We start from the raw sequence: 144,179 nt of genomic DNA, 5'->3' as shown, positions 1-144,179 counted from the left end.
GAGGGAGTCATTATAAGTAAGCATAAAAAAATTTTTTGACAGTGATGGATATGTTCGTTATCTTAATTATGGTGATGACTTCATAGATGTATACATATGTCAAAACCTATCACCTTGTACACTTTAAATATGTACAGTTTATTATATGTCAATGTTGCCTTGAAAAACTGTTTTAAAAGTGATGGATGACATACCATGTCATAAAAAATGAATGGTGGCATAATCATAAAGAAAAAGCAAAGAAATAGAACATAGACAAAAGTAGTTATCCTGTCATCTGAATTCCTAAAAATCTTATTCAGTTGCCCAAACAAAAAATGCTGGACTCCATGTGAGCTTAAGTTTGCTGTTCTGCAATTCAGTGCTTCTATTCAAAGATATTGGGGAAGAAGTAAGCCCGTAGGGTTCGCAGACACAAGACAGATTGCTTTCACTGCAAGAGTGCTTGCACACCCCTCCCCCAACTCCAGCTTGCAGCAATGAAAGTGACTTCTTTCTTCTTCTTGAGGAGAGGAGAGAGATGATTAAAGGGAACTTTGTCTTGCATCTTGGATACCAGCTTAGTCACAATAGGATAGAGCACCAGGCAGATTCATGAGACCCCCATCCCAGGTCCTGGCTCATGGAAAACATTTCTACACATACCCTGGACCAAAAGGAAACATGCTACCTTGAAAGGAAGTACTCAGTCCTGGCAGTATTCATGACCTGCTGACTGAAGAGCATGAATAACCAACAGTACTACCCAAATAGTATGCCATGGGCCTTGGGTGAGAGAATCTGAGATGTGTTGGCTTCAGGTACCACCTTGGCCACAGTGAAGTAGAGCACCAAGAAGGCACTTGGAGTCTAGGCCTAGGCTCTTGGACAGCATTTTTGGACATGCCCTGGGCCAGAAAGGATCCCACTGCCTTGAAGGGTGAGTCCCAGGGCCATATTCACCACAAGCTGACTGAGGAGCCGTTAAGTGAACATCAGTAGTGGCCTGACAGAACTCTCTGTGGGCTGGTGGTGGTAGCCATGGAGAGAGGATCCTCTGCCTATGGAAAGGGGAGGAAAGAGTGGGAAGGACAATAGCCACACACACACACAAATACCTAGGAATTAACCAAAGAAGTGAAATAGCTCTATAATGAAAACTATAAAACACGGATGGAAGAAATTGAAGAGAAAACCAAAAAATTGAAAGATATTTCATGTTCATGGATTGGAAGAATCAACATTGTTAAAATGTCCATACTATTCAAAGCAATCTACCAGATTCAATGCATACCCTGTCAAAATACCAATGTCATTATTCACAGAAATAGAAAAAACAATCCTAAAATGTAAGTGGAATCACATAATTTTAGAATAGCCAAAGCTGGCCAGGCGCAGTGGCTCATGCCTATAATCCTAGCACTTTGGGATGCTGAAGCAGGTGGATCACGAGATCAGGAAATCGAGACCATCCTGGCTAACACGGAGAAACCGTCTCCACTAAAAATACAAAAAATTAGCTGGGCATGGTGGCACGTGTCTGTAATCCCTGCTACTTGGGAGGCTGAGACAGGAGAATCGCTTGAACCCGGGAGACAGAGGTTGCAGTGAGCCAAGATCACACCATTGCACTCCAGCCTGGGTGACAGAGTGAGACTCTGTCTCCAAAAAAAAAGAAAAGAAGAAAAGAATAGCCAAAGCTATCCTAAACGGAAATAACAAACCTGGAGGGATCATATTATCTGACTTCAAATTATACTGCAGAGCTACAGTAACCAAAACAGCATGGTACTGGCATAAAAACAGACACATAGACCAATGAAACAGAATAGAGAACCTGGAAGCAAATTCACACACCTACAATGAACTCATTTTTGACAAAGGTGCCAAGAACATACACTGGGGAAAGAAACGGTCTCTTCAATGAATGGTGCTGGGAAAACTGGATGTCCATATGCAGAAGAATGAAACTTGATCCCTGTCTCTTACCATATACAAAAATCAAATCAATATGGATTAAAAAATTAAATCAGATACCTCAAACTATGCAACTACTACAAAAGAATTGGGGAAACTCCAGGACATTTGTCTGGGTAAAAATTTCTTGCATAATAACCCACAAGCACAAGAAACCAAAGCAAAAATGGACAAATGGGATGGCATCAAATTAGAAAGCTTCTTCACAGCAAAGGAAACAATCAATGAAGTCAAGAGACAACCCACAAAATGGGAGAAAATATTTGCAAACTACCCATCTGACAAGGGATTAATAATCAGAATATATAAGGAGCTCAAACAACTCTATAGGAAAAAAATCTAATAAACCCATCAAAAAATGAGCAAAACATTTGAATAGACATTTCTCAAAAGAAAACATACAAATGGCAAACAAGTATATGGAAAGGTGCTCAACATCATTGATCATCAAAGAAATGCAAATCAAAACTACAATATCTCACCCCAGTTAAAATGGCTTATAAAGACAGTCAATAACAAATGCTGGCAAGGATGTGGATAAAAGGGAACACTTGCACACTGTTGGTGGGAATGTAAATTAGTAAAATCACTATGAAGAACAGTTTGGAGGTTCCTCAAGAAACTAAAAATAGAGCTACCATATGACCCAGCAATCCCACTGCTGGATATATACCCAAAAGAAAGGAAGCCAGCATATAGAAGAGATATCTGCACTCCCATGTTTGTTGCAGCACTGTTCACAATAGCCAAGATTTGGAAGCAACCTAAGCGTCCATCAACAGATGAATGGATAAAGAAATTTTGGTACTTATACACAATGGAGTACTATTAAGCCATACGAAAGAATGAGATCCTGTCATTTGCAACAACATGGATGGAACTGGAGATTATTATGTTAAGTGAAATAAGCCAGGCACAGAAAGACAAACATTACATGTTATCACTTATTTGTGGGATCTAAAAATCAAAACAATTGACCTCATGAAGATAGCGAATAGAAGGATGGTTAGCAGAGGCTGAGAACAGTAGTGAGGAGGGGGAAGGAGGCGGAGCTGGTTAATGGGTACAAAAAAAAATAGTTAGAAAGAATGAATAAGATCTAGATTTGATAGCACAACAGAGGGACTAGCATCAATAATAATTTAATTGTACAGTTTAAAATACCTAAAAGTATAACTGGATTGTTTGTAACACAAAGGATAAATACTTGAGGGGATGGATACCCCACTTTCTATGATGTGATTTTTACGTATAAAGTATTTCATATACCCCATAAATATATACACCTACTATGTACCCAAATATTTTTGAAACACAAATTGCTTTCTTGATTTTTCAACTAGTTTGTCAGTATATAGAAACACTACTGATTTTTGCTGATTTTGTGTCCTTCAACTTTACTGAATTTGTTTATCAGTTGTAAGAGTTTTTTGGTGGAGTCTTTAGGTTTTTCTATCTATAAGATCATGTCATCTGCAGCCAGGACAATTTGACTTCTTCCTTTCCAATTTGTATATCCTTTATTTCTTCCTTTTGCCTAATACCTCATACTTCAATTATCAGTGCCTCAGTTAGCTTTTCCTTCCTCTACTCTTACTACAATCTCTTGGTAATTCTCCGCAAGGCTAGCTATGGAGTAGGAGCAGTCTTTCTTGTACCTCTCTTTCATTTTCCCCTCAAAATTAGGACAAACACTTTTCTGCTGATTTCAAAGATTTTGCTACTACTCATATGGAGAAACAGGCAGAAAATAGCAAATATGAGAAAGTTATGAAGTTTCAGGGTCATGCTAAGCGCTTATAGTCATGACTGTGTTTTTTTTCCCAAATCTCTTCTGAGATGGTGGCTGAGAACCCCTTAATATTTTCTCTGTTTTTATTGGTAAAGTCAGGACGCCAATCCTGCTCCTATGCCTATTTACATCTTTTCCCAGTTCTCTCCAAAGTCGAAAACTGTATTGACTCTTTCCTATATCAATAACCCTCTTCAAAGCCTACAGAGATTAAAAACCAGTCAGGACAGTATAATTTTGCTAATTTGGGTCAGTGTTTTAGTGTGAATAGTGTAGTTGAGCAGGACTATCTTCTGCTATTATGGTATCTCTCTCCATGAGATTATGCTGTCGGGGTTCTGTATCAGTTAGCTATTTGACATACTAATGCTGCATAACATGCCACTTCAATACCTAGTGCTGTACAATAACATGTATTTCTCCCTCATGTGGTATCCTGGGGTTAGCTAGAGTTTGGATGATCTCAGCTGGGCTTAGCTCCAATGTGTGGGTTTAGTTCAACTTTGCCCCACACATCTCTCATCCTCCTTAGACCAGCAGCTTACCTTAGGTGTACTCTTGTCATGGTGCTAGCAAAAATGCCATAGGTCAGAAACACATTATATCTCTTAAGACCTAGACTCAGAACTGGTACCCTCTCACTTCTGCCCACATCCCATTGGCCAAAGCAATCATATGGCAAAGCCTAACATCAATGGGGAAGGTAGGTATACTCCTCCCAAGAAGTTTTTGGGAGGTGGAGTAGGAAGGAATGAATACATGCTGAACAATAGTCTGATCTGCAGGTTGTTTTTCACTTTTCTTTTCATCTTTTCCTATACATTTATTATTCTTATACTGCTGTAGAAAAATATAAACTTGCATTTCACAATTTGCAAGCATGGCTTATGTTTCACTATTTACAATGCTGATTTCATGCATTACAAGGCTTTACTCTCTATCACTTTTCTGACAGGTACACTATTTTTTCCTTGGGATTATCAGGCTATTATAGCAAAACATTATGGGGTTTGGGGTGAGGTTTATACCATGGAGGTGATGTCAATTGGGAATATATTCAACAGTAAATAACATGAAACTCAACTTACAGTTGCTGGAACAAATAGGAATTTATTTTTCTCACATGATGAGCAATTCAAAGGCAGACAATCTTGGGCTGGTAATATGATCAAAAGACTCAGTTATTTCTCTTCTTTTGATCCATGATTTTTAGTGTACTGGCTTTTGTCTTCATGATTGTAAGATGGCTAGCACAGCTTCATATGTCAAGTCTACATTCAAGACAAAAAAAGGGCAGGGACCATGACAGCTGACACAGTCTCCCCTTGTGTTCAGAAAGAAAACCTTTCCCAGAACCACCTCAATAGCTGTCCGTTTGTATCTCATTAGAAAATAAGGTTTTCAGCATTATAGCCTTTATAGCAAAAGGAGGGGTGAAGGCTGTTGGAAGGGAATGTTGAGACAACCTACAGTATATACCACAGGGAACACACTCGTCCTTTGTACCCAACCCCTCTCCCTCTAAGTAATGCTTACCTCTAAGTATCTATCCATTTGTAGCAAGTACAAAATGTACAACCCATGGATACTCCCTGACTAAAAGATAACCCTGTCCCTGGACCTCTTTTCCACTTAGGAACATGCCCCTCTGTGTTTTTCATCAGGCCACATGGAAATTGATCCTGAGTTTTACGAATTGATTTACACATTTTATATTCTCAAGTAATGCTATAATGTTTACTGATTTGGAAACTATCAGGAGAGGCTATTACTTTAAGGTTGTGTCCTTGAGCAAGTTACTTAACTACTCTGGGCTTCAGCTTCATTATCTAAAAAAATTGACTTATTAAAAAAACTATCTTGCAAGGTTGCTGTGAAGATAAGAAATCATATTTGAAAAGAGCTTCATATTTTGCCTAGCATTTAGGAGGTAAGCTGAGTTCTGTTACCAGCAGTTGAATGCATTCCTAATTGGTATACTCACTGTGCATTAAGCTTCACTACCTCCCACAATCTTTCAGTGAATTACTCTGACGAACCAAAGGGGTAAAATGTACTAATCAAAAAAGGAATGCATTGTGAAGCCTTATAATCAGTAGCTGACATCATTTCCATTATTGTTCTAAGGTACTTGAACTCATTCTGATTAAATAGTTCATCCTCCTTTTCTTTGCAGTTTCAGAGCATGATAAGGCTACCAGTAATATGTCAAGAATCTGCACCCAGCATTGCTTTTATCTGACTGCCAACTCTGTATCACCATCATGTACCAGCCTTCAATAATGGTCAGATGGTAAGTGGAGGTGGGTGGGTGAGGGGTTTGGGGGGGCTACTTTTTAAAGTATGAAGAAGAAATGTAGAGGAATATAAGAATATGTTGCTTGAAACATAATCTCTAGGCCTGGGAGAAATTGCCTCCCTCCTTCCTTCCTGTCCCCACATCACCAAAGCTCCACCCTGCTCCTCCTTAGGGCAGGGATAGAGCATTGAAAGAAAGCAGGAAAGTTTCCAGTTGTGCCCCTCCTTTCTAGAGACAAAAGCATTTGCTTTTTTCTTCTTATTTCTCAAATTCACTGGCTACAGCATTTACACATTTGTTATTCTCCACTGACTGCTCTAATTGAAATTCAGGTCCAACCACTCAACTGAAAAGTTAACTAGATTAAGAAATAATTAGACTATCCAGTCATTAATTGCACCTGACCTTAACCCAGATGAATAGACACATGACCTGCTACAAACTCATTGGTAGGTAGATTGTTAATGTTGAATTTCTCTCAGTTTCACACACCAGAAGTAATCATAGGTTGTCTCCCTTTATCTACCAAAAATTAAACCCTGTAATTTGGGGGGTGAAGAGAAGGCAACCATCAAAATTATAAAAAGGAAGTATTTCTTTCTTACATTAATACTTAGTGATTGCTTTAAATGCAACAGAGTTTAACTGTAATAACAATTCTTAAGTCAAAAGTATCATTTAAAATTTTTCATTCTGGATACAACTTCACGTTTAGATTAATTTTCATAATCTCAATAGCGGGAATGTGGATACCTGTTTTGCTCTCTCGCCAACTGATGGGTATAAAGAAAAGGATGGTGGTTGTGGTGGCAGTGGGGTCTTTTAAGTGTCATTAGCACCTAAGTAGGAGAGAGGACTATTCCAACACTTCAGAAAGGTTTACCTTGCCCCTGAATTTGCTTAAATCATTATAGAAGAGTAGGGCTGGAAGTTGCCTTAACAATCATCCCCTCATTATACAGACAGTTGTTTGTTTGTTTGCTTCATTTGGTGTTTGTGTGTTTGTGTACACCATATGGCAGAAACTCCTTGATGTGTGTTGCACCTGGACCAATAGATCTTGGGCAATAGGGATGCCTATATAGAGGTGATTTGCACAAATTGGCCCTAAAAAGTTAACATGGACATATGTCCCATTCCACAAGCAGGGATAAGCTCTAATGACAATTACCTTGTAAAGGGTAAAACATTGCTATAACATCATGCTAATATTTTATATAAAACCCTTTCCTGAGAGCAATGTTTGATAGAGGAGGGTCAAGGGAGCATGAGAGTGTTGGGTACATAGTGAAATGGGAAGTGAAGAGAGGAGGAAAAGGATCACAGACTGGAGACTGGGGAAAGATCAGGCCAAAGAAACCATGTTACCACTGAGCCTGGGAGTTCCTGAATCCTAATGAAGCATAAATATCCTTGAGATTAAACCAATGGCTCTCAAAATGTGGTTTTCATACCAGCAGTAACAGCATCACCAAAGAGCTTGTCTGGGCCCCACCCCACAGCTACTGAATTATAAACAACCGCTGCAGCTGATGCTTATGTGCAGTCCAGCATTGTCCCTTCCTGTTTACAAAAAAAAAATCATACTCAGGCATATCACTTTAAAGGTAGATTACAAGTTTTACAGAAATAATTTTAAGGTCCTCTCTTCTTTCTGTTTTCCACTTGGGCAACAGGTAAAAACAGCAATCCATATGACTCATTATCTGCCATGAAGTTATGGACTAACATTTCAGATTTAATACCATTTATGTAGAAGGAATATTCTGTTCATAGTGTTGGGATGCAGAACAATACTCAGAAGTATGGTGCTTTGGAATGCTGAGCACTTTGAATTGAAATTGGAAGGCCTTAGAAGCTGCCTCAGAATTAAGGATATCTAGGTTACCTTGTTTCTTTCCCCCGCCAAGGGCATAAAGGGACTCTTTCTGGAATTTCCTAACTAAGGCAACTTTTTTCCAAAAGAAATGTAATTATCTTAAGGACAGCACCCCGGCCTTCCTGCACCCCCCACCCTCCACCCCAGGGATTTTATCAAATAACCAAGAAAGAAGGAAAGATTAACCACTGGAGAAGAGAAAAGACTAGAAGTCATCACCATACCCAGACAGACTTCATCTATTCTTCCAAAGGCAGCTCTAAGAGATTACCTGGGAGACTTCATCTACATAATAAGACAATTTTTGTTCACAGCAAAGTTCTGTCCCTCACCTTCCTGCAATTTATCTCCACTTCCCCCAAAGCTCAGTGGAACTTTGTCCCAGGCCAATTGTCTGTTCTTTGGTTTCATGCATTTCCCCTAAAAATCATTAACTATCCCTCAACCCTCAAAATTACATACATCTCCCATTTCCCCTCTTTGTTATGAAGAGAGTATTTAAGCCTCAACAATCTGGCCCTTCTTTGAGTTTCATATTTGTGGGACATCCATGCTTACATACATTATTAAATTTTGTATGCCTTTTTCTCCTATTAGCCTGTCTATTGTCAGTTCATTCCAGAAAACCTTCAGTGGATAGAGGGGAAGGTTGGCATTCATCTCTACTACAGAAAATATTAACTTATATGGGGAACAATAATTCTGCCTGACAGCTTTTTGAAGTAAGTATTTTCCCATTAAAGTATTTGCTTTAGGCCGGGTGTAGTGGCTCACGCCTGTAATCCCAGCACTTTGGGAGGCTGAGGCAGGTGGATCACTTGAGGTCAGGAGTTTGAGACCAGCCTGGCCAACATGGCAAAACCCTATGTCTACTAAAAATACAAAATAATTAGCCAAGTGTGGTGGCACACACCTGTAATCCCAGCTACTAGGGAGGCTGAGGCAGGAGAAAGTGTCCTTGTGAGCATTATTTACCTCTTTACCTCCTATCCCAAGATCTTGCACAAAGTGGGTGTTTATGTTTTTTGAATGGATGGATGGACGAACCACAGGGAACGTCCACTTATCTCCTGTGTAGACAGAAATCTATGACCCCATGTTGCAGGCATCTCATAACAGTCTTGGAACTAAAGAATACTCAAGTTGAGAAGTCCCCTTCTGGCCTCCCCTCCCTTGCGTTCACCTTCTTGAGTAAATGTCAGTCCTTGCACAGCCATGTAGCATTCCAAGACTTAACTGCTTGTCTGAGGCAAAAAAAGTCAACCTGATGAAAGTTTATAGACAATGAGGACTGAAAGAAAGGAACTGCTGCACTCCCCACCCAGGACTATAATGAGCTGATGTCCACAAAAGAGTTTCTAAGCTGTAAAATACCATGATCACAATAGTCATCATTATTAAAAGTATTTGCTTGTTGGTATGAGATAACTATTTTAGAATTCTATTTTCTGAGCAGAGGAAATAAGGCTGGAAGATTAGAAGCTTCTCCTCATTGACACTGATGATGCATGAAGTCTTTTCTGTGGCTCTGGGACTTTTGTGCATAGCCTTTCACAATACATCGTTTTCCTTGAATCTTCATTCTCCAAATGTGGACTGAAAACTTTGTAGATTCTGGGCACTGTGCCAAGTGCAAAGATTAAAATGTAACTAAGTCAGGATCCCTGCCCTTCAAAAGTCATAGTCTTCAGAATTTAACTGCTGTATCACTTAAGGAGTTTGAAAACCCATGTAACCTCTTTACCCATTTTTAAGTCGACATCTCAAGATTTTCATCATAAACTTTAGTAATTATAAAGAATAGAATTACCAATGCAGTATAAATATGGATGTTTACAAATAAAACACACATCATTCATTTAAATGTGATGTGTCCAATAGAATCTAAATACCATTTAGATACTTATCATTCATTTTCTTAAATATATAGAAAGAAACTTTATGTTTCTTCTCATCATCAATCTCATATTTCATTCCACTTCTCCCATAGAATTTTATCCTGATGAAATTGTTTTTTGTGCTTGAAGACTTGCTGGTCACCCTATAACACCCATACACACAAAGCTTTTTTTCACATGACTATTCAGCTTAACTTTCTTAACAAAGTGTAGCTTGATCATGGACTGTTGGGTTCAAATCCTAGCTGTACTGTGTAATAGTTCTGTCCATGGGTTAACTTCATTTTCCTCTTCCATAATACTGGGAAATTAACATTGCATATTTTGTAGGGTTGTTGCAAGGATTAAATGAATCAATATATGAAAATACTGAGTCCAGTGCCTAGCATGTAATAATCATTTAATAAATAATGGCAAATTATTAATCTACCATGCAAAATACCTCTTCACTCACAATATAAGAGTCACCTTGTACAACATTTTCTTCCATATATGCTAGATCCATGATATTTTGTCCAACCCTGCTTTTTTATGCCTAAAGCTGTGGAGGCCAAGGGAAGGCTTCTCCTCTGAACTCTAAAGGATCACTGAAAATGAACTGACAATAGACAGATTAATAGGAGAAAAGTACGTACAAATGTATTAATGTGTATAAGCATGAGGCAGTTGCAAGAGAATGATTACCCAATAACTCAGTGAAGTCCAGATGCTTATATGCCCTTTTTTATGGGGAAAGGGAGACGGGAGGAATGTGGCTATTTTGAGGGGTAGTAAATAATTATTAGGGGGAATGAATGGACCCATTGCTCAGACAATGGTTAGTAAATAATTATCTTTGGAAATTGAACGGAACCTGAGAACAGACGATAGTTTGGGACAAAGTTTATCTGGGCTTTAGGTGTGGTGTTTAATTTTCAGTCTCTTCCTCTGTGATTTGAGTTTAAAGTTCTCTGGTTAATGAAATTTCAGGCAGGAGATTGGGGTAACTGTGTCCCTCTTTGGCAGTCAGGTTTCCAGGTAGATAACAGAACTTCTGAGAACAGCTTCATCTTATGCTTTGAGAGAGACAGAGGATTGAGATGGGGGCGTGGGGAGGGGGGTGTCAGAGAGCAGAGAGATCTTGAGGCTGCTTTTGTAGTTCCACATGACAAAGTACCATTTATTGGGGAATTCTTTTCTGAGCCCCAAGCAGCCCTTAACACAGACTACCAGTTTGCCAGGGATTCTTTTTCTAAAAGTACCTCAAATTGATGGACAAGTAATTTGCTACTTTCTTCCTATCTGCCCATTGCCAGAGCAAACTTCCAAAGTACTTCATGCAAAAACACTAGCAACTACAGCTTTCAGGTCATTCTAAGACACTTAGAGGAAATGATACACTAGCATACACATGTTTTTCCCCACATGGTTATTTGTAAATCACAATGCAGCTTTAATTTACCTTAAGATGATTAATAGTTAAACCTTACTCAAAAGTCACCTCCAGTGTGATCAATGCATGCTATTTTCTGGTCATCCTATCAGCTCAGGGTAATTTTTTTTCAACTTTTATTTGAGATTCAGGGGGTACGTGTGCAGGTTTGTTACTGGGTATATTATGTGATGCTGAGGTTTGGGATACGAATGATCCTGTCACCCAGGTACTGAGCATAATACCCACCAGTTAGTTTTTCATCCTTCGCCCTTCTCCCCACCTCCCCTCTCTAGTCCCCAGTTTCTATTGTTCCCATCTTTATGTCCATGTGTACCTATTGTTTAGCTCCCACTTATAAGTGAGAACATGTGGTATTTGGTTTTCTGTTCCTACATTAATTCACTTAAGATAATGGTTTCCACTTGCATCCATGTTGCCGCAAAGGACATGACCTTATTCTTTTTATGGCTGCGTAGTATTCTATGGTGTATATAAGCCACATTTTCTTTATCCAATCCACCATTAATGGGAACCTACTTGATTCCATAGCTTTGCTATTGTGAATAGTGCTGTGATGAAGATGCTAGTGCATGTGTCTTTTGGGTAAAAGAATTTGTTTTCTTTTAGATATATACCAGTAATAGGGTTTCTGTGATGAATGGTAGTTCTGTTGTAAGTTCTTTGAGAAATTTCCAAACTGCGTTTCATAGTAGCTGAACGAATTCACCTTCCCATCAACAGTGTATAGGCATTCTGTTGGTTTTTGACTTTTTAATAACAGTCATTCTGATTGGTGTGAGGTGGTATCTCATTGTGGTTTTGATTTGTATTTCTCTGATGATGCATGATGCAGAGCATGTTTTCATATGTTTGTTGGCTGCTTGCATGTCTTCTTTTGAAAAGTGTCTGTTTATGTCTTTTGCCCACTTTTTAATGAGGTTATTTGTATTTCACTTGCTCAATTGTTTCAAGTTCCTTATAGACTCTGGATATTAGACTTCTGTTAGATGTGTAGTTTGTGAATATTTTCTCCATTCTGTAGGTTGTCTGTTTACTCTGTTGAGTTTCTTTTGCTGAGCAGAAACTCTTTATTTTAATTTGGTCTAGCTTAGGGTAACTTTTCAAGTGAACTTTTGCTAGTAACAGTGGTCATCTCTCTGGTTTCCTTAGGAACACACCCAGAGGAAATGGATGCACGTGATGACAAGAAAACCAGAGTGGCCAGGATGTAGGACACCTGGACTCTCATTCATGGCTGGTGGAAATGTAAAATGATACGATCACTTTTGAAAACTTCGGTAAGGAACTTTGCAGCTCCTTATAAAGTTAAATCCATCTACCCTATGACCCAGAAACTCCACTCCCAGGTATTTATCCAAGAGGAAAAAAACATATGTCTACCTAAAGATTTGTACAAGAATATTTATTCTGCTTCATTCATAATAGCCCAAAACTCAAATGTCTATCAACAGGAGAATGGATAAACAAATTTTGGTATACCCATACAATGGAATACAACTCAGCAATAAAACAGAAAGAACCACGGTACATTTAACAACATGAATGAATCTCACAAACACTATGTTAAGTGAAAGAAGCCAGATATAAATAAGTACATATACTCAGGCACCACATAATGACATTTTGGTCAATGACAGCATATATGACAGTGGTCTCATAAAAATCATAATAACCATATTATTACTGCACCTTTTCAATGTTTACATATGCTTAGATGCACACATACTTACCATTGTGTTGCATTTGCCTATAGTAGTACAGTAACATGCTGTACAGGTTTGTAGCCTAGGAGCAATAGGCTATACCATCTAGTCTAGGTGTGTAGGAGGATATACCATGTAGGTCCATGTAAATACACTCTATGATGTTCACACAATGACAAAATTGCCTAATGATGCATTTCTCAGAATGCATCCCCATTGTTAAGCAATGTATGACTGTACTATTATAGTTCCATTTACATAAAGTTCGAGAATCTATGTTAATAGGAATCATAACAGTGATTACCTATGGGGAAGGGACATTGATGGTAGATGGCCACAAGAAACGTTATGGGGTGATGAAAATGTTCTATATATTGACTGAGGAGGGGTTACACAGGTGTATACCTTTGTCAGACTTCATCAAACATTACGTTTAGTATCTGTACATTTTGTTAAAGATAAATTATACTTTATTATTTAAAAAATTAGAGAAAGAAACATCGCAGCATCCAATTTTACAGTTTTAAGGGACCACGAGGATCATTTTAGCTTAATCTCCTCCATTTTGATGCCAGAAAATTTCATACAACAGCCCAAGTGAATGACCGCTAAGCTCCAACTTGCACTTTATAGTAGGGAAAACACAAAATTATAGCCCAGTCTATTCTCTTTTCTGACATCCTCAGCTGAACTACGCTGCTGGCACATGTTAGGCTGGCAGTTAACAAAAATTCTTACCTCCACCAGCTGGGATTTCTCATATGAATTCTTGTCAACCCTGAATGCCCCTGTCCAGTTGTGCACCTTATCATGATTAATATTTGCATTAAGCACTAACACTTCTGATGTCTTTAGATTTCCTCCTTCATACACTGTCCAAGGCCCCTGGCGTTGTCATATAAGTAGATTATCTCAGACAACGTTAGGAAATTTGAGGGTGAAATTATCCAGAGTCTCTTGAAGGATTAGTCTCAAATAAACACGTTCTATGAACATGCTAGAAAAGGACTGCATTACAACACAAGAGACCCACATTAGGACAAGAAGATCTTGGTTGCCTACATTAACTCGTGTAGGAAGCCTTATAATTAGGCTGTCATACTTGATAAAACCAGGGCTGGGAACGCAGCTTAAATCATGACTGACGTGGATGTTTCTTCCTTCTCAAGTAAAGCTAAAGCATTAGGTTACTCCCAGACTGCCACTGTAGGAATGAAGAGAGAGCAGTGACCTACTCCGCACAACTGGGCTAGAAGTTTCAGCAAAAGTCAAACAATCCTACGGGACTGGGGAAAGGACATTGTGGTCCACAAAGAAAAAGTTAACGATACACTTATGGGAAAGAATGTAACAATAAATTCTTTCCTTCAGAAATAGGAGATATTTAACTTTTCTGATATTTGTTTTGTTTTGCTTTCAAATAAGATAGGGTAACAACGTTATTAGATAAACATAAATGGATACTAAAATCCTATTGATTTTTCCCTTTGGCCCTAATGGGTAAGGGGGAGAAAGAGGAGAAATGGTTAAAGAGACACCCAAAAAGTAAGCCATATACAAAATGGGGAAAATTTGCACATTCACATGTTACTTACCCAATAAATAATAATAGCACCCTCTTATTGAATGCTTGCCATTTGCCAGTCACTATGCCAAGCCCCCCAGAAGGACTCTGAGAAGTTCTATTATTATCCTCATTTAACAGGAGAAGAAACTAAAGCTTAGAGAGGTTGAATAATTGGCATATATCTGGAAAGTAGTAGGCCCTGGATTTGAACCAGACAATTTGCCTGGTGAGCCTGAACTTTTTACCACCACATCACACTGCCTCCAGTCTCCAAACCCCCACACATCTCCATTATGGGAGCACCAATGTCTCTTCCAGAAGTTTATGAGGAAAAACACACCTGAAACCTGTCAAATATCTCAGAACAAAAGATAGTAGTATCTCCAAGTAAGTTTTTTAACCTTGACACATACCCATGGATACATGGCAAACAATGAAAAGAATTGAGAGGATTGTTGAAAATTACATGTTCAACCAAAAGAATAAAAGAGCTAGAGCATTTTCATCTCAATTCATTTTTATGGGTTTCTGTTAGGTAGGAAGAACTGTCAAGTAATAGTTTATCTTACATTCAAAACTGACAGATTTTAAAGTTAAATGAATCCAATTTTCTTTCTTTTTTTTTTTTTTTTTTTTCCAAAAAAGTCAAACACTCACCTGGCAAATTATCCAGCTCAGCTCTTTGTTATGCACTACCTCACTCCTAATACTTTTTTCTGATGATCACATTTGCAACATTCAGAACAGTGCTGTCTGGACTCACTGTCTATCATTAGCAACTAAATGTTCCGTCTGTTTACCTCTCATCTGACTGTTCCAAATTTGCTAGAAGAAGAAAAACTTTCACACTGAGTTTTATTTCTAAAATTCTTTCTCAGAGGCATTAATACTTCTCTGTAAAAATTCTAACTTTCAGACTGGCGTTTATCAAAGCATGATACTCTAAACATTGAAAACATGACTCTCATATGAATACAAAGTGAGCACATATTGATTTATTTATCTCATTAATCAGATAATAACAGGATAGTAAAGCTGGTTCAAAGCAGAATTTGAGAGACCAAGTATACACAGGCACTGAAAGAGGGAATACAGGAATAAGATTACTAAATTATGAATTCCTAATACAGGGAAAAAGAAAAAAACTTACTTACTTAGATACAAAAGTAGCTAATACCCTACAGAGCAACAAAAATATCTTTTGGGGCTATTTATTTTACGGGACAGAAATTATTTACATCTCAACCAGACAAAAAATGGTTCCCTCTCAGAGTCTGGCTCTTAATCAAAATAGTAAATTAGGCCAGGTGCAGTGGCTCATGTCTGTAATCCCAGCACTTTGGGAGGCCAAGGCAGGAGGATCGTTTCAGACCAGGAGGTGGAGACCAGCCTAGGCAACATAGCAAGACTCCATGTCTACAGAAAATTAAAAAAATTAGCCAGGCATGGTGGCACATGCTTGTAGTCCCAGCTACTAGGGAGGCTGAGGTGGGAGGATCGCTTGAGACCAGAAGATCAAGGCTGCAGTGAGCCATGATTACGTCTCTGCACTCCAGCCTGGGCAACAAACTGAGACCCTGTCTCTCAAAAAGAAAAAATAAAAGGAATAAATAGTAAATCGAGTGAAAGTACATTTCCTTCTAAAATTAAGTAATCCTTGGATGGGCCTGTTAGGAAGAGCTCCCGTACGTCACTGAAAGAACATACAGTCATCCTTTTGCCTTATTTCCAAGGTTTTAGATAATTTTTCTATCTAAATTTTATATCTAAAGAGTATTTTTGATTAGCAATAGGCAGGGAATTTCATAGTTTCACGGTCTTCAAAATTCTCATGAGCAAAAGTATTATTTCCAGAATGGACTTTTGACTGTGGACCTCCAGCCTGATCCCTGACAGTCAACTTATTCTGGATGATGCCAGGTAAATGCTTTCTAATCCAGTGACTCTGCCATGCAGGCTCCCTCCCCATCTTCTCTGGCACTGGTTCCAAAACCTGAAGAACACTGTGAAAAACTACAGCCAAGCATCTTCAGGAGGAGGATGTAATCAACTATTGGGTCATCTTGTCCTAAGTTCTTCTGGGTTTACTGTTGCTGTCTTGTCATTGTTCTTTCTGAAAGGACAGTTGACCTTGGGGTCTCTGGAAGGTCATACATTCAGTTCTTGCACACACAGTTCCTGCTCTCAGTTTCTCTTTACCTGTAAGTAAGCTCATGTGGCTCAGAAACGCTTCATGGAGGACACCATACTTGACTTGGTCCTTGGGGTATGTGTAGGACTTGGAAGCATGGAAAGACAGTTGAGGATATTCAATGTAGGAATAAGGTGAATGAAAGCATAGAGAAAAGTAATGCAATGACTGTAGTTTGATTAAATCCAAGGTTTGAGCATATGAAAAATAAGAGTGACAAGCAAGTGACAATAAGTGTGGGTTACATAAGGTAAGAAGGCAACATTTGTTGAGTACCTACTATGTGTCAGGCCATTTTGAGAATCATTTCGGCATGCCAATTTCAAGTACTATTTCTTACTCCCCCAAATCAGTATGTTGGAGAGTGAGACATTTCACAATTAGAATGTAGAAACAGAGCGTTCTTTTTCCCAAGACTATATGACTTCCACTTTCCTTCTCAATAAACCAACATCAGATGCCAACTTTTCCCAGAGAATTTGGCCTGAGAGTGGCCTTAGCTGAAAAATAAACCCAATCTATTATCTGATGCTTGGGTCTTATATGATAAACCATGGTTAAAATTGATATAGCAATCACAATAATCATAATCTTAGCCAATGTTTACTGAGCAATTATCATGTGCCAGGCACATATTAAGCAGTTTATGTGTATTGTCCCCTTTAATCTCCATGACAATCTTATAACGTAGGTACTCTGATTAATTTCCATTTTGTAGTTGAGGATTCTGTGAAATGAAGAGGTAAGCAATTAGCACAAGGCCACAGAATTTAGTAAGTGATGGCAGCAGGATTTGAATCCAGGCCTCTGACTCCACATTGAAGAAAAATCTATGGTAGAAAACCTGCTGCAATGACTACATGATAATCATGGCACTTCCAGGACTTACAGTTTAATGTGCACCTGTCTCACTGAAATCTCACACCATCTTACCTCCGCCTGCCCCGTCTAACTAGAAGCCAAGCACCAATATGTTAATGAAATTGCTCTAGCTGAATAATAGACTAATGACAGCAAAAAGCAGAACATCTCCATCAAGTGTAATGGTGAAAGGGAGTGTAAAGAAATGAGTGTAAAGAGAAGACAAGCAAAGGACAGTGGACATGTGGTTAGGTTTAGATTCTAGAACTAGGTGTCCTGGGTTCAGTTCCTGACTTCATCACTTTCTAGTTGTATGACCTTGAGCAAGTTACTTAACCTCTCGGTACTTTAGTTTCTCCATCTGTAAAATGGAGATAATGATAGAACTTACCTCAAGGTCCTTGTAAGGATTAAATGAATCAATATTTGTAACACATAGAACACTTCCCAGCATATACTAAAGTATATAATAAATAAACTGAATCAGGAAAATTGCAGGTGGGCCAATCACAGTCCTTGTTGATGGCTAGAACCACACTGAGATGTTTAAAAACAGCATATAAAATAGAGAAACAAATGAAAAAACTAGATTGGCTGCTCCTTTACAGGCAAACTGATTGGGTTTCAAAAGGCAGTCAGTCAAATACTTTGTTCACAAATCTGAAGCAAAACTACACCAAGGGTAGCAAATGGCCTATGTTGGGGGCAGGCACAGTTAGCTTGCTTTGGTTCTAGCACAGTAGCATTGATATATATCATAATGTGTGTCTTTAAAGCTCAATAACAGAGAAGCTTTTGAATACAAGCATTCAATAAAGAGAGCTGAGTATTACTCTAAAGTAACTCAATTTTCCTAGTACGTGATCCATTCATTCTGCTGACTGAAAATGGCCAGTCAGCCACATAAGATAATATTTCTCGGGAATGGGAATTATCCCCATCTGGACGACGTTCCATCAAAACTTTTGGGTGGGAGTTGCAAAATCACAGGATTGTGTATATCTCATTAGAAAATTGGAGAGAGACAAGATTGGTGGCTTGCCACCTTAGCCAGATTTTCCTATTTTTTCTCCTGAAGATGTCTGCTTTTTATGCCAACTAGATTCTTCCCTTTCCCTTTTAGGGCCCTTGCTTCATAAACCTCACTGTGGCATCATTTTAGCAAGGAAATAGACTTAATGAAACCTAATGACTTGCAAAGCTGAATCTCATGAGTCCTGAACTGTGTATTATGAAAGCACTAATCCACAGATACCCTGCATAGTTGCTCTGTTGCTCTGCTACCATGATTTATATTCCATTTCCTATTCAGTTGTTGCTTCTACTGCTTTTCTTTATCAATTCCCTTCTTCCCAGATCATTGCTAAAAGCCGTGCTTCTACCTCATGTAACAAAATATGGTATGACAGGGGTACCTCTTATAGAACATTGGGGAAAGTAGATGATAGAAATCAAATTAATTTTTAGTTCCGTGAAGTCTGTCTAGCTTCAATTTAACCTTTAATTGTTGTGCCAAACAAGCATATTCTAGCAAAATCTAAAGTTTGTAAAAATATTAGCAATATTTGATCAAGTTATTATTTTATCCTAAAACACAGATTTTCCGGTTAAATTATTCAAGATGATATTCTTATATCATAAAGCCTAAATTTTCTTCAGATACCTTACTTTTAAAATGTTACATCAATTGGTAAATGAAGGCAGATTCGTTTTTCAGACTGGCTACCTATTAGAAATGCATCTATAGCTTCCTGAGGATCTATGTTCTTCCCTAGTTTTCCTTCCCCTTTCCCTTTACAGTTAGCATATTTCCATAGAAGTTCCTCCTTCGCGCTAAGGACCTTCACTTACTCTCAACACATAAAACACAAAGGCTCTAAAAAGACAGCATCTGATCTCATTACAAGCAAGGAATCCCAACAGGAAATTGTGTCTCATTTCATATATTACTACTGATAAACACCAGGTGTTGCTTGTCTTTTGTTAATGGATTATTTGTATTGCATATTTTACCAAAATTATCCTATGTGAGGTTGTTTTGCTGCTATGTTTCTTAATATTATGCCATAAATACCCAAGGCAGCTAACTATAGCCCCTACAAAAGATGCAATCCTTTGCTTTTGAATATCATGCTGCTGACTCACCATCAACACATGTATTGGTATTGTCCTTCCAAACAGTTGCTTGATCTCACTTGAAATAAAGACACACAGGTGTGCCCATTAGCTGGCTGACGTCAGAGAAGCAGACTGCCCATTTACTATCTTCAAGAAAAGCCAAGTGGTCTATAAAACTTTCTAACATAAACCTTTGCCTTATCTAATCCCTAGATTTAACCTAATGATTCTTAGTCCTGGATTCGAGAATCCTTTTAGGTTTCTCCAGCTGCCTCAAGGTATATCATGAAAGCTTTTATAAATTCGCAAATGAAATAATGAAATAAATTTTGGTTCAACCTAAACTCGGATGTGTTCATTTTGAAGGTAGTGACATCCATTGACATAAATAAAAATGTGGTGGAAAAAGTAAATGACAAAAAAAATCCTGCTTTTTCCTCTGCAGTAGAAGTAGATACTAATCTATTAAAGATTTAGTGTACTCAAAATAAAAAACAAAGAAAACCATAAACAATAAACTGTCTCTACATACACACACACACACACACACACACACACACAGACACACACACATATATATTTGGATGTTGACGTTCTAACCCTCAATGGACTACAGCTGTTTAAACTGAGGCATGATGTTGTAATCATACTGACAAAATGGAAGGAATGAACTTATAATGAGATTGCAGTTGTCAAAAATAATTAGAAATAGAAAAAGATTTTTAAATATTAAATAGTATTCCAAACGTTAAATATCTGAGCAATAGGTGGGCATGGCGAGTCTCCCTCAGTATCTCAGATTGTGATGTAAACAGCCTTAACTTCAAGCGATTTTTGCTTTTACTAGAAATATAAAAAGGTCAATATTAAACAGTCTCTTTTATCTTGATCCTATGCAATATGAAACACCCCTAAGGCTTACCTACAAGCCTAAGGTATATATTAAAATAACGCATAGATGAAACAGATTTATCATAGCATCCCATTGTACCCGAGTTATATATATATATAATATATACATATATGCGTGTATATGTGTATGTGTGTAAAACATGTGGCCCAAGAAGAACCTGACTTCCGCTGAATTTTGCTTCTTGCAAGATTTCATCACACTAGTATCCTTAAATCAACATTTCTACTTAAATTGTCATTTTCCAGCCTTCTTCCAGAGAATATTTTGGGGTACTGGGAGAGGAAAAAAATTGTTTTTGCAAGATAAAAACATTGGCATTTTCAACCACTGAATAAAAGGTGATAGAATTTTCATTAGTTAATATTTTCAAAATGTTCAATATTTGTGTGAACTCAGTGAGGATGTTAAACCAGAATAAGATAATTACACAGCCAGAAGATCCAAGGTCAGCAGGACCTCATTACAAACTCATGAATAGCTCCAGATATGTGATTCAGGCCTCCCATGTCCAAACAATAACTGAAAGATGATGTATCAAATTAAAAGTGGACACATATTTTGTCCACTGTTTCCATTTAGAAATATAGTCTATTTCTCCACTCCCTTGGATCTGGGCTAGGCTGGAATTGCTTTAACAACAGAATGCAGCAGAAATGAAACTGTATCCATTCCAGACTTAACCCTTTAAGAGGCCTGACAGTGTCTACTTTCTCTCTTGGAAACCAGCTGCCATGTAAGAAGTGTGACCACCCTGAGCCAAACATGCTCTGATAATCTCAAGCCATGTGGAAAGGCCCCAAAGGATTAGACATGTATGGAAAGAGCTTAGTGAGCCCTAAGACATCAGATATGTGAGTGAAGAAGCCATCTTGGAAGAGAACTCTGCTCTCCAACTGCCACCTGCTTTCTGCCTCAGCCAGGAACACATGGAGCAGAAAGGAGCTGTCCATCTAAGCCATCTGAATTCCTGACCTATTAAATCATAATCAAAATAAAATTGTTGTCTTAAACCTCTAAGTTTTAGAGTGGTTTACCAAAACAGATAAACTAATAGATGACTCATCTTTCATGATTGAGAGCTCATCTTAAAAATAACTTTTAAAACGAGGAAAAATTGCACACAAATTGGATTCTCCCCTTGTAAAGTAGTAAATGAATACCAGGAGAATTATTGCACTGTTAGCTAAACTCAACTTTATTTTTCCTTATCTAGTCTAATTCACTATATGAAGACACTAGATTTTAGCCCCTAGAACAGAACATATTGCCAATGCTCTGCTATATATAGGGGCAGCTGACAGCAGCACAGGAGAGAAAAGCAACATCCCCGAGGGGGCACTTAAAGGTTTCATCTTCTAAAATGAAAAGGAAAAGCAACATGATATTTTACCTCCTTGTATACTTTTTTAAGTGATAAAAAGAAAAGAGTATATAGATAGTTTCAGAATTATGTAACTTCAGAGACTGTCTATGGAATCGGGGCAGGGGGACCTTGTGGATGACTGCAGCAAATGAAGTAATTGATTTTTTTTAACAATATTTATTAAGCATTGGCCTTGTACCAGAAATCTGGAGACACACAGAGAAAAGCCCTCATCCCTGCCTTCAGAGAGTTTATCCACTAGGTGAAGAGATAGGCAGGTAAACAATTACATCACTATGTGAAAAATCCAAAAACCAAAGTGTGAACCTGGTGAAGCAAGTCCAAAAAGAAGAGAGCCTAGTGTCAATTATATTAGGTTGAATTATATGAAGTTGCCAATGTTTGACCGACTTTGGTCTATAGACATGATAATTTCTTATGGTTTCATCTGCTAGTTTAGAATATCTAGGACATGATGTGAACAGGGAGAATGTTGGACCATGAGGTTGGAGAGATAAACAGGGCCATTTCAGATTCTAAAACAAAAACAAAAACCAAGCCTCGGTGAATGCCAAATTAATGAGATTACTTTTTATACCGGAGAAGACATTAAATCTTTTAAGCAGAGGAATAATACTAGGAACTTTGCATCTTGGAAAGACAGCCCTTTATTGTAGTTCACTTAAAACAAAAAGAGTCTTTGCTTTTGAGAGATATATTCTGAAATGTTTATGGATGTAAGGATACAATGTCTGTGATCAGCTTCAAAATAAGACAGTAGATAGGGGAAGCTGGTGGAAGTAGAGATGAAACAAGATTGGTCATGAGTTGATAACTGTTGAAGCTGGGGAAATAGGTACATGGAGGTTCATTATACATTGTCTTCTTTTGAATATGTTTTAAATATGTTTTGTCATAAAAAATAAAAACAAATACACACATACACAAAACAGAAAAGGAAGAAGAAAAAGAGAAAGAAAGGAAGAAGGAAGGAAGGAAGGAAGAAAAAAGAAAGAAAGAAAGAAAAAAGAGAAAGAAAGAAAGAAGAAAGAAAAAGAAAGACAGAACTTTGCTGCAGTGTGGATCAATTGTGTGTGTGTAGTGGTCATATTAGTTTCCTAGGGCTGCCGTAACAAATTACCACAAACTTGGTGGTTTAAAACAAATTCATTGTCTCACAATTCTAAAGACCAAAAGTCCAAAACCAAGATGACAACAGGGCCACACTCACTCCAAAGGTTCTAGGAGAAAATCCTTCCTTGTCTCTTCCAGTTTCTGGTGGCTCCCAGCATTCCTTGGCTTGTAGACGTATCACTTCAACCTCTGCCTCCATCTTCACATTATCTTCTCTGTGTTTCTATATCCTCTTATAAAGACACCAGTCATTGGACTTAAGACCCACCCAAAATCCAGTATAATATAATCTCATGATCCTAACTACTTACATGTGCAAAACCTCATTTCCAAATGAGGTCACATTCTGAAGTTCCAGGTGGATATAAATTTTGGGGGGACACTATTCAACCCCTACAGGGGTGTTGATTGGGAGTAAAAAATAATACTGAAGATGGGGAGAAAATGAGAAACAAAAACATAAAGTAATGAGGTTCAGAAATGAAGAAAGCCAAAACTAAGGTATTGCCTGGAAGGATTCAGTTGAGTTACACGTGTAGTAGGTTGGTGCAAAAGTAATTGCGGTTTTTGCCATTAAAAGTAATCACAAAAACCTCAATTATATCCTCAAGAGAATATAACAATTTAAAATATATATGTACCTGACACTGGAACAACCAGATATATAAAGCAAATACTATTAGAGCTGAAGATAGATATAGACTCCAATACAATAATAGCTAGAGACTTCAACACTCCACTTTCAGCATTGGACTGCTTTTCCAGACAGAAAATCAACAAAGAAACATCAAACTTAATCTGCACTATAGATCAAATGAACCTAATAAGTATTTATAAAACATTTCATTCAATGGCTGCAGAATTCACCTTCTTCTCCTCAGTACATGGATCATTCTCAAGGACAGATCATATGTTATGTCACAAAACAAGTCTTAAAATATTCAAAACAATTAAAAGAATATCAAGCATCTTCTCTGACCATAATGGAATAAAACTAGAAATTGATAACAAGAGGAATTTTGGAAACCACACAAATACATGGAAATTAAACAACATGCTGCTGCATGACCAGTGGGTCAATGACAAAATTAAGAATAAAATGGAAACATTTCTTGAAACAAATGATAACAGAAACACAATAGACAAAAACCTATGGTATGCAGCAAAAGCAGTACTAAGAGGGAAGTTTATAGGTATAATTGCCTACATCAAAAAAGAAGAAAATATTCAAATAAACAATATAATGATGCATGTTAAAGAACTAGAAAAGCAAGAGCAAACCAAATCCAATATTAGTAGAAAAAAATAATAAATATCAAAGCAGAAATGAATGAAATTGAAATGAAGAAAACAACAGAAAAGATCAATGAAACAAAAAGTTGTTTTTTTGAAAAATTAAGCAAAATTGACAAACCTTTAGCCTAAGAAAAAAACTGAGAAGACCCAAATAAATAAAATCTCTGATCTTCTAGATTTTCCAACTTGTTGGCATATAGTTGCTCATAGTAGCCACTAATGATCCTTTGAATTTCTGCTGTTTCAGTTGTAATGTCTCCTTTTTTACAGCCTATCAATATTGAACCAGGAAGAAATCCAAAACTTGAACAGACCAATAACAAGTAACAAGATCAAAGCCATAAAAAAAGGCTCCCAGTAAAGAAAAGCCCAGGACCCAATGGCTTCACTGCTGAATTCTACCAAACATTTAGAGAATAACTCATACCAATCCTACTCAAACTGTTCTGAAAAATAGACGAGGAGGGAATACTTCTAAACTCATTCTATAAGGCCAGATATCAAAACCAGACAGACAGACGTATACAGAGATGTTAGCCTGTAGAAAACTACAGGCTAATATCTCTGATGAATACTGATACAAAAATCCTCAACAAAATACTAGCAAACCAAATTCAAAAATACACTAAAAAAATCATTCCTCATGACCAAGTTGGATTTATCCCAGGGATGCAAGGATGGTTCAACATACACAAATCAATGTGATACATCATATCAACAGGATGAAGGACAAAAACCATATGATCATTTCAATTGATGCTAAAAAGCATTTGATAAAATTTAACATCCTCTCATGATAAAAACTCTCAAAAAACTAGGTAGGGAAGGAACACACCTCAACATAGTAAAAGCCATATATGACAGACCCATAGCTCATATCATACTGAATGGGGAAAAACTGAAAGCCTTTCCTCTAAGATGTGTAACATGACAAGGATGCCCACTTTCACCACTATTATTCAACATAGCACTGGAAGTCCTGGCTAGAGCAAAGAGATAAGAGAAATAAATAAAGGGCATCCAAATTGGAAAGAAAAAAGTCAAATGACCCTTGTTTGCCAATGATATGATCTTATATTTGGAAAAACCTAGACTCCACCAAAAAACTATTAGAACTGATAAAAAAATTCAGTAAAGTTGCAGAATACAAAACCAACATACAAAAATCAGTAGCATTTCTATATGCCAACAGTGAACAATCTGAAAAAGAAATTTTAAAAAGTAATCCCATTTAAAATAGCCACAAATAAAATTAGATACGTAGGAATTAACCTAAGATGTGAAAGTTCTCTATAATTAAAACTATAAAACACTGATGAAAGGAATTGAAGAAGAAACCAAAAATTGGAAATATGTTCCATGTTCATGGTTTGGAAGAATCGATATTGTTAAAATGCCTGTACTACCCAAAGCAATCTACAGATTCAATGCTATCCCTATCAAAATACCAAAGATGTTCTTCACAGAAAGAAAAAATAATCCTGAAATTTATATGGAACCACAAAAGACCCAGAATGGCCAAAGCTATTGTAAGAAGAAAAAAAAAAAAAAAGAGGGGAGAATACAAAACAGCATGCTACTGGAATAAAAACAGACACACAGACCAATGAAACAATAGAGAACTCAGAAACAAATCCACACACCTACAGTGAACTAATTTTTGACAAAGATGCCAAGAACATTCACTGGGTAAAAGATAGTCTCTTCAATATATGGTGCTGGGAAAGCTGGATATCCATATGCAGAAGAGTGAAACTAAACCCCTATCTCTCACCATATACAAAAATCAAATAAAAATAGATTCAATACTTAAATCTAAGACCTCAAACTATGAAACTACTACAAGTAAACATTGAGAAAACTCTCCAGAACGCTGGTCTGGGCAAAAATTTCTTGAGTAACACCCCGTGAGCACAGGCAATCAAAAAAAAAAAAAAGGACAAATAGGGTCACATCAGATTAAAAAGCTTTTGCACGGCAAAGGAAACAATGAACAAAGTCAACAGACAACCCACAGAATGGGAGAAAATATTTGCAAAGTACCCATCTGACAAAGGATTAATAACCAGAATATATAAGGAGTTCAAACAACTCTATAGGAAAAAATCTAATAATCCCATCAAAAAATGGGCAAAACATTTGAATAGACATTTCACAAGAATAGACTTCTCCAAGGAAGACATACAAATGGCAAACAGGCATATGAAAAGGTGCTCAATAACACTGATCATCAGAGAAATGCAAATCAAAACTACAATGAGATATTATTTCACTCAAGTTAAAATGGCTTACATCCATAGACAGGCAATAGCAAATGACGGCAAGGATGTGGATAAAAGGGAACCCTCATACACTGTTGGTGGGAATGTAGATTAGTACAACCACTACGGAGAATAGTTTGGAGATTCCTCATAAAACTGAAAATAGACCTACCGTATGACCCAGCAATCCCTCTGCTGAGTATATACCCCCCCAAAAAAGGATATCAGTTTATTGAAGAGATATCTGCACTCCCACATTTGTTACAGCTCTGTTCACAATAGCCAAGATTTGGAAGCAACCTAAGTGTCCATCAACAGATAAATAGATAAAGAAAATTTGGTGCTTATACACAATGGAGTAATATTTGCCCATAAAAAAGAATGCGATCCTGTCACTTGCAACAAAATGGATGGAACTGGAGATCAATATGTTAAGTGAAATAAGCCAGGCACAGAAAGACAAACATCACATGTTCTCACTTATTTGTAGGATTTAAAAATCAAAACAACTGAACTCATGGACATAGAGAGTAGAAGGATGGATACTAGCAGCTGGAAAGGGTAATGGGGAATTGGGGGTGGTGGCAATGGTTAATGGGTACAAAAAATAGTTAGAATGAATAAGACCTACTATTTGACAGCACAACAGGGTGACTATAGTCAATAGTAATTTAATTGTACATTTAAAAATGACTAAAAAAGTATAATTGGATTGCTTTTAACACTAAGGAGGATGCTTGAGGGGAAGGATACCCCATTCTACATGATGTGATTATTATGCATTGCATGCCTGTATCAAAGTATCTCATGTACCCCAGAAATAAATACACCTATGTAGCCACAAAAATTAAAATTTTAAAAATTAAAACTTTAAAAAACTGCATGTTTTCACTTACAAGTGAGAGCTAAACAATGGATACACATGGACATACAGAGTGGAATAATAGACACTGGAAACTCCAGAAGGTGAGAGTGTAGGAGAGGGGTGAGAAATGAGAAATTACCTAATGGATATATTGTATATACTATTCAGGTGATTGTTACATTAAAAGGCCAGATTTCACCACTACACAGTATATTCATGTAACAAAACTACACTTGTACCTCCTAAATTTATTTTTTTTACTAGGGTGGGGCCCGAATCCAATATGACTGGTGTCCTTATAAAAAGCGGCCTGCATGCACAGAGGGATGACCATGTGAACAGGGTAGCCATCTATAAATCAAGTATAGAAGTCTCAGAGGAAACCAACCCTGCTGGCACCTTGATCTGGAGTTTCCTGGAACCAAAACTGTGAGAAAATAAATTTCTGTTGTTTAAGCCAATAATAATCATAATTTTAAACAAAGGACTCTGCATTGCCATAATTTAGCCAGGAAGAAAAATTAACTTTCCATTTTACATTCATAACACCTTCAATCCACACATAATGTTTGACAGAAAGAAAACTTAAATGGCCTTTTTCCTATGTATAGTTTCACAGAAACATTTCCTGTATTCTTTCATCTCTTGAGTTTGATTTGTTTGAAGAAAATTAAAAGGATGAAAGCTCTTTAAATTATGTCAGGTTTCTGGAATCTCCAAATTGGTACAAAGAAAACAGTAGTGTCACAGATACTCAAATATAAATATGAAAAGGTATTTTTATCCTCTTACTGGAAATATAAAAATACTTGATTCATAAAGATTATCTTAATAAATATTTTTAGTGTTGTGAAAGTATTACAAATTTAAAACCAAGTCTAATCATATAATATTTGCATAGTTATAAATAACTTATTTAGTGGTCAAAATGCAAATACATACTCTCAAAATACTAAATTAAACACTCCCTAGGAATCAATCCTGCTATTCACATAGAAGGCAAGTGTGTGCTGGTTTGAACGCTTCAGTACTCTACTGATACTATTTGACACACAGGAGGATCGATCAGTTGATTTGCTTGCCCAGCAAACAAGTGTGAACAACAATTGGCTCTATCTTAGAGGAAGAGGGAAAAGTTGCTGATGTGCCACAGGCATTGCCTAAGAGCAGAAGCAAGGTTTCAGTGGTCTGTCTTTGCTTTCTAAATCACATAGGCCAGTTTCCAGGACCTTACAATTAGATATTCAAAAGTAAGCAAACAACTGCATTGTTTAAAAAGAGAAAGGAGGCTGCTGTCTTATTTACAATGGGGATAAAACACTGTTGTTTTGAAGAAAGCATATTTACATACAGTGAACCAACCCACTTTTTTTTTCAATGTTTTTTTCAATTTCTTTTTTTATTATACTCTAAGTTCTAGGGTACATGTGCACAACATGCAGGTTTGTTACATAGGTATACATGTGCCATATTGGTTTTCTGCATCTATCAACTCGTCACTTACATTGGATATTTCTCCTAATGCTATCCCTCCCCCAGGCCCCCACCCCCCAATAGGCCCTGGTGTGTGATGTTCCCCACCCTGTGTCCATATGTTCCCATTGTTCAACTCCTGCCTACGAGTGAGAACGTGCAAACCAACCCACTTTTATGTAAGTAGCTTACAAGTCAAAGAAAGCCAAAACAATATGACTTCAATAGTGTTGTACTTACTAATAACTAATAACTGTTACTAATACCAACAAAAGTTGTTTAAAGTCTAATTTCTGCAGTCAGATATGCCAATATTTGTTAGTGGTGTAGCTCCACAAATGTTATTCCAAGATTCACCCTGCTTATTTATGTCCAAAAGAAAAGAATAGTCTAAGCTAATTACAGACATTATATATAGAAATATACATATGTATTAACGCACAGATACATGCATATATATATATATACTCAGTACATAAAACATACGTTCATATGTATGCACACACATAGTAGCCATGAATACTTTTGTTTTTCCTATGTTACATAAAAAGCATTGCTTAGTCATGGCTGCAGTTTCTTCATAATTTTAATGTGCCACTATTTGTCATATGCATATCTGCTATGGTTTGAATGTTTGTACCCTCCAAAACCCATCTTGAAACTTAATCCCTAATGTAACAGTAGTAAGACGTGGGGCTTTTAAGAGGTGATTAAGTCATTAAGATGGATAAATATCACTCTCATGAGATTGGGTTAATTTTTGAGGGAGTGAGTTCTCACTCTCTCAGGATGGGATTGGTTGGTTACTTCAAGAGTGGGTTGTCATAAAGTGAGCCTGCCCTCATGTTTTGTCTCTTTCACACACACTCGCTTGCCCTTTCACTTTTCCACCATGTTATGATGCAATATGAAAGCCCTTGCCAGAAACTGCCACCATGCCTTTTGTCTTCCCAGCCTCCAAAACTGTCCAAAATAATTTTCTTTTGTTTTAAAAAAATAAACTACTCAGTCTTAGATATTCAGTTACAGCAGCAGAAAACAGACTAAGACAATATCCAAGTAAAATTTCTAAAGCTTATGTGAGTGTTTCCCGTCTTCCTATTCCAGAATTTTCACCACATACCTTAAAGATGTTAACTCTTTGTGAAACCACAAATAGTATCCATTAACTGATGAAACCACAAATAGTATCCATTAACCGAAAGCCTTTAGCTGACACAGGATAAGGAGGAAGGACTTTCAGCAAATGGATTTGAATTGGTCAGTAAATATTTAAAACTTTAAAAAATATTGGAGCACTTAGGCCGGGCACGTTGGCTCATGCCTGTAATCCCAGCACTTTGGGAGGCCGAGGCGGGCGGATCACGAGGTCAGGAGATCGAGACCATCCTGGCTAACACAGTGAAACCCCATCTCTACTAAAAATACAAAAAATTAGCCAGGCGTGGTGGCGGGCGCCTGTAGTCCCAGCTACTCAGGAGGCTGAGGCAGGAGAATGGCGTGAACCCAGGAGGCGGAGGTTGCAGTGAGCTGAGATTGCGCCACTGCACTCCAGCCTGGGTGACAAAGCGAGACTCTGTCTGAAAAAAACAAAACAAAAACAAACAAACAAACAAAAAAAGGCCGGGCACAGTGGCTCACGCCTGTAATCCCAGCACTTTGGGAGGCCGAGGTGGGTGGATCATCTGAGGTCAGGAGTTCGAGACCAGCCTGACCAACATGGAGAAACCCCGTCTCTACTAAAACTACAAAAAAAATTAGCCAGGCATGGTGGCGCATGTCTGTAATCCCAGTTACTTCGGAGGCTGAGGCAGGAGAATTGCTTGAACCTGGGAGGCGAAGGTTGCGGTGAGCTGAGATTGCACCATTGCACTCCAGCCTGGGCAACAAGAGCAAAACTCCGTCTCAAAAAAAAAAAAAAAAAAAAAATTTGAGCACTTATGTCTTGATATGGATTCATCTCATCATTCATTTTAGAAATTCAAGTTTCTCTGTATCTCATGACTGGCTATTCTGACTATAGGACTTTTAACTTGCAGGAATAAAATGGGTAAAAATGAGCACCTTCTAACCCGAGTAATTGTGCGGAGTACTTGTTTTCTGAAAAGTCGTTTTTTATCTAGCCTTCATTCATCTACATTTTCCATTAGCAGCTACAGTACACTGTTCTTATTATAAAGACACGTACCTTCTGACTCTTAAAAAAATACATTTTACTTTACTGTTTTAGTCACTAGTATTTTATTAGGTTATAGGTTTTGAAAATTACTACTCCACGTGTGACATGCCAGGATTCTTGATAAAGTAGCACACATTTGCTAATCATGTCAAATAAAGAAGCATTTTATTTCCATAAGAAATTACACAAGACAAATATTTATTTTTATCATTTATGATCAAGGATAAAGTTACATAGGCTAATTTATTTATTTATTTATTTTGCTGCATCTGGCTCAAAATTAATTTTAGTGGATTGGGAGTTATATCACATAGAGGAGGAAAATACCTTTCCTTCTACCCATCTTAGATTCATTGCTGGGGCCCCTGTAACAAAATAAATAAATAAATAAAAAATAAAAAGATTAAGAGAAAAGCATAGAAATTTATTTAATATAAGTTTGATGTGACACAGGAGCCTTCATAAGGAAATAAATACCTGAAGAAAGAGTTAAACCCGAGTGTTTTTATAGTAGATTTGATGAAGAATTAAGAGTCATGAAGAAATATGATACAACAAAGGGTGGAGGGAGTGCGATAAATATTATAAATTGGGGGAAACCAAGCAAGGCCTGTTTGTTCAAATTCTTTTCTGTGTCTTCAGAGATAAGGATGCTCCTTTCCTCTGTGCATAATGCAGGCATCTCTCATCTGAGAGTCTTATGACCTGCTTCAGGGGAAGGTCAGAAAATCCTTCCTAGGTTTTATGACCTGCTGTAATGGAGAAAGGCAGGAAAGAGTCAGAAAGTCCTTTTTATTTCTGCCATTTTCTCAAATTCCTTCAAATCAAAATATTCAATAAGCCAAGGTGCCATATTTTGGAGTGGTATGTCCTGAACCCCATTATCCATTTCTTGAAAAATATTTTTGAAACTTACTTATAGTTTCATAATCTATATGGAGAAAAATTTAAAACTCCAGAGCACAAAAACTTGGAATCAACTTAAAGAAGTATCTATTTTTTTAATGGAAAGATTCAATACCTTAAAAATATCCATTTTCCCAACCATCAGAAATTAAAGCATTATAAAGTGACTGCAATGAAAATAGTTCGATTCTGGAACTTAATAGAAAGATAGATCAATGCAACAAAATATAATATAGAAACAGAGTCAAATGATTTAGGAATTTAGTAAATCATAAGGGTAATATTTTATATCAGTGGAGAGAATATGGATTTTTCAATAAATGATACTAGAACAACAAAGCTCCTGTTTGGGGAAAAATACAATTAATTCATTTCTCACTCCCTACAACAAAAATAAATTGACGATGTATTAAAAATTAAATGTAATAAAAAGTAAAGCAAATATGCAGGAAAGCTGGAAGTTGTCTTTTATAAAAATACAATCTTGAGTAGGAATGGCTTTTGTAGTTAAGACACAAAACCCAGATGCTATAAAACACTGGCTCACAACCTTGGCTGTATGTTAGAATCATCTAAGGAACTTGCAAAAAGTTTCCATCCTTGGACTCCACTCTGAACTAAATAAATCAGAACCTCTGGGGATGGGGCCCAAGTCTCTGTTATTGTTTTGTTTTTTTGTTCATTTGTTGGATTGATTGTTTTTTGTGTTTTATTTTTAATGCTCTCTGGATGATTCTGATGCACAGTTAGGCTTGAGAACAACTGCTATAAAATAAAACCTTCAGATTATCTCATATCATTCTGGAATCTGTCTCAGATATTCTTTGCCAAGAGTGGCCCAACTGCCATTTTTACTTTGTAGCTGCCACATTGCACCCTTCTCTGAGGCTTGCTGTCTTCTTGGCCCTCATCCTTAAATACAAGACCCTCACTCTAAGAATGTCAAAAATCTTTTAAGAGTGCATCAATAGGTGGGCTGGCAAGAAACAGAGAGCATGCTCAAACTGGGTAATTTGAAAGGAGTTTAATAAAGAGATTGTATACAGATGGAACCATTGTTATCTTGATTGTGGTAGTGGTTCTGTGAATCTACACATGTGATAAAGGTTTATCTGACTATACTACAAAAAAAAGAGGGCATGTGAAAACTGGTGAAATCTGGGTAAGGTCTGTAATCTAGTCAATAGTATTGTGCCAATGTCAATTTCATTATTTTGATAATGTACTCTTAGGTATATAAGATGTTATCATTGGAGGAAGCTGAGTGAAGGGTACTTAGAACCTCTCTGTACTATTTTTGCAACTTGTTATGAGTCTATAATTATTTCAAAATAAAAAGTTTTTTTTTTTAAAAGAGACTGTATATGAAGATGTGAGTGGAGAGCAGGAAAATTACACAAGGAATGGTGTAGCAACCCATGACTCAACAACTGAGCCCAGTTTCCCACTCCTAGCCTGAAATAATGAGAGGATGAAATCGTTATTAGAAGAGAGAGAACACAAACTGTATGGAAAGGGCTATCTGACAGGTGCTGTGACCTTCAGACAAGGGGCGCCAAGGGATGTCAGTTGGGTCAAGACTCAAGACTTCAAGTTCCTTGAATCTGTGTCCTAGTTCATTGTCTGAAATTGAGCAAAATTAGTTTAGGAGCTTTAAAGAAGTTGTAAAGTTTGGAATTGCCACTGGAAGAGAATTTAGGAAGCAAGGAAATTGGCTCACATGATTGCAGAGGCTGAGAAATCCCAAGACCTGGAGTCACCAAGCTGGAGACCCAAGAGAGTCAATGTATAGTTCTAGTCTGAATCCAAAGGCCCAAGAACTGCATGAGTTAATACTGTAGTTCAAGTCTGAAAGCTGGGAGGCTCAACATCCAAGAAGAGCAAATATTCCAGTTCAAGTTGGAAGACTAGGATAGACTGATATCCCAGCTCAAAGCAGTCAAGCAGGAAGAATTCCCTCTTATTAAAAGGAAGATTAGGGCCCTTTTTTTCTATTCAAGCCTTCAACTGACTGGGTAAGGACCACTCACATTAGGGAGAGCAATTTGTTTTACTCAGTGTACCAATTCAAATGTCAGTCTCATCCAAGAATACCCTTACAGACACACCTATGATAATGTTTGACTAGATATTTGAGCACCCAGTGGCCCAGTCAAGTTGCCACATAAAATTAACCATCACAATCATGAACATATGAAATTTTCTTACCAAGCAGCAACTCATCAAAATAGATACTTGAATGACCCATTACTTTGTCTCACTCATAGTGAGATATTATGAATAATAAAACTCTTGGATATTGTCTTTAGAAGAGTCAGATGATACTTTATGATAAATTTTTTTTTCACTCACGCTGGCCATCCTTTCCACAAGAGCTAAAAGTTAACTGACTTCAAATATATTTTCCCTTGAGTAATAACGGAAATGTGCTCACTGGCTTAAGAAGCTCATCTATGCTTTGGGTTGGCCCCACTAGGACTGTACTCATAAGTGCACATCACGTTCAATCAACAATCAATCTGATACAAACCATATAGTGCTCTTAATCCAAGAAGCAGTGATTCAGAGAGGTAATACTCTGGGCACTTATATTGCCTATGCTTTTGTAAGCCAAATGTTACTTAATTTTTTAGAAGAATGAATAGCTGACCTTGAATCTCATTGTGCATGCCATAAACTACAGCTAAGTTATAGCTTTTGATGCTACTGTCACTTTTGTACTGAAAAGGCTATTTGTTTCCTCTTGAATCCTCCATTGGCAGAGAAGGTAGGCTGAGACCATACACTTAAGATAAGCTCTTTGGTATAAAAAAAAGTTCAAGTGTCTGCTGTATGCAAAGAAAACACCCTTTTTCATGCATTTCTTCATTTAGTCAAACTACATTTATTGAGCACCTACTATGTGCCTAGAACCATGGTGCACTGATATCTGATATAAGAGCTCTTTAGGCAGAGGGAACAGCAGGTACCAGGAAGCCAGACTATGTAGGACTCCCCAGTAGCCCACGAGTATTCAAAGTGAGATAAATAATCATATTCAATAATCTTTTTACCAAAAAAGAGTTTTTTATTTTAAAAGCAAAAAAAAACCCATTAAGCTATTTTTAAAGATAATAGATATTTAAGGAAATTTTCAAATGAGCCAAAGAAACAGTTTCTATTTGTGTCAGACACATTCTAAGGTAACTCCCAATGAGTCACACCCTTGTATAATTCCCGCTAACCCCTTGAGTGTGGGTGGGAATTGTGAATTGCTTCCAATCAACTAAATATGAAAAATGTGCCAAGATGTCGCTCTCATGACTGACTAGCTTATATAAGACTCCTTATATAAGATGACCTTACCTTACATAAGATTCCCTCTTAGCAGACTGGGGAGAGACACTCTCCTGCTGGCCTTGAAGGTGCAAACAGTGGTGTTGCAAACTGCCTGTGGAGAGGGCCATGTGGCAGGAAACTGTGGGAGGCCTCTAGAAACTGAAGGCAGTCTCCAGCTGACAGCTACTAAGAAGCTAAGGGACTCAGTCCTGCAACCAAAAAGTCCTGAATTCTGCCAACAATTTACAAGAGCTTGGAATAGGACCCAAGTTCCAGATGAGACTGAAGCCCCAGCTGGCACCTATGCAGCCTAGTGAGACTCTAAGAAGAGAACTTAGCTAGGTAGTACCTGGACTCCTGACCCACGGAAACTGGGAAATAATAAATGTGGGTCGTTTTAAGCCATTGTGATTGTGGTATTTTGTTATGCAGCAATGAAAAATTAATACACAATCTAACCCTAGTTTTCTCCTTAAACTTAAAGAAAATACTTTTTCCCCCGCAACTTTCCTGGAGCCAGTTCTGTCTCGGGGCTTGTTAACAAGCTCAGGAACATTGGCCAGTTCAACATCAAGAAACTCTCTTGGCTTCTTATAAACCCCAAGTTTCCTGGTGAACATTCCTACCACCACAGAAATGTTTTCATCAGGAACATTGATGAGGAAAGTAGGAGATTCTGTATCTAGGTTTCAGCATTCTTCTGTCAGAATTTTTTTTTTAATTTCCTGCCTTCATGCTCTCTGCTTTTATGGCTTTTTTGGTTTTCCTGGAGGCAAATCATGTCTGAAATAACCTATGCTAATGCTAAGTAAATAGACCTGTGCTATTCATTTTCATTGAAGACGGGCGTTTATCTAACACAGTATTTGACATAGAACAGACACATAATAGCCCCACTGTGAAGCACAGAGTTTTCTAAGAGGTAAAAACACAGATAAATCAGGTTGCCCATAAATCATATGCTGAAGTGACAGTCCAGCCAAAGGGAGGAACTGTGGAGGATCAAGACTGTAAAAACGAAACAGAACATGAGGGGATGTAGTGGACACTGTTGGTGCCCTTCCCAGATGCCCTGAAACTGGATGGGGCATCAGTCCTCTAACTGTAGTGATTCTGAGTTGCTAATAGGTCACAGCTGCCACCTTCCAGGATCATTTTTGGTCAGGAGAGAACTGACTTACCAAGGAGGTTTTTACACTCAAACATACACACACACACACACACACACACAGACATGAGCAAAGGAGGCAGCTCACAGCTGACAATTGTCTGTTGACTGACACGGAAAAAAAAAAACGATCAACCTCTTTGCCTCCATATGGAACCACACTGTGGTGCTTGCCATTCATTCTCCATAGTTCACCATCGGATGAGGCTGAGGCTGGTCCTTAGCTATGACTACACTTAGCTTTTTCCTGCTTTTTTCACTCACCTTCTCCTGTGAGTATTCCGTCATGAAACACCTTGCACAAGAATCACCATCTGAGATTCAGCTTCCAGGGAACCCAATCTACGACAGAGTTACTTTTTGGATGCTAGCAACGCACGATTACTTTTTCTTTTAACAGCTTTATAATATATAATTCACATGCCATACAATTCATATATTCAAAGTGGACAATTCAGTATTTTTTAGCATATTCATAGGGTTGTGCAAACATCATCACAACCTCACTTAATCTCACTTTAGAACATTTTCTTGGCTGGGTGCAGTGGCTCATGCCTGTAATCTCAGTGTTTTGAGAGGCTGAGGCAGGAAGATCCCTTGAGCTCAGGAGTTTGAGACCAGCCTGGGTAACATAGCAAGACCTTGTCTCTACTGAAATTCAAAACAAATTAGCCAGGCTTGGTGGTGCACACTTGTTGTCCCAGCTACTTTGGGGGCTTAGATGAAAGGACTGCTTGAGCCCAGGAAGTTGAGGCTGCAGTGACCGTTGATCTCGCCACTACACTCCAACCTGGACAGCAGAGGAGACCCTGTCTCTAAATATATATACATTTTTGTCCTCCCTAAAAGAAACCTGGTGCCCAGTAGCTGTCACTTCCTATTCCCCACCACTCCTCCCCAACCAGCTCTAAGCAACTGCTGATCTACTTTGTATTTCTATGGACTTGTCTATTCTGGACATTTAATACGAATGGAATAATATGTCACCTTTGGTGACTTACTTCTTCCACTTAGCATAATGTTGAGGTTCATCTATGTTGTAGCATATATCAGCACTTCATTTCTTTTTATTGCAGAATAATATTCCATTGTATGGATATACCATATTTTATTGATCCATTCATCAGATGATAGACATTTGGATTATTTTCACTTTTTAGCTACTATGAATACTGCTGCTGTTACCAAACCCAGCCCGTTTTGCCCACCTTGAAGTATGGCTAACACTGAGATAATGAGTTTTGTAGCAAAGAAAGGGTTTATTCATGTGGCAGTCAAGCAAGGAGATGGGAGAACAGGTCTTAAATCTCTCTCCCTGAAAATGGAGTTTAGGGATATTCATAGGATAAAAGAGAAAAGTGGTCTGAGATGTGGGGGAAGGTGATTGGGGTTAAGGAAAAGTAAGGTAATTAGTGTTCTGCACAAGTACAGTCAACTTCATGGCTCTTCATAGGACTCATGTCAAAAAAAAAAAATCCATGGCATTAGCATGATCTGAGAGTGAAGCTCTCAGCCCTCTGCCATCAAATGGGCACCCATTGGACATTCATTCAGGGCCAGTTGAAGGGTCGGTGGTCTCACCCAGTTTGAACTGGACAAGAGCTGACTCTAAGTTCCTGAAAAAACAACTTTGGCACCCATTACCATTGTGACCTACACATCAGATATGTTAACTATAAATAAACTGAAGGATGTATTGTAATACATTGCTTAGCTATGTGACATTTAGAGTTAGTAATTAAAAATAAAAAGCTAAAAGCAAACAAAGCAGGTTAAAGTTTGACAAGCTTAGTCAGGTTTACCCTCAGCATCACTGCTATGACCATTCATGTACAAGATTTTGTGTGGACACATGTTTTCATATCTTTTGAATTTATGACCAGGAGTATAATTGCTGTATCATATGGTAACTTACGTTAAACTTTTTGAGAAACTGCCAAACTTTTTTCCAAAGTGGCCGCATCATTTTACATTCCCACCAACAATGTATTAGGGCCAATTTCTCCACATCCTCACTTACACTTGTTTTTGTCCACTTTTTAAAAATTATAGCCATTCTAGTGGGAGTATAGTGGTATTTCATCATAGCTTTATGTTTTGTTTTTGTTTGTTTTGTAGAGATGGGGTCTCCTTATTTTGCCCAGGCTGGTTTCGAACTCCTGGGCTCAAGTGATCCTCCTACCTCACCCACGCAAAGTGCTGGGATTACAGGTGTGAGCCACTGTGCCCAGCCTCATTATGGTTTTGATTTGTACTTCCCTAATGACTAATGATGTTGAGCATCTTTTATTGGCTTATTTGCCATTTGTATATCTTCTTTGAAGAAACATTAATTTCTTTGCCCATATTTTAATTGAGCTGTCTTTTTATTATTTAGTTGTAAGACTTTACATTAATATATTTGGGATACAAGTTTCTTATCAGATAAATTATTTGCAAATATTTTTTATTATTCTGTGGGTTGTCTTTTCAGTTTCTTGATGGTATTGCTTAATGTTCTATTTCTTGACCTGGGTGTGGTTACATGAATATATTCACTTTGTGACAATCTATAAAACTGTGCATATTTTTGTATTGGTCATAATTGAATAATAATTCCATTTTTATTAATAAGGGAATTTATAAGGTGAAAGGGAAATTTTTATTCCCTTACTATCAATATAAGATTATAATTAATTTCTACTCCGGTTCCCTTAACTCATGTCAAAAAGATCAGTCAAAGATCATGGAAGACTCTTGTAGATCAGCTAATTCATATCCTTCATTTTAGAGACAATAATTGTTAGAGTAATTAACTTGTGGCTATATTACCCTCACTATATACATTTCAACTTTGCTTGATTTATCCCAAGTTATCCCAATATATTACTAAAACCCATTCCAATTCATTGTCAACATACTCGGATGACCAAATCCCATAAATCAGATGATTTGCAGCTTTATTTTTGCAGGTCAGAAAGCAACTTCCTCAAAGACCTTATAATCCAGTCTTTTCTCTTTCTCTGATTCATTTGTTGAAAGGCTACTTACTTAGTATCTGTATGTGCTGAGCACTATACAAGGGACAAGATATTCAGTGGTAAGCAAAACAGACAGAGCCCCTGTCATTATGGAGCTTCCACTGTGATAATATTAAATGACCAATTGTACATTGAAAGCATTATGTCCAACTGTGGTAAGGGTTAGAAAGAAAATGTATAAGATCTTCTGAGAAAGTAGAACAGGATTCCCAAGTTAGATTTGGGAATCAGGGAAAGCCTCTCTAAGAAAATCCCATTTAAGCTGTGTCCAGGGAGAGTTAAGAGTTAACCTAGGAGAGAAATGGAGAAATAATTTTCCAGAAGAAGAAAAAAAAAAACAAAAAACAAAACTGTGTGAGAAGGACCTGAGGCAAGAAGAGCCTGGACCCTCAGATGAACTGAAAGATTAGTTCTAGAACCGCATTGTTCAATATGGCCACTAGTCACACGTGGCTAATCGACACTCCAAATGTGGATACAGGAAAAAATTGAAAGAATACTTTATTCATATTGATGAATTTTGAATTGTTTTTTGCTTTACACAATACTCCTTTAAATTAAAGGCTAATATACTGAATTGATACCAGAGTTAGCAAATTTACTTAACTGGGACAGACATACTTTTGCTTCTCATGGGGTTCAGGACACACTACTCTAAAAAATGGCATCTTGGCATATTGAATATTTTAAGTTAAAATTTGAGAAAATGACAGAAGAAGAAAGGTCACTCTAACATTCCCTCACCCTTCTCCCCTGATGTAGGTCATAAAACCTAGAAAGGATTTTCTGACTTTCCTCTGAAGCCGGTTATAAGACCCTCAGTGAGAGGTGCTCTCTCTATACTCGGAGGAAAGGAACATTTTTATCTCTGAAACACCAGGACATAGAGAAGAATCTGAACAAATAGGCCTTACTAGATTCTCCACCCCCACCCCAGTTTATTACCATTAGATCATACCCTTTGTGAAAGCTGTCAGCCTCAAAAGGGAATCGCTCATGTCAAGCCCAAACGAAATGGAACAGGTAGGCCAAGAAGGAAGGGACCACACGGACATATGCCTATGATAAAAACTGTTACAGAGACTCTCTGAAAACCACAAAAATTTGGGATGTTTCTATGAAGCCATCTCCCCAGCAACAGCCAGTATCACCAATGAGTATTTGCCAATTCCTGCAATAAACTTCTGTGGCCAATGAGGTTTATTTCAAAACAACTAACAGGGACTCTCCCTTTTACTCTTAAAGGAACTTTGCCTCTCTCCATTTCTTTGAATGCCCACCATAGCATGCATATCCCAAATTACAATTCCTTGCTATTTCTGAATAGACTCTTTGTCTTGGAGAGTTGTTCTCTCTGCTGTTTATTTTAGGTTGACACCTTTGTCATATCATATTTCTCCATGACTGTCCACTCTTCATTAAACCTGGCATAAAAATACACAAATTTAACTATTTCTTTGGGTCTTTATTCCCTTAAGAAGACTCCTGTGTCATTTAAAGCTTATGTTAAATACATTTGTAGGCTTTTCTCTTGCTAAGAATCTATCTTTTGTTATAGGGGCCTCAGCCATGAACCTAGGATGGGTTCTATGAACCTAGAACCTTACAATCTAAAGTCAAATCAAAATCAAATCTAAAACAGATGAACCAGTTTTGTCAAAGTGGATGTCAATATTAAAGGAAAATTATTTTTGCTACTTGATTCAGTTACTGGAAAACTTTCACGTGTTCTTGGAATAACTTGGGTGTATGAATCTCCTTTTTCAACTGTAATTTTTATGAACACTAAATACTGAAGGAATTAATAGCCTACCAGAGTGGTATGAAAATTACTTTAAACTAAAAACATCTGAGCAATCAGCAGCCATGGGACGCAACATTATCTAAACTTAAGCAAAGCCTCCTGAAGATATAGCTGCCATTGAACTCTTCTCCAAGGGAGTTTCCTGATTGGGAAGAGACTAACTCCTAGCCAGGAAATGTGAATTCAGCCATGCATTAGCATCAAAAAGCCCAATAGAACCTTCCATACTTTTCCGCTGAAGTCCTAAATCACCACTACTACCCTTTTTATTAAGTTGATGTATAAACCATGATCTCTGACTATTCAGAAAATTACTCATTACTGAGCATGAGCTTGTTTAAATAAATTTTGTCTTCTGTTAATCTATTTATTGTCAGTTAATGTGCAGACACTCAAGTACAGGACCTAAGTTTGAAGAGGAAAAAGTATTTCCTCCCAACAATATAAATAAAATACAATAGGTGAAAAATTAGCATCTGAATTAAGATGAGCTTGCTACAAATTTAAAATATCCCCTGGATTTTCAAGCCTTAGTATGAAAAAAGAATGTAAAACATCTCTTTAATAGTTTTGTATATTGATTACATATTGCAATAAAAATATTTTGGATATATTGGGTTAAATAAAATATATTACTAAAATTAATTCCCCTTGTTTCTTTTTATTTTTTTCAATGTGGCTCCTGGAAAAGATAAAATGACATATATGGCTCATATTCTGTTTCCACTGGACAGCACTTGGGCTAGAATGTAGTAAAGTTGAGTACAAGTGAGTTGAAATGAAGATAGGGAGGAAAACAAGAACCAGATTCTCCTGGGCAGTGCAGAGCTTATTAAGAAGCTTGATTTGAGCAGGGAAGTTACCTGATTGGCTTTGCCTTTAAAAACCTTCAGTAAGATCTGTCTGGCTACACTTTGAATAATGGCCTGTAGGAAAGCAAAAATGAGACACCAGAGAGCAGGCTGTCTCTTCAATTCAGGACATGTCTCATATCTCTGAGACATAAACTATGCCCAGGGCCTTGAGTCTTCAAGAAGGACCACACTCTAGACGGCTATCCAAGTTTGACTCGGTGAAAAATACCCCATTTCACCATGAGGTCTTTGAACCCTCAAATACTTCAGTGACACCCACTTGTGTACACTTGTCACCACATTGAACCTTGTTGATCTAAACCAGTTGTATTCAAATTTTGTTTAACACTAGGCCCCAATAAAACAGAACTGCTCCAGTCAGAGCTGAGGTAGGGATTCAGAGCCCCAACCACTCACTCCACCCCTTCTAGTGGAAGCCTTTGTAAGGGTCTTCAGAGACCAGTTTGAAAACCACTATAATATAATGAACATTTTAGTTACCTTGGCCATGATCTATTGCAGGGGACTATACAAAATTACTGTAGATAGTCACAAATATTATAGATAGAAGACATTGTCTAAAATATTTAGAGGCAAGACACAGGTAAGGAGTAGGGTTAGTTCTGTAGGACTATCAAGGATGCTAGATGCCAACTTCCCCTCCAGTTGGTCTGGCTCCAGATTTTTAAGAGTTCCTACTAAACATTAGAACAGCAAAATATACAGACATCCAAAATGTCTAACAATAGGAATTTTAAAATATTGATTATAGATCTTGATATCATCTATGTATTATTTAAAATTTATAATAAAAGGTTAAGTGAAAAGGGCAGATATGCAAATGTCATGTGCTTTCTAAAGCATTGTATAAAATGTGTGTGTATGAATATGAACAAAGACAGAAACAAAACTCACAAAATGTGAACCAAATTGTTTTGTTAATATAGTAATTTATGGAGAGTTATGTTTTATTTTTAATAATATTTCCCTTATATTATTTTTCAATCAAAAAAGCTTTGAAAATTCTGGAAGATAAATTATAAAAAGAAAATGTAAGAAATAATGTGTTACAAGAGCAAAAATGTTTTCTGAAGTGTCAAGGAGAGAAGAAAGTTCTTTCTTTTATTGTACCATCAGCATCATTAAGATGGAAAATCAAAAGCTGTTCCCAGAAACAACGACTGGAGCCATGGGGATCCCAAGTGGAAATTTCATAACTGCTTTCTCAAGCCATTGTACAGAGGAATTATGAGTATAAAAGACAAGCTATGTGTTCTGCATGTTTCAGAATACCCATAAAGTCAGTTCCTTAAATTACTACAATTTCTATAGAATTCGCCAAATATTCGTGTTATTTTCTAACAGATTTATTTTAAACTTCATTTTGAAATATCTTTACTTGACTTAGTGATTCTCCTGAGTATCTCTTTTTAGATTTCTGTATATTACTTTATTACTTGCTGAGAATCTAGCCAACATTCAAGACATTTTTATTTTATTTTTTCTTAATGAGCAATATCCTTAAACTTCAGAGGAAGCTGGAAAGTGGGTGGCCGGGCAGGTTTCCAAAGATCTAATATTCACAGCTGCCAGGTGAACATGGTTCTGGTTAACTTAGGAAGAGGTAGGAGAGAGCCTTGGGGGGATTTGAAAAGATCAAAAGAACTAAAATGACAATCTCAAATTACTATACCCTCCTTTTTGAAAGTGCAAAGGCTATTTTTTTCATCAATGGATTAATCTGAACTAATGTGGAGAACAAAGGAACCTCTGTACCTTTCTCTCCCACATGGTTCTGTAGCTAGTTTTATTTTGTTTTGTTCACCTCAGAGAAAACTGAAAGACCAATGTATGATCTTTCAACTCTGTTGAATGTGTGTGAGATTTTTTTCTTTTTTCTTTTTCTTTCTTTTTTTTTTTAAAGACAGAGTCTTGCTCTTGTTGCCTAGCCTGGAGTGCAGTGGCATGATCTCGACTCACTGCAACTTCCACCTCCCGGGTTCAAGTGATTCTCCTGCTCCAGCCTCCCAAGCAGCTGGGATTACAGGCGCCCACCACCACACCAGGCTAATTTTTTGTATTTTTAGTAGAGACAGGGTTTCACCATGTTGGCCAGGCTGGTCTCGAACTCCTGACCTCATGATCTACCCACCTCAGCCTCCCAAAGTGCTGGGATTACAGGCGTGAGCCACCGCACCTGGCCAAGTGTGTGTGAGATCTTTTATTAAGTTTTTACAACTCCCTTAAATAATCCTCCTCATTGGGGAAAAATAAAAAATAAAAAATAAATAAAACCTCACTAATTTGGTATTTTGAGGTAATCAAGAGCCTCCCCTCTCTCCCTGAGTAAAGGGTACCATGTTTTGCATAAGAGCATTTTACAGACAGGCTGATATTCCCGTAATTTTTTCCTCGCTGTTTATCTCCCCACTTACTTGTCCATTTTTACTCTGTCCCTGAGTCAGGGCATTTATGGTCCAGAAATAAGGTCGCTCTCAGCATGGGGAAGGAGAAGAGGGAGGAGAGGGAATAGAAGCCAAGCTAAGCTCTTGGGCAAAGAGAAAACAGAAGAGGTAGGTAAAGGATCTCATCATGCAATCTTAAGGATAACTTACTGTTTTCCAGAAGGTCAGAGAGAGCGCCTGGATGTGATAAGCAGTTTTGATTTAGGCCAATAAAATCCTGCCCAATAAGATACCATCTTTTTGAAACCACCTTTGCAAAATTATGACAATAAAAGATGTCTGATATGGCTCCCTCCATCTTGCTTCTAACCTGTAAGCTGTCTTCACTCATTCTTGGGCATAGGCCAAGCTAACCATGGGAGAAATTTATAGTTTAACTTGAAAGTAAGGATGATAATAGGTCCTCCCTAAAACTAACCCCCTCCTTGCTCAGGGACTGAGAACTGCCTTTATAAGACTAATGAAAAGCCACAAGATTAGGATTATGGGAGGGGCCTGAATTCTTCTAAAATATAGGCATAGTTTCTATAATCCCTTACTGCTCAGGAGTCACATGGCCAGAGGTCACAAGATTTGTGACTTCCCCAGTTGCTCCTGCAGATAACATCACTATTACAGAATCTAACATTGGTCTTTAGAGATTTTTTTCAGACTTTCTGGCAACCGACTGACCCCATACTCAACCAGTCCTGTGGCCCTGCCCAGGTGTTTTCCACACCTCTATGATTTCATCCTCAACCAATTAGCAGCACTCATTCCTTAGGCCCCTGCTCACCAAACTGTCCATAAAAACCCTAACCTCTGAGCCTTCAGGGAGACTGATTTGAGTGATAACTCCATCTCCAACATGGCCAGCCTCATGTCAGTTAAAATCTTTCTTTCTTTTTTTTTTTTTTTTTTGAGACAGAGTCTTACTCTGTCACCCAGGCTGGAGTGCAGTGGCACCATTTCGGCTCACTGCAAGCTCCACCTCCTGGGTTCACGTCATTCTCCTGCCTCAGCCTCCTAAGTAACTGGGATGACGGGTGCCTGCCACCACGCCTGGCTAATTTTTTGTGTACTTTTAGTAGAGATGGGGTTTCACCATGTTAGCCAGGATGATCTCGATTGCCTGACCTCGTGATCCACCCACCTTGGCCTCCCAAAGTGCTAGGATTACAGCCGTGAGCCACCGCACCTGGCCTAAAATCTTTCTCTACTGCAATGCCACAGTCTCAGTGAATTCATTTTGTCCGTGCAAAGTGCAGGACAAACCTGTTGGGCAATTACATTTTACACTGCCAGATGTCATTCTCCTGGTGTGTTGGTTAATGGAAAGGTGGATTCTCCTTATGGGCTAGGAGGTGAGGAAAGCGTCAGCATCAGGATAGAGAAACATGTCCAAAACAGGTTATCAAAGCCAAGGAACCCAAAGCAAGAACTAAGGAACCAGGGATGATGAAGATATGAGGAACAGGTCCTAACAGGCAAATAATAAGAGTCAAAAAGTCTAGAAAGAGGAGTATAGAGTTAAATCCTTCTGTTTGAATAGGTTATAGGGCTCCATTTGATAGAGTAATAGAAAACCATATGAGGACTCTGGAAATCTAGGTAGATATTTGCTCATTATTGTTGTGTTGGCAAGATGACATGAAAAGATCATGAAACTGTCAGGCCTCTGAGCCCAAGCTAAGCCATCATATCCCCTGTGACCTGCACATACACATCCAGATCGCCGGTTCCTGCCTTAACTGATGACATTCCACCACAAAAGAAGTGAAAATAGCCTGTTCCTGCCTTAACTGATGACATTGTCTTGTGAAATTCCTTCTCCTGGCTCATCCTGGCTCAAAAGCTCCCCCACTGAGTACCTTGTGACCCCCACTCCTGCCCGCCAGAGAACCCCCCTTTTTCCTTTACCTACCCAAATCCTATAAAATGGCCCCAACCCATCTCCCTTTGCTGACTCTCTTTTCAGACTCAGCCCGCCTGCACCCAGGTGATTAAAAGCTTTATTACTCACACAAAGCCTGTTTGGTGGTCTCTTCACATGGACGCACATGAAATTTGGTGCTGTGACTCGGATCGGGGGACCTCCCTTGGGAGATCAATCCCCTGTCCTCCTGTTCTTTGCTCCATGAGAAAGATCCACCTACGGCCTCAGGTCCTCAGACCGACCAGCCCAAGGAACATCTCACCAATTTTAAATCGGGTAAGTGGCCTCTTCTTACTCTGTTCTCCAACCTCTCTCACTGTCCCTCAACCACTTTCTCCTTTCCACTCTTCAATCTCTCCCTTCTCTTAATTTCAATTCCTTTCATTTTCTGGTAGAGACAAAGGAGACACGTTTTATCCGTGGACCCAAAACTCCGGCACCGGTCACGGACTAGGGAAGGCAGCCTTCCCTTAGTGTTTAATCATAGCAGGGACACCTCTCTGATTATTCACCCAGGTTTCAGAGGTGTCAGACCACGCAGGGACGCCTGCCTTGGTCCTTCACCCTTAGCGGCAAGTCCCGCTTTTCTGGGGAAGGGGCAAGTACCCCAATCCCTTCTCTCCGTGTCTCTAACACTTCTCCACCTTTCTGGGGGGCAAGAAACCCCCAACCCCTTCTCCTTCACCCTGAGTGGCAAGTCCGCTTTTCTAGAGGAGCAAGTACCCCAACCTCGTATCTCTGTGCCCCAATCCCTTATTTCCATGCCCCGACCTCTTATCTCTGTGGCCCAATCCCTTATTTCTGCACCCCAACCTCTTATATCTCTGTGCCCCAATCCCTTATTTCCATGCCCCGACCTCTTATCTCTGCACCCCAACCCCTTATTTCCGTGACCCAACCCCTTTCCCACTTTTCTGGAAGGTAAGAACCCCCAAACCCCTTCCCTCTGTGTCTCTACTCTTTCTTTTCTCTAGGCTTGCTTCCTTCACTATGGGCAACCTTCCACCCTCCATTCCTCCTTCTTCTCCCTTAGCCTGTGTCCTCAAAAACTTAAAACCTCTTCAACTCTCACCTGACCTAAAATCTAAGCGTCTTATTTTCTTCTGCAATGCCACTTGACCCCAATACAAACTCGACAGTAGTTCCAAATAGCCGGAAAACAGCACTTTCAATTTTTCCATCCTACAAGATCCAAATAATTCTTGTCGTAAAATGGGCAAATGGTCTGAGGTGCCTGACGTCCAGGCATTCTTTTACACATCGGTCCCTCTCTAGTCTCTGTTCCCAATGCAACTCATCCCAAATCTTCCTTCTTTCCCTCCCACCTGTCCCCTCAGTCCCAACCCCAAGTGTTGCTGAGTCTTTCTAATCTTCCTTTTCTACAGACCTATCTGACCTCTCCCCTCCTCTCCAGGCCGAGCTAGGTCCCAATTCTTCCTCAGCCTCCACTCCTCCACCCTAAAATCCTTTCATCACCTCTCCTCCTCACACCCAGTCCGGCTTACAGTTTCATTCCGTGACTAGTCCTCCCCAACCTGCCCAGCAATTTACTCTTAAAAAGGTGGCTGGAGCTAAAGGCATAGTCAAGGTTAATGCTCCCTTTTCTTTATCCCAAATCAGATAGCATTTAGGCTCTTTTTCATCAAATATAAAAATCCAGCCCAGTACATGACTCCTTTGGCAGCAACCCTGAGACACTTTACAGCCCTAGACCCTAAAAGGTCAAAAGGCCATCTTATTCTCAAAATACATTTTATTACCCAATCTGCTCCCGACATTAAATAAAACTCCAAAAATTAAATTCCGGCCCTCAAACCCCACAACAGGATTTAATTAACCTCGCCTTCAAGGTGTACAACAATAGAAAAAAGTTGCAATTCCTTGCCTCCACTGTGAGACAAACCCCAGCCACATCTCCAGCACACAAGAACTTCCAAATGCCTGAACCGCAGTGGCCAGGCGTTCCTCCAGAACCCCCTCCCCCAGGAGCTTGCTACAAGTGCCAGAAATCTGGCCACCAGGCCAAGGAATGCCTGCAGCCCAGGATTCCTCCTAAGCTGCGTCCCATCTGTGCGGGACCCCACTGGAAATCGGACTGTCCAACTCACCTGGCAGCCACTCCCAGAGCCCCTGGAACTCTGGCCCAAGGCTCTCTGACTGCTTCCCAGATCTTCTTGGCTTAGCAGCTGAAGACTGACGCTGCCCGATTGCCTCAGAAGCCCCCTAGAGCATCATGGACGCTGAGCTTCACGTAACTCTCACAGTGGAAAGTAAGTCCGTTCCCTTCTTAATCAATACGGAGGCTACCCACTCCACATTACCTTATTTTCAAGGGCCTGTTTCCCTTGCCTCCATAACTGTTGTGGGTATTGACAGCCAGGCTTCTAAACCTCTTAAAACTCCCCAACTCTGGTGCCAATTTAGACAATACTCTTTTAAGCACTCCTTTTTAGTTATCCCCACCTGTGCAGTTCCCTTATTAGGCCGAGACACTTTAACTAAATTATCTGCTTCCCTGACTATTCCTGGATTACAGCTACATCTCATTGCTGCCCTTCTTCCCAATCCAAAGCCTCCTTTGCGTCCTCCTCTTGTATCTCCCCACCTTAACCCACAAGTATAAGATACCTCTACTCCCTCCTTGGCGACTGATCATGCATCCCTTACCATCTCATTAAAACCTAATCACCCTTACCCCACTCAATGCCAATATCCCATCCCACAGCACGCTTTGAAAGGATTAAAGCCTGTTATCACTCGCCTGCTACAGCATGGCCTTTTAAGGCCCATAAACTCTCCTTACCATTCCCCCATTTTACCTGTCCTAAAACCAGACAAGGCTTACAGGTTAGTTCAGAATCTGCGCCTTATCAGCCAAATTGTTTTGCCTATCCACCCCATGGTGCCAAACCCATGTACTCTCCTATCCTCAATACCTCCCTCCACAATCCATTATTCTGTTCTGGATCTCAAACATGCTTTCTTTACTATTCCTTTGCACCCGTCATCCCAGCCTCTCTTCGCTTTCACTTGGACTGACCCTGACACCCATCAGGCTCAGCAAATTACCTGAGCTGTACTGCCGCAAAGCTTCACAGACAGCCCCCATTGCTTCAGTCAAGCCCAAATTTCTTCCTCATCTGTTGCCTATCTCAGCATAATTCTCATAAAAACTCACGTGCTCTCCCTGCTGATCATCTCCATTAATCTCCCAAACCTCAATCCCTTACAAAACAACAACTCCTTTCCTTCCTAGGCATGGTTAGTGCGGTCAGAATTCTTACACAAGAGCCAGGACCGCACCCTGTAGCCTTTCTGTCCAAACAACTTGACCTTACTGTTTTAGCCTAGCCCTCATGTCTGCGTGCAGCGGCTGCCGCTGCTTTAATACTTTTAGAGGCCCTCAAAATCACAAACTATGTTCAACTCACTCTCTACATTTCTCATAACTTCCAAAATCTATTTTCTTCCTCACACCTGACGCATATACTTTCTGCTTCCCGGCTCCTTCAGCTGTACTCACTCTTTGTTAAGTCCCACAATTACCATTGTTCCTGGCCCGGACTTCAATCTGGCCTCCCACATTATTCCTGATACCACACCTGACCCCCATGACTGTATCTCTTTGAACCACCTGACATTCACCCCATTTCCCCATATTTCCTACTTTCCTGTTCCTCACCCTGATCACGCTTGATTTATTGACGGCAGTTCCACCAGGCCTAATCGCCACACACCAGCAAAGGCAGGCTATGCTATAGTACAAGCCACTAGCCCGCCTCTTAGAACCTCTCATTTTCTTTCCATCATGGAAATCTATCCTCAAGGAAATAACTTCTCAGTGTTCCATCTGCTATTCTACTACTCCTCAGGGATTATTCAGGCCCCCTCCCTTCCCTACACATCAAGCTCCAGGATTTGCCCCCACCCAGGACTGGCAAATTAGCTTTACTCAACATGCCCCGAGTCAGATAACTAAAATACCTCTTAGTCTAAGTAGACACTTTCACTAGATAAGTACAGGCCTTTCCTACAAGGTCTGAGAAGGCCACCGCAGTCATTTCTTCCTTTGTCAGACATAATTCCTCAGTTTAGCCTTCCCACCTCTATACAGTCTGATAACAGACCAGCCTTTATTAGTCAAATCAGCCAAGCAGTTTTTCAGGCTCTTAGTATTCAGGGAAACCTTTATATCCCTTACGGTCCTCCATCTTCAGGAAAAGTAGAACGGACTAAAGGTCTTTTAAAAACACACCTCACCAAGCTCAGCCACCAACTTAAAAAGGACTGGACAATACTTTTACCACTTTCCCTTCTCAGAAGTCAAACCTGTCCTCAGAATGCTACAGGGTACAGCCCATTTGAGCTCCTGTATAGATGTTCCTTTTTATTAGGCCCCAGTCTCATTCCAGACACCAGACCAACTTGGACTGTGCCCCAAAAAACTTGTCATCCCTGCTATCTTCTGTCTAGTCATACTCCTATTCACCGTTCTCAACTACTCATACGTGCCCTGCTCTTGTTTACACTGCTGGTTTACACTGTTTCTCCAAGACATCACAGCTGGTATCTCCTGGTGCTATCCTCAAACTGCCACTCTTAACTCTTAAAGTAAATAAATAATCTTTGCTGACAGGACTATGCTGAGCCTCCTTAGGCACTCTCTAATTAGATGTCCTAGGTCCTCCCAATTCTTAGTCCTTTAATACCTGTTTTTCTCCTCTTATTCCGTTTAGTTTTTCAATTCATACAAAACCGTATCCAGGCCATCACCAATAATTCTAAATGACAAATGTTTCTTCTAACAGTCCCACAATATCACCCCTTACCACAAAATCTTCCTTCAGCTTAATCTCTCCCACTCTAGGTTCCCACGCCGTCCCTAATCCCGCTCGAAGCAGCCCTGAGAAACATCGCCCATTATCTCTCCATACCACCCCCAAAATTTTCACCGTCCCAACACTTTACTACTATTTTGTTTTATTTTTCTTATTAATATAAGAAGACAGGAATGTCAGGCCTCTGAGCCCAAGCTAAGCCATCATATCCCCTGTGACCTGCACGTACACATCCAGATGGCTGGGTCCTGCCTTAACTGATGACATTCCACCACAAAAGAAGTGAAAATGGCCTGTTCCTCCTTAACTGATGACATTGTCTTGTGAAATTCCTTCTCCTGGCTCATCCTGGCTCAAAAAGCTCCCCAACTGAGCACCTTGTGACCCCTACTCTGCCTGCCAGAGAACAACCCCCCTTTGACTGTAATTTTCCTTTTTCTACCCAAATCCTATAAAACGGCCCCACCCCTATCTCCCTTCGCTGACTCTCTTTTCGGACTCAGCCCACCTGCACCCAGGTGAAATAAACAGCCTTGTTGCTAACACAAAGCCTGTTTGGTGGTCTCTTCACACGGACACGAGTGAAAAAAATCCCTAACCTCTGAGCCTTCAGGGAGACTGATTTGAGTGATAACTCCATCTCCAACATGGCCAGCCTCATGTCAGTTAAAATCTTTCTTTTTTTTTTTTTTTTTTTTTTGAGACGGAGTCTCGCTCTGTCACCCAGGCTGGAGTGCAGTGGCGCGATCTTGGTTCACTGCAAGCTCCACCTCCCGGGTTCACGTCATTCTCCTGCCTCAGCCTCCTGAGTAACTGGGATGACGGGTGCCTGCCACCACGCCTGGCTAATTTTTTGTGTACTTTTAGTAGAGATGGGGTTTCACCATGTTAGCCAGGATGATCTCGATTGCCTGACCTCGTGATCCACCCACCTCGGCCTCCCAAAGTGCTGGGATTACAGCCGTGAGCCACCGCACCTGGCCTAAAATCTTTCTTTACTGCAATGCCACAGTCTCAGTGAATTGATTTTGTCCGTGCAAAGTGCAGGACAAACCTGTTGGGCAATTACATTTTACACTGCCAGATGTCATTCTCCTGGTGTGTTGGTTAATGGAAAGGTGGATTCCCCTTATGGGCTAGGAGGTGAGGAAAGCGTCAGCATCAGGATAGAGAAACATGTCCAAAACAGGTTATCAAAGCCAAGGAACCCAAAGCAAGAACTAAGGAACCAGGGATGATGAAGATATGAGGAACAGGTCCTAACAGGCAAATAATAAGAGTCAAAAAGTCTAGAAAGAGGAGTATAGAGTTAAATCCTTCTGTTTGAATAGGTTATAGGGCTCCATTTGATAGAGTAATAGAAAACCATATGAGGACTTTGGAAATCTAGGTAGATATTTGCTCATTATTGTTGTGTTGGCAAGATGACATGAAAAGATCATGAAACTTAAGCCATTAATGGTATCAACAACATCAATAGATACTTATCCATGAATCATTCCAAGAACAAGTTCCCCACCCCTCAACACACATACCCTTTATTTCCTAGACACAATGATGAGGTAATTTCAGAACACATGAGTAGCTATGTAGTGGTGGCTTTAAAAACTAGGCTTCTAATTAGTGCCCTATAAAAATGTTTTTGTTTCACTCTCAGTTGTCTCAAGACCACTTACTCATTCATATTGAGTATCAGCCAAGACTCTTTTCACTGCAAAAAAAACTAAAATCCAAATCAAACTATCATAAACAAGAAAAGGGATTTATTAGTTCACCTAGCTAAGAAGATTCTGGGATAGCTCACAGAACTTAATGAGTAGATATAAAAGTCAACACCAAGGAGTTGTCAGAGCTAGGGCATATGAACTGTGGAAGATAAAAAATAATTTTCTTTCTACTACTCATAGTGCTTAGTTGGGGTAGACCCCTGTAACAAAAGACAGATTAAGAAGAGAAAAACAAACAGAAGTTTTTTTTTTTTTTTTAAACATGTAGACCTCATGTATACACGGAGACACTCAGAAAAAATGGGTAAATTTCTAAGAGGTAGCCTTGAATTCAGGCTTAAATACCAACCTCCACTGAAACAAAGAAGGGTATAGAAAAGGCCGGTTTTGAGGAAATAATCAGGAAAAGTCTGATAAACAAAAGCAAAGTTTGTTATGCAGATTTAAGTTAGTGCCTTCCCCATTGATAAGAGTATCTAGTGATTTAGTCATTCTTTTCTTTCTGGTAGAAAGAGGGAAACACCCTTACAAATGGATATTTCTTTTATAGATGTAAATTTCCCTTACAAATCTGTAACTTCCACTCTGTTTTCAGAGCTTCTCCTGTGTCTGCAGTTTCTCAAAATAATCAGCTCAAAATAATCCCTATGCCAAAGAGTCATATTTTGGGGTGGCATATTCTGGTTTCCTACAGTCATATTTTCGGGTGGCATATTTTTGGTATCCTACAAAAGTAAAGATTGGGAATCATGAAGTCAAAGAACCAGGGATGATGAAACAAAGAGGAACAAATCTCAACAGGCAAATGTATGAGTCTAGAAGTTCAGAATCAGGGGCTGTAACCAAGAACTTGGTGCCCTCTGGCTTTCCGTCTATCCTTCATCTTTGCTATCTCTGCTTCTCCTTGTGTAATGGTCCCATTCTCTCCTACTAAAGGCAAGCTTCCTGTACATGGTACATTAACGACCTTTCAACAATTTCTGGCATGCATCCTAATATAAAATTCAAGAAGAGTCATCCCCCACACACACATACACTTTGAATCTAAAAAATTCTACAGAAAACTCTAATTGGCCTACCTTGGGTCACAGGCCTACCGCTTAGACCAATCTTTGTGGCCACTGTGTCAAATGCCCATTTCTGTGGCAGGGCAGGACAATCTACTGTGATAAAAAAATTCTACTAGAATGCATGGAATGGGGGAGAAATTCCCCTGGAAGAAAGAGAATGCTAAATCAGAGGCGGAGATATGAAAGGATCATGGGCAAATGAGAATAATAGCTATCTGAGTCCTTATACACCTTCCATCCTCCATATTATTGAAGAATGCATTGTTCCTGAGGGCAAGCCACATTCAACTATTGACAACAATGGTATGAAACCATTTTTCCAGTGACATCATTTATTTACAAACACAGCTAGACTAATTTTTTAAAGAAGCTGAGGATAGTACTGAAAACATAATAGAGCTTAATATTTTCATGCAATTGTCAGTGCTACAGTGGTGGTGCAGAAGTATAGAACAGAAAATTCAAAGCCGATTGAGACCTCTCTTTCAACCCTTCATATTATAGGTGAGAAATCTGGGGATCTGGGGAATTCTGTGTCTGGACAATTCCTCAGGCTTGCAAAGAAAAAGGACAAGATCAGAATATAGATCTTCTGTAATCCAGCCTGGCACTCTTTGGTGAGAAATACATCTAAATACAAATAACAGGACTATGTTTTCCACTTTTAAAATAGAGGAATGCAGAATGTTAGCTTTCTCCGTGAAGAATATCTGCTTATCCACAGAAAATTTCATTTTCTCCAGAACAGATGACCACCAAAAAAATGTTGTTTTAAAAGAAGGAAGAAGATTACATGAAAGATAGAGGTTTACATAATTTTAAATTAGCTTGAATTATAAAATTTCCAAAAGAAATGTTTTATTTATATTTAAACTTTCTCATGACATTTTTTGCAAGAGAAATACATAAAAAATTTAAATCATATGATGTCATCTACACATTGAAAAAGGAAAGTCTAATATAATAATTGCTTCTCTGTGACAAGGAAGAATAGGTGAGAAAAGAGTATAGAAAACAATTTTTTTTTCCTGAAAACTTGAGTAAGATTTACCTTTGGTCTATTTTATTTAATGTAATTTTTTAGATAAGTTTTTTTTTTGTCTTTTGTTTTTTAACGTGATGTTTTAATACTTCAGGCATGGTTTCTGGCATAGTAGAATTAGTTTGAAGTTAATAATGGTCCAATTTATACTCATGTCAATCACAAGGCCTCTTCAATTGAATTAATGATTTTAAAATTTTCATCAATGTGTGAGGTCTTTTAAAGGATAAAAAGATGATTGAATTGAATTGATGATTGAATTAATGATTTTAAAATTTTCATCTATGTGTGAGGTCTTTTAAAGGATAAAAAGATAAGAGACCCACACATGCATCCAACCAACATATATTAACTGTCAGCTCTGTGTTGGGCACTGAGATAGGAACAGGGGGTAAAAACAATGAGTAAGTGTAATAGACCTTCAAGAGCCTGATAGTCAAATATAAGGGGCAGACAAGGGATCAAAAACAGTGAAATACACTTAAAAGCACAGGAAGGCAGAGAAAAGAGATCCTAACACTGCCTCAGTGTATAAGCTTCCCAAGGTTTGAGACCAAAGCTGAGTCCTGAACAGAGATTCCTGAGGTAAATGTTGTGGTGCCCCACTCACATCTCTTGATCATCATTCTGTGCAGATGATCTTTTTGTGCAAGCACCTGGACTTTCTGCTTTAGGGCTTTCTCTATCCACAGACACAAGCTTGGTCCTCACACCAGATAGGTAGGGAATACAAGGGAGTTACAGCTGTGAGACGTGGACAAGTTACAGCCAGTGAAGAATGGGAGCTAGTCGATAAATATCCCAACCTCTTTACCCTTTGGATGGGATAATGCCTTGGAAGCTCTCTGAGGGATCGAGCCCAGTTGTTCACAGGAATAATCTGCTCATTAATATACCTGATATTAGCTGCCTTTCTTTCCTATCTCACTTCCTTATGCTTTCCTTTCTGAAATCCTTGCCTCATAGCCTTCTTCTGGGGAGCCTAACCTAAGAAAATATACAAAGCAATGGGGAAACTTATTCATGAGATAAAGAAATGGTGGTGGTTGTAAGTCACTAGGTTTTGGGGTGAATTGTTATACAGCAATAACTAACTGATACAAGCCAAAAATTAAAAGGAACTATAATTGAAGTAGGAGGAAAATTAGTAGAGCAGTGGTTCTCAAATTTTGTCTTGGATTAGAATAACCTGGAGGACTTATGAAACACAGATTGCTGGGCCTTACCTATAGATTTTCTGATTCAGTTGACAGGGGTTAAGGTTCAATAACTTTCATTTCTACCAAGTTCCCAGGTGATGCTATTGCTGCTGGCCCAGGAACCACACTTTAAGAATCACTGCAGTTAAGTGTAAAGCCATAGAAGCCAAAAGAGAAAGTATTTTTTTTAATAGAGAAGTACTAAGCTCTTTATAATGCTGAGAGATTTAGAAAAATAAAGATCAAACAATGATGATTGGATTTCAAAAATTATGACCAATAATGACACTAACAACTACAGTTTCAGTGGGGTGGTGTGGTTTGAAGCCAGTTTGGCATAAGCTGAGGCCAGAATGGGAGGTGAGGAAGTAAAGACAGCACATAGATGCAGCTCTTACAACAAAATTGCCAGGAACGAGGAGTAAAGGGAGATATTGAGTTGAAAAGGTTTTAATTGGGGGTAGTAGGAATACTAAAGTGTATTTCTATGCTCATGACAGAAATCCAATGGAGAAGAAAAAGGTGATTTAGGAAAAAGAAAGGCTAATGGCAGAAGCAAAGTCCTTGGGGACAGAGCCAGAGCACCTTTGATAAAAGAAATCATACAACTTTCATTGTAGCAGGACAAAAGATGACAAATATAGAAAAGATAGTTTCCTGTCTAGTGACTTCAGCTTTCTCAACTAAGTATGAGATGTCATCAGCTGAGAGTGAGAGCAGGGAAAGGGGTACAGAGGTGCTAGAGGAAAAGATATGAGACTGCCATCTCTTAAATGAGAAACAAACCTACTTTCTTTTTGAGGTGAATGTGTCCATCAACACAAATTTCACTTAGAGATAAAGATATAAGACATTGACATGGGACATTTATTCAATGCATACAATTTGCACACCTTGTGTCCAGGTGAAAACGGAATTCAGTATATATGTTAATATATTGGCACTCAATAATTCTCCAGTTTTGCTTTGCTTTGAAAAAATTCTGGATGTTTGCTTTGAAAATATTCTGGCTAGAAATGCATAGGAATTATTTACAAATGAGGATGGCTGGGAATTGTTTGGGATGCCATAGGGGAGAAAAAGTAATATATTTTTCCTCAACCATAGCAAGGTTCATTCCTATAACAAAAGACAGATTAACAAGAGACCGGTATACAAATTTATTTAATATAAGCTTTATGTGACACAGGAGCCTTCAGAAATGAAGAGCAAGAAAAAAAAAAAACAGGGAAACCTGTGTATTTCTATGAACAGTCATGCAGAAGTATGAATGGAGGACAAAAGGGTGTGGTCTAATGGTAAAAAAAAAAAAAAAAAACAAACAACTGTGGCGAACTTAGCAAGGCCTGTTTGTTCAGATTTTTCTTGGCATCTCTGTGTAGGGCAGGATACCTGTCACATAAGGGCCTTCAGAAAGAAGAGAGGGAGGTCAGAGAGTGGCCTTCCTAGGTTTTATGATCTATTTCAGGGAAGAAAGATGAGGGGAATGTAAGAGTGACCGTTCTGCTTCTCCTGTTTTCTCAAATGCCAAGATGCCATATTTTGGAGTGGCATGTCAAGAATCCCATCAATGGTATGGAATGATTCCGGAATATCATCTGAAAGCAGAATTGCAGTCTACTGTGTCTGGTGGACTATATTAGCACCCAGATTACAACCACGCCACAAATTTTCATTCTAGAGAGGAAGAGCTTTCAGTTTGGACTTGAAGAGAATTTTAAGATCTCTTAGTGATCCATGAAATATGACTATTATAAAGAACGTCTTATAAAAATTGTTCACCCAAAATAGTTTGTGTGAGAACTGCCTAAATGTAATGTCTGGTATGTTTTCACTGGTTGATTTTTTATAGTTGCCTTGGTTTTATTTTATTACTTGGAGAATAGTGTGTTTTCTGGTTATCTCTGATTTACTATTTTAGTTTGCTGGAGATTTTGAGAGTGCTAGGTGAAGTATTATTGTATATTTTTAAAGCCAGTGGTGAGATTAAAATTAAGTTAGAAGTTAATAAATGTATACTCAGAGCTATGAAAAAGTTTCTTTTGTCACTAGTCTGATCTAACAACGAGTTCGATAGAGGTCTGTCCTTTTGCACTGGAGAATTCTTATGAATCCTTTTTTATGCTTTTCTAATGCTCCACTCAATAATTTAGTGCCTTTACATCTTGCCTCCCAAAACCAATCCAGGGCTTCTTTGCAGTAAGGTGGTACCAAATCTTGTGTGGTGCAGTAGATGGGGAGTACAGATAGAGAGAAATCAGATGAGCCAGAAAGTTTCCCATTACAGAAGCCCAAGTTTCTAAATGAATTTTCTAAGGAGGTATAAGAGAAAGCTATAGAATCAATCATTTGAAAATGCAAAAATAAAAATAAGAGTTAGGTATGCTCTCACAACTTCTTCTTAGAAGCATTTACCACAATTGTAATCAATTAAGTGATTATCTAATCATTTGCTTAATGTCCATCATGTACCCTTAGACTGAAAGTTCTATGATGGCAGTATAATATCTATTTTGCCCACCACAATATCTTCAGACCTTAGGATGGTAGCTGGCATACAGACACACAATAAATATGATAAAAGAATAAGCAGTGAAGCTATTCTGATATAAAGAAGGCTCTGATTCTGATATAAAGATATCTGATATCCTGATATAAAGATGGCTAAGCAGACCACTGAATGAAAGACAAACAGTTGTGCTTGGAAGGAGAAGGCTAGGAATTTACAAATTGTCTTATGCCATTTGTCTTACTCCATTTTATGCTATGAAAGCAGAATGCCACAGACTGTATAACTTATAAAGAACAGAATTTTATTTGGGTCACAATTCTGGAGGCTGGGAAGTCCAAAAGCATGGTGCTGGCATCTGGCAAGGGCCTTCATGCTGTACCATTCTATGGGGGAAAGCAGAAGAGCAAGAAAGGGCAAGAGCAAGAGAGAAAGAGAGAGCTGAACTAGCTTTTATAACAAATTCATTTTTTGCAATAACAAACCCACTCCTTCAATACTGGCATTAATCAATTCATGAGAGGAGAGCAGAGCCCTCATGACCTAATCACTTTTTAAAGGTTTCACTCTCAATACTGTTGCACTGGGGATTAAGTTCCCAACACATAAACTTTGGCAGACACATTTAAACCATGCATGACATCATTCAAAATTCAAATATCTAGAGCAGGATTTTTACAATTCCCAAAACTAGTACTTTCCCCAACTATCATTATTATCACCCTCTATTCATTTATGAGGATTTTGTTCTGTTTCCCAGAGTAATTTGGCCCAAGGTTTTAAATGAGAGAATGACCTGATCAGGTTTGTATTGTTAAAAACACACCTGGATAATACATGGAGTATGTGAGAGAAACTTGGAACCAAAATTCTTATTCTTTTTAAAATCTGGCCTCTATTTTTCCTATTTCTAAGCTTTTGCTCATATTATTTTTAACTAAAATGCCTGTATTAGTTTGTCAATAGGTTTGGCTACATGCAGTGACTTACACAATGAGAGTTTCTCTCTGTGTCATGAAATAGTCCAGTGGTAAAAGGTCCAAGGATGATGTAACAGATCTACTTCATGAAGCCACCCAACAGCCACGCCTCTTCCGATTACCTTCTGTGATACCTTATGCTGTCCTTATCTTCATGGTCTAAGATGGTTTGACACTACAATCACATTCTAATCGATAAGATGGAGGAAGATGAGGAAGGAGATGGATAAGAGTGCACCTCCTTTCTTCTATGGATAGATTGCATAAGTTTCCATCTTTCTGGACAGAATATTGGCCAGAACTTAACCACATGACCGCATATAGCAGCAAGAGAGGCTGGGAGAAATATAGTCTTCATTCTGGGAGGACATAGGACTGGCTGAATAAGAGGGGCAGATTCTGTTCATTTGAAAGGGTAGACTGAATATTGAGTGACAAGTAGCCATCTCTGCTATGCTATGTTCTTTTCCTTCTCAAACTGTCAAAATCCCTTCTATCATTCAGAGTCTGATCTAGCTCAACTTTCATCCTCCATGAAGCAAATGAGGGGGTAAGAAGGCAACGAGTAGAGTGCCAGGGAATAATAAGCTTGTTTTCCCTGAAGTTGTGTTTAAGACACTGGCAAGCATGATTCAGAGATCTAAAATCAAGATTCTGGGGACAGTGAAATAAAAATAAAATGACAAATTTTGAACTCCTTTAAATATAATGTTGATCTTATGTTTTTCCAGATGCCTCTCCCCACTTCAAGTAATGGATGACAGCACATAGGTATGGCTTTGCCAAACACATACTCTCAAAATTCCTTTCAGCTCCAAAATTCCATGAGCCTTGGTGTATGAAATAGGAAAACCTCAAAAAACTCTTACCTAACACAGATCAAAGTGTGTCAGTCATGACAGAAAAACAAAAGCCCAGGTTTTAAGCAATAATGCATTTTAAACAAAGTGTTTTTATAGAGAATCTAACCCCACCATCCCTAGATGTCGCTTGTTCTGTCCTCTTGCCCAGGGTTGGGAAAAAGTCCTCCAACTTTCTCCCACTTGTGGGTTTGTTGTTGTTGTTGTTCCTAAGATTGGAAACCAGCTGTTATCTCCCCTCTGTCTTGGTTCCCATGTTTCCTTTGTCAGTCCTCTAGAAGTGCCTTGGGGAAGCCAAGCAACCTCCTGGGTATTTGTAAATTCTAGGTGGATACACAGACTAACCACATGGTAAACTTGACCAATTCCTGTAAGTATACTTATTTAGGGCTGATTTGAAATACTATAAAAATACCTTTATAGTTAATCAACACTATAAAAGATAGTGATCGTCAGGATCAAATAATATTTAGTGAATTTGTTATATAGGGTATTTTTAAAAAAACTAAAATACTCCCCATGTTTCTTCCAAATCAAATAGGAATTGATAATGGAGTATTCTCACAAAATTTATATTATTTTAAACATACACTCATTTTTAAAATGAATACTCGGGGTTTTTTTTTAAGCGAAGCCCAAGTGAAGGGAGACAGAGCATTGTGTGAACTGCAAAAATTGAGCCTATAAAGTGAAACTGCAGAGATAAAGGGATTGAGTCTTTTAAAAAAATCCCAGTTTGTGTATGAGCAATCAGAGGCTATGATAGCAGATTTTAATATAAAGATAGGACCATGGTAAAATGCCTCCTTAAGCCTATCCCCAAAACATATCAAATGCTGACCCTTTATTCCTATATTGATAGTTCTTTCTCTAGAGTCTAGATAACAGCCTTGCTGGAATAAGGAAAAATGTTGACTGAAGCTTTGCAGGGTTGTGTGTGTGGAAGGGGTGAAGGAGCTATTGTGGATGAAGTTGTAGGCCAAGGATTCCAAAACAAACAAACAAACAAACAAAGAAGTACCAGACACAGTGGCTCATGCCTGTAATCCCAGCATTTTGAGAGGCCAAGGCAGAAGGATTACTTGAGCCCAGGAGTTCGAGACTAGCCTGGGAAACATAGTTAGATGAGACCCTGTCTATACAAAAAATTAAAAAATTAGCCAGGTATGGTGACACACACCTGGTCCCAGTTACTCAGGAGGCTGAGGCAGGAGGATTGCTTGAGCCCAGGAGGTTGAGGCTACAGGGAGCCATGATCACACCTCTGCACTCCACCCTGGGCAACAGAGAAAGACTCTGTCAAAAAAAAAAAAAATGCAAGAAGAATGAGATGATTAAAGTAGGGACAAGTGAAATATAAGTGGCTATCAGGGCTCATGAAATAGTGAAAAACAGAGACTTCTTATTGATAAATAGATTTATCTAAGAAATATACTTGTTGCAGATTTGGGCAACAAGAGTCATCATCTTCATTTAAGAACAGTGGGCACTAATTTTTGAACAGTGACTTCAGGCTAATTTATTTAAAAAGATACCTCAGAAGAAAAGGTAGTTAACGTGGCACATTGATCTCCCTCTTTTAGATTTAAAGAGAACTTGCACAAATTTTTATATGTTGGTGGAGGTTCTTGAGATGATTGAGTTGTTTACTAGACTTGCCAGTTTGGGGTGTAGATGTGGGTAGCATATGTACAAGCAGAGTGAAGGACTGGATAATCAAAAGAGTAACTCTCACAGCTGCTTAACTTCTCAAGGTGTCTTATAAAGCAGACAAGTGACTAGACTCTTCTCTCAGCCACACTGCTCTAGAGAAATGTGTCCAAGTTCTACTTTTTTATCCCAGTGGTTCTGGTCCTCTATGTTCATAGACTTCATCCACCTCTGTATGGGAATCTCCTGTGTCCTGATTTCTCCCAGTTCCCAGCTGATTTCTGATTTTTCCAGCTGATTTCTCCCCACTTAGGACTAGGATCCCATGTGTCCCATTAGCAAATTCTAAGTCCTGATCAATGTATTAAAACTATGAATAACTGTGTTTTTCATTTGCACTTTGTCAACTTTAAATAATTAGATTCAGAAAATATGATTAAGTATAGAGTTTATTCAAGTGCAAAGCTTAAGGATAGCCACCTGGGTAATAGAGATTCTAAAGGAACGGGGTCAGTGCTCCAAAGTGAAAAAGTTAAGGTTTCACTTACATAGGCAATTAACAGGGTTACAACATTTTCTATAGGAGGTTGGTATAAACATTATAACAATTTGATTGGTTACAGCTTGCTACATTCCCAGAAAGATTGCTTTAACATGCCATGAGGAGGGGTGATGATCTGAGGGGGTATTTATCTCTGATTCCACAAGGCCTTTCCTAATCATTTACAGGAAAAAGCAGATGTTGCAGCTGCATGCTGTGTGACTCAGGCCACACAGCCACATTATTCTCAACGCTCAAAATAAAGTCTCAACAGCTCTAAATTTGAATCATTTAATTTCACAGTTTTTATCAGCCCAATTCACCACAAACCATAATACTCATCGTTTTGGTGCTGAGTGAAAAGTAAGCATTAAGAGGTAGTTAACTTCAGCCGGGTGCAGTGGCTCACACCTGTAATTCCAACACTTTGGGATGCCAAGGCGGGAGGATCACTTGAGGTCAAGAGTTCGAGACCAGCCTGGCCAACATGGTGAAACTCTGTCTCTACTAAAAATACAAAAATTAGCCGGGCATGGTGGCACATGCTTGTAATCCCAGTTGCTCAGGAGGCTGAGGCATGAGAATAGTTTGAACCTGGGAGGTGGAGGCTACAGTGAGCTGAGATTGCACCACTGCACTCCAGCCTGGGTGACAGAGTAAGACGCCATCTCAAAAAAAAAAAAAAGAAAAGAAAAAGAAAAAAAGAGGTAGTTAACTTCTTTATACAGCTCTTTCTTTCCACCAAACTCCCACCATTAGCTCCTCTTAATCCTAGAGAAATGAGAGTTGCATACTATACTTTAATTCAATTCAGTATAAATTAATTTGGGTGGGGGAGGGCATCTCCATAAAGGACACAATTAAACAATTAAAGACATAGGGGCTTATGAAAGGGTATGACATTTAAATTTTAGTGCCGAGTAATACTCCATCTAGTCTAGAAGGTAACTCAAATGTCATAGAGATGAGATTCATAGTTCCTTCAAATGAGAAGGAATCTTGAAGATTTTTTATATAAACTTTACCACCAACACTGCCATTTTTCAACGTATTACTTATTTGAACCACTAAACGTTTTTTCATGATAGGAAACATTGTAAAGAGGTAGACTTTTCTAAGCGTTTACACAATTAATACACTTTACATTAAAGAACTTAGTAATATTAGAAATTCATGAGAAGAAAAACACCAGAAAAGACTGTTTAGTATTACAAGATGTGCTGAATGACAAGGAAGAGAATCGTTAATAAGATTGTACTATGCTCAGTTAAGAAAAAAATTCCTCATAGTTTAAACTTCCTTCCTCCTTTCATCTCTGAGGGAAGAAAATTTAATATATTCAGGTACATTCTGTTCCATCTGTGTGCCGTAGATTATAAACTTAAGGCTAAAGGTATTCTGTAGAGGAGAAGTTTATATATATACATATATATACACACACACATATATACACATATTTATGCAATTTTAAAGCAATTCAGTACATTATTTCCATATAGAATAACTAAAAGTAGAAGGGGAAGTGGAATTTAAACAAAGTAGGACTGATTGGATTTTACGCTTTTTTTTTTTTTTTTTGCAGGGGGGACAGGAAGTAAAATTGAATTACAGACATTTAAAAAAGTATGCATATATGTGATGGGGGAACTTTTCAAACTACTAAGTCACTACTTTATTTTTATTTATTTATTTATTTATTTGAGATGGAGTCTTGCTCTTGTTGCCCAGGCTGGAGTGCACACTGCAACCTCCGCCTCCCAGGTTCAAGCGATTCTCCTGCCTCAACCTCCCAAGTAGCTGGGATTACAGGCATGCGCCACCATGCCCGGCTAATTTTGTATTTTTAGTAGAGATAGGGTTTCTCCATGTTGGTCAGGCTGGTCTTGAACTCCTGACCTCAGGTGATCTGCCTGCCTCAGCCTCCCAACGTGCTGGGATTACAGGCGTAAGCCACTGCGCCCGGCCCTAAGTCACTGCTTTAAAACTATTCCCAAGAGTGAATTTCTCATGCTGAGCTTCAAACTTTATTTTAAATAGATACAAGTATAAAATAATGCCTTTCATAAAAGGCAAGGTGATTTATACCAGAACTTGTAAAGAAAACATGAGAAGAGGATTCTATCACCTGTTTTGGCATATACTGACTATGACCTAGTATGAACCTCTGAGCCCATCTCTGGGTCTTCACTTCTACACCCATGATAGGACGTACAATTTTATTATTTTTATTTTTGTATTATACTTTAAGCTCTGGGGTCCATGTGCAGAACGTGCAGGTTTGTTACAGAGGTATACACATGCCATGGTTGTTTGCTGCACCCGTCAACCCATCATCTACATTAGGTATTTCTGATAGGAGGTAAAATTAAAAAAAAAAATCTAAGGGCCAACATTTTCTTTAGACACTTTTGTTTCATAAAATAATGGCCAGGTGGCACAAAGAAATGTTTACATTTATTGAAGAATTTATGTATAATATTATTTAAATTCTTTAATAAATGTTTTTCATTTAAGTCCATTAGGTCAATGACATGTGTGATAAATTTGCATGTGCATGTGTATGTGTGTGTAAATAGCTAGTTCATATATCCAGTCTGAATAACTTGATATGAACCCTTGCAGTCATGTGTGATTGGCCCCCTCTATTTTCCTCATTCCCACAGTCAATTCTTCCGCGATTCCTAGCAGCTCTACATTCAGACAGATCTCATGTCTGACCTCTTCTCAGTGCCTCTATTGTCAACATAATCATCAAAGTCCACCAACTCTCTCCTGACTGCCAGAGTCACCTCATTGGTTTTCTGCTTTCTTTTCCTATAACCGTGGTCTGTTTCCTGCAAAGCGAACTTAGAGAACTTTGTAAAACCAAATCAAACCATGTCACATTCCTGCTCATAATCCTCCAGTGTCTGTCCCCATCATATTCAGAATAAAATCCAAACTCCTTCCCAGAGCTGAATAGTTTTATATAAATTGTCCCTTCCCTTCTCTTTGACATTCTCTTATTCTGCTCTAACCACCCCACACTCACCCCTCTGTTCATCCTGGTCTCTGCAAGTGCCAAGCATTATGTCTTAAGAGATGCTGTCCCTGGCCACCTTACCAAACACCAGTTACACATTCAGTGCCCATGTCATCTTGCTTTTTTAAATAATATTTATTACATCACCTTATATAATTGTTTCTCTTCTCATGGAATTTCTAATATTACTATATTCTATATTGTAAATTTATTAATTATGTGACAGCTTAGAAGAGTTTACCTCTTTACGATATTTTCTAACATGAATAAAAGTTTAATTGCTCTGATTAGAGTTTGAAGTAGATAATTGGTCTCCATTTATTTCTCTCTCTCTCTCTTTTTTTTTTTTTCTTTTTAGAAACAGGGTCTCATTCTGTTGCCCAGGCTAGAGTGCAGTGGCAACATCATAGCTCACTGCAACCTTAAACTCCTGGAAAGCAAATTCTGTGAGGACACAAACTTTGCCTGCCTATTTCAATGCTATATCCCCAGCACATATAACAGTGTCCAGTAGAAAGAGAATGCTTAATAAATATTGGTGGAATTAATTAATTAATAAGCAAATATGTATATACTCACATATGCACTGACCATGAGGCAGTTGAAAACCTGGGTTCACTACCTTTGGCCACGTCCATTTACCACATTCCATACAAACATTACCACTTTCTAGTTTTACATGACGTGAAAATGGCCTCCTCCTGTTGTAAGACTTTTTCTTTAGTTCAGCTAAGAGCCGGGTTATTGTCACATGGCCATGAGAGATTAGGCTCACAGACACTTTGAAGGGTGAGAGTAAATGGAATTTATTGGACACAAAGTGGAAAAAAGGGAAACAGGGACCCTCTACAAAGCCAGAGTCCTGCTAGTGTGCTTCCTGCCTCGCAGATTGAATCCCAGGTTCCACCCAGGAAGAGGAGGGGCCAGGCTCCTCCCCCTGCAAACACACAAACTTCTGTGGCTCTCCCAGTGCACAGGCTGGTTGGAGTTTCTCTGGAGATCCTGTTGCACCGGGCTGTCTCACTACCATGTAAAGAAACTATTAACACACTTAATAGTTTAACATAGTAGTAACAGCAAGGACCCTGTTATGAGAAGCATGCGCCAGGATGTATGGGAACATACATGGGAGATACATAACTCAGACTAGTGCTGGTGTGGAAACAAGAAGAGATGGGTCACGGGATCTTCTGAGACATCCTGAAGCAGTACCTCAAGGAGCCAGGTGAGGTAAAGTGAGAAGCAAATTTCAGCATAGGAAAGAGAAAGCAGACAATTTGACAACCAAGTTGGCCAGCTAGTGGCGATGTCTCTCCCAAAACTGAGAATACATTCAGAAAAGTGGGTTTGAGGGGAAAGATGAGGTATTCAATTTTGATCAGTTTTTCTGCCTTTGCACAATGTACCAGTTCAATGGTGTAGCTGATCAGTGCTCTAGCCAACTACAGCTCTGGAGAATGAAATCCTACAAAAATATTTCTTAGTTCTTCATGTGGTAGGCCCATGAGTCATTCATCTTGTAACCTTCATGGCTTAGCACAGTGCCTGCCACATAATAATATTTGTTTAATGTCTTTAATTGAATTACATTGAATCCCTAATACTGTTACTGAAATGCCAGAGGTTTGGTCTAGGTCCCGTTGCTTGCTGCACAGAAAGCCAGTCACTGAGACAATGAGTATTGCCAGGGAAGAAAGGCTTTATTCAGGTGCTGCCACCAAGGAGGTAGGAGATCAGTCTCAAATCCATCTCCCCAGCTGACTAGAATTGGGGGTTTATATAGTGGAGAAGGAATGCAGCTACATAAGGGGAAAACAGGAATTAAGGAGGTAAGGAAGTAATCATGACAAGTGAAGGGTCTGGTGTCTCATTGTCTGGATGCTGTGATCTGGTGAGTTTCAGTTCCTTGATATTTACTATCTGGAAGGCCTGAGGGTCGGTTTCCTGAGGAAGGAACTCATATAAGACAACTATAAGTTTCAAGCTTTAAGACCAGGGGGGTCAATTCCTATGTTTATTTTAAAAGACCATAAACATAAGTTCTATGGGACAGTTCAGTATAGTTGCCCCTTGATATCCATGGGAGATTGGCTTCAGGACCCCCATGGATACCAAAATCCAAGGACACTCAAGTCCCTTATATAAAATGGCATAGTATTTGCATATAACCTATGCACATACTCCCATATACTTTAAATTATAGAGATTTTAAGTAATCTCTTTATAATTTAATCTCTATACTAAGGAGTTTATAAGTAATCTCTAGATTATTTATAATACCTAATACAATGTAAAGGCTCTGTAAATTGCTGTGGTAACAGAGATCCGAGTTACCCTGAGTTACTGGCAGTGAATCTGTATGAGTCCACAGCAACTTCAGCCCTTGTCTCCTCAGAAGAAAGAGTTCGACTGAGGGGCATAAAGCAGAGAAAGACTGAGGCAAGTTGCAGAGCAGAAATGGAAGTTTATTTACAAAGCTTTAGAACAGGAAAGCAAGGAAAATTCGCTTGGAAGAGACCCAAGTAGTGCCTTAAAGTCAAGGAGAGAAAAGAGATCCCTTTAACCTTGACCCTGGGACTTTACAGGCTCGCCTCTTTCCCATGATTCTTGCCTTAGGGTGGGCTTTCAGCGTGCACGGTGCCCTCCTAACCCTTGGGAATTGAGCATGCGCAGTGTGTTTAGGGAGTTATACGCATGCCCATCTGAGGCTTTCTTCCTTTTCTGGTGGCGTGCGTCCCTGGAATGTCATACTTTGTCATTTTGTCTCAACACGCATGGCCAAGAAGCTGCTTCTCCCTGGGGCCTGCATTCAATTAACACTTAATGTTAACAGGTGTGGACCATCAGGAGCTCGTCTCTCCCTGGCTGCCAAATTGTCATTTTTAGAGAGGCAATGCAATAATTGCCAAACCATCACCCTACATTTCTAGTGGGTGGGGGCGAGAGCCCTTTCCTGCCCCCTGCTCATGCCTGTCTAGCTATAACAATACTATGTTGGGTTTTTATTTGTATTATTTATTATTGTATTATTATTTTTATTGTTTTTTTTTTTTAATATTTTGCTTGAATCTATGGATGGAGAGCCCACAAATACAGAAGGCCAACGGCATATGCATGTTCATAGGCTTTTTGGTAAAGTTTTCATTAATTCTCAGTTGACGATTTAGTTTAGTTGATGGTTTTCTCTTCAATTCTTTATTAGAGGCCTCTAATAACATTCTGAGCTTCTCTTCTCATGCTTCTACACATTCTTTCCTCCATGCCAACAAGGGCCTTCCATATTCATAAGTAGAGATTTTTATATGAATACTTATTCTCTTCTGATTCAAATATGTGCCAAGTACAAAGATCTGGCTCTAGAACAGGGATATGTACACCTTTTTCTACAAAGGGCCATACAGTCTCTGTCAAAATTATTCAACTCTGTCATTGTAGCATAAAATCAGGCACAGACAATACATAAACAAATGGGCATGGCCTTGTTCCAATAAAACGTTATTTTTGAAAACAGGGCCGGGTGCAGTGGCTCACGCCTGTAATCCCAGCACTTTGGGAGGCCAAGGTGGGCGGATCACCTGAGGTCAGGAGTTCGAGACCAGCCTGGCCAACATGGTGAAACCCCATCTCTACTAAAAATACAAAAATTAGCTGGCATGGTAGCACATGCCTGTAATCCCTGCTACTTGGGAAGCTGAGGCATGAGAATCGCTTGAACCTCGGAGGTGGAGGTTGCAGTGAGCCGAGATCGTGCCACTGCACTCCAGCCTGGGCAGTAGAGCAAGACTCAGTCTTGAAAGAAAAAAAAAAACAGGTGGTAGGCTGCATTCGGCCCTCAGGCCATAGTTTGCCAACCAATGCTCTAGAGTAATGTGAATACAAATACATATATACATACATATGCATACAATGCAGTTAACGTATAGATACATATAAATTATAAAACAGATCTTCAGCAATTTTGAAGAAGAAAAAAGATTTAGATCATCTACTTACAGGATTGAAAGGAAACCTTTTCCAAACTGGACTACATTCATTTTTCTTTTACTAACATACTTAACAACATCAAATTCATAGCACATCCTGTGAGAAAAGATCAGAGGTCATTTCTGACCTTCCTCACTGCCAACATTTTCTGATGTTATTGACAAGTGTTATCCTCTCAAAAGGCTGCAGCCTAAATAATTACTTTCATCTTCGTTTTCATGAACAAAGTTAATACCTAATTAAAATGCCAACCCAATTAAAGATGAAAATCTTGTCAGTATTTATACCATTGAAAAAAAATAACCTCTCAGACTTGAGTGAATTGTATAGTTTTTAAAGAAACCAAAATCTAATATTGTTTGTGAAGTCGCCCACCAACCAGGGAGAAGGGACTGAGTCACTTGGATCTGTTTCTTTCTGAGCCATAAAAAGGAGCTTAATGTTCTGGTCAGGAACCACTGAAACTTAGTATTGATTTTCCGTGCTCAGTTTCTCTCCCAAGTCTTGGTCTTCCACCTGAAGAAAATTTCATTACTATCAGGAAGCTTGGGCAAGTCAGAATGAACAGCAGGAAACTAAGTAAATGGCTTCAACCTCTTACTTCCATTTTGTTAGATTAGCCAGGCTAGTTTTCTTAATTAGAAGCTGGTGCTTCACCTTCCTTAAGAACAATAAATATAGATAGTGGTTTGATGAATTGAAAATTACCTCTTATAGTGAATAATTAACTGAACATCCATGGACAAATTCATGACATTTTAGATCTTTCTTTCCAGTTTTTCAACAGCCTTCTCTCTAAGTATTTGATTTGTTGATATCTGAGGTTCTTCCCAATTATTGGCAAAAACAAATTGGCTCAATGACAATTCAATCCTCTGTTTTTTTGTGTGTGTAGAGTAGAAACTCTTGAACAAACATGCTCTTGATCACATCTCTCCTATAAGAAGGTTGGAATTAGATTGGAAATTGTAGGAATGGTCCCAGCAGGACAGTAGGTTTTAGGAAAGCAGTAGCAAAAACTCAGAAAGGAAAACCATATTCGCTCACTTTTCTCTGGGTTTTCAATGTGACTATTTTTTATTATTGGTAGTAGTAACTGTGAATTCCCTGGTCATTAGACAAACTCATATTCAAATAAGAAATACAAAATTGAACAGATTATAATTAGTGACAATTTTAAAGATATATTCCTGATACTTAAAAAATACGCAGTGTCAGTGAATGTTAACTATGTGAATACTAAGCAACAAATGATTCTCATACGCTGTTGGGAGTGAATATTGATACAACTTTTTTGGGGAGTATTTGGACAATATAAATCAAGAGTGTTAAGATTATTCTGCTCTTTTGATCTGGCAACTAACTCACTTCTTGAAATTTATACTAAATGGGCCAGGCATGGTGGCTCACACCAGTAATCCCAACATTTTGGGAGGCCAATGTGGGAGGATCACTTGAGTCCAGGAGTTCGACACCAGCCTGGCCCATATCGTGAGACCCTGTCTCTACAAAAATAGAAAAACTTAGCTGGGCATGGTGGCACATACCTGTAGTCCCAGGTACTGGGGAGGCTGAGGTGGGAAGATCGCTTGAACCCAGGAGTTCGAGGTTTCAGTGAGCTATGATCACACCACTGTACTCTAGCGTGGGTGACAAAGCAAGACCCTATGAGACCCTAACTCAAAAAACAAACAAACAAACAAACAAAAACAGAAGGAATTACTTGGCCCTAAATGTCAGTAGTGCTAAGGTTGAGACAGCCTGCTTATGCTGGGTCCAGAGCTATTGCCTGAAAGCATCTCTGAGATACAAAATCACCCAAAAACTGAAGTTTTCTGCTCACTTGTTCATGAAGCAACATAAAATCCATTCAGCCTCCTGGATTCTCACTACATTCCTACAAACTTTCTTAAATGGAGTGGGGTGACCATCTTCCCCTCCTCCCTCAGCACTGTGGAGTTTATACACACTAATGTCATAATATCCGTCTACATGGAAGCCTGGTATAGACATGCAGCATTAGTCATAGAATCCCATAGAAGCACATCAGTGCCTCCAGCTGAATCTCCCTCTTTGTTCTGATTTAAATAAAGCCTTTCTTTAAGAGCTCTTCTCAAAGCAATCCGATGAAATGCTACAAAGTATACCAAATCCAATTACTTTCTGCATTCTTGCCTAGTATTTGGAAAAACCAATCCTCCCTAAGCCACTAAACTCATTCAAAAAGCATGCCAAGGTGACCACATTAAAGGAAGTGGAATTTTAACGAAAGTCTTGACACCCACAAAGTACTAATGAGAGGGCAGGGTTGGCCTCTCAGTCAAGAGTCTCAAGTTTGCCCAGAATATTAACAGACATTCTTTATTTTGAGGCAAATGGCTCTCTCACAATGACAGAGACGGTCTGCTAATGCATGATTCAGGTGCTTTGTCACAGAATGAATCAGCAGGATGGTTAATAAGTACCACAGTAGTATACAATACGAACATAACTGGTTTTCAGTATGTCCTCTATTTTTTTCTGGCTCAGAAGCTAATATATGGTGCACTACAGTGATGTTTTCTACCTCTCACCAAGTGAAGTTCATTAGCCTGGGTGGGCAAATAGCATCAGGGATGCTATGGAAGCCACAGGTGAGAAGTGGAGGAGGGAGTCTCAAACAGATAGTGCTCTCTCTCTGTGCAGTCCAACTCTCTTACCCAAAACATGGACGGTAATGCTCAAGACAAGTACATTCATTTCCTATCATGCATAACAAATGAAAAACAAACTTAGTGGCTTAGAACGACATACATTTATTAACTCACCGTTTTGTGGGGCTTTAGCTGGGTCCTCTGCAATCAAGGCAGGAGCAGTGGTCTCATCATAGGACTCGAGGACTTCTTCCAAGCTCATTCAGGTTGTTGGCAGAGTTTAGTTCCTTGCGGTTGGAGAACTGAGGCTCTCAACCTAGAGACCACCCATTCCATAGGTTGTTTACAGTATGGTTGTTTGTTTCTTCAAAATCATCAGAAGAGACATCCTGCTTCAGGTCTCTTCTTCCAGAAGGTCTGGACCCTTTTTTAAAGGGCTCCTCTGGGTAGGTCAAGCCCACCCAGGATAATCTCCCTTTTGATTAGCTCAAAGACAACTGCTAAGGGACCTTCATTACATCTGCAAAATCCCTTCACGTTTGCCATACTTTATTATCTAGAAGCAAGTCCCAGATTCCACCCCCACTCAAGGGGAGAGAACTACACCACAGTGTGGATACCGGGGGGTGAGAATCATGGGCATCATCTTAGAATTCTGCCTCCCACAACAGCATTGTGAATGTTGAAGTTGATAGCACTGACTGGGAGAGAGTAAAATATATTGGATGTCAGAGTCCATTTCCTATCCAATAGGGTGACAGCTTGGAATAAGTCAAAACTAGCAGAGAGAAACTTGAGACCCATACTAAGCTTTTAACATGGAAGATCTGGTTAAAAAGCAGTTTCTGGAAAAAAGACTTGGGGGTCTTAATTATTTATAAGCACGTAAGAAATGTTTGTATAGTGTGACATTTTTAGGAAAAAAAATTGCTCATAATTGCAATTATTGTGTAATACTAAATATATTAATATTCAGATTAAGAAAGAAAACATAAACAGCGGGCTTGGTACTGCATATGCCAAACCACATCTGGAAAACTTTTTGACAGTTCTGGGCTTGACATTTTAAGCTGAACATTGCTCAAATGAAAGCTTGAGATCAAATCATATGAAAAATGTTTGAAGGAACTATGGATGTTTACAGAAGAAACTGAAGAGGAAACAGAATTGCAGCCATATAAGAGCTGAGGAAGCAGAAATAAGACTAATAGATGAGAGTTATAAGGAAACATATTTCCCCTCAGTATAAGAAATACAGTTCTATTGTTTAGTCATCCACAAAGGAAATGACTCATGGGGAAGGGAACTCATATTCAAGGCTAATCTCATCCATGATGCTCTTGATTCCTTTCTCACCTCCACTTATTATGCCCTTTCTCACCTTTTTCTTCACCCAACCTCATTTTCTAGTTGGCAGCCATGCATAGTTTTCTCCCATTATGTACATAAAGCAAAATTCCTCAACCTCATATTCCACTAAGCTACTGGCTCTTTCTCTCATCCTCTTTGAAGACTGACTTTCTGAAAGAGTGGTGTGCACTTGTTATATGCCCTCCATAGCCTTCACCCTCCTATCAGTCCACCCAGTCTGGCTTCTGCTCCCACCAAGCCACACAAAATGGTCTTTGTAAAGTCACTGTGGATAAGTTCAGTGATGCTCTTTGCAGTTTCTCTTACATGACACTGTTGACTAGACTGTCCTTTTTGAAATCGTGTCTTTCCTTGGTTTCTCTGATATCACATTCTCTTGAGACCTCTCTGAGTCCTCTGGCCACTCTTTAAGCCTCCTTTGTGATCTCTCTTTTATATGACGTACACTAATGCTCCACCAGCCTCTGTCTTGGGTCTACTCTATTCTCATTCTACATGATATCTTTTCTACATGGTATCCTTTTAGTGACTCCCATTGCTCTAACTGCCATTTGTACACTATGGGACCTTAGTTCTAGTATAGATCTCTGTCTTCTGAAATCCATGTCTCTTTCACCAAAGACCAACTGGACAGCTTCATTGGAAAACTCCCAAGTAACCTGAAACTCAATGAAGTCAAACCCTGATTTATAATGCCCCACTTTGGCCCACCTCCTATACCCTCCTCCTTGGTTTCCCCATGTCAGAGAATTGTTGGCAGGATGTCATTATGGTCCCCACTGTCATTCTTACCAGTTCTCCTTAGTCCATTAGTCTGCAAGTCTTGAAGATATTCCCTTCAGAGCCATCTAATTTTCTCTATTAGATACCACCTTGATTCAAGCCATCATCTTCTGCCTCGATTAATGTAATAGATTTGATTCTAACTGGTACCCTCTTGTGTCTCTCCAAAATTCTCTTTATGTTACAGCCAGAGTGTCTTTTCAAAACTTAAAAAAAAAAGAACCAGACTGTATTCCTATCCCCATTCCTCTATCATTTATATATGTCCAGCCTCCTTAACTTGGCATTCAAGGTCTTTTATGATCTGTTCTCTCCATGCCTCTACAGCCTTACCTCTTGTCATCCCCACATCCCCATTTCCCCATGTTCTGGCCTCCTGCTATATTATACCATTAATGGATCCCTGTGGCAGCAATTAGTCATCCTTCAAAATCCATTCATTCTCCCCCACTTTATAGACACAAGTCACCCAAAGAGAGCCAGGGAGCCTGGGTTCCTAAATGACCACAAGGAAGGACACTTATCTAATCACCTGATGAGACCATGATGTGATCAAGAAATAAGCATTTTATTGTCTTCAGTCTCTCAGATTTGGGAATTGTTTGTTACAGGAGTCAGTCTACATTACTAACATAACTATTCACTTCGGAAATATTAGGTGAAAGAGAAATACACTTCTATAGTCTTTATGTCACTGTATTTGAGGTCTCTGTTACAGCAACTTTACACTAACTAATATAACCTCTAGGACAAAACTGGATACCCTGTGTACTCACCCTGTCTCAGAACTTACTGCACTGAAATTGTCTCTTTGTCTATACTCCCCCATTAGCTACTGGATAGCAAAGGCTGTTGCCTCTACGTAATTGTACCCACAATACCCAGCATCTCTATCTCCATCATTAGCATCATTGTCAACTTCTATATCATTTATTGAATGATTATCTTGTACCAGGGACTGTTCTAGTACTTTATATAGGTTTATTCATTTATTCCTTAAAGCAACCCTATGAGACTAAGTCTTATTTACCCATTTTATAGAGTGGGAAACTGTGGCCCAGAGAGATTAAGAACCCTCTCCACATCCACATATCTAGGAAGTGAAAACCAAGATACGAGCCTGCAAGCTTAAACAGTATAGTACAGGTTGTAGGAACTGAATAAGTCTTGCTTGAATTAATAAGCTACACTGATTAAGTAAATTCTACTTAGTTGGCTGCAGAAGGGACTTTTGCTGTGGGGACACATTGCACTATTTCTGAACTGTCTTTGGTGAAGGACTTCTTAGAATTTCTAATCTATTATGGTCTGATATTTGTGTATGATATGAAGTCATGTGTTTGGCTATAATGGCAATATCAAATACAATAAAAGTTTCTAAACACTTAACTCTCCATGTCTCTACTCAATCATCATGGCCAATAAGAGGCTATAATCTGGCACCAGTCTGTGGACCACACTTTGAGTTCCACTGGACTAGAGAAACCATGGGGTTTATTCCAACTCTAAGATGACGTATTTCATAATTGTAAAACAAAACCCAAAGAGGAAAAGTATTTGACTTTACGATGTATTAGTCCATTTTCATGCTGCTGATAAAGACATACCCGAGACTGGGCAATTTACAAAAGAAATAGATTTAATGGACTTACAGTTTCACGTGGCTGGGGAGGCCTCACAATTATGGTGGAAAATGAAAGACATGTCTCACAAGGCGAGAGACAAGTGAAGAGAGCTTGTGCAGGGAGACTCCCATTTTTAAAACCATCAGAGACTTATTCACTATCATAAGAACAGCACGGAAATACTTGCCCCCATGATTCAATTTCCTGCCACCAGGTCCCTCCCACAACATGTGGGAATTCAAGATGAGATTTGGGTGGGGACACAGCCGAACCACATCGTAAGAGTTGACAAAGAGCCAGTGAGAATCATCTACTCTAAATTTAGCAAACAACAGAGTGGTATATGCTAAATGCTCTGGTGAGAAAACACCACACACATTCAAAGAGATGCAGAGTACATGCTCCTCAATCTTAGAGAGCGTGAATCTAGTAGAGTGGATTCAACTAATACCCTCAAAATGTGGAAGAGATAAGAGTATGGTTCAGAAGCTGTCCTATAAGAATATACAAACAGAAGCCTTCATTCAAGGGGCAATTACTAGGGGATATTTCAAACATGGCACACACATTCTATAAAATACAGATGATTGCTAACTTAACATGGTTTGACTCACAATTTTTCAATTTTACAATGGTATGATACACATTCAGTAGAAATTATACTTCAAATTTTTAACTTTGATATTTTCCTGGGCTAATGATACCCTCTCAAGATGCTGGGCATTGCCAGCAAGCTGTAGCTCCCACTCAACCAGGTGATCACGATCAACAGGGTAAACAATTGATACTCTACAGTGTACTTTGTTGCCAGATGATGTTCGCCAACTGTAGGCTAATGTAAGCATTTTGAGTAGTTTAAGTTAGGCTAAAGTAGGCTATTATGTTCAGTAGGTTAGGTGTATTAAATGCATTTTCAATATTTTCAGCTTATAATAGGTTTTACAGGATGTAACCCCATCATAAGTAAGGGAGTATCTGTACTTTTTGAAACAGTCCTTTTAAAAATTGAGACTGGACCATATGTGCTGAAATTGAAATATATCCAAGAAATTTTTAAGTGAAGAAAAGCAGCCAAATGATGGCCAACTTGTGTAAATTTCTATTGTCAATTATATATCCAATAATGAACTTGTATCTAGAATATATAAAGTCTTACAACTCACTTATAAAAAAGATAAATAATCCAATTAAAAATTGGCAAAGGACCTAAATAGATATTTCTCTAAAGAAGATATAAAAATGGCTGATAAGCATATGAAAAGATGCTCAACATCATTAGTCATTAGGGAAATGCAAACCCACATCACAATGAGATTCCACTTTACACTCGGTAGGATGGTTGTAATAAAAAAGACAAACAATAACAAGTGGAGAAATTGAAAGCCTTGTTAAACATTGCTAGTGGGAATGTAAAATGATGCAGCCATGGTGGAAAACAGTCTGGCAGTTCCTCAAGATGTTAAACACAGAGTTATCACATGATCCAGCAATTCCACTCGTAGATATATATGCAAGGAAAAGTAAAACACATCCGCACAATGTTCATAGCAACATTATTCATAATTATAAATTACATAATTCATATATCCACATGATGAGCTATTATTTGACAATAAAAAGAAATGAAGTCCTGATACACACTACAACATGAATTAGCCTTGAAAACATCATGTAAATGAAAGAAGCCAGACACAAAGGACCACACATTATATGATTCAGTTTATATGAGATGTCCAGAATAGGCTAATCCAGAGACACAGAAAGTAGGTTAGTGGTTGCCTAGGGCAAGGGGGAGCAGCAAATGAAGAATGACTGTTAATGGATACAGGATTTCTTTAGAGGGAAATGAAAATGCTCTAGAATTAGATTGTGGGGGTAGTTGCATCTCTGGGAATATGTTAAAAACTATTGAATTGTACACTTTAAATAGGTAAAATGTATGTATGTGAATTATATCTCAATAAAGCTGTTAAAATAATTGCTATTCCCAGTTCCTTGGAGCAATTCACAGGTAGATAAGCAGGAGAGATTATAGGTCTTTTAAAATAATTTCTATGTTTTTATGTTTCTCTAAACTTAAGCCATGCTCACTTGAGCCATTGTTCACAAACTCCATCAGCATTACAAAAAGTAAAGAATTAAAAGTGGGGCAACCTTATCTGCATAGGCACAGCTTAGTGAAAAGCCCCTGAAAAGGAGAATTAGTACAACAGGTTGATGCAAGACAATGTTTTATTAAAACAATAACTTACCACTGAAAATACAAGTTTTCCTCCTGCCTCTGAAAATTAACAGCTACTCAGCTGTTTGTATTTCTGAAACTGAAGTGTTTTGACAGTTCCTAATTGTAAGATACATAAAATACCTCCGGAAAACCTATTGAAAAAGAACCATTCCTTAAAGTCCTGTAATCAGAGCTCACCCCAAGAAGACAAGAGGTTGAACTAGACTCTACGTCCATCTCTTGAATGAACTTCAATGCATGACTTATCCACTGCAGGTTTCTTTACAGTCTTGAAACCAAAACATGTACTTCAATGTTTTAATTTGAAATAATTTAAATTTTAGAGAAAAGTTGCAAAAATAGCAAAAAGAATTTACTTGTACCTGTTATCCATGTCCATAGTCACTCATTTAAAATAATCTGCCACATTCATGTTATAGTCCCTCTCTCTGTCTACACACACACATTCACACAGAGAGACAGACATATACTTTTTTCTGAACCATGTGCAGACATATTCCTATTCATTTACTCCTTAATCCCTCAGTGCGTATTTTCTATATTTCCTAACATAGCCTAAAATATTTCCAACATATAATCTTGCATGACCACAGTGCAGTTATTGAAATTAGGAAATTTAGCATCGACACAGTATTTTTATCTAATCTATAGTCCATATTCCAATTTTATTGGTTATCCCAACAATGTACTTTATAGCAATTCTTTTCTAGTACAGGATCCAGTCCAGAATCACACATTACATTTAGTTGCCATGTATATTTAGCATCCTTTAATCAGAAACAGTTCCTAAGCCTCTTTCATCAGTATTTATATTTCATTCATTATTTTAAAGTGTATAGGGGACTTATTTTACAGAATGTCCCTTCATATAGGTTTATCTAATGTTTTCTCATGATTTGATCCAAGTAATGCATATCTAGTAAGAATATCACGTAAGTGATGTTGTATCTTTCCCAAGGTCTCGTAGCCAGAGGCATGTGATGCCCATTTGGCCTTACTGGTGATGCTAATTTTGGTCATTTGGTTAAAGTTTTGTTCCTTCACCATATAGATTTTCCTTTCATAACTAATAAGTAACTGGTGAGGAGATACTCTGAGACTATGTAAATATCCTACTCCTCTTTAAGCTCTCTTCCTATACAATTTAGCAAGAGAATTTAAGATAAGCCTCATAATAAAAAAAAAAGTGTCAAGACTCTTGATACATAAAGAGAATTTATTCTCAATATATATTTGTGTCAAGGTTATCTTAGATTACAGACCCAGGTGGGCAGGAAGTGGTCCATGAAGCTTACTTGGTACAGAAGGCAGTTGTGATATGTGTTCATAATAACTATGAAAAATTCTTAGCAGCAGTGCAAGATGAGCTTAGATTGGATATTTCAAATATAATACATCCATTCTATAAATTTTATGCAACAAATTTTAAAATGGGAACAGTTTCTTATATACTGAAATTGAAATATCTCCAAGAAACTTTTAAATGAAAAAAGTAGGGTATATAAAAGTATGCACAGAAGAATCCCATTTATGCTTTAAAAACTATATTTGTACTTTTACATATTAATGTATGTAAATTTATAGACACTAGCCTGGAAGAGTATACACCAAACTGTTAACAGCAATTACTTCTCTGGAGGCAAATGGGAAATTGGAGAGGCGGTAGTGCTTGCTCTGTGGGGAATAAGACATTCACTTTTGAGTCTAGACACCTCTGTTTTTAGAACAGGAATGTATTTATGTGTTACTAAAGCATATATATTCTAAAGACATATATTTGCTGAAAACACTTACATTAGCATTATTTTCAAGATTTCCTTTTTTGACACTCTGATTACTATTCATGTGAATAAAAGGCCGTGTACGTAAATGAAGTCTCCTTTGCCTTCATCTCACTTATATACACACGATCACATTAATGTATGTGTTACATGTATATTGTGGTATATATATTTATGTATATGTAATATGTGTATTGTGCTCACCAAAAACTAGAAACTGAAGGGTCATTTTCTACCATTCTCCAATGTTCCTGACTTTCACAGTTGGTTTTATTTAACCTGTAGAGATTTGAATTAATCACACCGAATTTGTCAATACTCTAACAAACCAGCCTCCAAGAACATTTACTGAATAGATCTCAGACATTTGTTCAGTGAGGTAGAGATGTGAGATGGTAATTACCACCATCTCACTGGGCATTTTTTATTGTGATTTAAATGGTGATATAGTTTGGGTATTTGTCCCCATCCAAATTTCATGTTGAATTGTAATCCCCAGTGCTGGAAGTGGGGCCTGGTGAGAGGTGTTTGGGTCACGGGGGTGGATCCCTCATGGCTTGGTGCTGTCTTCATGCTAGTGAATGAGTTCTCTTGAGATCTGGTTATTTAAAAGTGTGTAGCACCTCCCCGCTCTCTCTTGCTCCTGCTTTTTCCATGTGATGTGCCTGTTCCCCCTTTTGCCTTTTACAATGGTTGTAAGCTTTCTGAGGCCTCCCCAGAAGCAGATGATGGCATTATGCTTCCTATACAACCTGCAGAATCATGAGCCAATGAAACCTCTTTTCTTATAAATTACCCAGTCTCAGATATTTCTTTATAAGCAATGCAAGAACAGCCTAAAAAAGAAAATTGGTACTGAGGAGTGGAGCATTTCTATAGATACTTGATGTGGAAGTGACTTTGGAAATGGGTAACAGGCAGAGGTTGGAAGAATTGTATTTTTCAGTGTGAAAAGGACATGAGATTTTGGGGGCCAGGGGCAGAATGATATAGTTTGAATGTGTGTCTCCACCAAATCTCATGTTGAATTGTAATCCCCAATGTTTAAGGTGGGGCCTGATGGGAGGTGTTTGGATCATGGGGCAGATTCCTCGTGAATGGCTTGGGCCATCCCCTTCATGATAAATGATCTCTCACTCTGAGTTCACATGAGATCTGGTCATTTGTAAGTGTGTGGCATCTCCCTCCTCAGTCTCTCTCTTGTTCCTGCTTTTGCCATATGATTTGCATGCTCTCATTTCACCTTCCACCATGAGTCAAAGCTCCCTGAGGCTTCCCCAGAAGCCAAGCAGTGCCGGTGCCATGCTTGTACAGCCTGCAAAACTGTAAGCCAATTACATATATTTTCTTATGAGTTATCCAGTTTCAGGTATTTATTTATATCAAGGCAAGAATGGCCTAATACATATGTATAGTATCACATAGTACTTTACTTATAAAGCTGCTTTTTTTTTTAACTTATCTATGGAAAACATCAAAAATATACAAAAGTAGACTATACTTCAATGTACCCATCACCCAGTTTTAATAATTATCAAGTCACAGCTAATTGTTTTTCATGTATTCCTCCCTACCATCATGATTGTTAGGAGACAAGTCTCCATGGGTCTCTTGTGTTTCCTCATGTCTTGTGAGCATAGGTGCTCACTGACTTTGTTATAAACTCTTTTTAAGGATGTTTATCTAGCAAAGAGTCTTGGATGAAAAAGATAGTGTCTGTCTTCAGAGTAGAGGGCATATTTGTTTACTGACCAATATGATAAAGATAATGTCTCCCTCCAAAGCAAAGTCAAGAAAGTTTGCTAACTTCCCATTATAAAAGATCCATGTTTCCTAAGCTCAAGGTTCCCCAGCTGTGATGCAAACCTACTGCTTGCACAATATCCAACTGAGCCACTTTGCATTGCCTCCATGAGACTTGAAAAGCAAGAGAGATCTGATGTGAACATAAAACTCGTGCTGCTTTCTGTTCTGTGGATAATAAAGTCCTTTTTCTCTAACCCAAGAGCCTTGTGTCTTTTGCCAGTATCCATAAAACTGGCAGAGTAACTTGTGAGCCTGGCAAGTAGGGTAAAATCTGAAACTCTTCAAAATTCTTGACAACCGCTTCCTCTCTCCCATATTATTTTGAACAAATCCCAGACATTAAATTATTTCATCCATAAATACTTTGTTAGGTAGGAACTATTTTGAATATTCTTTGAAACTAATATAATCAAAGATGATGGAACTTAATTCCACACTAGTGTTTATATACAATACCAACACCTAAGAGGTGAAGTTTGGTAACTATAGGTGGATGATCCGTAACCCTAAAGAAACTCTTGGGAGTAAATATGTTTCAAAACGTAGACTTTTCAGATTTTAGGAGGTTCATAGAGAACATAGACCATATATTAAACAACATTTGCAGTGAGGCCTGGGGCAGCATACAGTAATCAAACATTGATATTTTTCCATGAAACATAAATATTCACACCAAGTAGGATAAAGAGAGACTATAAATAACCTCTCTTCAGTTCAGCTCAAATTTTATCACCAAGTAAGTTACAAACAAAACTTTAGCTTGTCAGTTTTGGGGGAATTTCAGAACTGCAGACAAGGAACTATGGACCTTAATTCCTTAATCAAGTTAAAGATTTAGGCCCTCAGCATCTTGATTTTTTTTTTAAAAAGCCATTTAAAAAAATTCACAGATCTTTTATTAATGTGTTTGGACATTTAAAAATAGACAGGACCAAAATGAAGTAGTTTAATGCATTAATAAGATTTCAAATCACACATACTAATTTGACTATATTTGTGACGTGATATTTTATCATGTTTCTGTTTTGTAAGCATTTAATATTTCTGAGCCTCTCTGATCAAAGTGGAACATGAATAGCAGTCATTTGATGAACTCAGATGCATAAAAGGGCACGTACAACAATTAGAAAAGAGGATGTTTAACAAGGATAAATAAAAAAGGGGCTTGGACCAGAACAAATCATGTCTGGAAGGTTAGGGGTTACTTACAGCTATGTTCACCAAGCAAGAGTAACAAGGCTTGCAGTCTGTACACAAATCATGTTCATGTAAGACAGAGAAAGCAGGACATCCCAGGAAGCCTTTTCCTTATGATCCTTGGCCAAGGACAGAAATGTATAGGAGGGTAAACTTGAAGCTAAAATGGATGAGAACATCATCCCAGAATACTCAACTACTCTAAATAACATCTACTTCTTCAGGTTTGATGGATTGCATCTCTGAATAGGGAGAAGGAATGTCATATCATTTATTGAGTATCTACTATGTGTCTGACAATTTGCCAGGTACTATTTATACTGTTATTCTAATAAAAAGTAGGGAAAGTAAAATCCAGGGAGACTGAACAATGTGAATAAATGAATGAATGAATGAATTTATATGGAAAAACCATTTGTTAGCAATTTCTTAGGTGCAGGCACTGTTATATGCATTTCAATATATAAAAGAATGACAAACAACTCCAACCTTTAGGGAGTTCCCAATTTAGTGGGAGAGACAGATATATAAGCACATAATTGTAGCATAATTTTATACATGCTGCTATTGTAGCTCAGAATTTAAAAATCAGACTTTGTCATCTATAAAAACTTTATTGCAGATAAAAAGAAGGGAAATTTTTACCAATCAGAGGCTAGGAATAACTCATCCTTGTTCCTGCAAACATTGACACTTAAGAATTTATTTTATATTCAAAAAGAAAGTAAGATGCCAGCTGGAAACTGCCTTATGGTCAACAAGGAAGAGAGTCTTTATGACCCTTAGGTTCAGGAGAGGAAGCTGGATCTCATGTCATAAATAGGTAAATTCCAAAAGCCACATAAAGGAGAGTTGTTACATGCCTTAGAAAGGAGTCATAATGGTGTTTTTTGTTTTGTATTCTTTCAGAAATACATGAAGAATCCATCATTTTGTTGACACTTTGATTCTTTAATTATTAGTGATGTCTTCTTATTCAGTGCTTCACTTCTCTCTCACTAGAGATATGAACCAGGAGCAGTGGTAGTATAGGCGATCAGAAAGTCAAACCAATCCATTGTATAAGCTCTCTTAGCTCAGCCTATCCATATTCTTATTCCAAGGATTGACAGCAAGCAAATCAACCTATAGTTTGAAGAATGCTCCTCCTTACTGGAAAAGAAAAAGATCATTTGCCCAGTTCTCACCACCTGGAAGCTCTCCTGACATTGGAGATTTCTCAAAGATTCCAGACAGTAATTTCATCTACTGGGTCTTTTGCTTGGCTTGGTGCAAAGACACAGGCTTTGGATTCAAATGTCAGCTCTGTCACCATCTCTGAACTACAGTTTCTCCCTAGCATACATAATGCTTTTTATACAACCTAACATTTAAAAAACAAAAACCTAAATAGGAGACAACGACTTGGCAGAATAGAGAACTCATCAGTCATTAGATAATGGCATCCCATAGTCATTATTTTGAAGAATGTGAAATTGAAGGATGCCAAAAATAATTAAACCCAGAAATAAATATATGCTGCTATAATAAAAAGAGGAGGTATATTTGTGAAATTGTAATTGAGGTGACAGCAGAAGCAAAAAAAATAAGATAATTGAAAGAAAAACAATGCAATTATAATCCACAGCCAAGCACACACCCCACTCCCCACATCATTATGGATAATACCTGCTGCCACCTTAGACTCTGGCTTTAAAATAAGATGACAGAAGGCTCAGTTTCTCTGCTTGTCTGGATGCTCACCCCAGTACAGGAATATCCTCCTGTCCTCCCCTCCAAAGAGGAAACATATTAAGTAGACTCTTATGGGCAAGAGAGGAAGGAGATATCTCCAGGGGAGTCTGGTAGGAACAATGCCCATCAAGATCAGCCTGGTGGAGCCTCCGGTAGCTAGAAACTACCAGAAACTGATCGAGTTCCTGGGGTTACACAGGTACTGTAATGCCCAACCTTGTTTTTACTAACCCTGTTTTTAGGCTTGTTTCCACCTGAATTGACTCTCCCTTAGCTAAGAGAGCCAGACAGACTCCATCTTGGCTCTCTCACTGGCAGCCCCTTCCTCAAGGACTTAACTTGTGCAAGCTGACTCCCAGCACATCCAAGAATGCAATTAACTGATAAGATACTGTGGCAAGCTATATCCGCAATTCCCAGGAATTCGTCTGATTGGTAACGCCCAAAGCCCCGAGTCTATCACCTTGTAATAGTCTTAAAGCCCCTGCACCTGGAACTGTTTACTTTCCTGTAACCATTTATCCTTTTAACTTTTTGCCTACTTCATTTCTGTAAAATTGTTTTAACTAGACCCCCCTCCCCTTTCTAAACCAAAGTATAAAAGAAAATCTAGCCCCTTCTTCGGGGCCGAGAGAATTTTGAGCGTTAGCCGTCTCTCGGTCGCTGGCTAATAAAGGACTCTTAATTCGTCTCAAAGTGTGGCGTTTTCTCTAACTCGCCTGGGTACAACAGTACCACAGAGGAGGAGAGGAGCTTCAGCTACAATCCTAAAGATAAAATGTGCATGACTGAAAGTGTTATCAAAGACCAGTCATGGAATTCAGATAAATCCACCCCACCCCACTCAACTAATCTTTAAGGAGACAAGAGCAGTTTCCAAATATTATCTTGACTATATCATCTTGGTGTAGGACTTAAACCTCCCTGCTTCCCTTTGGCATTGAGATTGAGACTTGGGGACAGTTAAAATCATTTCCTGATTTCAAAAATCCCTAATCAGTAACATTTCTTCCTTTACACGGGCTCTTTTCCCTCCCGTCACTCTCTGCTTAGGGAATTATTTCTCATTGCTCAATTCTCCACAAAACTTTCAGTAATTCAAAGTAAAATTTCCTGACATGCACTCTATCACTGTACTGCAAAAACACTATTAATATACTTGTATTATGAAATTTTCCAAACTGACTTTTTTCCATACTGATTTTCTTCACTAATCTCTAAACTTTTTCAGTCACAAATAAAGTTTTATTCCTCTCTAGGGTACCCTGAGTGCATCATGATGCTTGGTACCAAATAGACTGTCAATGAATGCTTATGGATTGAGAATAAAGGTTTAGCCAGGCACAGTGGCTCACTGCTGTAGTTCCAACTATTCAGAAGGCTGAGGCAGGAGGATTGCTTGATCCTAGAAGGTCAAGGCTGCAATGAGCTATTATGATGCCACTGCACTCCAGCCTGTGTGACAGAGCAAGATCCCAATGCAAGAGGAAGAAGAAGGAGAAGGAGGAGGAGGAGGAGGAGGAGGAGGAGGAAGCATTAAATAATTTAGGCTTAAACTTTTTTGTCTCTCCTATATATCCATTCTGATAGTAGTTCAATCACAGTAGTATGGTTTATTTTTGTACCATCAGATACTGTGTTATCCATTTTGTGTTTTTCTTAAATTCTTATTATTTGTTGTAGGCAGCCTCTGACATAACTCCCAATGATCTCTACCTCATAGCATTCACACCTTTGTGTAATTCCCTCCCCTTAAGTGTCAGCTGGACCTAGTATCCAATAGAATATGGCAAAAGTGATGGGATGTCACTTCTGAGATTAGGTTATAAAACAATGTGATTTATGTCTTGTTAGCATGCTCTCTAGTTGGTGCTCTCTCCTGCCTTTCACTTGCTTGCTCTGATGAAAGCAGCTGTCATGTTGTGAGACACTCTTTGGAGAGACCCACATGGCAATGAACAAAGAGAGACTTCTGGCCAACAGCTCATGAGGAATTGAAGACTCAGTCCACCAGCCTCCAAGGAAATGAATCCTGCCATCAGCCATGTGAGTGAGCTCAGAAGTGGATCCTTCCCAGTCGATCTGAGATGACTACAGCCCATGAGAGACCCTAAAGCAGAAGACCCAGCTAAGCCACACTCAGATTCCTGAACCATGGAAACCGTGAGATCATAAATCTGTGTTGTTTTAAGCCACTAAGTGTTGAGTAACTTGTTACACAATAGATCACTACTACATTATTTATCAATCAGCTAGGGATTACAGATGATAAAACCCAACTATGGCAAAATTCCCAGTTTGGTTGATTATTAGATTTAGTCCATAAATGATTATCGATTTGCAACATGCATAACAAATTATACAGTCGGCCCTCCATATCTGTGTGTTCCACATATTCAGATTCAACCAAACACAGATAGAAATACACTATTCGAAAATACACTGTTCCACAGGACCAACTGTGGGACTTGAGCATCCATGGATTTTGGTATCAGAAGTGGGTCCTGGAAACAATCTGCCTCAGATACCAAGGGACAACTACATTTCAGTCATCAAAATGGCTCATACTCCCACTTTATTATTGGGTGCATACCATCTGCCTTCAATTTGGGGCACAGTTTCTCCTTTGCATACATAATTTTATTTGAGTATGGGGAGCACACTGTTGAATAAAAAAGTTACTGTCCTCAGAAAGCTCACATCTAGTGAGGAGACAGACATCTGAACAGAGAATTGCTTGCTTTCATTTCAAGTGATGAAAACCATAAAGAAATGGGTGCATAGCAGGCCTATGCCCACTGAGACAAGGCAACTTACTCAATTTGAGGAGTGGAGATATCCATCAGGACCTTGGTAGGGTCTTCAAGGACGCATGAGAGTCATAGAGATACAGAAGAACAGGAAGAAGATCCCAGGCCTAGAGAACAGAATAAACCAAGAGATATCTTAATAAATTCCCCAGAACAGGACCTTTGGTCAAATTGCACTAAAGATGCTCTTAATAAATGAATTATCCTTTACAAGAAATGTGTGTCCAGTTGTTTTTATGAGAAAAGCAAAAAATGGGAATAATTCGCACAATTGGATCAAGACAATTAGAAACTGGGCTTAGGCTAATTTCCTTAAGTGGCTGAAGCCAGTGCCTTAGTTCATAAAACTGGACTTGTCATCTCTCCTTTACTTATGATTCTGCAATGAACCTTAAACTCCCTGAATAAGAAGATAATCAATAATTTCATTTCTCAAACCTTAGGACCCTGACTTCTCTCAATTAACTTAATTACCACAAAGAAAAGCTCAAAGAAAAGCATCCAAAGTACTTTTAAAACCAAACAAACACCACCTTAATGATAAGTAAATAAAACAAGCTTCTAATGCTGGACGTACAAATTAATTTTTGCTTGGCTTTAAAAGGGTTAAGCAAGTAGTATGTATACAATACAGTTAAACTCTAGCCTCGCAAGGTTCAATTCCCCTGGGAAAATGCCTACCCTTCCTATACGTCTTGAAAAAAGCCTTCCTCATTCTCCAAATTTAGATCAAGGAGTCCTTGATTGATTCCCAACATGGTTTTACTTTTACAGTAATTCTATTTTATAGCCAATTAACAGAAAACAAGATACCCTCCTATGTTTGAGTTGAGCTAAGTTTATAAGCTTTGAAGGCTGAGCCACTTGGGCATGGTTAGAACCAAGGAAAATTCACAGCCTCTTCTATGATACGCTCAATTATTACTGTGCAACTTGGTAGTTAGACATGCTTCCTTGTGGAGGACAAAAGGCAATATATGGCCACAAAAAACCTCAGATTACAAAGAAGAAGCTGGAGGTGGAGAGGGACAGGACATTGTGAATTTCCCTCTCTCCAGCCAGGAGCAAGAGGAGCCTCTAGGGGATGCTGGGAATCATAAGATTGTTTACTCAGCACCCCTTGCACACACACACACACACACACACACACACACGCACACATCTGCACACCCCACACTCTCCTGTCCCACAGGTCGGCCTTATATAGCCTACTATAAGGAGAACGATGTGTTTACCTATAATTTGCTTGCTTGGAATTCTAAACTCAGAATCCCTTTGGATGAACATAATATTTACCATTAAGGCACTCTTCTGTGTGCCCGGTATGCACCATGTAAGAAGTACAGCTGCCTTTGCTATGGTTTGGATGTAGGTCCCCTCCAAATCTCATGTTTAAATGTGATCCCCAGTGTTGGAGGATCGGTGCGGTGGATCCCTCATGAATGGCTTAGCGCCATCCTCTTGGTGATGAGTGAGTTCTTGCTCAGTTAGTTCACATGAGATCTGGTTGTTTAAAAATCTGGGACCTCCTCCTTGCTCTCTCTCACTCCAGTTCTCACCATGTGACATACCTGCTCTCCCTTTGCTTTCCACCATGACTGAAAGCTTCCCGAAGCCCTCGCCAGAAGCAGACTCAGGAGTCATGCTTGTACAGTCTGCAGAACCGTAAGCCAATTAAACCTCTTTTTTAAAATAAATTACCCAGTCTCAGGTATTTCTTTATAACAGCTCAAAAACATCCTAACACAGCCCTGTGTCTGCCATGGTGGAGTGACTACATAAAGAAAGAGATGCCCAGGAAGCCCCATCTGTTCCAGCCCCTGGCTGTCTGGTTTTCCTCAACCCAGGCACCAGACATGAGAGTGAAGGAGCCTTTAAGATGGTTCCAGTCTCAACCACTATCTGACTGAGAAACCCCAGGACAAACTGCCCAGCTGAGCCCAGTCAACCCCCATATTGAACAACACGCACTGGGGCCTGTTGTGGGGTGGAGTGGGGAGAGGGAGAGCATTAGGAAAAATGCTAATGCATGCTGGGCTCAATACCTAGGTGATGGGTTAATAGGTGCAGCAAACCACTATGGCACACGTTTACCTATATAACAAACCTGCACATCCTGCACCTGTACCCCAGAACTTAAAGTAAAAAATAAATTTTTAAAAAAGATTGTTATTCCTTAAGCCTTTCTTATGTGGTGGTTTAACAACCAGCTATAGAGACCAGAATAGTCTGAATAAGAAGAATATCTGACTGAGTCTTCTGTCATCACACCACTGTCCTGGTCATCTCAAAGATCTGAATTGTTTTCCAGTCACACTCCACTTCTCCACCTCTGGCCTTCACTGTCTATTCCTCCTTTAGCTGCACATTGAGCCAACCAGGAGAATCTTACCAGGGAGAGAAAGACTGTTCTCAAGTTGAAGATGAATGTAGTTGTACTCAGCCTGCCCAAATATATGAGTGCCTCTGTTTATCCAATATAGTATCACATGAGCAGTTTAGCCTGCATTTCACCTTGGATTCCAAGATTTACTCCCAGACATACGGCTGTGCTGAAATAGCCTCCAGTTATAGCCCTCCCAGCCTCATGCCCTTAGTGGAAACACATGCTTCCAAGCCTTTTCATCTGTTTCTTATAGCCTACTTGAACTATTGCCAGGTTTGAATTGACAATGCAATTTGGGAACACATTCTAAAACGATTATTTCACCCACAAATGCAGAATATTTTGTCTTTTAAGAATATTACAAATTAAAAACTATTTAGCAAGCTCAAGGAAGTGAATTTCTCAGATTCAAGAAAGTGTTCAGGCCGGATGTGATGGCTCATGCCTGTAATCCCAGCACTTTGGGAGTCTGAGGCAGGTGGATCACCTGAGGTCAGGAGTTCGAGACCAGCCTGACTAACATGGTGAAACCCCATCTCTACTGAAAAATACAAAAAGTTAGCCGGGCGTGGTGGCAGGTTCCTGTAATCCCAGCTACCTGGGAGGTTAAGGCAGGAGAATCGCTTGAACCTGGGAGGTGGAGGTTGCAGTGAGCCAAGATCGTGCCATTACCCTCTGGCCTGGGCAACGAGAGTGAAACTCCATCTCAAAAATAAAAAAAGGAAGGAAGAAAGAAAGTGTTCTAATATACTATGAGAGTTTAAGGTTACATTGTATCCATAAAGAATTACTTTTGTTTCAAAGAAGAATTTCTGTTATAAACTAGAGGATTAAACACATAAGTAGATGCACACACACACACACACACACACACACATACACACACACACTTGTGGACAAAACTTAGCAAAAAATAAAACTTGCTTTCCTAGAAGGCAATCAGAAGCTGTGTCAAATTTCCCTTCAGTAGGCCACATAAACGAGTAAGAGACATATTTAACCAAATTGATAGATGGTAGGTTATCAGTGGAGCAATCAAGTCCTGATCAGTATATTTTCCCAGCAGGGCCAAGCCAATGTGACACAGCAGGAATCTTGCAACCTCAAGGGAGCATTGTAGAGGCACAAAGCTACCTGCTGTAAATGGCAGGCTGTTTTTCTGTATAGATCTCTATGAGGAGATGGGAGAGAATGCTATAAAAAGAAGCACTGCAGCTCAAGAGGAAAGTCTCATTTCTCTGCTTAGCTTTATTTTTATTTTCCAAAGCATTTTAAAATTAAATAAAAATTTTCCCCATTGGGGCGCAATCTCAACCTGCTAATGTCATGTTTGTAAAGGCAATCTGGCACATGGAGAAGAGCAGGCTTTGAAGACAGAAGGGCCTTGTTCAAATCCCAGCTTCTGCTACTCACTAGCTGTGTGAACTCATGCAAGTTACATGACCCCTCTTATGTTTGATTATTTTAGTAAAGTGGCGGTCATAATGTACATGATGGTATTAGAGGTTAAACAAGATAATACCTTAAGTTACCAGTTCTGTACCTGGAACATAGTAAGTATTCAATCACTAATTATATACATTAAAGATTAACATACTTAATTACTAATATACTTCTTATTAAATTGTATTATATTTTTCATTTTAAAACATTACATTATTAGTAATATGTATTATTTAAAATAATTTTTTAAAACTCTCTGATCAGAATTAAGAGACCTGGTTCTGATACCTACATTGCTCTTTAAATAATATTTGATTTAGGCAACTTGATTTCCATTCAGTTATGAGCCTCAGTTTTTTCGTTGTTGTTATTTTAAAAAATGAAGGAACTAGGTTTTCTGATGTCTCTCCTGACAAACATTTCAAGCAATTTGTTTTCTTTGTCCAACAAGATGTTCTTGAACAAAACGTTAGTGTTTATGGCCAAGGCATCTGGTCTTGGGATTGGGATATGCTGGTACATGTTTAACAGTTGGATCTCCGGGTAAAAAAGCCCTTATATGTGTTTGCCAATTATTATGGTGTGAATATTCCCACCATGGCAAATTTCTAGCTATCAATGAGATGTCACTAAAGGCAGAGTTAGAAAGGTATACACACAATTAGCTCTCATGGTGCTGACTCAAGCACATCATTGTGCCAAACTCACTCAGTAGATCACAGCACTCACTATTCAACTCACATTCAGTTCCTGAGCATTTCTTACATCATGTAGAAAAAGAGCTGTGGATATTAGGATACTTTCTATTTTCAGCTTCCTGTCAGGGAAGAGACATAAATAAGTCCCTGCTTACCACATAGAATGTACCACTGAATTCCCTGCCATTTTGGAAAAAGGAAACAAACGTTTCAGAGACCATGAAACACTGAGATGCAAACTTAATCTGCTTTTCTTACACTCCGTTCTATTTCTTCACTACTTTAAAATCTTCCCTAATCTCAGACTGTAAAAACAACTATGAATTTTAAAGATTCTAAATCAGAAAATAAGCCAAAGAAAACTTGGTCTCTTCTTCAATTCTTTAACACCTGTAAGGATGATATTTGTCAACTCAAATCTTTCTCTCATCTAAAAAGTCAATCATAAATTAATAGTGAATAGATTCTGAATACAGTGTTCCCACAGATGCTGCATCTTAGAGTGTCCCAGGATGCATAGCAGGACCACAAATGAGAACCCAATACAACATGTTTTAGCACTTGATACATCACGTGTTGATTGCCAAAACACTAAAGCCCAGTAATCCACCGTAGGAGAGGCCCTCAGGACATAACTCAGCAGCTTATTTTCTCACAAACCTGACATCTTTGATCATCAAACTTCTCACACCTCAGAAATTTGAAATTGAAGAAACTTGCAAGAAGTCAGTATACTATTAAGAGCTGTGACAGTGTATAACTGACAGCCCAGCAGATGCCTTGTTAGTCTGTTTTTATATTGCTATAAAGAACTGCCCGAGACTGGGTAATTTATAAAGAAAAGAAATTTAATTGATGCACAGTTCCACATGGTTGGGGGGACCTCAGGAAACTTACAATCATGGTGGAAGGCAAAGAGGAAGGAAGGCACCTTCTTCACAAGGCAGCAGGAAGGAGAAGTGCCAAGTGAAGGGGGAAGAGCCCCTTATAAAACTATCAGATCTTGTGAGAACTCACTCACTATCATGAGAACAGCATGGGGGAAACCACCCCCATGATTATTCAGTTACCTCCACCTGGTCTCTCCCTTGACATGTGGAGATTATGGGGATTACAATTGAAGATGAGATTTGGGTGGGAACACAAAGCCCCACCATATCACCTTGTACAGTGGGTTCCAATATTCACCTAAAGATTTAGAAAGAAAAATCCTACTGATTTGCACCCCAGCAAAGTATTTAAGGTTTCTAAATTATCACCCTGAATCATCATAAAAAAACATCATTTTGTTCTTATTATCTTCTATGTGGTGTGTAAGGATAATATATGATATCTTTCAGAAACATTCCCATCAAAAAGTATTTAAAAGTGCAATCTTCAACACCTAGAAAATGTACCTAAATGAAATAATTTATTTCTTGGAAATGTGATATGGCTGCCATTCTATATTTTAAGACATTCACATGTAGAATGCCTATCAAGTATAAGACATTGAGGGGATAAGGATTCATAAAACAATATAGGAGATATTGTTTTTCTGCCCAGATCCCTATACTCAGTCCATATATCCATCCTTTAGATGCTGTGAGTGCTGGCTGTTATCATTGTATTACTGGGAGATGTGTCACTAAGGGGGTCATCTCCTGCAAGGGGCAGCTTGTTTCACTAACTTAGTGACAAGTGTGTACAAAAGCTCTTATATCCCCACCCTTGCCTAAAGGTGGAACAAACTTTGTAGTGCAATTTGTGCTTCAGAGCTCCCATACAAAATCCGGCTGAGATGGTTTCCAGGTGAGATCATATCCTGGCTTGACTCTTTTCTGTTTTGCTTCCCTTAATCTCCTCCTCCTGAGAACACTTCCTGAATAAGGCATTTGCAAAAGAATCCACATCTCAGGGTCTATTTCTAAAGTACCCAATCTAAGACAGACTTAGACCCTTCTCTCAAAAATATAAGCTGTATATAAGAGTTGCACAGAAAAATAATTCTGGAGACCTGCAGTGTTCCTCTTGAGTATTCAGCTGAGTATGGGCCAGTACAAGCACATGACGGAAGGAACACCAGAGAAGTTTAAAAGGAGAAATCCCTGGAGATAGCACAGGGATAAGAATAGCATCCATTCCTAGCAGGCTGAGTGGAAAACTTACAATTCACAGGGCATTGTATAGAATACTAAAAAGAGTTTTGCCTCAGTCATGAGGAAAAATATCATCAGACTACATAGTGCGCTGGTCTCACATAACAACACTTAAAATCAAGACTCAAAAGTATCAAGATATTTCTAAGTAACTTAACTGTACCCCAGAACAAAGCTTTAGAATATTTATAGAAATTCAAAATTATACAACATCCTACAAGATAAAGTTCACAATATCTGGCATCTAGTAAAAAATTACCAGGCATTCAAAGAAGCAGAAAAATGGCCCAAAATGAAAAAAAAAATCCAAGTAATGGAAATTCGCATAGAGCTGACACAAATGCAGAAATCTTAAAAAATTATAACTATTTCATTTGTTCAAAATATAGAGGAAAGATTGAAACTGATAAATAGAGACATGGAAGATTTGAGAAAGACCCAGCAGGTTAGATACTGCAAAAGAAAATGTTAGTAAACTTAAGCAAATTAGCAATAGGAACTATCCAAAATAAAATAAACATAAAATGGGGAAGAGCACAGCATCAGTGGTCTATGAAACAATTTCAGGTGGACAAATACATATGCAGTTATCATCTCTGAAGGAGAAGGGGGATGGAGAGGACAGAAAACATATTTAAAGAAATAGTCGACAAAATTTTCATATTTAATGAAAAACTACAAGCCCACAGATTCAAGAAGCTGAACAAACCTCAAGTGTAAGAAACATGAAGAAAAGCACAGAAAGACACTCTATAACCAAAATGTTTAAAACAAGTAATAAAGAGGAAATATTAAAAACAGCCAGAAGAAAAAAATACATATCAAGCACAGAAAAACAAAGATAAGGATTACAGCAGATTCTTCATTGAAGCAATGTAAGCTAGAGGACCATGGGGTAATATCTCTAAAGTACTGGAAGAAAAAATGATCAACCTAGAATTCTGCACACAGAAAGAATATCTTTCAAAATGATGGCAAAATAAAGACTTTTGAAGACTTCCAAAAATAAAAGAATTCATCAGAAGGAGACAAAAAAATTACAAAAAAATCACAGAAAATAAAAGATTAAAATATTGACATTCACAAAAAAGAACACTAGAAATGATAACTATATGAATAAATTTAAAGAAATTTTCTCATTATGTAAGTCTCCTTAAAAGATATCAACCACTGGCTAGGCACGGTGGCTCACGTCTGTAATCCCAGCACTTTGGGAGGCCAAGGCAGGCAGATCACCTGAGGTCAGGAGTTCAAGACCAGCCTGACCAACATGGAGAAATCCTGTCTCTACTAAAAGTACAAAATTAGCCAGGCATGGTGGTGCATGCCTGTAATCTCAGTTGCTCAGGAGGCTGAGGCAGGAGAAACACTTGAACGCAGGAGGGAGAGTTTGCGGTGAGCCGAGATCGCGCCATTGCACTCCAGCCTGGGCAACAAGAGTGAAACCCCATCTCAAAAAAAAAAAAAAAAAAAAAAAGATATCAGCCACTTAAAGCAAAAATAACAATGTATTGTGAAGTTTATAACAGGTGAAGTAGAATGTGTGGCAACAGTAACACAAGGACCAGGAGGTGAGAAATGATAGTGTTGTAAGGTCCTTATACTATATAGGAAGTAGTGTAATATTACTTGAAGGTAGACCATGGTAAGTTAAAGATATGTACTATAAATTTTAAAGCCACCACTATAATAACACAGACATACAAGTTATAGGTAAAACTCATATAGGAGATAAAATGGAATCATAAAAATTACTCAATCTAAAAGGTGAGAGCAAAAGAGGAAAAAGGAGCAAAGGAAAAATAGAAAATAGAAAATAAATAATAAAAGGTTAGATATAATCCCAACCATATCTATAATAACATGTGTGGTGAACAGACTCTAAGATGGCCCCCAATTATTCCTGTCTCCTTCTTTTCATGCCCTTGTGTATATTCATGCTCTCCTCTTGAGTGTAGGTGGAACTTGTGACTTGATTCTGATATAATATGGTTAAGGTAATGAGATGTCACCTCCATGATTGTTATATAAGATTATACCTTCCATCTTTTGAGTAGACTTTGTCATTGTCTCTCTTACTGGCTTTGATGGAGTAAGCTGCCATATGAAGAAGTTCACATGGCAAGAAACTAAGAGTGACCCTCATTGTGACAGCATGCAAGGAATTGAATCCTGCCGACAGCCACATTAGCTTAGAAAGTGATTCTCCTTCAGTTGAGCCTCAGATGAGACCCCAGTCCTACCTAACTCTTTGATTTCAACCTTGTGAAATATCTTAAAGCAGAGGACCCAGCTAAACTGTGCCTGAATTCCAGACCCACGGAAACAGTGCGATAAATGAGTGTTGTTTTAAGCTGTTACATTTGTGGTAATACTCTTTTGCAGCAATAGATAATTAATTTAATATTAAATGTAAATAGTTTAAGCACCCAATTAAAATGGAGATTGTCAGACTGGATTTAAAAACACCAAGACCCAATTATATGCTACTTTTAAGAAACCTACTTTAAATATAAGGATACAAATAGGTTAAAAATAAAAATATAAGAAAAGTTATACCATGCTAATTCCAATCTTTAAAAAAGCAGGAGTTGCTATAATGATATAAGACAAAGTAGATTTCATTGGAGATAATACGAATAAGAGTAAAGAGGGTCTTTTCATAAAGAGTCCAATTCAGCAAGAGGATATGGCAATCCTAAAGTTGTATGCACCTAATAACAGGATTATTACATCAATTAAAAACTGATAGAAGTATAAGAAGAAATAGAAAAATCCATCATTATACTAAGAGATTTCCCCATATTTTTCTCAATAATTGAGAGAACAAATTAACAGAAAATCAACAAGGATATAGAAGACCTGAACAACACTTTAAACAAATTGACATAATTAGCATTTATGCAACATAAAAAAATACAAAATACACATCCTTTTCAAGTACACAGAGAACATTTACCAAAATAGAGCATTTTCTGGCCCATAAAAATCTTTTGTCTCATTTCCCCTGTGGTATTCTTAAACTAAAAGTGCTAAAATCTCAATCTCTACCCTTAACCTCACTGATATTGTCAATGGGATTTCACAAGGAGGAAGGATAAGCAGGGAAACCCTCTAATACAAAGTGTGCCAAATGTTTGCTTTGGGAAGGAAGATTTCAATGAAGCAGAAGACATAGGAGAGGGGAGATTCCAGTTCACCTTCTCTAGAGCTCCAAGAGACAGCTAAGTTATAGGCTTTAAACATGGCATGTTCTAAATGGCACTCATGGGGCTGGATTAATAGATGCTGATACAATTTGGATGTTTGTCCCCTCCAAATCTCATGTTGAAATATAATCCCCAATGTTGGAGGTGGGCCTGGTGAGAGGTGCTTGGATCATGGGAGCAGATTCCTCATGAATGGCTTGGTGCCATCCTCATGATAATGAGTGAGTTCTTGCTCTATGAGTTCATGCAAGATCTGGTTGTTTAAAGGAGGCTGGAACTTCCTCTTTCTCCTCTCTCTTACTTTCCCTCTCACCATATGACGTGCTTTCTCCCCCTTTGCCTTCTGCCGTGATTAGAAGCTTCCTGAGCCCCCCATCAGGAGCAGATGCTGGTACCATGCTTCCAGTACAACCTGCAGAACCATGAGCCAAAATAAATATATTTTCTTTATAAATTACCCAGCCTCAGGTATTTCTTTATAGCAATGCAAACAGACTAACACAGATGCTCAACACATTGTCTTTTGTTATCAAAAAGGTTGAGGTCCAGTTATTTTTGGCTCAAAGACATTAAGTATATTATTAAAGTTTGTTTATATAAGATGGGATTTAGACAATCGGTAATACTACAGGGTAGTAGAAATGCCAAGAAATTCAATATTTTACTAGGGAAGAGATTTCTATCAATACTTCTCATGGTGACAATACTGTGCCTGGAAGAGGAGGAGACAACTCAGTCTGCAAGAAAATTTAAGATGATATATAATGTTACTTACTCACTCCATGTGAAATCAATCAATAGTTTAATTCAACACAGCTACAATGTTGAATCAATGATTCGCTGTAAAACCAAAGCTATTAATGGGGAGATAACTCCCATAGAGTTGCATTGATAAGCAAACAAGAAACTTCATAAAAAGTAAAAAGACTGCTTCTGTGTTGGGTTGTCATTGAAAATCCTCACGTATGTGCAGAGCATAATTGATTGGGTAGAAGTTACTGGAACAGGTTATGAAGATCTTTAAAAGCTTCAGGTTATTCAAATTCACTTTAGCACTCAGTACCATTGGGGAATTTTGTAAAGAAAAGAGAACCATCTGGGTAACTATAGCAAGGAATATTTTTTGCAGAGAAATCTTTTGCAAATTGTTATAACTGTTCTGGAGGTCAATGTCTATATAAATGTAAAATGTGTGTACTTTTAGCCCCAAAATACTCAGTGCTCAGATATGTCCACAAAACTGACCCTCATATATGCGCACAAAAGATATGTTTTATTTAGAACCTTTTTTTCTAGCAAATAACAGAAAATCAATGCCATCCAGCTTAAACAATAAAGGGGGTTTGCTGGTTTACAGACTTGGAAAATTCAGGCATAAGATGGTTTATAATTTGAGCTTTTTTTAGGAGGTGAAAAAAATTGACAAAACAGTAGAAAAGTGATACAGGAATGAGATGACAGCCAATATAGGGTGTATCATCAAGCTAATTTCCACTGTGGACAACTAGAATTTAATTTCAATAGAAAAACCCTGAGAAACAGTGTAAAACGTATTGCCTCAGAGGTCATCCATCCTAGGGCCACAGGGTTGAAAGATTATCTTAAGGAGCTTTAATTCCACTGTGCTAGACAGAGGACTCCAGTAGTAAGAGAAACCCCTCAGACAACAAATTCAGTACTGACAATTAGAATTTGGGCCAGTGGACACTGAAGTGGTAAAAACAAGTGGATATGGGTAGGGGACCAATAACATCTGCCTCAGATAGATTTTGGATTGGGTGACTCATCAGCTCAACAATGCCATTGAAGATTCTCTCCTCTCCATTCTGATTTCTAGGATTAATTTTATCCAAACAATCGTTTCCATGGTGGTCATTAAGTGAGTACCAGTCCCAACTGGGGCTACATATATTGTAGAATATAGAAAGCACTTCAGTGTCAATGTTCCAAGCAAAAATGCTTATATTTAGTATAATTGGACTGGATTGAGTTAGAGGCTTATCTCTGAACTAATGACTTTGCTACATGGATTAAATCAATTGGTATCTACCCCCAGAGATAAAGACGGGTTGTCTTCCTCAAAGGCACATAGAAAATCTGGGTACTGTTGAGAAGGGAGAAGCTGGGAGGATGCTGGGTAGTTCAATCACAAATGTATAGTGATATATGTGTAAAGATGTTAATTACAACCTTCTTTGCAATAGTGAAAACCTAGAGACATCCAAAGCACGCATCGATAGGAGACTTATAGTTAAACAAATTATTGTATATTCTTACCGTGGTTGCTAAGCAGTAGTAGATCTTTATTTTCTGATATAGATGGGTTTCCAAGATATATCATTAAATGAAAAAGCATATGCAAATCAATGTGTAAAGTAAATCACTTTTGTAAATTAAAAGGCAAGCCCACACAACTACTGAGCTATGGGATGATAAATGTTTGTTGTCTTAGTGGATATGAGTAGGGCACCAACCATATCTACCTCAGAGTTTTGGGGTAACTGTTATAATGTGATGCAGAAATAGACAGTCAATACAATGGCCTAACAGGAAAACACAGCTATAAAGAAAAGTACAATATGATTCTCTTTTTAAGTATTCATGGACATTTTCCAAATAAATTTAGAAAGAAACAGGACTTTTGATTTAGAAGTTTACAATAAAATTGTTTTAGAGCTTCCACATGTTCCAGGTTACAAAGCACTTAGAAGAAGCTGCAATTTTCCATCCATCCCAATGAAGGTTCTGTATCCCAAAGAAGACCCTGTGAGGGAAAATGAAGCAACTTACTAGGTACAGGCTGGTCACACATGTGGGAACATTTCACAGACATCTCTAACTTTAGGCTCTATCTTCATCAGTTCACATTTAAAGAAAAGCTAAGGAAGATTACAGTTATTAAAATCTGTATCATAAATAGCCCATCCCCTCCATGAAATCTATGTTTACCAAAATAATTTAAGAGGATTAAAGCTGCAGAACAAAATGAGTTAAAATTGTAGCTGCAATCTTCAAACTGGGGCTATACCTTTAAAGGCTTTCAAAGTTGCATACGGCCATAAATAGTTTTGAGGAATCAATTTCAACTCAACTTCCACATATATGCAATCTCCTAAAATTGAGCTACTTGAGATGTGCATTGTCTTAGTACATTCATGCTGCTATAACAAAATACCTTAGACCAGGTAATTTATAAAGAACAGAAATTTATTTCTTACAGTTTGGGAGGCTGGGAAATCCAAGATCAAGGCATCTGCAGATTCAGTGCCTGGTGTGGGCCTGTTTGTTATACAGTGCCTTCTTGCCATGTTCTCACATGGCAGAAGAGATGGAAGGCAAAAGGCACTACAGTGTTCCCTTTAACCTCTTTTACAAGAGCACTAGTCCATTTATAAGGGCAGAGCCCTCATGACTTAATCACTTCCCCAAAGGCCCCACCTCTTAATATCACCACCCTGGGGTTTATGTTCCAACATATGAATTTTATAAAGACACCTGTATTCAAATTTTATAGCACACATTATATCTGGTTTTCTTTCTGATGTCTCCTTTCACAAGTATTCTTTTCCATATTTCAAAGGAAGTCATGTTTCTCTGGATTCTCAAATCTTACTGTGCCTTGCCCCAGAGTATAAAAACTTCAAGGGTGCCAAAAAACAAACAAAAAAATAGTTTTAAACTATCAGTGTTTCCAAAGCTCATTTATTCAAATGACCATAAACTCACAGTAGGACTTCTCTCTTTCCTGTCTTATGTGTATTTGTATTAAATGAGAAGCACAGAACTTTTGTTGGGGTGTACTATAATGAAAAGTATTCTAGCATGGGAAGGGATTATTGGGATTGATAACTAACAATTTTCACTCAGCAATTCCATCTCTTAGTTCTGTCAACTGTTGTAAAATAACATATTGCTCCTGAGAATAAGTCCCTTGAGACTGTTGTTGAACAAGGTTGTTGAACGATGTTGAATCACTATCTTATGATTCCATGTATTTACAAAAGATCCAAACTCAAAAAAAAACTCCTCATTTTTTAAATGAGGAAAGCTAAGGATATTAGTGAAAAGACACTTTCATCAAAGTTGTCTTTGGAAAACTTACACATATTAGTTTTCCTCTGTTGAAAATACTATATGATTCCAGGTGCATAGTTCATTCTTTTCACAAATATTTATTGAGTAGCTTCTATTTTCCAGGTACTGTTTTAGATTCTCAGATGCAATGGTGACTAAAATTAACAAAAGTTCATACTCTCATAGAACTTACAGAGACAATAGATAAACAAAATGAGTAAACGGTATATAGTATATTAGAGAGTCATATGTGTGTAGAGAACAAGATAAAAGGGAAGAAGGACAAGGAATGCAAGGGAACATTGGGAATTTTAAATAAGGTGTTCAGGGATGGTTCCATTTAGAAGATAACATTTATGCAAAATTAGAAGGAGATGAGGGAGCAAGATTTGTAGATATTTGGGGAGAAAGTATATTAAGCAGAAGGGAAAGCACATGCAAAGGCCCTGGGGCAAAGTATGCTTGGCCAGCTCAAGGAATGGCAAAAAGGCCAGTGTGGAGAAAAGTAAATGAGAGGAAAAGTGGAAGAACAAGAGGTGAGAGGTATAGTGCACTTCTAGACCATGTGGAACCTTATAGGCTACTGCAAGGATTTTAACTTTTACTCTGGGTGAGGATTTTTTGTAGTGACACAATTTGACTTATGTTAAAAGGCACACCAGTTACTGTATTTTGAGAATATACTACAAGAAGCCAGAGCAGAGACAAAAAGTCCAGTAAGGCAGTTACTGCAATAATGAGAAAAGAGAAAGAGACCATGGATGTTTGGTGCAAGATGATAGCCAAGGAGGTGATAAGAAAAGGTGAGATTCATGACATATTCTGAAGGTCAAGCCCATAGGATATGCTGATGTATTGGATGTATGGTGTGAGAGAGAATAGCCATATATCTTAGAAAAAATTAAATTCATGGTTAAAAACTTTTCCAGAAAGGAAACTCCAGACTTAGATAATTTCACTAGTAAACTCAATCAGATGTTTATGGAAAAAAATCACATGAATCTTATCAAACCACCCATCTTCAGAAAATAAAGAATGAGAGACCACCACCCAATTTATTTTGTGTGGCCAGTATCACCTTAATTTTAAAACCTGATAAAGGCAGTCCAAGGAAGAATTTCACAGACTAACATCCTTCATGAATATAGATGCAAAAAAATTAACAAAATACAGCAAATTGAATTCAATAATATATAAAAAGGATAATACATGATGACCAAATAGAGTTTATCTTAGGAATGCAAGGTCATTTAACATTTAAAGATCAATGAACGTAACCCACCATATAATCAGAATAAGGGAGAAAAACTATATGATAATTAGAATAAATGTAGAAAAAATTCAACACTACTCATCATACAAACTGTTAGCAAACTAAGAAGAAAAGGGAACTTTTTGAATGTGATAAAAAAAATGTTTAAACCTACAGCTAACTTCATATTCAATGGTGAAAGTCTAAATGTTATCTCCTAGGACTATTAAAAGGCAAGGTTACCCCCTGTCATCATTTCTATTCATTATTGTGCAGGAGGTCCTAACCAGTTCAGTACAGCAAAATGAAGAATAAAAAGAAATAAAAGGCAAAAGGAATGAAAAAGAAAAAGTAAAATTATCTATATTTGCTGATGATATGGTTATTTACATGCAAAGGTCAAAAGAATCTACAAAACAAATGCTAGAAGTAATATGCGAATTTACTAAAGTTGCAGGATACAAAGTTAATATAAAAAAAAATTAGGATCACAAACAACTAGAAAATGAAATTTAAAAACTGATTCCATTTATAGCATCAAAAATCATGAAATAATTCAAACATGTAACATAATGTAATATATAATATGTATATAACATAACATATATACCTATAATATAATGTATAACATAATAAACATAACAAAATATTTCTAAGACCTCTACACTAAAAAGACAAAGCATTGCTAAGAGAAATTAAAGATCTAAATAAATGTAGAAATATACCATTTCATAGATTGAAAGACTCAATATTATTAAGATGGCAGTGCTCTCAGAAACTGATCTGTAGAAACAATGCAATTCCAATAAAAAACTCTCAGCAATTTTTGTAGAAATTGATCTATTAAGTCTAAAATTACATGGAAAATCAAGGGACATAGAATGGCCAAAACGATTTTCAAAAAAAGGAACAAAGTTAAGAACTTATACTACCTGACTTTATGACTTAGTATAAAACACTACAGTTATCAAGACAGTGTGGTACTGGCTTAATAATTGAATCAATAGAACAGAATAAAGCCCAAAAAATGACCCCCAATTATAGTGTCTTAGTCCATTATATGTTGCTATAACAGAATGCCACAGACTGACTGATTTATAAACAATAGAAATTCATTTGGCTCATGATTCTGGAGACTGGCAAATCCAAGGTCAAGAGACCTGCATCTGGCAAGCGCCTTCAAGCTGCATCATCCCATAGCAGAAGGCAGCAGGGCAAGAGAGCACGTAAGGGAGAGGGAAGGGAGAGGGAAGGGAGAGGGAAGGGAGAGGGAAGGGAGAGGGACAAACTCATCTTTTTATCAGGAACTCACTTGCATGATAACTAACCCGCTCCCACAATAACATCATTAATCCATTCATGAGGGCATAGCCCTCATGACCTAATCACCTCTTAAAGGTCCCACCTTCCAACACTATTGCATTGGGGATTAAGTTTCCAATACATAAACTTTGGGGAACACATTCAAACCTTAGCATATAGTCATCTGATTTTTTTATAATGATGCCAAAGAATTCCAACAGGAAAAAAATAGTCTTTTCAATAAATGATAATGGAATAACTGGATATCCATATGGAAGGGGAAATTAAGAAGAACACCAGTCCCTACCACAGACCTTAAACAAAAATTAATTTTAGATAGATCCTAGATCTAAACGTAAAAGAAAGGCTAAAGCTTCAGAAAATATATATCTGACAAAGGACTGATCTCTAGAATATATAAAGAACATCTAAAATTTAATAATAAATATATATATATATATATATACACAAAGGCAAATATTTGCTTAGACACTTCACAGAAGAACACATACTAATGACCAAAAAGCATATGAAAAGTACTTGACATCATTAGTCATCAAGGAAATGGAAATTTAAAAACAATGAAATAATACATATCCACTGATATGGCTAAAATTAAAAAGACTGACAACACCAAATGTTGACAACAATTTGGGACAATCAGGATTCTCATATATTGTTGATGTGGCTGCAAAACTGTATAACTCCTTTATCAAAAGATCTGGCAGTTTCTTATAAAACTAAATGTACACACACACTATGATCCAGCAATTCCTTCCAGGTATTGCTCAAGAGAAATGAAAATATATATCTACATAAAGACTTGTACACACATGTTCACAGCAGCTTTATTTTTAGTAGTTAAAACTTGAAATAGCCCAGGTGTCCATCAATAAAAGAATGGACAAGTGAACTGTTTATTCATATAATGGAATACAGCTCATCAATAGAAGAATTGAGCTACTAATATACACTACAACATCCATGAATTTCAAAAACATACTGAGTGAAAGAAGTCTCACATAAAAGAGTACATATTGTGTGATTGCATTCATATAAAGTTCTAGAATGAGCAAATCTCATCTATAGTGAAAAGTAATCAGAACACTGATTTCCTGTTGAAGGGAAGAGTGAGATGTGGGGACAGGGTTTGCCTGGGAAGGAACATGAATGAACTTTCTGGAGTGATGGCAATGTTCTGTATCTTGATGGGGATTTGTATTTGTCAAAACTCAGTGGATGTGTACTTAAGATCTGTGCATTTCATTGTATGTTAATTTTACATCAAAAGAAAAATCTTAGACAAATACTGAACTCTAATTGGTAATATGCATGCCAAAGTGTACAGAGGAAGTGTACAGATGTCTTCAATTTACTTTGAAATGCATTAAAAAATGAAATGGGCCAGGTGCAGTGGCTCATGATTGTAATCCCAGCATTTTGGGAGGCTGAGGCAGGAGGCTCGCTTGAGGCCAAGAGTTTGAGGCCAGCCTGTGCAACACAGTGAGACCCTGTCTGTTATCTTTAAAAAATAATAATAATAAAATGGGTTGATATAGGTGATAAAATAAGTATATTAAAGTACAAATGGTAGAATCTAGGTAGTGGTATACAAATATTCACAATAAAATTCAACTTTGCTGATGTTTGAATATTTTCATAATAAAGTAATTTTAAAAATTAAAAGTACATACATAGCATTATTGACATCCCTTCAAGACAACTAAAAGACATTTTTTTCCAAGTACGATACAATATTTGTATATTGATCTGAAGCTCAACATAAAATAATTAGGCAGGTCTGATTCATCAGGCACTCATTAATTCATTCAAACATTTAACAGTTATTTATTGAACATCTATTACCTGCCAGGCACTTGAAAGAAAGCAAAAATGCAGATGAGTCCACTCAATAATTATCTATTTTCACCCATAGTAACCGACTTGGAAAGGAATGCTATGGGGCACCAACATATGATGAGAAAGTCTTTCATTCACCGCTATTTTTAATGTTTTTAATGCTATATTTTGCTCATTAAATAAGCTACTTTCAACATGGAAAGTCAATAATTTTAAATTAGAAATAATTACACAAATGCTGGTGTCAACTTTAAATTGTTTCTTGAATATATTTTCAGCCTTGGAATCAGAGAAATTTAGACTTCAGAAAAGAGAGGGCCTCACAAACACACATGTGATTTTTAAAACGGTATTATGCTGACAGATCAAGAGAGCTCTAAATGTCATTTCCTCACAAGAAGCTATTATGAACCGTGCTTGAACAGGGCTGGAGGACCTAGCAACAGAAGGGAGAAAAGGTTTCCAAGCTGAAAAAGCTGCTTGTTTCAGAGCTAAATCTTAAATTGCCACGCCTCAAGGTCTTGACCAGGAAAATGATAGCCATCCAGTGCCTCAACCTAATAACAGGTCTTGTTTCCTTGAATGACATTGGGTTTATTAGATAGACATTTTTAAACATAGGATTTTTCCGTGTAATTCAAGTTACATCTTGAGGTGGAGCACAAACGCTGTATTTCTGTATATAAATATATTCTGGTCTATGAATCTATCGCTTCTCTCAGACACAAAAGCAAGGTTTTAAGATGGGAATCAGAAATAATCCCAGTTACATACTGTTCTAATTCACATTACACCACTAAATGTGACTCTGAGTAATTTAAATGTTAGAATGCATGGTTGAACAGCGAGACAGAGGCTGAGAATTTGCCAACCAGAAAATTCGAAACCGTGCCTGATGCTCACTCTCAAGCAGCACTGGATGCCTTGAAATGCACTTGGGCTTCATGACTCACTTCCCTTTCATTTTTCCCTGGGGATTATCCTACTTCCTGTTTTGTCCAAACTAGCCATCAAAGCTTCTATTATTTGAAAGCCTTGCTAAAACATCTTCTTTTCCTTCAAGGTCCTGGAATTTTACCATCATCTTCCCTTTAATCCCTCCTCTCTTTCCCAAGTATAAGGGTAGCTTTGAAGAGGGAAAAAGTCACAAAAAGGGCTATTTTGTAGATATAAATGGAACTGGGGAGAAACACTTGTCAGCATTTGCTTCAGAGGAGAGGAAGGCGTGGGGGGAGTAACATTTGTGAATTCTCTAAATTTGAACTTTGACTATTTTTGTCTCATAGGGACTGAAGCCACCTCCTTCTCTCCCTGATGCTTCTACAAAACACTACTCACTATCTACAGTAAGAGCCCTGAAATCAGCTTCTCTCTCACTCAGTTAAAAAGTACACTATATAGAGAGTTCTGTGCCCCAATCACCACCGCCCCCAATGCAACACAGAGGAGAGAGAGAGAGAGAGATGTTTTTCCTATATTTGTCCCAAGGGCCTTACCACATCACTGGTTTAGCATGTGAGTAGAAACCATAAACTAAGGAGATGTTATTCCATGAGACAGAAGCAAAAATCAGGCTCAGAACTTACAAGCTCCACTTATCTTAATGTGGTTCTTAAATCTCTATCTGGCATGGTAGCTCACAAAATCTTGAGGCTGTGTCTCAAGTCACAGTACAACAGGACACAGGACAAATACCCTTTATCCCTACCAATTCCCACCCTACAATTCACATTCTAAAACTGACCCAGGCAACTGGTCCTTATTTTATCCACTGCTCTCATTTCTCCAGATGGCTCTCTTGAAATTCCCTTAACAGGGAGAAAGTGTTTCTCCTATTCAGTATTGCCTCAAAGCATTTGTGGACTAAATTCACTAACTTTCTCTTCAATCTTAATTCAGCTATTAAGCCAATCCAAACCTCTTTATATTATTGCTGGTCTTCGCTTACTCCACTGTTTCCTCCCAAACCATTCTTAGTGTCTTTCCAATGTTTACATATTATCTGATTTCTATTCTTTTTGTAGCACCTCAAAAGCCATAGTCAGAACTCACTTTGGAAATACATAGGTTTTTCTCAGCCACTGCTCAATGAAAAAAAAAAAAAAAGATTAAATTCTTCCTTCACTATTGGTTGAAAATTCAAGAGACAACATGTTTTTACAAACAATACTTTCATCTCAATTGCTGCTTTAATAAGAATTCCTTTGGGGCTCGAGTGACCAAAACCCAGTTCAAATTTACTTAAACCCAAGAAGGAGTTTTTTGGCTTTTTTCATTGAAAAATCCAACAGTCATCTAGCAGAAGCCCAGAAATGAATCTCTTTCCATTTCCTGGCTCTCTCTTCTTCTATGCTGGTTTTATTCTGTCTAGTAGCTCCCTCCCTCCTGCCCCAACAAATCATGACAAAAATGATCACCAACAGCTATGGAATCAAATCTTACCTGCTTAGCCCTACCGTGTGAAAAAGACATATTTCCAATAGCCCAGGAAAAGGCTCAAATAAAGTAATAGAGATCAGCAGGCAAGGGGTACCTGTGGTCCCCATGCCCTGGACAAGTCTAACCCTCTGAATTTCCTCACTGGGCACCAGCAGAACAGCTGATCTTTAAGTCAGACCAGGGAGAGCACTGCAGCTAGAAGGGTAGCCATTTTAAAGACATCAGCTCTAATTTCCTGTGGATCCCAGTTTATCCCACCAGCCTGCTTTTAGGAAGGCACAAGAAGATCCTGCTGTTCCAGCAATGGGCAGATTCCAATTGAGGACTCTAGGGATGAACCCTCACACTGGTGAAACCGAAGGGACATTTGGCGCAAACAACTGTGACCTTCTGAAAACAATGCCCTCTCCTTTGTTCTCTAACCCAGAGGAGTGGGTAGCCATGAAGAATTCAAACAAAGTAAAAATGGCTGTGTGCAGGCCCCAGGGAACTTGCAGTTCTCCTAGGTTACACCATGCAAGCAGTCAGAGAGACACGGGACCCACACAAGATCATCTGGAGTGAGGTTTGGTGATGGCAGAAACTATTTATTTAATTCAAATCTCTCTAAGTATATTAAATAGACCCTAGCAACTTTTATGGTTTAAGTTCTAAAGTCCTAAATCGATTTTTTTGTAATTTTCATTTAAACCTAGGATGTTGGTTTTAAAATAATTATCGCTGAAGTTTTATTAAAATAATGCAGCTGTAAGTAAGGAGCATTACTTTCAAGACCTCTATTTGAAATGAAATGAACACTTTCTAGATTTTAATGCATCATAACCCACCAATTTCATAAAATTGCATCCACTTTTCAAAGCTTATATTGCCCCATGGAAGCAGTGCTTCGAAAAAGGATGAAGTATTTGATTCTCTAATGTCTCCATTTAGCCAATTATAGGAGGGTTTTCATATATCACCCCCTTAAAAATATTATAAAAGCACTTTCTAGCATGGTTCTAGTGTGGATGGGAAATGTTAAAGACATTAATTTCATTGAACTGCAGGAAATTTTGAGATTAGAAGATAATAAGATAAAAAAAAGAAACATTTTCCTACTGCTTAACGTGGGCTCAATCGTGTTGGAACAGCTAAAATTCTGACAAAAAAGGATAACTTCTGTTTTTAAGACAAGCTACCTATAAAGTGAAGGTAATTATTGTAGAGGTGGAAGACAGTATTCACTTCAAATAAGATACAGATACTAACCAAGTTTTATATATATTGAGATATTCGTATCAGAGAGACCATTAAAAACTCAATATTTCTAAAGAGTGAGAGTAGACAAACCTCTAAATTTCACCTATTTTCATTTTGAAGAGCTTCATACTTAATAAATCCAGAAAAGGTAGAGATTGATGAAAAGGTAAAATGTTGATGTCAACAAGAATTGTTAGTATGTAAGATGGAGAAGATGAAAATAAAGATAAGATTCTAAATTCTTTTATTTCCCAAAAATATTTCCTCTATCCTTCCTAAACACTGGTTTCATGTCCGTATCTAACAATGTGATAGCCAGTCTCTGAAATGATGCCCCAATAATCTCTGTCTCCTGGATCATGCCCTTTTTTACTCCCCTCGAACACTGAATAGGGCTGATGTGTCAGTCAACAAGATACTGCAGAAATGATGGAGTATGACATTGAAAGCTTGAGTCATAAAGACACGTGGCTTCTGTCTTCTCTCTCTTGGATCACTCACTCTGGGGAAATCCAGCTGTCATGACACTCAAGCCACAATTTGAGAAGCCCATGTGGCAAGGAACTGAGGCCTCTTGCCAACAGCCACATGAGTGAACCATCTTGTAAGTGAATCTTCTAGCCACAGTCAAACCCTCAGATGACTGTGGCCCCAACTGACATCTTGACTGAAATCTTATGAGAGACCCTGAGCCAGAACTACACAGATAAAATGCTCCTAAATTCTCAATCCACAGAAATTATGAGATAATAAATGTTTGTTGTTTTAAGTCACTAAGTTTTACAGTAATTTGTTACGCATAATAAAAAAGCAATACAGAGGATTTCAGTATAGTTTATGTCTACAAATGGCATAGAAATATTTAATTTAAATCAATTGATGAATTGTTAACTAGAATGCCTGTCTTTCTGTCCAGGCATCTTTGATGGTTGCCACATAGGACTCCAGCTTGTAAAATTCCTTTCAATAATAGTTACAACCTCAAAAATAAAAATAAAAATTATTTGATAACCCTTCACAGAACATTCAAATTATTTTATTATCACAAATAGCACGTTAGTGAGAGGTTTTCTTATAGCTGGGCTAAGCATTCTTAGTTCTTGATGATAAAATTTAGGAGGTTCATTTTCTGTTTATGCAGGAAACACTATTTCCTGAAAATTGTCTGGAAAAGAACTTAGGGCACTTGCTGATAGTGGTGGCAGAATAGCCATTAAAGATCATATGGAACTGACAAAAATTTTCATTTTCTCTGATTATTGTGAATTCAATCAGAAGAAATTCAGTAAAACAGTTGAATCCAAGCAAAGACTTTCAAACCCCTAAATTAAGCATGGCTCTGTGGCAAATAAAAAAGAAATATAAAACAGAGTCTCAATGAATAGGTGGAACACAGGGAACTTTTAGGGCAGTGAAACTATTCTGTATGAATATATATTCTGACTACGATGGTAGATACTTGTCATATATTTGTCAAAGCTCACAGAACATACAACACCAAGAGTGGTACCTATTGTAAAATACAGACTTTGGGTGATGTGTAAAGGCTGGTTTATCTGTTGTAAGAAATGTACCCCACTGGTGAGGATATTGATGGTGGAGGGCAATGGGAAGGGAGAGAAAGGGTACACGGCAACTCTGTAATTTCTGCTCTATTTTGCTGTGAACCTAAAACTGCTGTAAAAAATAGTCTATTAAGGGGTGGGGGTTACAGAAAAGTCTCCGCCATCCAGGAAACTTAATTATTTGTTCAACAAATAGTCACTTGGTTGTTCCTTTATTATCCTTTCACTTTCCACCTTTCTGTGTCCTTATGCTTTATATGTGTCTCTTATGAACAGCATATAGCTAAATTTTGTCTTTTTATCTCACCTAAGAGGCTCTGTCTTTAATGAGGACTGTTGAATCAGTCCTATCCAAATATATATTCCTATATTTATTGTCACTATAGGTATATGTGGAGTTCTTTTCCCTATTTTGAGTTTTTTATCTGCCTATCTTTGTCTTTGCTTCTTTTTTCCCTCTTTTTCTATTTTCCACTTACTTGAAAGATACACATCATATTTCTACTGTTTCGGTAAAGGATTTTCATATATCTACTTGACTTTACTATTTGGAGTACAATCACATGTTTAGACTCCTCCTGAACATTTCAAGGTACTTAGAACCCTTTAACCCCACATAGACCCATCCCCAATATTCCATGACAGGTCATATAATGTTTAATACCTCTTTATTTTGGATCCCATCTCCTCCTCCCAAATAGTCATTATTGCTCTTTTTATTGTAAGATTTTTTTAATGGTCATTGGTTATTGAAATTTGCCAAGCTGTTTACCAATTTCTTTGCTAAACGTGGCTTCTTAGATACTGATCCTTCTTTTTAGGTCTGATTTCCTTCTTATAAACATATATTCTTTAGTATTAAGGGTTTGTGAACAGTTCAAGGGTTTGTGAACTCTCAGACTTTATTGGGGAAAATCTTTATTTCACCTTTAGTCTTTATAGATAGTAGTGTTATTTTCATAAGGATTTTCCCGCCAGTCATTTGATTGCGCCTCCTTAATTGACACTATTTCTTTGATATTTAATTCTCCCTCATCCTTTTAATTTTCTCCTTCCTGAATTCACACTGGCATATGTTGAGCATTCTTATTCTTTCATTTTTTTAATCTATGTGAGCAGAATTCTGGGTAAGTATTCAAATCCATATTTCAATTCCCTAATTATTTCTTTAATTATGTCTTAGTCCCAGCTACTTGGGATGCTGAGGCAGGAGAATAACTTGAAGTCAGGGGTTCGAAGCTGCAGTGCACGATGATCTTTCCTGTGAATAGCCACTGCAGTCCAGCCCAGGCAACATAGCAAGACTCTGCTGCTCCATCAAAAAAAAAATAAATAAATCAAATAAAAATTAGCATGTTACCCCATTTGTGATTTGAAAACATAATACAAAGGTAAAATGACATTCTCTAGGTACCTGAAGTCAATTCAAAATTTTCACTATGAATCTTTAACCATTATTTTGCCATGTTGAAGTTTGTAAAAATAAACCCTTAACCTGCGTTTGTTTCTGAATCCCATGCTGTAATTTATAAAGTTTACAAAGTATAGAAGCTTCAGTGGGAAAATTCACATAAATAAAATAGCTTGATATTTTTAACTGCTGTAATTTGGGAAATGTTATTCTTAAAAAAAAAAAAACCTTTCTCCCTTCAGAAAAATAACATGTTTTCTAAATACAGCAGTAAATAGTTAATTTTACTGGTAACTCAACACATTTGGAGATACCTGTCCACCGTTAAACTGTTTTCTACCTGCTTGGTTAAGAAGACAAGTTTCTACCCATATGGGCAGAAGTGGCTCATAGAGAAACAAGAAGGTGGTGAGCTCTGATAAAGCACCTGTTATGGTTTCTCTAGTGACTCACCAGATGTTTGCAAATGGGAAACTGGTCAAGAAGTTAAAGGAGGATTGGGTGCAGTAGCTCATGCCTCTAATCCCAGCACTTTGGGAGGCCAAGGCGGGAGGATTGCTTGAGCCCAGAAGTTGGAGACCAGCCTGGGCAACATAGTGAGACTTCCATCTGCAAAAAAACCAAAAACTTATCTGGGCCTGGCAGTGCACACCTGTGGTCCCAGCTACCCAGGAGGCTGAGGTGAGAGAATCGCTTGAGCCTGGAAGGTAGAGGTTGCAGTGAACTGCTATCATGCCACTGCACTCCAGCCTGGGTGACAGAGCAAGACCCCATCTCTAAAATAAATAAATAAGAAGTGAAAGGGTTCAAAACAGCACTGTCCAAAAGAAATACAGTGTGAGCCATACATGGAATTTAAATTTTTCTGCTAGTCACATTAAAAAGTAACAAGAAACAGGTGAAATTAATTGTAAGAATATATTCGAGTTAATCTAATATATCCCAAATATTATCATTTCACCATGTAATCAAAAAAACATTAATGAGAGATCTTACATTTTTTGATATGAATTCTTCAAAATCTGGTATGTATTTTACACTTAAACAACACATTTCAATTTGCAGTAAGCCACATTTCAAGTCCTCAACACACAGGTGCCTAGTGTCTGCCATATTCCACAGCGCAGATGCAAACTATCACCTTTTATGTCCAAGCAAGACTCAAAATTGAAGAATGATAATTTACTATGGAAGATGTCAGAAAAGCAGGAGGGATCAATCAGATGTGCCTAAGTTGGCATTTCAGACAGGAGAGCTTCCCTTTCTCTCTATGCCCCAAAGTCCTGTTGATCAGGATTGACTTCAATCAGGAGTCAGTAAATTTTTTCTGTAAAAGGGGCCAGAGCATAAATATTTTAGGCATTGCAGGCCAGACGGTCTCTGTGACAACTATTCAATTCTGCTGTTAGAGCATCAAAGCAGCCATAGATAACACAAACAAATGAGCATTGTTATATTCTAATAAAACTTTATTTATGGACACTAAAATTTGAATTTCACATAGTTTTCATGTCATGAAATTTTTCTTTCAAACATTTAAAAATTGTAAACACCTTTCTGACCTCGTGAACCCTATCAAAACAGGCTAAGGGCCAGATTTGGCCCACTGGCCATTGTTTGCCAACCCCCAAAGGATGGGGATTAAGAAAGGGAATGCTAAAAGGTTCTATTTTAATTATAGGATGTGGGAGAGCAAAATATGCTGCCCCAAAATATAGATTGTTGAGCTAACAGCAATTGAGAAGAAGCAGATGCAGGAAAGCTCTCTGCCCTCCTTCTATTTGCCTAAAAGCAGGATTTAGATTTACAAAGACAAAAGGTATGTTGCCCCCAACCCTTCTACCAAGGAAAACAAAGATTAACCACCCAAGAAAATGGCAGACCCATATTGGTTGGGAGATTACACCAGAGGAATCTACATCAACAAGCTTTACTAACTGGCCAGTTATTTGCCTTCCCACAAGTTACTGTTACTGTCCCTAGAAACTCAAAGTCCTTTTCCTTTGTCTTGTCACTTACCTAAAAATGTACTGTTCTTTGCTGAAGATGCTATATAAGGTGGAATTCAAACCACCTCTTTGAGAACTACTCATTCTCTGGGTGTCTCCCACGTATGTGTGAAATATACATATTAAATATAAGTAAAATATACATGTTAACTACTCTTTGTTTTTCTCTTGTTAATCTGCTTTTTTTACAGAAGTCCATTCTAACTAAGATCCTATGAGGTATGAAGAAAAAATCATTTTTTTTTCCTACAGGGACATTTCTTGAAGATTAAAAACTAGAACCTTGGAATCTAGAGAAAATGAACACAGGATGTGTGTCCAACCATCTCTGTTTTGACCCTAGTTCTGACATGAGTAAGTTCTTATACCCCAGTCGTATCATTGATCATCTCTAGTCCTTCCTACCATCTAGATGATTACCGCAGCAACCTTAATGAGTCCAACAATAGCTCACATACTTGCACTGCATTAAATCAAAATTACTAATATTTTCAACAGACTCTGGGCAAATTTGTCATTTAAAATGCAAGAGGAATGGCTTTGTCAAGAAATAAATAGGATTGCAGAGACCTATAAATTGCTTTAACACTGCTATACTAATTTAGAAACAATTCTCACTATAAATAAGCCAACTATCATTATTATCTATGCATTACAATAAAAGAAAATTATATGTGACAGACAGCCCTGGAGCCTAATTCTAATTATTATTTATATTTTAAAGAAGTAATAGATGCATATCTTGAAATAGTCAAATTTTCAGACTCGCCAATATAATTAGCCCAAATATGTGTAGTTGTGCAGTATTTTACATTATTTCTTATTTTGCTTTGTTTTACATTATTTCACAAATCTTCCATTACATCTCTAGAAGGCAAATCCGGCCAAACCCTTAACGTAATGTAAAATAGCTAGTTGTACATAAAACCTGAGTTTTCCTTGGTGAATTAGCTGTCAGAATTAAAGTGTAAATGGAAAGATAATTTGTTGATCCTATTTCCCTATTAAACATTAAAATGTTCACTTTTTTCATAAGAGCCTACTCCAAGAATTTCAACCAAAAACAAGAAAGCAACAGAATTAGCTGCAAGGTGCAAGCTGACGGCAATAGTATGAATTGGCCTGCCCCAAACTATTCTTACCACCATTCGTTTTCCCTTGACCTTCTCTATCATAAAGACGGAAAGCTAAAGTAGATTTAACCTGCAGTGTTATTAGAATTAGCCATATTGGCATAGCTCTGACCATGAGATAAAGGCAGAAATTCCTGAGCAGAGTTACTTTACCTGAAGAAAAATAGGAGAAGCCCTTTGTCCTTCCCTCTTTTCCTTGCCTGGAACATAGAAGTAATGCCTGGAACTACAGCAGTCATCTTGCAACTCTGGGGCAAAAGCCACTTCCTAAGAATGGCAGGATAGGAAGCTAGAAGGATCGTGAATCCCTAGACATCATGCCTGAGCCCTGGACAACAGCCTGGACTGGCTTCCTTGCTAATTCTCATTTTATGAGAAAATTCTTTCTTACTTACACAGCCACTATTTGCTGGGTTTTTTGGGGGCTTGTTGTTTCTTGTTTTGGCAGCTAATTGTATTTGTAACTGATAAATAAGTAAAACAAAGCAGGATTTACTTGCCGTCTATGACACACTAGTGGTTCAAATTAGAGCATGGCTCAGAATCACCCAGAGGACTTATCCATTAGATTGCTGGGCTCCAGCCCCAGAGTTTCTGATTCAGTAGGTCTTGGATGGCTCACAAAAAAATTGCATTTCTAACAAGTGCCCAGGTGATGCAGCTGCTGCTGTACCAGGGGCCTCACTTTAAGGATCCACTGGATTACACAATAGCATTTCATGACATAAGATAAAACATAACGCTACATAATACAGCATAGCAAAGCATAGAATACCACAGCACAGCATAGCACAACACAACATAAACACAATTACAGTCACTCATCAATAAAGGACAGGGATATGTTCCAAGAGATGCATCATTAGGTGATTTTGTCATTGTGTGAACATCATAGAGCGCACTCACATAAACTTAAATGGGACAGCCTGCTACATACCTAGGCTATATGGTACACAGCCTATGGCTCCTAGGCTACAAACCTGGAAAGCATGGTACTGTACTGATTACTGTAGGAAACTGTAACACAATGTGAAGTATTTGTGTATCTAAACATATCTAAACATAGAAAAGGCACAATAAAAATACCGTATGAAAGATACAAAATGGTTCACCTGTATAGGGCACTTACCAAGAATGGAGCTTTCAGGACTGGAAGTTGCTCTAGGTGAGTCAGTGAGTGAGTGGTAAATGTGAAGGCCTAGGATGCTACTGTAAATTACTGTAGACTTTGGAACACTGTACACTTAGGTTACACTAAATGTATTTTTTTATTTCTTTCTTTTTAAAAATTCCAATAGAGTTTGAAGTACAAGTGGTTTTTGGTTACATGGATGAATTGCATAGTGATGAAGTTGAAAATTTTACTGCATCCATCATACAAGTAGTGTATGTAGTGTACATTGTACCCCATATGTAGTTTTTTATCCTTCACTCCCTCCTCAGGCCTTTCTGAGAGTCTCAGAAAGACCCTCCCCCTTTCTGAGTCTCCAGTGTCCATTACTCCACCCTGTATGCCTTTGTGTACCCACAGCTTAGCTCCCACTTATAAGTGAGCACATAAGGTATTTTGTTTTCCATTCCTGTGTTACTTCGCTTACAATAATGGCCTCCAGCTCCATCCAAGTTGCTGCAAAAAAAAAACATCATTTTTTTCTTATTTATAGCTGAGTAGTATTCCGTGGTGTATATATACCATATTTTCTTTATCCACTCATCAGTTGATGGGCACTGAGGTTGGCTCCATATCTTTGCAATTGTGGATTGTGCTGTGATAAACATATGCATGCAGGTGTCTTTTTGATAGAATGATTTCTTTTCCTTTGGGTAGATACCCAGTACTGGGATTGCTGGATCGAATGGTAGACCTACTTTTAGTTTGAGAAATCTTCATACTGTTTATACTGTTTTCCATAGAGGTTTTACTAATTCACATTCCCACCAGCACTGTATAAGCATTCCCTTTTCACCCCATCCATGCCAACATCTATTGTTTTTTGACTTTTTAATAATGGCCATTCTGTCTGGGGTAAGATCGTATCTCATTGCGGTTTTAATTTGCATTTCCCTAATGACTGATAATGTTGAGCATTAAAATTTTTCTTTATTAAATAATAAATTAACCTTAACTTACTTAAAATTTTTACTTTATAAACTCTTTAATTAAACTAATTTTGACTCTTTTATAATCACACTTAAAACACAAACACCTTGTACAGCTCTACGAAAATGTTTTCTTTATGTTCTTATTCTATAACTTTTTTCTGTTTTTATGTTTTTCTAAAAAAAATTTTGAATGTCTTTTGTTAAAAACTGAGACACAAAAACACACATTAGGCTAGGCCTACACAGAGTCAGGATCATCAAGACGTCACTAGGCATCAGGAAATTTTAGCTCCATTATAATCTTAAGGGACCACCATAATACATGTGGTCTGTTGTTGACTGAAATGTTGTTATGCAGCATATGACTGTGTAACGTAAACATCCTACTTTTCAACTTCCTATTCCCCCTTGCTTTGCTTTTTTAAAAATAAATTTCTGCCCCAGTTCTGATTTCCAGACCAAATACTCCTTAGTAATCTGCACTTCAAGTGTAACATAAGTCGCAAAAAGATCAGCAGATATTATAGTTCTGCTCCTGCCTGAAGCTAAAAGATAGGGAAGAAGCTCTCTAGCACTTGCCAAGCTAGACTATTTGCCATGTCATTTCCTGGCACATAATTATACTGCTTGCTCACAACTACTCTACTTTCTGTCCTTCCGTAAATTGTAAATGACAGTTTGGAAGCTGTTGGCTGAAAATTCTGAAAAAGAAACCTTTACAAAGAGAGGCAAGGATAAAATCATGGTCAATTTAAAGTGGTTGCTGATAAGCTGGCCCTGAGAAGCATCCTCAAGTTAGCATGCTGTGAAAGAAATGGAATTTCCTGTCTCTTCCTCTTCCCCACCTGCACTCCTACCACCTAGAGTCTCAAAGCATGTGATCCACTCAAAAATCCAAATTTCACTGGAATGAATTGGAAAGCCCAGTGTTTAGAAGCCTTTCCCTGTCTGCTAGAGTAACATACAGCAGACTTTTACACTTAGGGCAGACAGAAAAGCTTCTACCATGTCCAGATGTTGCCCTATACTCACAGCCTTCACCCCTCCCCACAAATGGCATGCATCAAAAGACCATCAAAAAGAGCCATTCTGTGAAAAAGCAAATCTGCCATTTTCAGGGTCTAATATCTGGTCTGCTTTGGTTTCCTTCCCGGGAACTGGTGAAAAAAAAAATCCCTTCTGCCCTAGTAGCTACATGATTTAAGACATATTTTGTTAACCTCCTAGGGGAGATGGATCCACCTAATTCACCAATCGCTCATCCACTCTCCATTATGTCCAGGATCTCAGCAAGTGGGATGAGATAGCTAGCCTGAGTTAAATAACTAAGTCTGGCCAGCTTTCATGGAAATACAGAATGTGGAGACCAGAACAAAGTTCATAGTCCTTATGGGAATGACATCCAAGACCTTGACCTTTTACCACTACCCAGCCCACTGAGCTAACAATCCATAGATACCCAGCATAGACTTTCATAATTGTCTATATTTCTTCAAACACATGCAGACCTCAGCACCTTCAGGAATTTCTGGTTTTAAACCTCCAACATCTAATTTTTATTTCCCAAAAGGTTTTCATTCTTTGCCCTTCCCCATAAGAAGCCTGAGAATAAGGACCAGGGCACAGAACCATCTCTCACTGATCCTCCTTCTTGATCTAACTTACCTTTTCAACTACAGTCAAAGATCTAAGATTCCCTGTAAACCAACCACAGCTGCAGACTTCTGAGGATATGCTCTATGTATGGTACTGTGCTAAGAGTACAATTGTAAGAAGTCAAGCATTAAATGGGAGGCAAAAAGCTTCAGTGCAGAGTGACTGTAAAGGAGGAAGTTATCCTCAAATGCTGGGCAAGGCAGAGAAGGCCTCACAGAGGACATGACCTTTGCTGTCTGTTCTCCTTCCCCCAAAACTGCTTTTAACTTCTTGGACAGGCCATTCTCTTCCCACCCCAAGTACCTTGCAGATACTATTGCCTCTCCCTAGACCCTGATCCCTTCCCGCAGTTCATCTCTACACAACTTTCAGACAGGGGCTCTTTTGTTTCTATCTCAAGAAAACATTTTCTGAGCAAGATGTTAATGTTACTGTAGTTCAGAAAATTTAAGATGACATTAACTGTAAGATCCACAAAAAATTCATATACCACTAAGAAAAGCATACCAAAAATTAATTTCTGACCTACTATCAATCATAATGCACATCCAATTTCACAGATGTCAAATGTACAGCAAGGGGGATATATACCTTAGAACGAATGAAATCTGCAGTTTGGTACAAGTTAGCGATTTTTCAGAAAGACTTAATACTTGAGCTGAATTAGGACAAATACCTAATGCATGCGGGGCTTAAAACCTAGATGACGGGTTGATAGGTGCAGCAAACCACCATGGCACATGTATACTTATGTAACAAACCTGCATGTTCTGCACATGTATCCCAGAACTTAAAGTAAAATTTAAAAAAAAAAGAAAGTAAGAAACTAAAAAAAAAAAAAAAAAAAAAAGAGAAAGAAAGGAAGTATCAAAACATCAAATGTGAGATTATCCCTGGGTGGAAGGATAGCAGTTGATGTTTTAAATCTTATTTTAAATATTTTCTTAGGATTTCCAGAACTTTCTACAATCAATATATTATCTCTTTTACAAAACAAACAAACAAACAAAAACCACCTGAGCTGAAAGGTGATGTCACCTCCCATGATGTTGTCTTTCAGTGTGAGACAGAGACAATTTTGCTCATGAGAATTCCTAGGAAGTCGCAAGTGATGGGAAGACCCAGAAGGCCTGCTTTTTGTTAGAGAATTTGGAAGTTTGCCTAACATTTGGTGGAGAGAGACAGGGGTCGGGGGTGGAGAAATCAGCTAAGAGCTTCTGAGGCAATGGAGAGTTGTGCAGGATGCATGTAAAACCCTCCTCTATGTGAGCCCCAAAGCTGTATAAAATCTCCAACCCAACCAGCCTGCATGGATGATTTTTTGAAAAATGGTGGAGGAGCCTTGAACTCTGGTAAGCTCAGAGCAGAATCAAGGTGATCAACATGAATTCAGTTATAGAGATGGAAAAGATCCTGTGGAAGTCCGGCCCGGAATTGAGAATACAGTGGGAAGAGCCCTGCATTTGCTCAAGCTGTGCCATTGGGGGCTCTCAGCCATAGTAATCTCCCGGAGAGGGAGGTGGACTCCAGGTGAACTGACACACATAGCTTCATCTTCTACCTGCCTGGGGAGCAGGGGAACTGCCACCAACAGAATGCGCATTAGAAATGATCAGGAGGTCAAGACTCTAGAACCCAGAGAAGTTAAAGAAATTTGACCCATCGAATGCCATGTAGGGTTACATAGCTGGTGGGCGCTAATGTTTGCTAGAAATGTTTATGCTTTGGTTTGCAATATAACAAAATGTGTTTACGAGACCCAGACAGTTTTGGAAGGATTGATCAAGCTGTCCTGTGCAGGTCACTTGGGCTGAGATGGCAGAATAAACTTGTTTTCCAGCCAGTCTCAAATCAGTCTCCTAATGACTTTAAGTAGAAATGAAGGCACAGAGTGTCTTTGCAATAGGACCCAGGAGACTAACCCCAGTCAGAAGGGAAACAAAGAACACCCCAAGAAGTAGAAGACATAGGCCCTGACTGTGGGCTGTTTATACTTTCCCTAAATGTGGGTAGCAAAGGCTCAGTGGCATGGGCTGGCAGTCCTGCAGAGACAAAGTCCTCTAGCACTGCAGGCTCTGGATTGACATGGGGGTTTCAATGCAGCATGACAAACTAAGGGTAAGCAGTAAAGCACTTGTGCAAAGCAGGCTAGGTGGGGGCTGTGGGAGCTCCACTGAAAGGGGAGCCAGGATCAGCAATTGCTGATTATTGCCACATGAAGAAGTAAGCATGCGCCTCTAGATCTTCCAGTGAAGGAGATAAATGGAATCCTGGTGTTCGTGGTAATTTTCTGGATCTGTAAATGTTGGTAACTAACATAATTTTTAATTCTCTGAGAACAGTCTGAAGAATTGATTTATCCATCAGGCTTCCCCTTTACTACCTCCAGGTGAGGGCTTTCAGGGAGGTCTAGCCTTCCACCTCACCCTCCTAACCTCACAGGAATCCTCTATAATTGCTGAAGGAGCTGCTCTAAATTAATGGCCACAGAAGAGAAGTGCCTGCTAAATGCACTGAGTGCTGCTTGAGGCAGGGAAGGAGGAACCAGCAGAGGATGTTCTAGTAAATTGGTCACCACGTGGTAGCAAGTGCAATGGATTGCTCCATCTCAAGGGCTCTCTTCCACCAGCCCAAAACAGCCAATTCCACCCAATTCCCATGAGGAAGGGAAGCTATCCAAGCACAGCTAGGCAGACACGGTTCCAGCAGCCGGAAGAGCCTGTGTAAGGATTTTGAGGCAGCCAAGTATTTGGTCTTCTTGGGAAACCAAAGGAATACCCATGTGGCTGGATCAGGGTAAACTAGCGGGGTGAAGAGAAGGCAGGTGACAGTAGTGTGAGATAAGGCTAGAGCAGTGGGCTGGATCCCAGGGCCTGGGAGTCTGCAGCTGGGGTTGGTTTACAGGGAATCTTAGATCTTTGGCTGTAGTTGAAAAGGTAAATTAGATCAAGAAGGAGGATCAGTGAGCCGTATCCCAGGGCCTGGGGGTACCATGTTAAGGATTTGGGCTTTATCCAAGAGCTATGGGGAATTACTGGGTGGATGCAAACAGGGGAACAGACTGACTTTATTTGTGTTTAAGAAAGATAATCATTTTAGAGCAGAGTTTCTCAACGTGGGCACTATTGATATTTGGGGCCAGATAATTCTTTGTTGTGGGAGGCTGTCCTGTACATTGTAGGAGGCTTAGCAGCATCCCTGGCCTCTACCCACTAGATGCCAGTAGTAACGCCTTCCCCAGTTGTGACAAGCAAAAATGTCTCCAGGCATGTCCAAGTGTCCCCTAGGGGACAGTATTGCCTCAGTTGAGATCCACTGCTTTAGAGGATGGGTCCTAAGGACATCAGTGGTTGTAGGGAGACCAGTTAGGAGGTGATTACAGAAGCCCAAGGAAGAGATCATTGTGACTTGGACGAGTGTGTGGTTTTGAGAAAGAATAATGCTAACTTTCCTCACAACAACCTATTTGGTAGGTACTATCGACTACATTTTACAGATGAGGAAACTGAGGAACAGAGTTCAAGAAACTTTCCCATGATAAGAGAGCCAGGATTCAAGCAGGCAGTTGGGATAGAATTGGGATATATTTTAGAACCAGAATCAATAGGACTTAGTGATGGTATAATGTGAGAGAAGGAAAGGGGAAATGACAAGGTTACTCCAGTTTGGGGCTTAAGTTATGGTGGGTGAAGGTGAGATTTACTGAGTACAGCATACTATAAGCGGAACAGATTACTGGGGGACAGGAGAGGGAGTCAAAAATTCCATTCCAGGCAATGTTATATGGGGGACCAGAACACCAAATATGAAGGATTGTTGAGCTGAAGATAATTAAGAAGAAGCAGATGCAGGAAAGCTCTCTGCCCTCCCTCTACTTGCCTAAAAGCAGGATATAGATTTACGAAGACAAAAGGTATCCTGCCTCCACCCCTTCTACCAAGAAAAACAAAGATTAATCACTGAAGAAAATGGCAGATCCATACTGGCCAAGAGATGGTACCAGAGCTTTACTTACTAGCCTTTAACTGCAGTTTGCCTTTCCACAAGTTGCCACACCCATAGAGATTCAAGATCCTTTTCCTTTGACTTTTAATTTCTCTAAAAGTTTACTGTTCTTTACTGAAGATGCTATTTAAGCTGGAATTCAAAGCCACCTCTTTGAGAACTCCTCACTTTCTGGGTGTCTCCTATGTACATGGAAAATATACATGTTTTAAAAGTTCTGTTTTTCTCTTGTTAATCTGTCTTTTGTCAAAGGGGTCCAATCCGACTAAGAACCTATAAGGGTTATTCTTCCTTTACCGTTCCAGCGATGAAGGTGAGACTTTTCTGGGACATCCCACTCGTTCCAGGGCCTGTAGATAGGATCCTCAGAAAACTGGCTGAAGCTAGCAAAAGGGTAAGAAATTGTTACCAAAGTCAGCTCTCCTAGATCTCTCTCTGTCTATAGTGCTCAGTTGAGAGAAGGAGGCAAAAATTTCTCCTGGCCCTTTCTTTTCAAATTCAGATTGGCAGGAGAAAAACTTTTATGAGAATTAGCTTGAATTGTGACTTTTGGTCTTGGGGCATACGTTTGTTATTGATCTCTTCCCTCCCATGGACAGCTATTATTTTCCCTTTTGTCTCATTTTATTTCCTGAGAACTTGGCTTGGCTTTTTGCCTGTTGAGGGCACATGGGTTATCAGTCCTGCATATGCAGGCAGCCCACCGAAAGGCTGGATATAAATGTGGGTTGTACCCCATTTGCAGCTAGTATACTGACTGTTGCCAGCTCTCAAAGAGTCTAAGTCTTTCTTTCTTCCGACTGTCTTTGGGAGTGGCTCTGGATCTTGAGAGGGCTGCATCTTTTCACCTGTTTGGAGATGCCTTTTATGCCTGTGGTTAAGCCATAAAAAGCTTATTGGTTTTAGTCTAGAGTCACTTGGTAGATATGCCTTTGGTTTAGAAAGTTTCACTTAAAAGTTTGGTTTCTGATCATCAGAGCTTGAAAGGAGCAATTTTCTTTTTCTTTTCTTTTTTTTTTTTTTGAGACAGAGTCTCGCTCTGTAGCCCAGGCTGGAGTGCAATGGCCTGACCTCAAGTGATTCTCCTGCTTCAGCCTCCCGAGCAGCTGAGGTTACAGGCGCCCACCACCACGCCTGGCTAATTTTTGTGTTTTTAGTAGAGATGGGATTTTGCTATTTGGCCAGGCTGGTCTCGATCTCTTGACCTTGTGATCCACCCGCCTCGGCCTCCCAAAGTGCTGGGATTACAGGTGTGAGCCACCACAACCAGCAGAAGCAATTTTCTTTAAGAGGCCACTCTGTTCTCTCCATCTGATACTGCTTCTCCTGTAAGAACTTCTTTGTGAACTGAAACTCCTCTTCTTCAATCCCTGCTGACTATGTTATCTGACCCCTCTGTCTGCTTCTTTTCTTGTGGGCACAATTTTTCTTAAGAACAATATGGAACTTCATTGGCTCCTTTAGAAAACTTAAGATCTCCCCAGATTGGTTCCTCTAAGCCTCAGTCACTTGGACTTTAGGATCCAGCTCTCCAAGGACTTTGGGGCCGCAAAAAGCAACTACTTGAAGCTGAAAAGGAAAAAGATTAATTAGAAATAGACTGGTACCTAAAATTTAGTCCACAGCCTCCATGGGATTGACCTCTGATGTTAAGCAATTTGCCCCAAGACTCCTTCTTGGAGGAAAGCTTGTATTCTTTGTGTGTGCCTTTGAAACATGAATTTTCTACCTCATCTTAACTGAGAGCCATCCCTTTTAAAGTGCTAACTTCAGTGAGATGACTCATCAGAAGGAAAAAAGCTTTCTGGAAATTGGGCAAATGAAAAACCTTAAAGGTGTTTTCCACAAATATTAGAAAAAGCTTTGGCTATCTGAGCAGGTAACCTTAATTTGTCCCATTTGCCAAAAACATAATTTGGTTCCAGCTTTTCTTTTATAAGCTAGTGAGTTTTGTATTACTGTACCTGGCACATAGTTAAAGTTTTAGCATGAAAACTATAAGGTCTTTGTGCCTATCTGGATGTGTAGGTATGTTTACATATGTGTATATGTTTCTGTGTTATGTATGCATATTTTCTACCTGCAGATGGTATTGCCAAAATTAATTTGTAAAAGAGCCCTATTTAGTTGGCTTAAAGAAAAATAAGTGTAAATTACATATTCTTAAAACTTCTAGAAATATAGGAACTAACCCAAAAACTTTTCAAGTTCACATGACATGAATAAATCTTTAGTAAATAAGACTAGTTCAACATTGTTGGTTTAATAAAAACAGCTGTGTCTTACAAGTTATCCGCTTTAAATATAATATGAAAATTAACATTTTTATTCTTGTTCTACCTGGATTCACTACTCAAATGAGTTTATGTTATCTTTACTAGAGGTTTAAGATTATGAAACTATGAGATCAACCTAAGAACAAATGTGCAAGTGGATGTGTAGTGCTCATTACTCCATGTATATCAAGCACAGCAGAAAAAAAAACATGTATTTAACTTTCAGGTTCTTGCTTTGGTGATGACTGCCTAACATGCACATGCTGTAAAAAAGTTAAGAGGGAAATAACTTGAGATGATGGCTAGCTTTGTGTAATGTCTCATGAAATTTTCATGAGCAATCCAAGCATAATTGTTATGAATAGGTAAATTAAATAGATGTAAGTGGGATGGAATTTATAAATGTGCTTTTTAATTATATTATATTATATTAATTATATATTATATTATATTTTATATATATATATATATTTTTTTGAAACAGAGTCTCACCCTGATGCCCAGGCTGGAGTACAGTGGCACAATCTCAGCTCACTGCAACCTCCGCCTCCCGGGTTCAAGCAATTCTTGTGCCTCAGCCTCCTGAGTAGCTGGGATTACAAGCATGAGTCAACATGCCTGGTTAATTTTTGTATTTTTAGTAGAGACAGGGTTTCTCCATGTTGGACAGGCTGGTCTTGAACTCCTGACCTCAAGTGATCTGCCCACCTCGACCTCCCAAAGTGCTGGAATTACAGGCATGAGCCACTGCGCCCAGCCTAACGTTAATTATATTTTATAATATGTCTATTTAAAAGCAGATTTCCAAATCTCTTTGGTAACTTACACCCTTAGAGTGTCAGTAAGTTAAATAGCAGATACCTATTGAATATCTAGACCATTTCCAAATAAGATAAAATACTGATAATTGCTTACATAAGCTTTACCACTTTTGGCATCTTATTATAAGAACTAAAGATATTTGAGCCTATTAGCAAACATGTCCTGTGCCACATTGAAAAATGGTAATATGAGGGAGCACATACTTTTAGAAATTAAAATGACTAAGAGTTAAGAATTCGAATTAATACATGTGATTAAAACTACTAGAAATAATAAGAGAAACAGCTCTATATACAAGGAAGATAAGATGTATTTTTGATAAGGAAAGTTGTAAGGTATGAGGATATATTTTTGCTAAAGAAAAGAGAGTAATGAATTCTATGCTAAAATAGGCTGACAGATTGTTTTAGGATGAAAAAGGAGAATGAAGGACAAAAACTGAATGCATATAGAAAGCTGGAAGAGAGAGATAAAGAGAGAGAATATCTCATGGCTAAAATGGAATTAATGTATTATAAATGTTTTAAAAATGAGCCTTAATAGGCCAGGCGCGATGGCTCACGCCTGTAATCCCAGCACTTTGGGAGGCCGAGAGGGGAGGATCACGAGGTCAGGAGATCAAGACCATCCTGGCTAACACGGTGAAACCCCATCTCTACTAAAAATACAAAAAAATTAGCCGGGCGTAGTGGAGGGCGCCTGTAGTCCCAGCTACTCGGGAGGCTGAGGCAGGAGAATCGCTTGAACCCGGGAGGCGGAGGTTGCAGTGAGCTGAGATCGCGCCACTGCACTCCAGCCTGGGTGACAGAGCGAGACTCCGTTTCAAAAAAAAAAAAAAAAAAAAAAGAGCCTTAATATTAAAAGTACATTGGTATAAAACTAGAAGCTGGTTTTCTCTCTGTTAAAAGGACAAAGGTTTTTTGGAGCATTGGTCTTCTCTTGAAAGGTTTTCTTTACCTTTTGAGTGAGCTGGCTAGAAAACAAAGATTTTATGTCTTATCAAAATAATTTCCTTTGCTTCATGTTGTCTTTTATCAGGTCTTTGGTGACTTAAGAAAACTGAGTCCCCTCTACTAAAATAGCCAAGGTTTTTTTCTACAACTATTTAACTTTCTGTATTTGCCTTTGAAGTCTTTTAATTATCACTCTGGTTACATGAATGACTATTGTTTCACAGTGACCTGTGATCCTCTTTAATCAACTGTTTTAAACTTTTTGACATTTTTGACAACCTCCCAAAGGCAAATTCTAAATTAAGTCTTTTTAACCTCAAATTAACTTTGGGATTTTTTAGATGGGCCCCAGGAATATCACAAAAGAATTTGTTCTATCTCCTTATATTAATACAAAGAGAGATGTTAAACTAATTAAGTTTATTTTACATGTTAAATTGTATGGAAAGTATTGTCAAATAACAAATGATGCTAAAGCTTCTACATGTTGCTAAAATGACACTTCAGTAACTGTATGTAACTCCTAGAAATCTGATACATCCTGACATAATGTTTTCAGTCATAATTTTAGTTATTATCTCAAAATATTGTATTTCACAGAAATAAAATTTCCTTGCCAATTACATTATAATGAACTTTTATCTGATCTTTCACCATTGCCATTTTAAGTCTTGTCATCCACCGTCAATTGTTTTACTCTGGTTCTTTCATGAAAGCTTTTGCAAGCAACTATAACCCTGAAGTGTTTCATCTTCAAGAAGATTCATGGAAAGGACTCTGAGAAGTACAGGTTTCTAATAACTCTAAGATCATACCATTGAACTGGGGAGAATTTCTAGAACTCCAATGAAGAAACTGATTGGTTGATAAAAGTACTAACCCAATATCAAGCAGAATATGAATTAATTACATGGGACCAAATGAACTGTTGAAAAAGAATTATGTTTTCTTGTAAACTTGTTGTTTAAAACTGCACTGATTCTTTAATGTTTTTCTAGGTTTGTTTTTTTTTTTTTTTTTTTTGAGATGGAGTCACGCTCTATTGCCCAGGCTGGAGTGCAGTGGCACGATCTCAGCTCACTACCACCTCCGCCTCCCGGGTTCAGGCAATTCTCCTGCCTCAGCCTCCTGAGTAGCTGGGATTACAGGCACACGCCACCATGCCTGGCTAATTTTTGTATTTTTAGTAGAGACGGGGTTTCACCATGTTGGTCAGGCTGGTCTCAAACTCCTGACCTCGTGATCCACCTGCCTTGGCCTCCCAAACTGCTGGGATTACAGGTGTTTTCTAGATTTAAGAAAGCTTTTTCTTTTATTTTAAGCTATCTATAGCTTACAACAATTTGGCAAATTATGCTTTTGTAAAGAGAATTAAAATATTGACTTTTTCTCCCTACCTGATCCCTCCAGAATTCAGAAGCTATTAGTGGGTATTCTGTTTTTATGGCAATGTAGTTATTTGCATAAGTTCAATAAGAATCTGTTTTCTTTTTTAACAGGACATAATTGGAAACATTGATTATATTACCAAGGCATTTGACTAGAACGTCATATTTGAGAATGTGCATAGAACTAGATATGATCAGTTTTTAAGGAACTAAGGTTAACTTCATGGAGACAATAACCATCCCCTGACCCCCCAGAAAAACTGCCTTGGTACCCAATTTAAATGCGTTTCCAGCGTTACAGGTGGGTAAAGAATGCCACTTCCTAGAAGGCCCAGGAACCTCAAGATACCTTGGAGACAGAAAGAAGAGAGGAATTCACCCAAATCAATAAGCATTGCAGGCAAAGTCTGATGGCAAGTCCTAGGCTTGGTTTCTTAGCCTCAAGAGGCTTTTAAAAGTTTAACCTGAGATTTCATATGAAATGTTCCAGGAAAGCAGAGTGTAGATGGTCAATCACTATTCTTGCTGCACTTATATAAATAATCAGGCCAAGTTTAATGAGACTAGACTTATTTTGCAAATAAATTAATCCTACTCCGATTGTCTTTGGCAAAAATGGGGGTGATCATAGAGAGAGGAAAATATGTTTCAGAAGAAGACTGTAGTGCAGTCATTATTAGACTCTAGCTTTTTTTGTTTGTTTTTTTAGAGATGGGGTCTCACTCAGTTGCCCAGGCTGGAGTGTGGTGGTGCAATCATAGCTCACTGCAGCCTTGAACTCCTGGGCTCAAGCAATCCTCCCGCCTCAGCCTCCCAAAGTGCTGGAAATGCAGGCATGAACCACCACACCCAGCCCCCTATTCATTGTTTTCGAGGTTTTAGTATCTATCTATAAACTAAACTGGATCCTGAATTCTTTTAGTTTCCTCCAATATCTAATTGCGACTCTCCAAACTAACATTTCTAACTTTCTTCCATCTTTCTAACTTAGAATCGCTAAGAACAAAAACTGCCCTTTTCTCAAAGCCCTGCAAGCTGAAGCTGGATGACTTGATATAGACTTCAAAGAAACCACCACAACAGTTTAGGTATGGGCAACCTTCATGCTTATTGCTGTTATGGGCCATGAAGAAAGTTTACCAGAATACCTCATGCAAACTGCAAACCAGAAAAATCCATCAAATTGCCACTGCCTGCCCTCAGTCCAACTAAAGATACTTTGTGCTCAGACCTAGAAATCTTCTCAATTGGCTGCCATCTGGAATTAAAAACTGAGTTTATAGTTTATTCTATTAACCGTTGTTTTTCTTTTGTTTCCATAGAAATGCCTCTTATTAAATACCTGTTTGCTCACACACTATAGAGGCCTAACTTTGATAGGAGCTCACCTGAAATACCACTTCTTCAAATGAAACACAACTATTTAACTGAACTGATCTATTCTTAGGACTGAGACTGATTCAATAAGAAATGAGACAATGTACTCAAGTTTGTTCTTTTCTTTTTCTTTTTTTTTTTTTTTAAGACAGAGTTTTGCTCTTGTTACCCAGGTTGGAGTGCAATGGCTCAATCTCTGCTCACTGCAACCTCCACCTCCTGGGTTCAAGCGATTCTCCAGCCTCAACCTCCCAAGTAGCTGGGATTTCAGGTGCGCCACCAGCACGCCTGGCTAATTTTTGTATTTTTAGTAGAGACAGGGTTTCACCATGTTGGCCAGGCTGCTCTTGAATTCCTGACCTCAGGTGATCTGCACACCTGGGCCTCCCAAACTGCTGGGATTACAGGCGTGAGCCACTGGGCCCGGCCAAGTTTGTTCTTTTCTGCTTGTTCCAATCTATGCTTTTCTCTCCCTTTGCCAATCCCTTATTTGGCAACTTCTAACCCAAGTCTTTCCATGGCTAATAATCCTACTTTTAATATGTGCAAACTTTCTAAAAATAAAGTTTCAATGGGGGGACTATGGGAGACTAAACTATGCTGTCCCCAAATTTGAAGGACTATTGAGCTAAAGACAATTAAGAAGCAGATGGAGTAAAGAAAGCTCTCTGCCCTCCCTCTATTTGCCTAAAAGGAAGAAATAGATTTACAAAGACAAAAGGTATCCTGCCTCCCCTCTCTACCAGGGAGAACAAAGGTTAACCACTGAAGACAACTCTAGACCCTTATTGGCCTGAAGATGGTAACAGAGAACTCTACATTAACTAGCCGTTTTCTGCCAGTTATTTGTCTTAGAGACTCAAAGACTTTTTCTTTGGTCTTTTCACTTCTCCAGAAATTTACTGTTCTTTGTTGAAGATGCTATATAAGCTGCAACTTGAAGTCACTTCTTTGAGAACTATTCATTCCCTGGGTGTCTCCTATGTATTTGTGAAATATACATGTTAATGAACTTCTGTCTGTTTTTCTCTTGTTAATCTGTTTTTTGTTAAAGGGGCCCATTCCAACTAAGATGATATGGAGTTTATTCTTCCCCTACAGTTATATTTGAGGTGTCTGTGAGACATCCAAGTGAGAGGATCAAGTAAGCAGTTGGAGGAACTCAAGAATTATGCTGGATAAAAATTTTGGAGTCATCCCCATTTAGAGGTTTAGTTCCAGTCCTGGATAACATCATCTACAAAGAGTGAAGAATGAAAAAGGTTGTATGACTTCCCAGTTGCTTTTTCTGTTCTCTTTTATTCTCTTCTGAAAATTAATCAGGCTGAGTGGCAATCCTTTAAGGATATATAAAGGCCGCATTTGACCCTTCTTCCATTCCTTATTGCTCCATAATTTAAGACACCGCCATTACCTGACATTTTTCTTTCCAAGAGACCTATAACTCAGAGAAGTCCATAGCCTGTCTTTCATATACTAAGCCATAAACAGCTCTCAAACCTCAGGTTGTAAAATTAGTGATTAACAGTTTCATCTCTGAAGTCAGAATGCAAGGGTTTGAATCCCAGTTATGTTAGGTCTCAAATCCTGTTTCCTCATCTGTCAAATGTGCTTGATAACAGCTCCTGAGCTCGTTGACTTGTTTTAAAAGAGAATGCATGCATAGCACATAGCAGGGGATCATGCCCACAGTAACTGCTAAATAAATACTAGCTGTTCTTATTAATTCAGATGAATCAATGAAATGGGACATGTTGCTTGTAAAATTTCTTTTAAGTGAGGTCAATTCAAAACACTAAAAGATGGAAAAGAGAATGATGGTCCTTCAGCATAATCAGGTAGAGAAATGCCAAAAAGAGGTAAATTTCTGTACTGTAAGAAGTTATTAGGTTGGTGCAAAAGTAATTGCGATTTTTGCCAACCTCAATTACTTTTGCACCAATCTAGTAAGACTGTGGCTATCCTTGTGGTAAGTTGCTGTCAGGAGCCCTGAAAGAGTTCTCTGCCCCATCCTCACACTTTACATTTCCTAATGAATAAAATCTATTAGCATAGGACAAAGCCTTCCATTCCAATGTTCAGGGATTGGGAGAGGAATAAGGCAATTAATTTGATCCTCCGTGAGTTTAACTGATGACAACTTTGTTCCACTAGCTGGATTTACCAGAGGGAGGAGGAAAGGCCCTATACTCCCTGACTTCTGGAGAACAAAAGAAAAGGAGAACTAGGAGGCAAACACCCAGAAGAAAAACCTCAGTTCCTTTTCAGATCTGTGGACGAGGAATGATTTACCTGTTTGGGGCAATAAATGGATTTGCCTCTTTGGGACTAAGATGATAAGAGAGAAACAAACCTAGGAACACTGGGACACAGAGGCCTTTACCCTCACTGTGCATAGAATCACCAAGTGAGATTCCAAATGATACGTATGTCTGGGCCCCACCTTCAGAAATTTTGAGGCAATTGGCTGGGGTAGGGCTCAAACATCGATATTCTTAATAGTTCACAGTCAACTACACACCAACCAAATAGCAAAAATTAAAAGACAGGTGGGGTGGGGGCAATACCAAATGTTGGCAAGAATGTGTAGCTACTGGAACTCTCTTACACTGCAGGTGGGATGTGAGAATGTCAATTGGTATGACCACTGTGGAGAACTTCTTGATAGTTTCTTATAGAGTAAACAGACATTTACCCTATGACCCAGACAATCCACACCCAACTAAAATGAGTGCTCACGTCCACCACAAGACATGTACAAAATACTCACAGCAACTTCATTTACCATAATACAAAAATTGAAAACAGCCTAAATGTCCACGAACAGCAGAATGGGCAAATAAAGTGTAGTAGATTCATGCCATAGAATACTATGCAGCAATGGAAAAGAATAAACCTCTGATACATAGAACAGCATGGATGAATCTTATAATGTTGAATGTAAGAAGCCAGACACAAATACCTACTATATGGTACTACTTATATGAAGTTCAAAAACAGGCAGAACTCTTCAGGATAATAGAGGTCAGAACAGTGATAAGCCCTGGAGGAGGGCATTGAATGGGAGGTATTCTTTGGAGGTGCTGAGAATGATCTGTATCTTGACCTGAATAACATATGGATACATACGTAAAAATTCATTATGTTGTACACAAGATTTTTGCTGTATGTGTATTTACTCATTCATTAATTATTTTAAACCTCAATTACAAATGATCTGAAAAAGCTCCCCAAGTGATTCCTACATGTGGCCACTGTGTCTGCCAGAGTATTGCTCTCCTACCCACGTCATACTTTACCCTTTGGTAACACATTTCGTCATGTCACACGTTACACTTACAAAATCATTCATGACACTTTGGAGAGGCCAACAGAGAAAGCACTAAGTGTACTATTTAAAATTCCTAGCAAAGGTATTAGCTTCATTAATTCAGCTGTACTCTCCAGTTACTAATGGGAACTGAAAATTCTCTGTCAGTCCTTAAACTCTGCAGGTGAGGCCCATATGTCCACAAAGAAATCTATGGCATAAACAGCTGAATTCTTAACAGTCCCTTGGTTTAGAATTTTCTCATCTTCACTGCAAGTCCAAGTAAGGAATTATGGAATATTAGAACTATGTATGAACCTGAGAAATAATCCACTCTGAGGCCCAGACAGGTGAAGTGATTCATCCTATGTCACCCAACAGATCAGTAATCTCCTGATGCTCTCACTGCATTGACACTCTGACACTTTGCCATCAACATGCATTTCTGAATAGAAACACTGTCCCCAGTCACCTGCAGAAACAGTAGTGATAGAAGAGTCTTTGGGAGATTTGATTTTTACCCACTTAGCAATTTGCCACCCAGGCATTAGCTAAAAATGCACCTTTTATCTTTAGCATTACACTCCATCTCTTGACATGGCACCAATAATCTTGGAGTCTTTGTGTGCTTTTGTTCACTCATCTAAGGGTGCTGGATCATCTCAAACTAACCTGATCTGATAAAAGAGTGAAAGAAGCATGGAAGTGTTACAGAGTCCACTAAATGGATATAGGCTTCTAGTCCAGGTGTGCCTCCCACCTGACCTTGAGCAAATCATTAAAACTCCAAGAGCCCCTGTTTGCTAATTTATAAAATGGGAACGTGAGCTGAGGTTCAAAGATTTCACTGAATTTTTTAAGTATCCAATGAGAAAAACATTTATGAAACCACCACAAGCCTCTACCCAAACATATAAGGCTTCCTCCCATTTTTTTTTTTCGCCTGCCACTAAATGTGCCTGTAAAGTCAAGTTAAGAGAACAAAGCAGGAAATGTGCTGATGGATGGTTTCTCCACTAAAATATTTTCTAGCGAAAGACATCTCGTTAACAAGCCACTCTGTATACTATAACATATATTTCACAATTTATCAAACTCCTGCAGGATGTCAAAATAATTGGCCTATAATATTTCTAAAATATCGTCAGCCATCTCTGGATTTATTACATGCATATGCATTTACATAATGATGTCTGAATTTACACATCATGCATCTTTCCATACTTTAGGCTTATATTACTCTTTCTTTTAAAATCACGAGCCTTGCTATAAAATGCAAAAGTCTTTAAGCATGGCTACCATTTTCTTCAGCATAAAGATAAGTAATAAAAGCAGTATTCCACTGTTAGCTTGTAGATGACAGCTTAGTAAACATTGATAACAAACTTGGAATTTCTCCTCCATTGGTCAGAGAGAGAAGAGATGGTTCAAGATTTGTGGCCCAACTGTGTCATGGCAGCTACCCCAACCTCAGTAAGGTGGCTATAGAATACTTGATGCTGAGGCATTGCTGCCATTACCATTTTATCTGATATTGGGAAAAAATTTTACCTACTCCAATCCAAGGTGAGTGGAGAGAGAAGAGGTTGTTCAAATAGATACCACTGGCTGGCACTGCTGATTGGCCACCCCAAAGCCATTCCCAACCCCATTCTCCCTTGCCACCTCATTCTAGAGTGGAAAGTCAAATACTTTTCCATAGTCTCTTGCAGCTGAGGGTTGCCATCTGATCCAGCTCTGGCCCATAAGGTACAACCAAATTTTTTAGCTTCTTTTTTTGTCCATAGTATATCTCACTAGGAATAGTTAAATTACTGTAGCTTAAAGCCGTTTGAAATATTTCTTCTCAATGTTTCGCCACTAACTTGCTATACCCTTAGTTTTGTTTGTTTTATTTCAGTTTTGATTTTTAGGGCATGCTTTTTAAATTTAATTTTGTTTAGAATTATGTAAAACACTTACATGATTGCAAAGTTAAATTTATAAAACAAGATCTATCAGAAGACCCAGTTCCTATCTCTGTCTCCTCTACCCAGTTTCCTCCTTCCTCCTTTATGTAACCATTTTAAAAGTTGTTGGATTATTTTTTCATTTTAAATAAAGTGTTTATATTTAAATTATTTTAGATTTACAGAAAATAGCAAAGATAGTTCAGAGAGTTTCTGTATATCCTTCACCCAGCTTCCCCTAATGTTACCTCTTACATGGTGCGTTTGTCAAAACTAAAATATTAACACTGGTACAATACTACTAACTATACAAACTTTATTTAGATTTCATTATCATGTTGTTGTCCCACCGATGTCTTTTTTCTGGGCTAGGATCCCATCTAGGATCCTGCCTGACATATAGTTGTTATGATTCATTAGTCTTCTCCAAACTGACATAGGTTGTCAATCTTTCTTTGTCTTTCATGAATTTGACACCTTTGAAAAGTAGCAGCCAGTTATATTGTATAATATTCCTCAATTTGAGTTTGAATAATGGTTCTGTATGATTAAATTCAGGTAATGCATTTTTGGCAAGAAAACCATAGAAATGGTACTCTTCCCTTCTCAGTGCATCATATCAGGTGGCACATGATGTCAATTTACCCCATTACCAATGAAGTTAATTTGGTTAAGGTAGTGTCAGCCAGATTTCTCCACTGCAAAGTCACTATTTTCCCATTGTATTTAGTAAATATTTGGGGGGAGATACATTTAAGCTATGCTAACATCTTATTTTTGCTTAAGCTTTCGCCCATTAATTTTAACATCTGTTAATAATTCTTGCCTGAAATAACTATTACTATAGTGTTTTCCAAGTGATGGTTTTCTATTTTCATCATTCCTTCTATGTTTACTAATGGAAATTCTATGAAAAAAACTTTTCCTTCTTCTTTCATTTATTATCTTATTCAATTATTTGTTTATAGTAGTATGTATTTGTGGATATTTGTCTTGTTCTATTTATCTTATTGTATTACTTCATTGTTTGTTTTGTTGCATATATTGTCCCAGATTTGGCTATTGAGAGTTCCTTTGAGTTGGCTCCCATGTCCTTTCAACATGTCCCCACAATTTTTTAGCACTTTTACTTTCTGACGCCACAAGTTGTTTCAGGCTCTTCTTGTATTTCCCCTGTCCCAGTCCTGGAATCAGTCATTTCTCCAAGGAGTTCTGGTTACTCTTATTGAAGAACGGTAATTTGAAATCAAGATTTGGGTACTGTGTGTACTCCTTGCTACTGGAATGTCATTGAACTTTAACAAAATGTTTTGCTTTTTTTTTTTTTTTTGCTCTGCAAAAGATACTGTTAAGAAAATGAAAAGATAAGCCACAAACTAGGAGAAGATATTCACAAAATACATATCCAATGAAGGACTTGTATGAACATATATAATTTTTAAAACTCTCAAAACTCAAAAGTTAGACAAACAGCTCATAAAAAAATGGGCAAAGACATTATCCTCAGCCAGCCAACCACCACAGGAACAGAAAACCAAACACTGCATGTTCTTACTTATAAGTGGGAGCTGAGCAACGAGAACACATGGACACAGGGAAGGGAACACACACTGGGGCCTGCGGTGGTGGGTGGGGGGAGGGAGAGCATCAGGACAAATAGTTAATGCACACGGGGCTTAATACCTATGTGATGGGTTGATGGGTGCAGCAAACCACCATGGCACACGTTTACCTATGGGACAAACCTGCACATCCTGCACATGTACCCCGGAACTTAAAATTAAAATTAAAATTAATTTTAAAAAAGACAAAAATAGGAAAAGAATTTGAACAGACATTCCACCAAAGAAGATACATGGGTGGCAAATAAACATACAAAATGATGCTCAACATTGTTGTTCATTTGAGCAGGCAAACTAAAACCACAATGAAATAATACTATGTACCTATTGGAATGGCCAGAATTAAAAAACAAAACTAAAACCTGACAATACTGATAAGGAGGTAGAGCAACTAGAACTCTCATGCTCTGCTTGGTGGGCAACAAAATGGCATAGGAAACAGTTTGGGAGTTTCCTATAAATTTAAACAAATATTTAACATACAACACAATTATTTCATTTCTAGAAATATACTCAAGAGCAATACAAACTTATGAGCACACAAAAACCTGTCATGAATATTTATAGTGGCCTTGTTTATAATCATCAAAAGCTGGAAACAACCCAAATATTCTCCGTTGGAGAATATATAAGCAAACTGTAGTATACCCATCCAATGAAATACTACTTTATTAAAAAGTCAAGAAACAACAGATGCTGGTGAGGCTATGGAAAAACAGGGACACTTTTACACTGTTGGTGGTAATGTAAATTAGTTCAACCATTGTGGCGATTCCTCAAAGACCTAGAACCAAAAATACTATTTGACCCAGCAATTCCATTACTGGGTATATACCCAAAGGAATATAAATTATTCTATTATAAAGATACATATGTTCATTGCAGCACTATTCACAATAGCAAAGACATGGAATCAACCCAAATGCCCATCAATGATAGACTGGATAAAGAAAATGTGGTACATATACACCATGGAAGACTATGCAGCCATAAAAAGGAATGAGATCATGTCCTTTGCAGGGACATGGATGGAGCTGGAAGCCATTATCCTCAGCAAACTAACACAGGAACAGAAAACCAAACACTACATGTTCTCACTTGTAAGTGGGAGCTGAACAATGAGAACACATGGACACAGGGAGGGGAACAACACACACTGGGGCCTGTCAGGGAGTTGGAGGGAGAGAGAACATCAGGATCAATAGCTACTGCATATGGGGCTTAATACCTAGGTGATGGGTTGATAGGTGCAGCAAACCACCATGGCACACGTTTACCTATGTAACAAACCTGCACATCCTGCACATGTATCCCAGAACTTAAAATAAAATGATTTTTTTAAAAAAAGAAATACTATTTAGCAATATATTGGAACAAACTACTGATAGAGGCAACAACTTGGATGAATCTCAAATGCATTATGCTGGATTAAAGAAGCCAGATTCAAAAGGCTACATCCTGTCTGATTCTATTAATATTTACATGGCATTCTGAAAAAGGCAAAACTATAAAGGCAGAAACCAGATCAGTGTTTACCAGGGGCTGGGGTGAGGGGAGAAGATAATTAGAAAGGGGCAGCAGGGAACCTTTTGGGTCAATGGAAATGTTCTATATCATGTTCGTCATTGTAGTTATATAACTCTTAGATGTAACGTCACATGTGTTTATCAAATCTCATAGACCAATATACCAAATAGAAGGCATTTTCCTATATAATTTATTCCTCAATAAAAAAGAAAAATCAAAATAGGGAGGAAGGCAGACAAGAAATTCCAATCACACTTCTGAAACTGCAATCCAGAGTAGCTATGTTTTGTCAAACGCTGCTCACAACACTTAACAGGAAGCCATTTAAATTTTCTACAACTATCACATTTATTTACCTATAATGATGACTATTCTTTTTGTGTTACTATGAGCTAGACCCTGAAATAGCCATAAAACATCATGTGGATAAAGTACTTTGTACATTTCGAACAAGGTTTTACAAGAAAAGATGAGAAAAGCAGCTATTCTTCTATACCGATGAAAGGTGTAAGAAGTAAACCATGTTAAGAGGCTTAAAGGCCTGAGCTCTGGAAATCTTAATTTAAGAGACGCAGGTGGGCCGATTACTTCCTCTGAATAAAAGGCAGGAAATCTTCCCCGGCTTTGTTAAAGCGGGTGAGTCATTTTGAGTGAATCTGTTCAGACAATTCCTCTGGGCAGCAAGCATCACTCATTATAGCGGCCAGGAAGAAATGCCAGCCAACTCAAAAGAGCTTTCTCCTCTGTCCCTCTCTACACCTGAAATCAGTTATGTGCTCGTCTTAATGTCCTCTTCCCTTTCCCCAATCAAGCCCACATCACTTCTGCACCCAGTACCAGTCCCCTACTGCCCATTCTGTACTGATTAGGCCAGGGGTCTGCAAACTGCAGCCTGCAGGCAAACTCCAGCCTGCTGCATGTGTTTGTACGACCTGGGAGTGAAGAGTGGTTTTTTACGTTTTTAAATTGCTGGAAAAAATCAACAGAAGAAAAAGATTTCATGAGATGTGAAAATTATATGGTATTTAAATTACAGTGTCCATAAATAGAGTTGTATTGGCATTCAGTCATGCCCGTTTTGTTTCTGTATATCTATGACGACTTTAGCACTGCAACAGGAGAGCTGAGAAGCTGCAGGAAAGACCATGTGACTCACAAAGCCTAAAATATTTACTATCTGGCCCTTTGAAGAAAAAGTTTGCTGTCCCCTGATTCAGGCATTTTCATTCTGTTGCCTCCATGTTGATGTCTAGACTATAAATTTATAAAAAGGCAAGGTCCAGCAACATCCTCTACACACTAGATCACATCTCTGTGACACCATAACAACTTGTGCTCTTGTACAGTATTTTTTGCTGCTGCTAAGCAGGATAAAGACATATAGCATTGCAGTATGAAAAGAAATAATTTGAGGAAAACTGGATTCCTTGTTTCTGAAACTATTCACTTAAGTATTCCATAGTAGCACACACTCTTATAGGAAATTTGTGGTGTCCAAAACAATAACTGTTCACTAAATGTTACTTCACAATATCCAGTCAGGCAAAGAATATTTTACCAATCCATCAACTCTGCAAGTTACATTGCGTTTCGAATAGGTGTGAGTAAAAGTGTAACAATCATTTCCTGAGCTGAGACGCTAAGTGATACTATTCTAAACATTTGTCTATTCACCTGTTTATATTCTGGCGATGCTCATATTTTCTTTTGATATGAATCAGATTATGGGGCTAAGTGATACAGCAAAGAGTATGCTGGAGCTGGAATAGGATTTAGAATCCAAACATTTGCATTTAAATCTTGTTTCTAGCACTTACATTGGATACATTTCTTAACATCTTGTATCCCCAATGAACTGATCAGTAAAATAGGAATATAAATTACACCTCCTGGGACTTCTGTGAAGTATTAATAATTATGTGAAAGCATCACATTTGTGTCATGATGACAGTGATATGTTTCTTTCTGTCTTCTTTCTGTCTTCTTTCTGTCTTCCCTCGACCTCATTAAAATAACTTCTGTACTACTGGGAAACTCAATGTGTTAAGTAAGAGGTTTCCTCAACCAGTGTGGCCAGAAAAATCATTAAAAATATCAATTGGTTAAACTTTTTGATTAATTGTTCCTATAAACTTGCTTGACTAATATTTGGCCCTTAAGCAGACAAAGACTAAGCAATTTAATATTGCTTTTATTCTGTGCTAAGGAAAATGTCTCATTTTCAATTAGCAGGATCAAAGGTATCTCACTAATAGGAGATGATGATCAATTAATTAAGAGCTACACTGCTGTAAGGAGAAAATATTCACTTCTCTTTTGCAGTCTTATCCTTTGAAATCATTGGGAGTGTATCATCAAATACAAGAGTATTATCAGATCTTATAAGTTCTGAAGTAACCATTTAAAATGTGATTAACTGTTTCCACAGAAAACATACCTATTAAGGGCCATAAAGGGACACATATAATTGGCTCTAGATGCTGTTATGAATACTATCACCTCCTATGTACATGAGTGCCAATTTGATTGATGCTGAAAAATAAGTGTTGTAACATTTTTACATCCAGAAAACTTACTTCTCTACTTGAAGAACGCTTTAAAGGGTTTTCTTTGGTTATTGGTTATTGCTGAGATCTACTGTCAGAGAACCAAGATGATGAACTTCGGTTTGCCTCAGAGAGACATCCAAGGCTATAAAAGAAATAGGGACTACATAAGCCTCAGTTTCATTTTTAAGACTAAGAGCCACGGGTAGAAGGGCTAAGCTAAGGATGGTGGGCAGGGGAAGGGCTGGTTGGGAGCCCAGTTAAAAGCAGCCAGTTCAATGGTGACAAATTTCACTGTCACTTTGAACAATCTGTTTCCAAACCAAATATCTGTGATGAGTTCATTTAGTAACTATTCCCTTGATACCTACTGTATATTAGGCCATGTGCTAGGCACTAAGGATTTAATAGCACTAAATTCGGAGTCAGAGACCTGAGTTCTAGTCCTAAATCTAATACTAACCAGTTGCGTGAAAAGGGCAAGTGTTGCGTTATGGGCCAGGTTTTGAGATCACAAATGTTATCTCTCCATTCTAGTGCAATTCTGTCAGTATCCCTCTTGAGTGTTTTTGGTCCAAATCAAGAGGATCTGTTTCTTCTTATTAGGTACTGATTGAAAGGTTCAGAATTCTAAAAGATATTGGTTAGAAGGGTTTGTGTGTGTTTTTTAAAGTCTCTTGGGAGGCTGAGGCAGGAGAATGCCGTGAACCCGGGAGGCAGAGGTTGCAGTGAGCCGAGATCGTGCCACTGCACTCCAGCCTGGGTGACAGAGCGAGACTCTGTCTCTAAATAAAAAATAATAATAATAAAGAGTCTCTTTTAGTCTTTTAGTCCATTGAAGATTTTATACAATAGAATCTGATACTATTCACAAAGTCTCTTGGCTGTAATTATTTCCTATGACCCAGCAGTAAAGACCCCACTCCAAACAAGTTCATGGTCTCTGGATGAGTCTTGGCCACAGACAAAGAGATCTTCTCTGCTCATTAACACTTGAGCTGATTAAGAATGACCTCTGACTGGCATGCTGGTTCACACCTCTAATTCCAGCACTTTGGGAGGCCTGGAGGGGAAGATTGCTTGAGACCAAGAGTTCAAGACCAGCCTGGGCAAAATACAGAGACACTGTCTCTGCAAAAAATGAAAATAAATAAATTGGGAGGCAAGGTGGCACACACCTGTAGTCCCTGTTACTTGGGAGACTGACGCAGGAGGATCACTTGAGACCCAGGAGTTCAAGGCTGTAGTGAGCTACTACACTACTTCACTCCAGTCTGGGCAACAGAGTGAGACTCTGTCTCTATTTTGTGTGCATGTATGTGTGTGTGTATATATATATGTGTGTTCGTGTGTGTATATATATATAGATATATATATTCACACATGTATCTGCAGTGACCTCTCAGAAAGAAAATAATAGCCTCTGCTGTCCAAAACTAATCTGACATTCACAACTAAACTTCAATATTTTTTACGAACTCATCTGATGCTTAAAGCCAGGCCATTTTTGTTCTCCCTTTGGACATAAACTCACAGACCACCAGCCTCAGACAAGTTTACCCTGAGACCATGATACAATGAAACAAAACAATGCCACTTCCTAATTTTGTTTAAGCACAAACAAAAAGGTCAATGTGTCACACACAAAATACCCAGTCACAGAATTACCCTTTCTGTCAACATCCAATCTGGACCACACTCCTGCTTCCTTAGACCCTCCTATAGTATGTTCTTCCTAATACCCTCTTACTTAGACAACCGATGGTTCCCTGTAATGAGTAATAAACTGAACTTGTTTAATCAAGTGTGCTCCCCGTGGTCTATGGCTAAAAGAGCACTGACATCTCCAATTACATTTTTCCTTCTCTCATCTCATCTGGGACACCAAGAGTGGAGCTTTCTTGTCTGATAGAAATATTATAGAGGTACAAGCATATAAAAATTCTCACCACATAGAACAAACTAGAAAGACTTGACAGAACACCTCTGCCCTCCAGTTTCTCTCCCTTTTTGTATCTTTTACATGATTTAATTATCTCTGGAAATGGAGTCTCTCAAGCCTTATCTATTAACCTAAAAAAAAAAAAAAAAAGAGGAGGCCGGGCACAGTGGCTCACGCCTGTAATCCCTGCACTTTGGGAGGCCAAGGCGGGCAGATCTCCTGAGGTTAGGAGTTCAAGACCAGCCTGGCCAACATGGTGAAACCCCGTCTCTACTAAAAATACAAAAATTAGCCACGCATGGTGGCGCGTGCCTGTAGTCCAGCTACTCAGGAGGCTGAGGCGGGAGAATGGCTTGAACCCAGGAGGTGGAGGTTGCAGTGAGCCCAGATCGCGCCACTGTACTCCAGCCTGGAAACAGAGAGAGACTCCATCAAAAAAAAAAAAAAAAAAAGAGGGAATTGGACTATAAGGTATTTCCCAAACTATGTTCCTTGGGAAACCATT

Source organism: Pan troglodytes, chromosome X (genome assembly GCF_028858775.2).
Source record: "Pan troglodytes isolate AG18354 chromosome X, NHGRI_mPanTro3-v2.0_pri, whole genome shotgun sequence".
Classification (NCBI taxonomy): domain Eukaryota; kingdom Metazoa; phylum Chordata; class Mammalia; order Primates; family Hominidae; genus Pan; species Pan troglodytes.
This window is presented reverse-complemented; position numbering follows the sequence as displayed.